This window comes from Eriocheir sinensis, chromosome 17 (assembly GCF_024679095.1).
Source record: "Eriocheir sinensis breed Jianghai 21 chromosome 17, ASM2467909v1, whole genome shotgun sequence".
NCBI lineage: Eukaryota > Metazoa > Arthropoda > Malacostraca > Decapoda > Varunidae > Eriocheir > Eriocheir sinensis.
The window spans coordinates 13,770,964-13,885,166 of NC_066525.1; the positions used below are offsets into that span (position 1 = coordinate 13,770,964).

General features: G+C 41.7%; 5 protein-coding genes across 13 annotated transcripts in view; 3 read left to right on the forward strand and 2 right to left on the reverse strand.

The window, feature by feature from the left end:
* LOC127000120 (nucleoredoxin-like) overlaps window positions 1–108 on the forward strand; it is a 13,402-nt gene extending 13,294 nt beyond the window's left edge. Inside the window, exon 8 of the mRNA XM_050863540.1 lies at window positions 1–108. This exon is cut by the window's left edge and continues 3,163 nt beyond it. The gene's annotated coding sequence lies outside the window, so the exon portion shown is untranslated.
* Window positions 109–13,459: 13,351 nt separating this feature from the next.
* Window positions 13,460–27,342, forward strand: LOC126999975 (GATOR complex protein NPRL3-like). Of its 6 annotated transcripts, none has more exons than XM_050863299.1 (14): window positions 13,461–14,493; window positions 15,313–15,460; window positions 16,129–16,261; window positions 17,060–17,169; window positions 17,352–17,534; window positions 20,374–20,508; window positions 20,711–20,805; window positions 20,992–21,100; window positions 21,363–21,566; window positions 21,946–22,043; window positions 23,221–23,350; window positions 23,599–23,944; window positions 24,338–24,500; window positions 25,056–27,341. In XM_050863299.1, the coding sequence occupies exons 3-14, from the start codon at window positions 16,150–16,152 to the stop codon at window positions 25,216–25,218; spliced, it is 1,848 nt and encodes a 615-aa protein (XP_050719256.1). In that variant the 5' UTR covers window positions 13,461–14,493; window positions 15,313–15,460; window positions 16,129–16,149; the 3' UTR covers window positions 25,219–27,341. The 6 variants fall into 6 exon arrangements, with proteins under 6 accessions (XP_050719260.1, XP_050719254.1, XP_050719256.1 ...); XM_050863300.1 differs by having other exon boundaries at window positions 16,132–16,261; XM_050863303.1 differs by lacking the exon at window positions 15,313–15,460 and having other exon boundaries at window positions 13,460–14,493; window positions 16,129–16,217; window positions 25,056–27,342.
* An 8,328-nt stretch (window positions 27,343–35,670) lies between these two features.
* On the forward strand, window positions 35,671–62,419 carry LOC126999977 (sodium/calcium exchanger regulatory protein 1-like). The gene is made up of 4 exons (XM_050863305.1): window positions 35,671–35,838; window positions 59,571–59,743; window positions 60,568–60,681; window positions 61,969–62,419. The coding sequence occupies exons 1-4, from the start codon at window positions 35,769–35,771 to the stop codon at window positions 62,020–62,022; spliced, it is 411 nt and encodes a 136-aa protein (XP_050719262.1). The 5' UTR covers window positions 35,671–35,768; the 3' UTR covers window positions 62,023–62,419.
* A 2,414-nt stretch (window positions 62,420–64,833) lies between these two features.
* LOC126999976 (cyclin-J-like) lies at window positions 64,834–72,810 on the reverse strand. Its single transcript, XM_050863304.1, has 7 exons — window positions 72,559–72,810; window positions 71,688–71,798; window positions 70,495–70,666; window positions 69,461–69,592; window positions 67,825–67,977; window positions 66,763–66,922; window positions 64,834–65,850 (listed from the first exon to the last, which is right to left on the reverse strand). Exons 1-7 carry the CDS (start codon window positions 72,592–72,594, stop codon window positions 65,760–65,762), a joined length of 855 nt encoding a protein of 284 aa, XP_050719261.1. The 5' UTR covers window positions 72,595–72,810; the 3' UTR covers window positions 64,834–65,759.
* An 11,569-nt stretch (window positions 72,811–84,379) lies between these two features.
* Window positions 84,380–100,043, reverse strand: LOC126999978 (oxysterol-binding protein-related protein 11-like). 4 transcript variants are annotated; one of them, XM_050863307.1, is made up of 13 exons: window positions 99,896–100,043; window positions 98,148–98,279; window positions 97,595–97,804; window positions 97,299–97,494; window positions 96,934–97,087; window positions 95,367–95,555; window positions 90,116–90,384; window positions 89,521–89,746; window positions 87,559–87,730; window positions 87,220–87,310; window positions 86,248–86,519; window positions 85,730–85,858; window positions 84,380–84,842 (listed from the first exon to the last, which is right to left on the reverse strand). In XM_050863307.1, exons 2-13 carry the CDS (start codon window positions 98,268–98,270, stop codon window positions 84,531–84,533), a joined length of 2,343 nt encoding a protein of 780 aa, XP_050719264.1. In that variant the 5' UTR covers window positions 98,271–98,279; window positions 99,896–100,043; the 3' UTR covers window positions 84,380–84,530. The 4 variants fall into 4 exon arrangements, with proteins under 4 accessions (XP_050719264.1, XP_050719263.1, XP_050719265.1 ...); XM_050863306.1 differs by having other exon boundaries at window positions 99,813–99,900; XM_050863308.1 differs by lacking the exon at window positions 99,896–100,043 and adding an exon at window positions 99,813–99,839 and having other exon boundaries at window positions 95,424–95,555.
* Between the last annotated feature and the right edge of the window lie 14,160 nt (window positions 100,044–114,203).

The window sequence follows — 114,203 nt, forward strand, 5'->3', positions numbered from 1 at the left end:
GGAGGAAAAAAAAAACATTCATCCTAGAGGCGTGTATTCTTATCTGTATATAATGTGGTTTGATTATTTTTACATTTTTAAAGGCGTTAAAATATAGATTGTAATTAACTGGTTGTTCATTATGTAACCTGTGTTTGTTTGTTTGTGTGTGTGTGTGTGTGTGTGTGTGTGTGTGTGTGTGTGTGTGTGTGTGTGTGTGTGTGTGTGTGTGTGTGTGTTTAACTCACTATCACAGCCTGATCATGAGTTGGACTCGCAATCGCCAGCAAGCACTCTCCCGACAAGAGCAAACTCGTTATACTCGATCTCTGTGTGTGTGTGTGTGTGTGTGTGTGTGTGTGTGTGTGTGTGTGTTTAACTCACTATCACAGCCTGATCATGAGTTGGACTCGCAATCGCAATTCACACACCACACACCCCATTATGTTATGAATAATTGCTCAAGGGGAAACAGTAACCACTCCTTGTCAGAAAAATCCCGGCCCGAGCGGGGCTCGAAGCTCCGCCTCTCAGGCCGCGAGGCCTGGCAGTGCAGAGCTTTTAACCACTAAACTACGGAGCGGGTGTGTCATTCAGTCTCGATAACGGTTCAAATTATCTGCCATTCTACTTTTTTTCTTTGCAATCGATGATTTTTCACTTGTGTTGAAGTTTTCCAGTGGCTGCTCTGACTATTGTGTTGATCTACTAAGTAGATTCCTTGACATGTATATAACTCTGCGGTGTCTTTTCTTAACGTTTCATTTTACACTTTTTCATCCAAGAAATCTGCGCTTCTTGCCCCACTCATCGGTTCTTCAGTTTGACTCAATGCTGCTCAGGAATAGGAAAAAAGAAAACACGAAGTTGCTGAACATTTACTAACAATTTTTGCTCCCATTCCTTTAGGCTGCGACACCAATGACTAATTTCGTATAAAGAATGTAACAAAATGATCCTCTGTGTTACCAAAATGAGCAAAATGAAAGTGTTTCGTAAAATTTAGGAACCATTAGTAAGTCGCCTTAATTAGGCTTGTGTGTGTGTGTGTGTGTGTGTGTGTGTGTGTGTGAAATATTTTGTGCAATTATTATTTTTTCTCCTTCACTTCAATCCATCACGCCCGTCGCGTCGCGAATACTAACGTATTCGCTCCAATATTCGTAAGTCCTCGTTAAGCGTTTACGTTAAGCAGTCAGTCTATAAGTTTTCGATGGAGGTTGTGTTGGTCCTGAGAGAGAGAGAGAGAGAGAGAGAGAGAGAGAGAGAGAGAGAGAGAGAGAGAGAGAGAGAGAGAGAGAGAGAGAGAGGAAGCCATGAAAAAACGTTCCCTCCGTATGAAAAAATAATCAGCAAGGAACTTTTTTTCCCTGATCTCAGAAACTTGGTCTTGAGGGGAAAAGTGCGTAAGACTTAATTTCGTAGAACCCTGAAAGAGCGTGAATGGGAGGGACCTAAAGATAATAATTTGAAGAACCCGTCACTTTCTTTCAACCATCATCACGATTAAGAGAGAAAAGAAGTCGATAAGGTTGTAAAGCTGATAAAAATTAGAATACATGTCTGCTGAGTCCTTTACTATTAAAAAAAAAAAGGTAGTTACGGCGCCATTACCGTATACACCGGTCATTCAGGTATATGTATAGGTGATTACAGGTGAGATATTTGTTTGATCTTTGTATTTATGTATTACGCGGGAGTGAAAGAGTAAAGTTGGGGGTATACGCTATACCTGCGCGTGGGCTCGGTGCGCATCTCCGTCACATTAGCCCTTGGTGGTAATATTGGTTGGAGCCTGTGTAGTGATGGTGGTGGTGGTGGTGGTGCTGGTGGGTGGTGGTGATGTGGGGGTGGGTGTTAGTACTGTTGTAGTGGTTGTTGGTGGCGTTGAAGTGATTGTTGTTGTTGTTGTTGTTAGTGGTGGTGTGGTAGTTGATGGTGGTGGTGTTGTGGTCATTGATGGTGTTGTACTTAGTGTTATAGTGGTAGTTGCTGGAGGTGTGATCGTTGTTTTTGTTACTGGTGTGGTTGTTGGTGATGGTGTGGTCGAAGTGATTCTTAGTGGTGTGGTAGTAGTTGTAAGTGGTGTGGTAGTTGTTGTTAGTGGTGTTGTAGTGGTAGTTGGTGATGTTTGTGCTTCAGCTGTAGTTGGTGGTGTGATAGTTGTTAGTGGTGTGGTAGTTGTTGTTAGTGGTGTTGTAGTTGTTGTTAGCGGTGTTGTAGCTGTAGTTGGTGGTGTGGTAGTTGTTAGTGGTGTGGTAGTTGTTGTTAGCGGTGTTGTAGTTGTAGTTGGTGGTGTGGTAGTTGTTAGTGGTGTGGTAGTTGTTGTTGGTGGTGTGGTAGTTGTTAGTGGTGTGGTAGTTGTTAGTGGTGTGGTAGTTGTTGTTAGTGGTGTGGTAGTTGTTGTTAGTGGTGTGGTAGTTGTTGGTAGTGGTGTGGTAGATGTTGTTAGTGGTGTGGTAGTTGTTGTTAGTGGTGTGGTAGTTGTTAGTGGTGTGGTAGTTGTTGTTAGTGGTGTGGTAGTTGTTGTTAGTGGTGTGCTAGTTGTTGTTAGTGGTGAGCTAGTTGTTGTTAGTGGTGTGGTAGTTGTTAGTGGTGTTGTAGTTGTAGTTGTTGGTGTGGTAGTTGTTAGTGGTGTGGTAGTTGTTGTTAGTGTTGTAGTGGTAGTTGTTGTTAGTGGTGTGGTAGTTGTTGTTAGTGGCGTTGTAGTGGTAGTTATTGTTAGTGGTGTGGTAGTTGTTGTTAGTGGTGTTGTAGTTGTTGTTAGTGGTGCAGTAGTTGCTGTTAATGGTGCAGTAGTTGTTGTTAGTGGTGCAGTAGTTGTTGTTAGTGGTGCAGTAGTTGTTGTTAGTGGTGTGATAGTCGTTGTTAGTGGTGCAGTAGTTGTTGTTAGTGGTGCAATAGTTGTTGTTAGTAGTGTGGTAGTTGTTACTGGTGTGGTAGTTGTTGTTAGTGGTGTGATAGTTGTTGTTAGTGGTATGGTAGTCGTTGTTAGTGGTGTGATTGTTGTTGGTGGTGTAGTAGTTGTTGTTAGTGGTGTAGTTGTTGTTAGTGGTATGGTAGTAGTTGTTAATGGTGTGGTAGTTGTTGTTAGTGGTGTGGTAGTTGTTGTTAGTGGTGTGGTAGTTGTTGTTAGTGGTGTGGTAGTAGTTGTTAATGGTGTGGTAGTTGTTAGTGATGTGGTGGCCGTTGTTAGTGGTGTGGTAGTTGTTTTTAGTGGTGTACTAGTTGTTGTTAGTGGTATGGTAGTTGTTGTTAGTGGTGTGGTGGTTGCTGCTAGTGGTGTGGTAGTTGTTTTTAGTGGTGTGGTTGTTGTTGTTAGTGGTGTGGTTGTTGTTGTTAGTGGTGTGGTAGTTGTTGTTAGTGGTGTGGTAATTGTTAGTGGTGTGGTAGTTGTTGTTAGTGGTGTGGTAGTTGTTGGTAGTGGTGTGGTGGTTGTTGTTAGTGGCGTGGTGGTTGTTGTTAGTGGTGTGGTAGTAGTTGTTAGTGGTGTGGTAGTTGTTGGTAGTGGTGTGGTGGTTGTTGTTAGTAGTGTGGTAGTAGTTGTTAGTGGTGTGGTGGTTGTTGCAAGTGGTGTGGTAGTTGTTGTTAGTGGTGTGGTAGTTGTTGTTAGTGGTGTGGTAGTTGTTGGTAGTGGTGTGGTGGTTGTTGTTAGTGGTGTGGTACTTGTTGTTAGTGGTGTGGTAGTTGTTGTTAGTGGTGTGGTGGTTGTTGCTAGTAGTGTGGTAGTTGTTAGTGGTGTGGTGGTTGTTAGTGGTGTGGTAGCTGGTGGTGGTGCTGTGGTAGTTATTGTTAGTGGTTTGGTTGTTTCTGGTAGTGGTGTAGTAGTAGTTGCTGTCGTTGTAGTGGAAGAAGTTGCTGTTGTTGGCGGTGGTGGTGCAGTTGTAGGGATGGTGGAGGTTGTAGGTGGTGATGGTGTTCCAGTTGTAGTAATGGTGAAGGGTGTTAGTAATGGTGGTGGTGTAGTGGTAGTATGTGTTGTTGTTTTTGTTGTTGTTGATGGTGGTGGTGAGGGTGTTGTTGTCACTGTGGGTGGCGGTGATGATGATGTAGTTGTGGTGGAGGATGTTGAAGCTGGCGTTGTAGTCGTTGTTGCTGAGCTTGTTGGGGTTGTTGTTGATGTTTGTGTAGAAGTTATTGCTGCCTTAAGTGTTGTTGTTTGTGTTGTTGTTGTTGTTGTTGTTGTTGTTGTTGTGTTTCTCGCCGTCGATGTTTCCGACGGAGTTTCGGCTGTTGTTGTTGTTTCAGTTGTTGGTACTGGTACTTCTGCTGTTGTTGTAGTAGTAGCAGCAGCAGTTGTTATGTTGGGTGCTGGTGGTGGCTGTACAGGTAAATTTGTCGGCTTCTGGGTAGCAGTTGTGTCATAAGCCTTCGTTGTGGTGGTTGGGGTTGAAGCCGTTGTTGATCTTGTTGTTTCAGTGTCTTTCTTTGTCGGGGTTGTGGTGGAAAGTAAAGTCGTTGGTGTGGTATTAGTTGTTGCTGTTGTTGTTGTTGTTTCAGTGGCTTTCGTTGTTGTCGCAGCTGTGGTTGGAAGTGAAGTCGTTGGTGTCGTAGATGTTGTCGTTGTTGTTGTAGTCCTAAGTAAAGTTGTTGGTGTAGGAGATGTCGTTTTCGCTGGTGTGGTCGAAAGTGAAGTCGTCGATGTTGTTGTTTTAGGAGCCATTGTTGTCGCTGCCGTGGTCGTAAGCGAAGTCGTCGGTGTACGTGAATCTGTAGCGGTAGTAGACGAAGGCGAAGACGTTGCAAGTACCGTGGTCGGCCTCACCCCCGCGAACGATATGGTGAGGGGAATCGCGGTGGTTGTTACTGGTGGCGCCGTGGTATCCGTGGTGGTGGCAGGAGGGGTGTTGGATGCGGTGGGGGTGACGGAGAGGGGAATTAAAGCCGAAGACGAGCCAAAGATATCCGAGGCCGTGAAGAAGGAGGACGAGAAGGAGGTTATTCCTGGTGATGCTGTCGTCCGTCTTGTAGCCTGGTCCGTAGCTGGGGAAAGACAGCCTGCGAGAGAGAGGCCATGAGGGAAGTTAGTTAGATAGTTGGTTAGTGTTTGTTTTGCCATACCTAAGTGACTAACGATTGAAAGAAAAGTTAGAGAGAAGGATTAATGACAGAGAAAGGTAAGAGTCCATGAGAGCGGATTTTGGTTATCGTTTACTTTTTCGTAGCTAAGTAACTTGAGATAGAAAGAAAAGATTGAGATTGATGATTGACAGAGAGCAAAATATGGTTGAGGTGAGGTTATAATTACATATCAAAGAGGATCGAGTGTATATTTTTTTCCTTTTTAGTGATGTTGTGATTGGAAGTGAAGTCGTTGATGTTGGTTGTGGTGGTGATTGTGATAGTGGGGGTATTTGTTGTTGTTGTGTCAGTATATCGAGTAAACCAAAGGAGGCTTGTGAGGTAGAATGGGTACGTAAGATCACACTGGGTTACGGGGACTCACACTTAGAGTCCATGCAGGAGGGCCCCTTGTCCACCCACAGGCCTTGCTCACACACCAGGATGCGGCAGTCGGTGTGGCGCACGCCCTTGTGGAGGTAGTAGACGCCGCTGTACTGACAACCTGCAACGACACCACACACGGATCAGGCTCAGGGACGGGATGAAAGGTGTGTGTGTGTGTGTGTGTGTGTGTGTGAGAGAGAGAGAGAGAGAGAGAGAGAGAGAGACTGACTGATTGATTTTCATAGATATACATGTTGTTGAGACCACACAGATCCTATGGTCCAGACTATAGTTGGTGTTTTTAAACCTAAGCGAAGCTACACTAGACGGCCGCCAAGACGTTGTTTCTCTGCCTTGGCGAATATTAAGGTGGATGAAATGGCAAAATTATAATAAATTGAAGGTTGATCTGTTTTAATTATTCAGTCGTATTGCACTGAACCACTGAACTCAGGTGGGAGCTTATTTAATTCTTATCAAACAACATAAAAGAATTTGGTGCGGTCTATCGAGGATGGTAAGGCTGATGTGTTAGGCATTATCCGCTGTTCGTCTTTAGCCATTCTTATGTGTGATAATCAGAATTGGGCCGTCACTAATGCATGCACAGCAATAAACGTGACACATGGTGACACACACACACACACACACACACACACACACACACACACACACACACACATCAGTCACACTCCATATGTCACCCGCTTCCTCTCCTGGCTGCTCCGCCTTGCAGCGCCATGAGAGGCATGATAAGAAGATGCAGTCATGAGAGGACTGAAATATTTGTCTCATCGATCTCGTGTGTGCACGCCGATGCCGCACAGAGTTGAGCGGGCAGATGTATACTTTTCAGTCATGTTATCTGTGTGCTAACAACCTTATCAAAATTTTATGAAGACAAAGTAAACTGACAAGTGAAGGTGATGCTAACCTTCAGGCAACAAATTATTATGACGCATTAACCGGACCTGAATATTAGTGCCTCTTTAGCTCCCGGCCACCGCGCCGTAACTCATTAACCCCCATTAGAAAATGTTGGTGCGGGTTTTTTTTCTGTTTTTTTTTTTTAAAGTCTATTACATATGAATGATCAGTTCAGTGCTGGTATATTCCAGTGAGAACTTCAATTGATTTAATTACCAGAATTGGTGTAGACTATTGACATTCACGGACATAAAGCTGGCAGATTCTTTTTGACCGATTCTTATCTGCGAGGGAAGAAGCAGAATGAAAGCAGTCGACAAATGCTGCAACATTCCTCGAAGTATTTCTGAAATAACTTCCTGAATATGAAAAATACAATTAAACCTAAATACTGTTGTGGTCATGGCACAGTTAATTCGTTCAATAATATATCGACCTGCAGTTATGCAGCAAGATGTGTAAATCATATCTTTTGGTTCACGGGGACACCATGCTGTGTGAACCAAGTTTTTTTGTGTTTATATATTTTTTTTTATTATGTCAGTACTAAAATGGAAATAATCTATCCCGCCCACCACCACCCTGGACTCAAGCCTAGTGGTGCACAAAGTAATACGTACATTGCAGGCCACTGGAGCCGCCCATGCCTACCCGCCCCCCTCGCTCCCAGTTCACTGCCTCGCTCCCCGCCGGGCGGGACCCGCCGGACAGGTTACCGCCGCCCACAGAGCCGCGAGCACAACCTGCGACGGGACAGTGACCACGCTGGGTATGCACACACAGTGTTGCCAGTGTGCTTGTAATGCAGCAAACAATCACATTGGTTATGAGGAGACAGTGAGAATGTGTGTTTTACATACATCCCGCGTCTCGCACAAAGGTCCACTCGCCCCTGTCGCATGAGGCATGCAAACACCTAGCCGCCGGCCGCGTCTGGCGGTGAGTGAACGCCTGAGAGCTGAACGTACAGCCTGCAACACAAGACACACGGCCTATAAAGACACACCAGAAGCCAAAGGAAAATGCATTTGTAAATCATTCGCGGTAGTTGTAAATCGAAAGCGGTGCCATCAATCATCTTGAAGGGGGGTCGTGAAGGTAATGCTCAAACACACACTGAGTTGGGCCGAGAAAAGTGTGAAGAATATTGGTCTTCTGAGGCAGCAATCAGCAGCTCCGACGTGCTAGCCTTATACATAGGCTTAGAACTGCCATGATCTAAAGAGTTCTCTGTCCGACAACTTCACACACACACACACACACACACACACACACACACACACACAACGCTCGGTGGCTCAATCGGTAGAGCGCCGCGCTGCGAGGCTTAACGGCCAAACAGGCGGCGGTTCGGGCCCCGCTTAGGCCGGATTCTTTCGGTTGACTAAGAGTGGTTACTGTCCCCCCTTAAGCAAGGGGGATGGGGTGTGTGGTGTGTGAGGTCCTGGCAGTACCCAGAGATCGACGATAAATGAGCACTTGCTCTCGTCGGGAGGGTACCTGCTGGCGAAAGCGAGTCCAACTCGTGATCAGGCCGTGGTGAATTTTACACACACACACACACACACACACACACACACACACACACACACACACACACACACACTGGTTCTCCTTACATGTGGGTTCGTTGAAGACTCCGGTGTTGACCCACACGCCTCGCGCGCACACCACCGCCTCGCACCGCCAGTACCGCGTCTGACCGTGGGTGAAGTTTTGCCCGCCGAACACACAGCCTGGAGGAGAGGAACAAACGGAGCGGGAGTGTGGGATATGAGTCTTAAATACGTGCCTGCGTGTTTTTCCTTTACGGTACAGAAGAGTATAGACGAGCAAAAGGTAAAACAAATCTGTAAAATGACATGGCCACATGTTACTCCTATAAGACAAAATAAGATGTTGAAAGAAAAATCTGTTTTATTTCGGAAGATGTCTTGATTCTCTCCTGAAAGAATATAGGAAAGAAGAAATACAGAGGAAAGAGAGCGTGCCCAGAGTGGTAAAGGTGCACAGCGGTTCCCATGCACGCTAACCCGCTGCCGCTGCCCAGACACTCACACTGCGGATCAGAGAGCAGCCCCGTCGACACCCAGCGACCGCGGTTGCAGAGCTGCTCCTCGCACCCATTGAAGCGTGTCGCCCCGTTTGGATACGTCATGTTGCCGGACACACAGCCTGCACCGCGGGGAACAATCGGTTTCTTTAGTGTATTGCACAGTTACCGGAAAATGCACCTGGGTTATGTTCATGATCAGTTTGAAATGATTTTTTTTCTGAGTGTGTGTGTGTGTGTATGTGTGTGTGTGTGTGTGTGGGTGGGTGGGTGGGTGAGTGTGGGTGTGTGGGTGTGTGGGTGTGTGTGTGTGTGTGTTGTGTTGTGTTGTGTTTGGGCCTTTCATTGTTGTAAGTTTGATAAAACTTCTCTATACTGTTTTCTAGTGGTCCCCTACGCGTGTAATATGTGGCGATGATGATGTTTTCCAGAGAATAAAAGATGGAAGCCGTGGATTATAGACGTATCAAGGAACACTGTACTGTGCTACCTACCAGGAAAGGGTGAGGCCGACAGGTCACCTCGTTGAGATACCACCATGAAGGCTGACACGCTCAACCTGGCCGACCACCAAGGATCCTAGAGGCTCTATAGGCTCCTTGCCGACCACAGACGAATCACTCAGTTCTGGCTCATGTTAGCTGTCATGTGATGTTACTGATTGCATGTATTTGGTGTAGCTGAGAGTATGAAGGACACAGCAGAGGGGCGACCTAAACGGGGCGCAACAAAGCCACACACTCGTGCACCGAGCTGTATCAGAGGCGGTGGCCGAGTGGTCAGCGTGCGGGCGTGGTGTTCCCGAAGACCACCGCAAGACGCTGACAATTTTCAGTCGTCACCAAATGGCGGAAGATTACCCACATCTTCAATCAACCCTTACTTCAGCGACATCGGTCAAGAGGAGCACCGGGGGGCGGGGGAGCAGCATGGGCCAAGCATGAGTCATATATCACGGCAGCCACTAAAAATAATATTCGCCCGTGCCACTAACGGGCTGGGGCCGTCCACCAAGCCCCGCGAGAGAACCTACCGGGGCTATGGGTAGCACGTAAGAAAAAAACACTGTATTTATGAAAACATGGTGATACAAAGTGGTGAGTCCCATCAGGCAAACAGTGGCGCCCTTTGACAGGCAGTCGCCTCTCTGCGTTGCGTCTTACTCAGAACTGGTTGTGTCCCATACGTGCGTTTGTTACACTGATGCATGTAGTAAAATAGGTCACCTGCTGCGAGACTTTGCCTACCTTTGACTGGGCGGTTTTGCAGTGATGCCACAGAATAGGGAGAGGAAATAAAGAGGGAGGGGACCTGACTATCCTTCTCTGTGCTCTCGATAAACAAGAAAAAATCGATCACTTACTCCTGTAGGTGCAACACATACACCTGTTGCCGGAACAGCCTTCATTGTCCACCTTGCCTCCCTTACAGTCCTTCCGCCTCTCGACGCAGACACCCCCAGCCTGCAGGCAGGGCGCCAGCGGCTGGCAGGACTGGGCGCAGCAACGACACCCCAAATCCTTGTGCACATGACACTTGACTGGCAGTTCGCGCTCCCCCTCCGCACACTGATCCTTGCACGCCCCACCTACCTTGGTACATCGACCCTTCGTTACCGCGTTGCAGGCTGGGCCAAGCGAAACTTTGGTAAGGATTTATGGCGTGATGGCAGGAGCACGCAGATATTAATAACTTCGTTGCAATATCTGCTAAATGCCTCCCTGAAATAGCACATTTGTGTCTACACTATAAGTGGTCTCTCCCAATTGAAACTACTTCCTTGCCTGCTCAACCTACCCAATTATCCTAAGGCAAAGTATTTTCCTCTAACCAAATGATCACCATCGAAGGTATCAGAAAAGCAGAAAGAGAATTAGTTATGAGAGAGAAAGAAGGAATTAAATAAGAATTTGTGTATTTAATTATAGTATCCGTCGCTAAGGTTTAAGCCGTTCCTGCTTACTCATTGGTTTGCAGCACGCGCATTTGTAGCCGACACAGCCGTCGTGGTCCAGGACGCCGTCCTTGCAGTCCTGATTTTTGTCAACGCAGAATCCGCTCGCTTCCACGCAGGACTGCCGGGGCGTGCAAGACCTGGCGCAGCACTGGCAGCTGTCGCCGCCCCGCCGACACTTGGCGGGCACGAGGCGCTCCTCGGCCCTGCAGGCAGCCCGGCATGTGCCTCCTTCGTACTTGCTGCAGCTCTCGCTGACCGTCTCCTCACACCCTGGAACACCAAGAAGTTTCATTAACGGTTGTTTCTTCTCACACTTTTTACATTATATGTATAGGTATCAATCTAGATAGATTCCACAGGAAAAAGAAAAGCTGCCCGAGTAGAGTTGTATGCGTTATTTAACTAAAAGTTGCAACCAAAGTTGATACGGTCTGGATGGCAGAACCTACCTCGAGATTGCCTGGTGTTGCAGCAACGTGATTTCTTATTACAGTCGTAGTCGCTGCCCAAGGGACTTGCGCAGAACCTGCTGCAGCGGCCACCTGCCTCGCGGCACTTCTGGTGGCGCAGGACTTCAAGCTTTAACAAGGAAAAATCTTTTTACTGAGTTACCTACCCAACCGAAACGAATACAGTCCCTGGAGGACATATATAAACACGTATCTTACAAGAAAATTACAACACCATTAAAATATATCCTTTGCAAGATAGCCGGGAAGAGCCCTGCAGCCTGTGCACTTGCCTCCTGCCCGCCGTCCAACGCCCCCGCCACCATGGCCGGCACCAGAGTGGCGAACAAGAAGTGCAGTCCACGCACACACACCATTTCCGCGCTGGTGTTGAGAGTCTGAACGACAACAGTTTATGAAGTTTCTGAAAGACTTTAAACCTTTCAAGTTGAAGAAATTCACGAGCAGGTTTGCTAAAGTGACACGTGGAGAACACCTGGGCCATGACTGCTGCGGCCTAATCGAGTCATGTCACTCCACAGCTTTGAGTCTACACCATGACGATAGTCGTAGGTTGCTTGCCTCAACTAATTATTGGAATTGCCTCATTTCGGGAAAACGGAACATTTCTGAGACAGTGCTAGTGCAATAAAGTAGTACAAACAAGTGAATCAAATATTTCCTCAACAGACTTGACGTGGTTTATTTATGATCAATTTGGAAGAGCAGCAATTCCCGTGATAAAGCTGAAATTAAAATATTTTCCTTGTCACTCAGCATTTATCCATGGACATGTTGCAATCCACCAAGATATGCGGACAAGTGTGTGCCTCCTCTCATCCATCTAATGTTAAGTGACACACGTTGAAGTATTTCCTTACGCCAGAGGCCACCTGAGAGTAGGAATGTATTTTACCTTTCTTGACAGGGACACTTGTTAATGACGTCAGTTCACTGGTCCTGTGGCCCACTAAGCATCTACAACCTAAATGGCGTTCGCTTCACTTTCACTTGCCATTATGAAGAAATGTGCATGTTGATCTACTGACATCATAACATTGTATTCTACCAATGCCCGCTGGTAGGCATGCGGGGGGGGGGGGGGGGGTTAAATTCAAATAAATTTCAGTTGAGCAAGCCATGATTTCAGTTAGATTGAAGTAGCACAAGAAGATGAGATGTACTTTTCAACACGGCTATTGACGCTTATTTACGGCTAATGATCGAATATAAAGGAATGAGGTTTTTTTCAGCACTTGCCACTTGCGCTTCCGCACATTTAACGTAACGCTCCGTTTCCCTGATTATAAGAAGGAATGTACTGATTACCGTTTACCGTTTACCGTTGATGAGGTTTCAAGCCCCGCTCCACTGCTAGTGCAGCGCTCTGCGAGGGCCGGGTCAACAATTACGATGTTAGCCTCGATAATAATTCTCGATGTACTTAATTCAAAACTTGCACAGAGGTCAGAGCACAGTAAAATGCCTGAAGTTCTTCCACAATTAGCACTGTTTGGGGAGTGTTAGCAAGTAACTAGGTTATGAGTACACTTTATGTACACTTCCTGTCAGCGACCTCCATCTGTTTCATACGAGATTACCTTGCAAATTTTGGTCTATTTTAGTGTGCCTCCCAACCTTGGTGCCATATGCAAACTTTCTAATATCGGAAAGAATATTTAAACGGCCTATTAAGGGATGACGAAATTTAACAAATGGAATGTTTCAGGGTACGAAAACGACAAGAATATTTAGTATAGAGGAAAAGGGCAGCTGTGTGTCATCGAATGATAGGGGATAGATGTCTGGAAGGTTATGTCGAGTTGTCAGATGGAGAATTGAGTTTTTGGAGTATTGAAGGGCACCAAGATCCTTCTGCCTCATTCCAAAAATAACAGCAATGTCAGAGGTTAAGTGTTCTGTCTGTTTTATTTGTCTTGTCCTTGAAAATCTTACACTCTGAGCGAAACGGTGTAGGGTAGGAGCCGGGGCATTATATACCATTTTCCAAGTAGGATGGGCGGAGAGAGTGGGAATATTTTTGATGAATCAGAAAATATGTGGAAAACAGTCAATTGACTCACCCAATTTTATAAAGGCAAGGAACTGTCAATGAATAGAAGGGAACGAAAATGTAGATTAAGGAATTTGTAGGAAAGTCATGGGTGGTGAGAGGAGATCACCAAATAGAAAAAAGAAATGTCGATAAGGTATATGAGCTGTTTTTTGTAGATTTATTGGCCTCTTGCGAAATCATATTTTTTTCATTTATCGTATCAAGCACCCTAGTTATGACTTGTTCACACCTGGAGCGAAGCTACGCTATGCGCGCTATGCCGCCACGTGGCTTTCAATCGCTTCCGCTGTTTTCAATGAGACCCACTCTGAGGCCTGTTCATATGAGATGCGAATCATGCGATGCTTTGCGAGCGAGCGAGCTAGCTTTGCATTCGTGTGAAGTCTCATTGAAAACTATTGAAGCGATTGAAAGCCTCGTGGTGGCATAGTGCGCGTAGCGTAGCTCCGCTTCTGGTGTGAATAAAGTTTAGAATGTTATGCGTTCACCCTTGGATTTCCCAGGCAGCGGCAGGTGTGCGAGCGGATCGAAAGGCAACGTCCAGATGATAATGCCGCCCGGGCCAAGACCCAGACCAAGAGGCACCTGCTGGGGCTCAGTGGAGAGACGAAGGGACGAGTGATTGAGGCAGTGAAAGAGTTCTTGGAGGGCATGTGGCGTGCAATATGTAGGGAATGATATCTTGCCCCGAGAACATAGACTTCTCGCATGTTTTGTTTTCTTTTCACAGGAGCTGCCGATACAAAGGCCTGGCTGGGGAGAAATCCTGAGCCACCTGTGACATCAAGATCAAGATCAAACTATGAATATGTTGATAATTTACATTCAAGGAGCCCTTTATCATTGTCACAGCCCCAGATCGTCAACTATTCATGCACGTACCATGAAACATGCGGACAGCGTGACACAAGGAGTAACGGCCCTCCAGGAGCCCCTGTAGACGCTTGCGGCCTGCCGGGGTTTGTTTACCTCGGCTGTCAGGGAGGTGCAGAGGGAGGCTGGTGCTGGGGACGGCAGGGAAGGAGGGCGTGGAACAGTGAGTCTCGGGAAAACAAGTTCATGAAGTGACGATAAGAGTGAAAAAAATAGCATCAAATAAAGAGCCAGCTTGTTCCCCTTGGCTGGAGGCTGGGACGGAGGGAGGCGGCAGGGAAGAAAGGAGTAAGTAAAACAGTGAGTCTCGGGAAAAGGAAGTGATGAAGTGACAAGGAGTGAAAAGCTACTAGCAAGGAAAGAGCCAGCTTGTTCCCACTGTTGCTGTTGGAGGCGCTTAGTGATTCTCCATATTTACCAAAACAAGTTGATGAAGTGACTATAAGAGTGAAAAATTAGCATCAAGGAAAGAGCCAGCCAGTAGCTTGTTCCCGCTGGCTGTAGGCTGGGGCAGAGGGAGGCTGGTGCTGGGGACGGCAGGGGAGGAAGGAGTGAGTGAAACAGTGAGTCGGGAAATCAAATTGAAGTGACTAAGAGTGAAAAAATACCATCAAGGAAAGATCCAGCCAGGAGCCACTGTGGAGCACCTGTGGCCACACCAAGTGCCAGGCCACGCCAGGGAGGGGCAGCACCAGGACGCCAGCCACGGATGTCACCCCAACCAGCAGGGGTCAGTGACTTAGAAGGCCAGTGTGGGCGTCAGGACTTCTTGTGACCTATATCTCTTTGAATTGCTTCATAGGTCTTCTGCCTTTATATCCTGGTAAATTTTTGGCAGAGGTCATCCTGCAATTCAGATGGCAAAACTATTATTTCTGATAGTTTTTGATGTTTCAAATTAACATGACATAGTTTTTCTTGCAAATCACCAGTTTACTTTCTTAAACCCCTCCCCCACAAAAAATGACTAGTGATTTCTGCCAAACAAGATAACAAAAACCTATAGCTAACAAAGCAAAATTCACCAGAAATAAAAGTTTTCTTTTGCACAATACATAGAAATGAGGATGAATAAGCACTTGAACTCTCACAATACAAAGAGAAAGGCAGACTCTGCAGCTGTCGTCAGCGGCTGCTACTAACACCATCACTATGTATTTGTCAAACATTATTAAAATCAACTATAGTCTGGTTCAGCCAAACGTGCGGCTGTGACGTTGCCCTCTAGGGAATAAGCGGGAGTACAGTGTTGCCACGTTTTTAACCCCACGTTGGTTGCCTCTCTCTCTCTCTCTCTCTCTCTCTCTCTCTCTCTCTCTCTCTCTCTCTCTCTCTCTCTCTCTCTCTCTCTCTCTCTCTCTCTCTCTCTCTCTCTCTCTCTCTTAATTCCTCCCTCGCACATTCCTTTCTTCCTCCTTTTCTCTCTCTCTCTCTCTGCAGCTGTGCGACGATTAACTTTTGACACGGCTTCAAGAGTGCTTCTATTCTGCTTCTCCTGTTGATAATACTGGTGGACATTGAAGATAACTTCTTTTGTTTGGCTATGTAGATGCTGGGAGAGTGTTGGTGGAGCAGCCATATCAAACGTGTCTGGTCAAGGACGCCGACTGACTTGAATCATCTGATCTCTCCACCTGTGTGGTTGACGGGCATGTGTGGGTGTTGGCCGGGAGCGTTACCGCCGCGAGGATTTGAATGTATTTTTTTCCTCAATAATAAGTATAGCATTTTTTTAGCAACACTGTAAAATATGTATGCCACATTTCTTTATATGCTTATGAATATCTTATCCATAATAAGTTAATTGTTCTTTCATACGTTATATATAATACTAAGATTAAATGTGTATGCATATTTGCTGATCATATTTGCCATGGTTTTACTTATATTAGAACATTTCTACATTGCGGGCTAGGAGAGACATGGCAATACTGTACAAGGGGATCCCCCTATGCTGAACACCCCCAACCATACGTTTGGCTGAACCAGACTATAATTTACTCTAACCAAACCTGGCCTAAGTACACTAAATCAAACCTAATCCAACATAACCTCACCTGTGGCCTGCTGCCGAAATGCAGTAAACATAAATATATCCCAAACTTCATTACAATCAGTTTGTGAAGTATATACATATGAGGAATAAAAAGGATCAGAATGACAAGATCTTCACTTTGAGACGTAAGAATTGTCTAGTTTGAGGATGACCTAAGCCAAAATAATACTATAAACTTTCATGTGCAGTAGATATACCCTTGCTGGCCATGTTGCATGTTGTGCCCATTGCTCTCAATTTACCTTTGAATGCCCTTGATCTCTATCTCATTCCACTCCTCTCAAGTTTGCTCTCCTTGTTTCTGGGCAGCAGGGGCGCCTCGTGCCAGCCATGGACGTGGACCCACTCTGCATCATACTCGTGAAGAATGGCAGTAGAGGGGACAGACTCCTCTTCAGGTACCCCTACTCGGACGACGTGGCTTTGGAGACCAAGATCAAAAGTAGCTATCTATATGATTATGTGATAAAGTGGGGGGGTGATTTTGTAGTACTTGAGATTATGATCAGAAGACCATAGGTTGATTTTCACTCTTACTAACCTCAACATCTCTTTTTTCTAAACATTTTGAACCCCATTAATAGGTTTTGGAAAATATTAATGTCAGGAACTATTTAAAAAAAATTCACCTGAAGTTCAATCACAACAGCAAACAACATAAACATATATTGTCAGTGTCTAATGGATAAGTTCTGACTCATTTTAACTAACCTCATACCAAGCAACCCTCATTTAATTGTATTTCTCCCCAAATGACTTCCATTGAACTGAGATATCCATAATAAGATTAACATTTATGTTTATGAGCATTGATGATTGGGAGAAGTTTATCTATGGAGATGATACCAGCAAACTATTGCTAGAAGGAAAGAGGTGTATCAGTTCAGGTGTGAGAGGGAGGATTCCAAACTGGTATGTAAGCATCAGAAATATTGCACAGGTGTAGCCAGGGACAGAAAGTCAAGAATCAGCATTACAAATGACAGAAATCTTTTTCACTGTAGTAAGTGATGTGAAAGTAACTTTAGGTGTCCTATTTTTTATTAGTTTCCTTTTAATGTCATTTCATCTCACTCAGTACTGATCAAGCTTTCTTCATTCACACGTGTTTTTCGTGTAACTTGTCAGAGAGAAAACAAGTACAACTGAGATATTTTTCAAATATTAACATTATTCCCCAGTATGTATAAGATACATCAAAGATAGACATTTACTGCATGTGAACCTCTCGCCCTTGCAGACAAACGTCCAACACCATACTCCTTGATTACTGAAGACAACATTCAGAGCCCTCCTGACCCTTACACGTCCAACATATCCAATGGGAAACTCGTTGGTTTTCCTGATAAGGTAGTATTATTGGTCTTAGCTAACTGAAGGCTTGGGCATAAAATCTGTTACAGGAAGATGTTTATGAAATGTGTTATATACTTAGATGATGTGTGAAGATGTTTATGAAATGTTATATACTAGATAATCGTGGAGATGTTTATAAAATGTGTTACATACTTTGATGCTTGCAACCTTCACAGGTTCTGTCAAACCTCTTTGCTGTGAAAAGTGAACTGAGTGACAGCAAGTTTGAGTTAAAGGTGAATGATGTGAGGTTTGTAGGTCATCCACTGCGACTCAACCCTACTTCAGCTCACATCCCAGCACAGGCCAAGAGGAAGCTCTCAACCATCATACTCTTTAATATTGTCTTTGCTCTAAAGGTGTGTGTATGTATGTGTCCTTCCATCTGTTCATGTTTGCGATCATCCATGCATGCTGTGTATTTACCTATTTGTAGTTTACCAGGCCCAAGCTAAGCTCTAATAGTCCCGTCTCCAAATCTACATTTATCCGCTTTTCCTTCATTTGTTGGACACTGTTCGCCTCCACCACCTCTTCCCGCAAGCTGTTCCATGTGTTAACACTTTTATGTGGAAAATTATACTTTTCCAAGTCACTCAAACATGTTCCATTATTAGGTTTCTTCCTATGTCCTCTCAGCCCCTGCGTTCTTGCAGTTAAGAAGAGATCATCTCTATCCATCCCATCAAACTTATTTACCAACTTGTACAACGTGATCAGATCTCCTCTCTCCTTTATTTGTTCCAGCGTCATCAAGCCCATCTCCTGCAATCTGTCTTTATGCGTCATATTCGAGAGTTCTGGGACCATTTTAGTTGCAATTTTCTGTATCCTTTCCAGCTTTCTGATATCTTTCTTTTTGTGAGGCAACCACACAACTGCAGCATATTCAAGCTTTGGTTTTATTATTGTTGTTATTATTTTCTTCATCATTTCTTTGTCCATAAAATGGAATGATACCCTTATATTTTGCATCATTCTATAGGTTTCTTCAAACAGCATGTTTATGTGCTTTTCTGGGGATAGTGTTTCTTGCATCATTACTCCCAAATCTTCTTCTTCATGTACCACCTTTAAGTTTTCTTCTCCCATCCTGTATGTTTTCCTTGGTCTTTTTTTGCTTTTCCCCATTTCCATAACATGGCACTTGTTTGCATTAAATTCCATCTCCCATAACTGGCTCCATCTATATACTCTGTCCAGGTCTTTTTGCAGCTCCTCACAATCTTCCTCTGTCCTCACTTTCTTATTAACTTTGCATCATCTGCAAAAAGGCTCATATAGCTTTTTATACCCTTTGGCATATCTTTTATATATATTATGAACATTATTGGTGCCAGAACTGAGCCTTGGGGAACTCCACTCTATACTCTCTTCCAATTTGATTACTCCTCTCTAATCACTGTCCTCATTTCTCTTCCCGTTAAGTAATCCTTCATCCACTCAATAACCTTTCCACCCATTCCTCCCCACTAATGTAGTTTCCAAATTAACCTTTTGTGCGGAACCTTGTCAAAAGCTTTTTTCAAATCGAGATATACACAATCAGCCCACCCTCCTCTCTCTTGCACCATGTCTACTGCTCTTGAGTAGAAACAGAGTAAGTTAGTGACACATGATTTCCCTTTTCTAAATTCAAACTGTCCTTCATTTATCATGTTTTCCTTTTCTAAATGTTTGACCCATTGTTTTTTTATTATACTTTCACAAATCTTGTACATTACACTTGTCAAAGAAACTGGTCTATAATTTAGTGATTGTTTTATCACCACTTTTATAAATTGGTACAATGTTCGCTCTTTTCCATTCTTAAGGCACTTTTCCTTTATTTTTAGAGCATGTTATTATGTCATAAAGTGGCTCCAATAATTCATTTCTACACTCTTTTAGCACTTGTCCCGAGATTCCATCTGGTCTCATAGCTTTCCTTCCATCTAAGGTTTTCATCAGCTGTTTCACTTCTCCTTTATCAACCTTTACATGACTCCGTTTCCCCTCATTGCAATTTTCGAGATCCCACTCCAAGTCGGTTTCTTATGTAAACACTTTATGAATTTATAAAACATTTTTGGTTCTTCTTTACATTTAAAAAATATTCTTCTTTCAAATTTAGCTTCCTCCTCTTTCACATAATCATTTCTTGCTTTTTTTTATATTTGTCCCTATTGTTCTTATTTGGTCTTTTCTTTAAATTCCTCCATGCCTTATTTCTATTTCTTCTTGCTGTCTCACACCTCCATCCAAACCATGTTTTCTCTCCTTTAGTTTTTACTGTGTAGAATGGCACATACATCTCTATTCCTCTGTTGTAAATATTCATAAAAGTGTCATATTTCTCTTGAATATTATTACTCCTCTTCATATCAGTCCAGTCTACCCCACCGAAGAACGTCTTGAGTCCAATGTAATCTGACTTAGCATAGTTTTTCCTTTTTTCCTTATAAGGCTCTTCTCGATTATCACATCCTTCCAAAGTTTTAATCTCCAATAGTTCATGGTTGCTCTTTCCTAAGGGGGATTCATAACTGACTCCTTCATCCAACTCCACATTTTTTGTGAAAATTAGGTCAACTCTTGATGGTTTGTCAACCCCTTTCAATCTTGTTTCTCCTTGCACCCACTTGTCATCAGGTTATTTGTTACCAGCTTCAATTGTTTACTTCCCCAAGTATTTTCACCACCCTCTGTTACAAAATCTTCCCATTTCACAGTCTCCTGTTAATATTACCTTTTTGTTATTTTTATTTCATCAGTCAGTGCCCGTATGGTATTTTCCAGCATAGCATTATATCTTACTTCATTCCAACTTTTAGTTTTAGGGGGGACATAGGCTTTTATTATGTTATTCTTCTCTCCACCTTTTACCAGTACCTGCACAGCCATCACCTCTGCACTGTCATTTCCATATCTCACTTCAGTCACTTTCAAGTGTGTATGTGTTTGGTTGTACATGTCCATTTATATTTCCCATTCTGTTCGTAAAGACGTTTTAAGCTAAGTTCCTATTCCATCTGTGTGTCAGTGACTCGGCTCTCATCTAACTTCAAACTTATAGGTGTTTTTGCCTTATCTCTGTCTGTGGGGCATTCCAGCTATCAGTTCAGGCTTCTTGCAGATTATTTTTCCTCCTAACTAACCAACAAGTGTACCCAGTCAGCAGTTCTCCTCCATATTTCAACATCTCCTTTTGTATTGCAGGCAACCATAAACCATGATGTGGTGAGTTGTTACCATGATCTCAGCAAGCGGTTGGGCATTGCTTTGCGCCACGAGGAGTATCGCTGTCAATTCCTGTCTACTGAAGCCAAGATAATGCTTGCAGCTCATGATGAGGTGGTACTTCTATATTATTTCATGCTAAATGTGCCTGTATTTCTGTATATACACACGTTTACCTGTACATATATACAATCAAAGTATGTGAAGTGTTATGAGGGTTTTACATGCAAGGAGTGGCAATGGTCCTGACATGTTAGTCATTCATTATATCATGAAGTGTGCCTTCCCATGATTTGTTGTATTCTCTCTCCCTCAGGCCACTCAGCTTCCCGAGGATGGTCAGGTGTCACCATTTCAACTTATTCTGGTCAGAAGCCTTTTGGCACAGCACTTCAAACAAGCCTATGATGAGTAAGAACTTTGTGCTTTACTATTTTAGGATTTTTTTATTTATTTATTTTTTTTTTATTTATTTTTTATTTTTTTTATTTTAGCTTGTAATCCCTGAACACTTCGTATTGTGATACTTATTGGATAACCTCCTCAAACACTGAGTTCTGAGACCATGACTGAAATGTATGCTTTTCTCTTCATCAGGTTAAGTGGGTCAGGTATTGTTCAACTTCGACTAAACAACTGGATTGAAGTTAGCTTCTGTTTGCCACAGAAAGTTCACCGCAGCTTGGCGACAGGACTACCAGTTGATGTAAGCAATGGTTACTTTAAACACAGACTCTGCATAAGCAGCTTACACAGAGTCAATAAATAAGAAAATCTCGGGCATAATTATTGCTTAACAGAAGTTTCCTCAACATTGTTAAATTAAAAATTATATTTTTAAGAGGAACACTATACTTTTTTTTTTTTTTTTTTTTTTTTTTTTTTGTAAAACTTATTTTTAAGAAGTGATATGAAGAGTAATATATCAATGTCTGTAGCAGAGCCTCTAAAACTCTATTACATTACAGTGTGAAGGTTTGCTGAAGGGACTGAAATCCCTGAAGCCCTACCACACCTTCCTGTTGCTGGTGGAGCGTGCTGAGCTGCTTCGTTCCCTTTCCCCCGATGCCTCACCAGCCTTGTGGCGGTTGCTGCATGTGGAGGAGTCACACCTCACACCGTTCTTTACGCTTGCTGCTGATGCTGACCTGACCCTCACTCAAGTCTTCATGGTGAGTGTGTGGCAAGGGATGATTAAATCCTAATTCAGTGGCTGTGTATGACTGGAATTGAGTAATCATAAATACATTAGAGGAGGCTTTCAAATGAATAATAATATATTTCACTAGTGTTTAGGATAGAACAAAGTTGAGATATATAATGTCATAAATCATTTAAAATCGTGTGAATTTTGGTGGTAACATCAGTGTATTAAAAGAGGAAGGAAACTTCAGTTTGCAAGACTAGAAATGATAGATGATCTTGAGTATATTTTACCCACAGTTTTATAGACCCCAGCTTTGCATTGGGGGTGTCACAAAAATTAAAAATAATATTGAACATGATGCATAGTATCAGAATTTACATTGAATCACTGTTTATGTTTACTAGTTGGTGGGTCACCTGGTATACTGGGGCAAGGCAACCATCATCTACCCCGTGTGCAGCACCAACCTCTATGTTCTCTCCCCACATGCACCCACCGTCATGTGAGTATTCTCTTTAGTCATTATCATCATCTTCATCCATTACTAGTCCACTGCAGGACAGGCCTATCTCAACATTCTCCACCTCTTTCATGTAATACTGTACTCCATCCTGCTGTGGCAAAGGTTCTAATTTCATCTCTCCACTTCATCCTCTGTCTGCCCTGGTTTCTCCTACAATATTGTCACTCTCTTACTTTGGTTGTCCATCTCTTATCACATCGACACATCTTATTTTTAATAGACATTCAAATATTTTAAATTTTTCTGTGTCCTATAATCCATGATGCTTTCTGTCCCTTCATTATACCAAGCAGTTTTCTCTCCATTCTTCTTTGTGCATTTCTTAGCCTTCTCTAAATATTTTGCAAGGCACCATTTTTCTGTGCCGTATGTTAGGACTATCAGGATAGATTGGCTGTAGCCTACACCTTTCTCTTCAGGAAGAGTGACATGACATTGCTGGGTTTACCAAAAGCACTTGTAATGTGTGCAAGGTCCGTGTGTTCCTCTATTCTCAAGTGTTTTATTCCTGATCATTATCTGTTGCTCTGCCAGCTGATTATTGAGAATTACCTATGTTTTTTTTATTCTTTATTCATTTGTAAAACCACATTCAGGCTCTGTGTGAAGTACCTTGATCACTTTTTGTAAGGTTTCCACAGACTCATTTAGTAAGACTGTGAGATCTGTAAATCCAAGGTTGTTAAGGTATTCACCATCTCTCTTGATTCCAATGTTATCCCACTCTATTTTTAAGTGTGAAGTCACCTGAAATTCCATTTTAGAAAGGGTGCCATTTACATTATAACACAATATTAACACCATTTTTAGAGGAATATTTCAAAAGTTAATGGTTAAGGGTTAATAATATCTTATTCAAATTATGTGAAATGTAGTCTGTCTCTAGTCATAAACCTATCCTGTTAGGAGTGCAGGAGAGGGTTATGATAATTATGTTTGTCTCAAAACAGTTGCTGCAGCACTGATATTCTGTTATAAATGATCGTGATTGCTATTTAGTTCTTCATCTTATCATCATTGTACAGGCACACCTTTAATTAAGAAAGAGGCTGATAGAGCATGCACTCACTCCTGTTTTATTCCAGGTGACGAAAGAAGAAAAAAAATCTAGATGTTAAACAGGAACAGTTCTCAACCATTAACGTCTACCTTTCAGAGATAATCAGTTGGCCGAGGCCTTTCGAGACCAGTTTCCAGGATCCTCACTTCATATCATGTTAGCAGATTTTTCCCTGCCAACATCACTAAGTGACAAATGCCATCCTATTAACTCACCCCTCCAGCAGGTAGCTTTTTAAGATTATCTTTTTATTCGTATTAAAGCTATTGAATGATATTGTACATATTTCAAGAAAATGTGTTTGCATTTACTTAGTTGTGAATGCAGGAGATGAGCTTCACTTTTTCAGTTCTGAGTGTGTCTCAGTCATCAAACTTTGCTTTAAATTCCTTAAATGAAAAAGTTTGTCCTGCAGTAAAATAATACAGGCTAATGATGGGAATGATATATATAATTTTTGTCTTTAATTTTCAGCAAGAGCAGGTGCAGCAGGTCCTATGGCTGTTGAAACATGGTCTGCTGCAGCAGCTACACACATATGTCTATTTATCACCCCCCATTTCCCTGGACACCGACAACCTGAGGGTGGGGAGCCGTGACATTGGGGGGACGGGGACCCTGGGAAGCCACGGCACCAGCTCACCAGCCAGCACCAGCATCCCTACCCCCACAGTGCAGGAGCCTCCTCCCCTCCCTCAGGAGCCCTCCTCCCTTTCCTCCCAGCAGCAGCCAGTGTACCATTCAGACATGACCCCAGATGCCCTCCATCGAGCAGTGGTGCAGCTGAGTCAGCCTGCCTCAGAGAGTGATCTCGGCTCTGGTGAGTGGTGCTTAACCTAACAGTAGGAAGGAGTATGTGAATTGTATGGCCTTTTGAATTAATGAGGTTACTTTATTAATTGAAGTTCATTCATCTCAGTGAGTTAAAATCTTATTTCTTTTGGATTATTACAAGTTTTCATGGGAATTATTATTAGATGGCAGAGCAGTTAGACTATTGCTAAAAAAATTATTTTTAGTTATTGCAGTGAACATCTGATTTGTGCAATATCAGGCTTGGTGTCCAACTGTTATTATAAATGTAGGTACAATTTACAGATAATTATTGAGGGAATGTCAAAATTATTTACGGAATCTTTTACTAGTCTTTCATATAGAAATACTGCAAATTTATATTGAATATTGGGTCATCATATGGACAATGTTATCCTAGTGTGCAGTGATGAGAGGAGTCCCAGCCCCGGCATGACGCTGGGCAACACTCCTGAGCCCTCTGTCCAACACCAGCTGGATGCAGTCCTGTCATCTGCGGAGAAGGAGATGGTTATGAAAGTAGAGGCAGCACGCAACCCAGAGGACCTTAAGCTGTTTGCTAAGTTAGTAGTGCTTTCCTGTATCAATCGGTAGTTGATGTGTTATTGTGACTTCTTCTCTGTGGGTGAGTGGGTGGGTTGGTTTATGTAATTGTATTTTCCTAGTTGTAGTATACAGGAGTTGAATTACTCTCTTGATGATCTGTCTCCACACCTTTTTTTATTAAACTTAGACTTAAAGTTGTGTATGTTCCTTGCCCTCAGCACCTCCACTTCCAACTCGTTCCAAGCATCAATATTTCTGTACGGGAAATTAATCTTGATGTTTCCACACCTAGTGTTCCTAAACTTGTACTCATGACCTCTTGTTCTTCCATTGCCTCTGATTAGATCTTCCATCCATATTTTCAAATCCCTCAACTTATTTAAACATGTAATGAAATCTCCTCTCTCTCTCGTTTGACTTAAAACTTAGATGAAAGTTTGTCTTTTCTTAAGTGTTTTCATTCTTTATTGTATTGGCTAGTTCCTTCATGGAATGTACATCTCCGTAATATGTACATACATGTTAAATAAGCATTCCATTGGTTTGATTGTCTTAATTATGTTTCCTAATAGACTGTGTCAGTACTTTCGGGGCCGCCACCACTTGGAGGAAATGATGTACCGAGTCAACCTAAGGCGCTCCCAGTTGCTGCACCTCATCGAGAAATTCCGGCCAGTCTTAATCACATGCCAGCACCCAGATGACTCCATCACCCTGTCCTCACATATCAAGTGATGCCACATGTCTTGAGTATATACCCACAATTTCAGTCGTGCAATTTTTACTGGTTGTAATACCATTTAAGTTTAACTTTATAGTTTAATTCTCCTCATCATGAATTTGATATTACTAGGCAGATTTTTGTAGGAATAAATCAGTCAGTGTCAGTGAAACATGACACCAATGAATATTATAGTATAAAGGCTTGTGTAAGCATGACTCGCCTTACTTTTTCTTCCATTATATTCTGCCTTCGCACATCTTTTGTACATGAATAAAAATATAAAAAAACATTGCAGGTTCGACACAGCAATATTAAGCATGAACTAGGCAGTTACAGGAAGAAATATATAGCAGCTACTGTATGAGGAATAGTCAGGGAAAGAGTAGTTGGTTGTAAATATTTACACTACTAGTTACTAACAACCTGTGATCAATTCCTGTTGTAAATATTTATGCTAAACTTAGTAACTGAACAGACTATGACTAACAGCATTATCAGTCTGTTTCTCATGATGATCACATCACCCAGTTTCATTGAACCAGAAAATCCTCCTTCCATAACAACCGTTGGTAATTATCGTTCCAGATTGTAGGTACTATTGCTAGGTATCTCTTGAGACACCCAAAACAGAGTCTAGAGAGGAATATCATCAGCATATGTAAATTTTCTTTGATTATGTAGTAAAAATGCTACATATTTTGCATACGTATTTAGTTAAAAAAATAGGCCATCCAAGATGTGAGGGAAGCAGAATCTAGCGTCTTCTGGTCATATGTAATTAATTTTACCACATGTCATTGTTTTAGAAACATCTTATATTTGTTTCCTACAGTTTTACATTTTTATTGATTTTTCATAAGCATTTTACCATGAAGAAAATACTAATTTCTTACTTGTATCTATAGACACTGCACCTAAGAGAAAAATGCATAATGTCTTGCATTCTCAGTCCTCATGGTTATCATTCTAGACTGAATCCCTTGTGAGATGTGATGCCTCTGTATATATACTGATATATCTATGCCATATATTTATAGCTTCTATTTGTAAATTTGTATATTTATTATACAATAAAAATTTTGTGACTTCATTGTCATAAAATTGAATTAAACTCATTGTTTAAAAGGCAACCAAAGGGTTATGTCATTGATTTTAATTACTGAGAGATTATCTGAGAGGACATTGATATGAACAATGACTATGTGGGTTGACTGGAGGAAGGGGAATGAAAATTAACCAATGGACGGTGTTTGTTTGAAGGAAGTACAAATTGTCTGTAAGCTATGATTCTGCAAAGACACATTACCAAAGGCATCAATTTACTTCTTCAAGTTACTATTCACTGTCCATGTCTCACAGCCTAGAGTAAGCCAGGAAGCGCAAGTTATTTAAAGATTCCTTCTGCACAGGTTTCGACAACTCCATTTACTCGTGTTGAGCGAGTCCATAACACTGTGAGCCAAGCCAATCTGCTGTAAAGCATCTTGACGTGACCCACCTTATTTTTTCACTACATTCTAAAGATATGATGAATTTTCCAAGATATCAATGTCCTCTCCAAATGCATGAACAGACTTCTGTTTCATCCAGTAAGCCTCCAAACACCTGTACCTTAGTCTTGAGTCAGGAGACCTGAAATTCCCAAAGCTTCACTTCCTTGTGTGGTCTTTCGAAAGCCATCACCAGAACCTTCAGTGACATGGCAAGGATTATTACATTATCAACAAAAACAAGGTTAGTGACCCTGGTATTGCCAATAGATGCTCCTCTCCAAATCTTTTCATTTCAATCTTGCCTTTCTTTACCTTTAACGGGGAATACACCCACACCCATGCATACTCTATACTTCACAATGCCCATTTAACCTGTCATCCATACTACCTCAAACCATACCATCCATGTCCATCCACTTTTGCCCATACTTTTTGGGATACCAGTATCATGCACCCTTCCTTCCCTCTCCTCTCTCTACTCTTGCCCAAACTATTCTTCTCCACAACATCTCTTCCACACTTTCCTACATGCTTCCTTTTAGGCGCGTCTCACCACTTAACATGATTTCGTAAGTACTGGATTCCCTAGAGAAGGATTACAAGCATCATGTAATTGAAATGTGTTCTTTCTTTACATTCTTAAGGCGCATCGTATACCATGTCCAGTATGTACTGGCTCAGCTGTGTTTATTGTTTGCATTTTTCCATCATACTTTTCACAGTTGCAAATAAAACAATTCATTCAAATGCAAATTAATTTAAGACAAAAATTATAACACATCCCCTCTGTGATATAGTTGACAACACATTTAACAATTAATATTTGAACCATGGTTTTAGTCTGGGCCTGGGCAGGCAGTCCATCCCATGCATGATGGTTTATTAATGGGCACTTCATACCTGAGTAAGGTAAGAGTAATTGTGATGATGTGGTTTCGTATAACCTTGAATGAGAGTCACTTGAGACGTGACAAGGACGACAGGACAGTCCCTGCACCCAAACTAGGGGAGAGCAGGGTTGGTTGAATCAGTCAATGCTGTGCAGATTTTAAAAGCAAACCAATTTTATAATAGGCCTAGCATCAACTTTGCATCTTCTAACGGTTTCAGGGGCCGTGTTCCCCTGTTTTTCGCAAATAAAACTTTAACAAAGCGTCGGATAAGGATGTTATTTTGGCAGTGGATGTTTGAGACCCCGACCAAATGGGCAAAAATATGATTTGGTGTCACATGTCGATAATGAAGCACTTATAAGAGTAAATTTAGGGTAAACTTCGCTGAAAGTTAAAGGCACTGTGAGCGAGGCTAGCCCGCCCCGCTCATCTTCTCGTGACGTCGATGTGACGTTTAGCTCTGACGTATGAGTAATCATCCATCCAACCAGCAATTATGTCTTACTGCTTCACACACACACACACACACACACACACACACAGGGGTGGATCCAGAAAATCAATTTTGGGGGAGGCCCCAATGGAAAAATTTCATAAGTTAGCGACAGCCTCAAAAGAGTAAAGACCAATGGATAGTGATGGCGGTTCTTTGCTTAAAATCCGCAGCTCCCGAGCAATCAACGTATATGTGACAAATGATTTTTTTCTTGTATATATATATATATATATATATATATATATATATATATATATATATATATATATATATATATATATATTTATATATATATATATAGATAAATATATATATATATATATATATATATATATATATATATATATATATATATATATATATATATATATATATATATATATATATATATATATATATATATATATATATATATATATATATATATATATATATATATATATATATATATGAAGTGCAATCAATATTTAAGCTGGCAAGCAATAACAAGAAACAATTCAAATTGTACATCCGACCAGTGAAAAGGCAGATTTGAACAGGTAGAAATCATCACCATACGAACATTCGAAGAAAACTTAACGTTTATTTCGATATGTAAGCAGCAAGGGTGATCATAATACAGGTCATATATAAATTACAAACCTAACCTTTACAAAAAAGAGTTAATATGTAAAATTAGACACAGCTGAAGATAAAAAGGAATTCTTATAGGGCTTCTTTTACATGGGATTGAGGTAACACATTTAAAAAAGATTGGCTGACCTAAAGAAATATATTTACAAATTCCCAAGTATTCAACAAGTGCCTCACTAACCAAAGAGTAGTAGGCGGTTTTTTTCGCCAAATTTGCCTATCACTCTCGACTGAAATGGGGATATCATAGTGGACACAGAGGAGGGCAAGTCCGTTCAGGCGCTCTTGGCCGACGGTACTCCTCAGATAGGTTTTCAGCCTTTTCAATGCTAAGAAAGACCTCTCGGCTTCCGCGTTGGAGACTGGAAGCGTCAACAAAGTTTTCAAGAGAATGGCAAAATTGGGGAACATGCTGGTGCTGGCGTGTGCCTGGGCTTCTTTGGTAGTTTGGAATACCGGAACAGAGTATATAGATTGTTAAATGAGTGCGGGGCCCATAAGAGCGCGGGGCCCTGGGCACGTGCCCGTTGTGCCCTGGTCCTGCAGAAGAGTGAAAAATTACATCAGACACCGAAAAAAAAAAAATCTTGCCTGCGCATCCCGTCCACCTCCACATAATAAAGCCCAAGGAACCTATAGAGAAGGAGGGTTTTTTTAAGTTTGGAGGACGGCGTTCAGAGCTATTTAGCGGCGGCCGGCTTCGCTCCCCAGCTCTCTAGCTTTCTAGGGGTATCTTAAATATATTTTATGTTTTCTCAATTCATGGGTATTTCAAATATTTTAGTTATCCTAATATTTTTTTTGAGGGGGTCCGGGCCATCTGTCTCCCCACCCCCGTATCCGCGCCTGCATATGCCTACAGCCGTATTAGAGTTGCAGCACACTATAAGTGAGTCAGTTCTGTACCCACTATCCGCATACACTCGAGGTTTTCTGGGGGGGGGAGGGGGGAGATTTTTGGGGGGGCCCGGGCCCCCTGGGCCCATCCCTTGTATCCGCCCCTGCACGCACACACACACACACACACACCGTAGCAATGTTTAATCTACTGTAAATATTGATGTTCCTTATATGGACTATCAATTGGGGAGAAACAGTTTTACTCGAAGGAAATTACTTATCCTTTACATGGAAAATGTGACTATTGGTAGTACATGCTGCATGTATGTAAGCGAGCAGTAGTTTCTGGTTTCATCCCTTGTTGGTTCACCAACCTCCCCCATACCCAACCTTTCCTTCCTCACACAATCATCCCCACCCAACTACCCAAGAACACCTTTGTCGTTGGCGGGGCTAGCCTCGCTCACAGTGACTTTAACTTTTTGCCAAGTTTACCTTAAATTTACTCTTATAAGTGCTTCATTATCCACATGTGACACCAAATCATAGTTTTGCCCATTAGGTCGGGGTCTCAAACATCCACTGCCAAAATAACATTCTTGTCCGACGCTTTGTTAAAGTTTTATTTGCGAAAAACAGGGGAACACGGCCCCTGAAACCTTTAGTAGAAGCTTGCAAAAATCACCTGAAACAAGGATCTCGCTGTAGGGTAAAGCGGTAATGATTCGGACCGTCCGGGCATCGCATTTTTTTGTAAAATGACAGGTACCGGGTGCCGCATTATCTTGGCCAATGTTCAAAACTTTGTTGACGGGACAACCATTCCCCCAGAGATGTAGCTACTCTTCGATGCAGGTCAGATTTCATGTATTGTGCTCCTCCTATATAATATTTTTAGTATCATATAATATCACTTGCAGAATATTTCAAGTAGTTGATTGTGCGTTATTATGTGTAACAGTGATAGTTGACGAAGATAATCCCATAAAACATAATGTGCTGAAACTTGAGTGTACCCAGCCGCATTATATAGATTTGTGATGATTCTGTCAAACGATTTAACATGATTTTTGTTGCTTTATATAAGTTTATACACCGTCCTACCTTCACGGCCGAACGAACCATCGCCACAGGTACGGGTGGCTCGGACCAGGTTTCGGTTGGAGTTGCCAAGTTTTCCATACAATAATTTCCTTTATGAAATATAGCGGGCAGTGCTTGCTTATCTGCTATATTTTCATACGAAGTTATCTGAATCACTTAAATAATGAAGCACTTTACCTCACAGCCCTTTCAAAGAAGCAAATAAAAGGTATTGCATTTCCGTCTCCACTCCGCGGGACCGGATGCTTTGCTGTCCCCTACCAAAATAATTATTCAGCTTAGAATGTCCTCTCGTGGGGGCCCTCGGTAGCTGCAATGAGAAGAACCCCAAAAACGATTCAACCAACCCATTTCTCCCCTCGTGACCCTCCCCGCCATGATGCTCACTCGCCGGCAACATTCAATTGGCGGCGGCGCTCGCCTCATGCGGGTTAAACACTGGTCAAAGACCTTCAGGCTTCTCCATGGCCACACTAACCCTAACTCATAGACGCTTCGGCTGAATTTAATTGCTCCTTTATACATTTAACCCCCACAATCTTCTCGACCACCACCACCACCACCATCGATTCCTCCTCAACCCTCACAACCTACTCCTCGACATCCACAACCTCTCCAATTTTATCAAGATCCTCAAAAAATCCTACGCCCCAGTAACAAAATTGCGGCAAGGTTTGCAGGAAAAGTCGACTATGGGGTCGCTTCCAAGTATTCACCTCCATGGATTTGTGTACCTGCGTGCAAGGTTTTACGACATATCGCAAAATCGGGACGCACAAGACGTCGGAAACATGTGACGTTCGTGGGAAGCATCGAAACACCTTACGCGTTACCGGAGAGTGAATACGAGCATTCTAGACATGAATTTGCTGGACGTGGGCTTTAGTAACGGTGTGTCATGACATGAATACGTCACCCAGCCATTAGCAGCTAGGACACTTCACGTAATGACTTCAATATAGTTTATGAAGCAATATCAGTAGCTGAGTGTTATGGCATGAGGCGATGACTCCACCAATAGTTTCGCGGCGTCGGGGTACTCAGTAATTCTCAAGGAGTCTGGGAGCTGCTGAACAGACCGCTTGCTGTATTCGTACTACTCCCTCACTACCTGTTTCGTCTCTTATGAGAATAATAAAAAAAAGAACGCAAGTAACCGGCTTGACTTTGTTAACTTGCCACGAATTGTATGAAGAACGTCAAGCGGAACTATTACTCGTACATACTTTCCGAGAGTGGTAATAGGAGCAGGAACCTTAAAAGCTGTGCGCCGGATGTTTGTCAAAGCAGCAGCAGTAGCAGTAATGGAAGGGGCAAGGCCGTGAGCAGTGGCGTTCCTGAGGGGGGGGGCGAGGGGGGGCTGTTTGAAATCGCCCCCCGGGCCCCAAAGTGAGGGGGGCCCCAAAATGCGAAATTTAACCATTGCTGCTATGGCAGGAGGACAAGCTAAATTCAGTGGCCCCAAAATGGTCAAGGGCCCCATTTATATTTGGACCCGAAAGACAAATTTGGGTCTCACTAAAGGGCCCCAATTTTCAATTTTGTAAACAAAAATGTAACAAAAATGTTATGTCAAAGAAATAGGGCTCTTCAGGGGCCCCCTTCCAATCATGGAGATTATTATAGACCTAGGAGGGTGGGTAACGTTGATTCTACAATTGATTCTACAATTGCTCATATTCTAAAAATTTTCCCGGGGTGGGGGGGTGGGGGCTAACAGCACCCCACTAAACCCCGCAGCTGCTTTGGCTCATTGTGCTCGCCTCTCACCCCATAAGAGGGGCCCCAAATGGGAATGAGCCCCCCGGGCCCCAAAATGTCTAGGAACGCCCCTGGCCGTGAGAACCCCGGCCATCTGTCTGTCTGGTGACTCAGAGGCCGCTAAGTGGCGCCTTTATATTACATTTGTGGTAAGGGCCTCGACTATTTTTAAGTCATCACGACCGAGTGGAGCGTCTGCCTCGCCCGACGTGCCTAATATTATCAAGCTTTTTTTTCTTTTCGCTAACATTTTTTCGGGAGTTAAAAATGGAAGTATGAATTATTCTAAATTGACAACTGTAATAATATTTGTGTCCTTTATTCAATATAGTCTAAGATTAATTATCCTATATGATACTCCTACTTATGTATCCTGTTATTATTATTATTATTATTATTATTATTATTATTATTATTATTATTATTATTATATTATTATTATTATTATTATTATTATTATTATTATTATTATTATTATTATTATTATTATTTTTATTATTATTATTATTATTATTATTGTAGTAGTAGTAGTAGTAATAGTAGTAGTAGTAGTAGTAGTAGTAGTAGTAGTAGTAGTAGTAGTAGTAGTAGTATCAGTAGTCAGGCTTCTGTATACCATGGCACAAGATAGACAAGTGTGGCACGAACTGACAGGAGACAAATAACGCCACGTATTTGTGTATCGACTCTCTTGACAGATAAAAAATGTCTCCATCGATTAGTGGGCTGTTCTTTATGCTGGAGCCTGTTGGTATTCTCGTCAGTCCATAACGCCATCATTTCTCAGTCATGTTTGCCAAGCGCACATTCACCGTTGGGCATTTGCGTGGATGATAGTTAATCTTGTTGCTGTTCGACCTTAGTGAGCAGGCAAAAAAAAATGTAATAAAAGAAATTAAAATGGTGACAGGAATGTGATACTAATAAGAAGAAAAATGAGTCGAAGAAGAGAAAATGATGGAAGACAATGAAAATATAAACAAACAAGCAAGTCATGTGACAATAGGAGAATATAAGCTATCTCCATCTGTTTCTTGCATCAGCCTTGTATTCTTAGAACGTGACGTCACTTCGGGAGGTCACACTTTTCCTGCTGTACAAGATCTGGCGCTGACCTGATGGAATACATGTAGACAACACGTTCTCCTACATTTCCGTTCTCTTGCCCGACATTCTAGGAAGGCCGTTTAATCCCTCACGTTGATCGGCTTGAGAAATGACGTGTACATTACATGGAGTTTACTGTGTACCTTTAATTAGCTTTATATGTTTCCTATACATTCTGGTTTAGCTAGCACTCGTGGATTTCTTTGATGGCAGATTATTCATTTAAGTGATATAATTAGTTTCTTCTTAGAAGTTTTTTTTTTTTCGTATTCCTTGACACATAAACCACCTTTTTTTCAGTTCTTTAATAGCTATAAAGGGAAAGATGAGGTAAGAGTGACTTTAATTTTTGCCTCCGGGGTGTATAGTATAGTGCTCAAGGGCCAGTGCGACGGAAATGAGCACCGAGGCCACGCGTATGCCCTAAAATCTACCTTTACCCTAACAGTTCAGGTTATTTTCGAACTACCATACTTTCCTTCAAAACACCAAGCACAGTGGCTGACATGCTGGTAAGAGAACGCAAAAAATGGCCGATAAATGGTTGCGGGAACTAGACATGTGACAATACTCATTTAGTTTTGAACTCTTAATTTCATTGTAGCTTGGACTCGTGACGCTAAACTTCCTTACCACTTTAGATGCGGCGGGTACAGCCAAGGATAGAGAAAGAGTATTCCTCCTTTCTCCTTGGGTAGTGACTGGTAGAGGCATACAGACTTCAGGGCACGTCCATCCTCCCCGCAAGGCCGCTCGACCCCATGACTGCCCAGATACGAGTACAGGGATGCTTGAGATTCAGTACACTCACAACCGTTCCTATTTAGGCTAAAGTTCTTGTCGAAGCAAGAAGCTGACTTAGCGGCTAGAGAGCCTACCTGTGGCCTTAGGTGGGCGCGCACGTACAAGCTGTTAGGATGCTGAATGATGATGATGATGATGATGATGATGATGATGATATATATATATATATATATATATATATATATATAGTTATTTATATATATATATATATATATATATATATATATATATATATATCCTTTTTTGTCTGTTGCTCATACAATCTTTCTCATCCTTACCTTCCGATGACAAGGAAGATGAATTGTTACTGTCGCACAATAATAATTATCGCCACCACACTAGTTGTTACATATATATATATATATATATATATATATATATATATATATATATATATATATATATATATATATATATATATATATATATATATATATATATATATATATATATATATATATATATATATATATATATATATATATATATATATATATATATATATATATATATATATATATATATATATATATATATATATATATATATATATATATATATATATATATATATATATATTGTAAATTTGATAATTCTGTGAGGGTACTGGGCCCCCTTCAGATATTTTGAACCCCACCCCATGCTCGGGTTCTCGTATTTTGTATACCCTCAGTTATGCCTTTTGATCTGTTTCACTTGGTGCACTGATGAAGGAAATAAACTATTCCTTTATATTGACATGTACTACGAAAGTAATTACGATATAGTTTTGACCCAGGCCGAGCTACCGAACAATCCCTTTAAAATTCCATATTCCGGCGGCAAGTGTTGAAAGGGGTCGACTTATAATTTTGTTTGCTACCTCGCCTGATATTGCTTTAATAATCGATTACTGACTAACAGCCTTGTGGTTACAGGAAGTCAAGCACACTATCACCAACTTATAATTTAAAGGTATGTTGCAGTCACACCTACCACTGACATGAATCAAACGTCATCATTTATTGCATGGAATTCTCTTGGTCTTGGTTCCGGAGGCAGCCACTAAGTTACTTGAGCATACTTTTTGTTTCTTTTAGCATACTTTTTTACGATTATATATATGAAATAAGGTCTGTTATCCAAAAAACCGAAATTCGCCGAGTTTCACTAATCTTTATCCGTTCTGACAGTTTCTTACGATGGTAATAAATTCCTTACGCAAACCAGCACAGCCTTCACGCTACAAAGGACATGCGAGAAGATTTATAGTGTCAGAACTTTTTTTCTAAGGTCATGTTCTAAAGGAAGCGACATGGTAACCCCGCGCCGTGTGGAATACGTGTGGCAACAGCAGCGAGGCGCCGCGGCCGCGCGGCAGCCTTCATCAGTCGTGAGGAAACCACGCCGCTGAGAACGTTCGTTGCCCGCCGCACCTCAACTCCACTACAATGGCCAAGATCGTTGGAAAGTACAAGATGGAATCATCGGAAAACTTCGATGAGTTCATGAAGGCTTTGGGTGAGTATCAGTTTTGTGCTGCCGTACCGTACTTTCAGAGGAATCTTTGCTTGAATACCGGCGCGGCGGCCGCGGCGTGTTGAATCGATAGTCCGGCGGCCGCGGGTCGGGGCTCGGCAGCTGCACCGCGTCACAAAAGGTGACCCGCAGATGTGACTGTTAGGGGCTGCACGTGGCGGCCCACCTCTTGTAGGCGAGAGGTTCCGCTGGTTAACGGGCGGGACAGCACCATGGATGTGGGAATATAGACACCCATAAGTATTGGCCAGTCGTAATGGTTGTCCATTGTACACGTGGAGCTGATTGAAGTGTCCATAACGTTGAAATTGGTTAGATCATTGAGGGGCGGGAACAGTTTATCTCTGTGGGTCTTATTGTTAGTGCTAGTCGAGGAATCTGCTGGGAACTGATGCTTGGAAGCCCTCCATTATTACCATGGGTCTGGTTCACGTTCCTACTCATCCATGTCTTGCAACTAAACAAAACTCAATAATAATAAAAAGTAATGAGTAAGATTTATTGGTTTCTCATTTTCTTCATTGGCATCAAGGCTTCACGAACTGCAGTAGGTTTGGTGGAAGTGCTCTTTTTGGGGGGAATTGATATGACACTGGAGTCGGGTAGCTAAGGATATGTGTGAGGGCCATTACCAATCAATACACATAAGCCTGCCTGCCTATCCAAGCCCACCCCACGAAAGCTGACAGTCGGAACCAAGAGTTAAAAAAAACTATTCGTAATTTATCAGCTACGAATAAGCGCACGGAAACGACGGTAAAAGTAATGTTTTTGACATGCGGTAGGATTGGTTGGGGAGTCGGGAGGCGGTAGTGTCGGGGTCTGAGGTGGTGGTGGGGGCGGGAGGTGAGCGTGGCGTGAGTGAGGCGAGCTTGGCCATTGGTGGACTGCAGTGGGGTGTGTTGGAGGAGGAGGGAGGGGGGCCCTTCTGCACCATTCAGGAGCACTCTTCCTGTTCCCCCCAACCTCTAGTTCCATATGGAGGAGGAGGAGGAGGGATGGGGGAAGGGTTTTGCACGCTATCATAGTGTATGCTGTAGGAGGATGTATTGGTTTATAAACGATTTTTGCGATGGGTTATTATTGTACTTATTACCTGTGTTGGCTTCGAACCCCCAGACAGGATTGTCCCACCAGGGGTTCGAATCCGACAAGGGTAACATTTTTTTAGCGATTTATTATTATTATTATTATTATTATTATTATTATTATTATTATTATTATTATTATTATTATTATTATTATTTTATTACTGCTACCATTGCTATTAACCACTACCTGTTATTACTAACTTCTACTATTACTACTACTTTTACTCCTAACTTCTACTATTACGACTACTTGTACAACTAACTACTACTATTACCAATACTACTATTACTACTACTACTACTACTACTATAATACTTCTAGTACTACAACTACTACTTCTAGTACTACAACTACTACTACTAGTACTACAACTACTGCTACTAGTGCTACAACTACTACTACTAGCACTACAACTACTACTACTAGTACTACAGCTACTACTACTAGTACTACAACTACAATTTTTTTGCTACTTACCAGTACTGAATCAACCACTACTTAATAATGAGTTTATGGTAATCCTCACTATGTAGGGAAGAAATAATTTGCTTGTTTCCTTTTTTTCTCTAACTGGGACAAGTCCAGAATTGTTGCATATTGCAACAAATTACGCAAAGAAAATAAGCGGTACGAAAAAGTAATGATTAGCACGGCCAATTTTCGGTATTATTCTAGTGTTTGCCCATACTCACCCCACGCAACCAAAATTGGCTACAGGGCCATTGAGACTGCGGGGAATGCGGTGGTATACATCAAATGAGTCGCAAAGGCATAGTTTTTGAGTTATGGGGGGCTGAAAAATACCCTAGATGTTGGGAAATTCCTTACAATTACTTAGATGTAGGGAAATTTCGTACATTCCGGGATTTGTTTTTTTACAACGTATGGGAAACCACACAATTTCACTCACACTCCATACCAAAACAAGCATGGAGATCCAGTGAGAATGCGTGGTTTCTGTATGGGAACACTAAATTCGTCGCAAACACTCATTTAAGTGGCGGTGGGGCGAAAAAAAATCCCTAAATGTAGGGAATTTCCCTAGATCATGGGATTTTTTGCCCGCCCCCCCCCCCCCCCCGCAAAAAATACGTGATTGCGACGGATTTCGTGTCCCCCACCCGAAACCCCGCATTCCCACAGGTCCCCAAGCTTGTTTTTTGGGGGAGGGGGGAGTATGATCTTAAGGATGAGATCACACGAACACTTCTTCCTTTGAGATGCTTCTTGACTTAACACGCCTGGAAGCTTAATTAACCTCGATTCTCACACCTCAGAGAGAGAGAGAGAGAGAGAGAGAGAGAGAGAGAGAGAGAGAGACTAGTAATCATCCGTGTGTCCCTTTATTTGGTTTTAGTTCGTCTGAAAGCTTAATTAACCTCGTTTCTCGAATCTCCATCATGAGAGAGGGGAGGGGGTTACAAGGGAACAAGCAGTGTGTGGTTGGTCCGTCACTCATCACTCGTGTATCTCATCTTTAGGTCTTGATTGCCTCTGATTTCACACTCCTGCAAGCTTGTCATTGTGGCGGCACATCTGTATAATCAGCAACTCGTGGCGGGGTGGGGGTGGGGGGATAAGCGGGAGTCGCGCAAACCATAACAACCGCATGGGAAGGATAAATAGCGTAATGTTTGCATACGTAGACAACATTCTTTTTGATAGTGTGCACGCTGCCGTATGTTACTACTACTACGACTACTTACTATTGATTCTTCTACCATTACCGTAACTATTTTATGCAACACCACCATCAGAATGAATTATAAGGGATGAAAACTAAATTATGCCTTTTCAATGTCTTAAATTGTCACCATAGCTGTGGGTTTGCTGTTCATAGGAAAGAAGGAAAAACTTGTAAATTCAATATGGATGAAAACTGCATATTAATAGATTTGACTTTCCGCCTGTAAATTTCCCTTCAACGCATTTGCTTAACCACTTAACATTTGGAAGAGTTGCGTCACTGTCTGTTTTCTTGCTTCTTGTTTGTGTGATGACGCGGCCAGACGAATGCTAAGTAGACCGCACGGTTATGTATACAACAACAAACAAAAAAAGCACGAAAAACAGGTGGCACCTTACGAAATCTTAAAAGTCCAAACTGTGTACTTGGCATTGTTTGTGTTCTGCTTGTTCTATTTCAATTTACTGTATTTTGCTCATTTTCTACCCTTCCAATGTATATCTTAACACCAACATTGCTTGCTTTGTGTGTATACCTTAAGTCTTAAGATATTACTCAACCTCTGAAATTCAAGTAAAGTCAGTCAACCAATTACTCACCTACTAACGGTTTCAGGGGCCGTGTTCCCCTGTATTTCGCAAATAAAACTTTAACAAAGCGTCGGACAAGGATGTTATTTTGGCAGTGGATGTTTGAGACCCCGACCTAATGGGCAAAAATATGATTTGGTGTCACATGTGGATAATGAAGCACTTATAAGAGTAAATTTAGGGTAAACTTGGTTAAAAGTTGTTGGTTTCTTCATGGTGTTGAAGATGCTTCATTCTTGGAAAAAGACGGATTAGAGTGGCCGGTGTTGCGTCGGTCATTGTAGGAAAGTTTGTACAGTGATATTGGCGTCCATGTATCCCATTTTAAAAGCATAGATCTGTCTGGTGATTACTGACGCTTATATATAATATGGACTTAATGATAGATTCAGATAGAAGTTTACTTTTTGACGCCTTGTTTGTGTTTGTATTTTTTTGTTTCTTCAGAGCTAACCATACTTTTATTAACGTCAAATCAATGTAAATAATCATTTTTTTTCCCGGCAAGTCTTTAAAAAACGTGCTACGAAAGAATTGAGTAAAGTAGAATAAATCAATTGTCTAACATGAGTTACGGTGGGTACTATAATACAGGCAGCATTCCTCCCTCCCACGACCCACATCTTATATGTACCCAGCAGAGGTTCGTTGTGTTCAAAGATGTGGGTAGCTTGTGTGGACGTTGTAGAAGGCAATGGTAGTGGTCATGTCCTGTCACTTACTTTTGGGGTCATTCGTAGACACTTTACTGGCATGAAATATGAATGGGAAGTGTGTGTGTGTGTGTGTGTGTGCGCGCGCGTGCGCGCGCGCGCGCTCGTGTTCCTGCAATTCTCATTCAGGTTCTGGTTTAGTGGGGGCGGGTGCTCACGTAACTGAAAGATCCCATTTCTCAGTTAAAATGTTCTCTCTCGGCCGAGTCGTGAAGCTTCGGTAAAGGGTTCGCACGACTCGAAATTGGAAATCTGCGGAACTTCTTTATCTAGCTAAATTTTCGGTCTTCATTTTCAGTTTAATATATAGGCATCATTATTTTCACTTATATCACGGAGTCATTTGATTTATGGACATTTCTCCCGCGAACAAAATTGTAGCGTCTCCATGGTGTGTTGATATCTTTTTCGTAATTGAAATCGAAATAGTCTTTATCATACAGGGCAATATGTGGGTAATTCAGACTGGCAACAAACTGGCCCTGTTAGCAACCAAGGATAAAGGACTTGTTTTTATCCGTGGTAGCGACAGCGACGTGATTGGCACCCACCCTTGAGGTCTGGTAGCTTGCCTAGCGATAAAAAGTAAATGAGTGAATGAGCGACACCGTCATGGTTGTCAGTGTGTCCTGCCAAATGATGTCTCCACTTGACTTGGGAATGTAGATATCAATGTGTGACTCGTCGATTCACTATAATAGCAGTACGGAGTTGTCCTTAAGTTGAGACCTTTTAACAATGGAGGGGAGACCCAGGGGTATGACCGTGTGAGGCAACGCAGTGAACCCCCTTTATACCCTCCTAGGAGTTATTTCCTTCCACCTCGTGTTGGCGTCAGAAGGGTGAGGACACATACGATTACGTTTGTTTCCCTTCTAGGTGCAACGTATAACAAGGAAAATAAGCAATACGCAATAACCACATGACTCCTTTATCTTCTTGCTCTTTAGACGTGGAAATCATAAGTTAGATTGTATTCTTATGTTGAAACCAAAGCATTGACACCCACCGAACTTATCTAGTGCGTGTGTGTGTGTGTGTGTGTGTGTCCCCCACAGTCACGGGGAAGTATGTGGGGTTCGTTGGGCTCTTATTAGATATTGAGTGACTAAGGACAACACGGGCAGCTGTCAATGGGCGGAGGGGGACGCAAGAGAATGGTTCACTCCGTTATTTCCCACTGATCAATAATAAGGTGTGTGTGTGTGTGTGTGTGTGTGTGTGCGCGCGCGCGCGTGTTCCCAAGTACATGTAGATTAGATGTGAGGGCAACAACGGGTGCTTTTTTTTTTTTTTTTTTTTTTTTTTTTTTTTTTTTGTTGTGGTGGTCTCTGCTCACGAGGCGTTCACACACACACACACACACACACACACACACACACACACACACACACACACACACACACACTCACTGAAGTTCTCCGATACGTGACAATGAATGCGGGACATGACTGAGCTGCACAAGGAAACGGCCCTCCGTTTATAATTTCAATGGTAGTTTCGTAACAGTTGGTCTCGTGGTTTTGTACGAATAATCCAATGCACGTAAAAAAATTATATATCTTCATCTCTACGGGGGAGAGGGGAGAGGGGACAAAATTTAAGAAACGGGATGTGTTCCTTTTCTTTGTTTGCTTTACTTAGTAAAGTGCGTATTAGGATGATGCAGGAAATAGCTGAGGAGTATAACCGACCACGTGTTGAAGAACGAGAAGCCAGTGAAACAGGATGACTCAGCCCCAGCAAGTTGAGGCGATGGCGAGGTTTCATAACACGACCCTTTCAGCCACAGTCGGCATATGGGCTTACAGGCTTGTCAGAAGGTAGGGAGCAGGAACATAGTATATCCGTGAAGCGCCAAAAATGTGAAATAGACCAATTAGTAAATTATTAAAGCAGGAAATGTACCAACAAGCAAAGAAGTTCAGTCTTTAGTCAAGCTTGCATAATATCGAGGATGGTTCTTTTCTAATGGTAATTTGATGGGGAAGCAATCTATTTTCACCCTTAACCAGTTTGCGTATATTTTATTTTTGATAAAAAAAAGACTTAGCTAATTGAGTCATGACTCACGGGTTTAATTTATTTTGTTGACTCGTTACAGTTCAAGCAATTTAGGTAATCAGTAATTTTCCTCCTGCGACTGGTTTTCATAATAATAATAATGATAATTTCTTGTATATCTGCTTACTGAAGAGTCATCCTCCACATCCCCCACCACTACTAATTACCTGCCACCCGTGAATACCTGAGGGACGTGGTCGTGGCGTGGCGTTGCTGGCGAGGGGCATCCTGCAAGCTGTTAGAAGCCTCGTTACTCAGTCCGCCCGAGCCGTTGAGATCATGTAAACATCTTTCCGGGGGAACACACACGCAACTGATAATACCAACACTTTTAACTAGGGAGGGTTTGCAGCTGAGTAGACTATGCATCATGAGGAGGGAGTTGGGGCCTCATGCTGTGGTGGACCCGATTTGTTTGTACCCGGGTTTGTGTGTAAGCGTGAATTTGATAACCTTACATCCCAACCAAGAGTGTAACATGTATTATAATGTTGCTTTTAAGTGGCCTGTCAACATAACCCACAAGCAAGGTGATCAGGCAGCAGCAGAATCGGGGGAGTGAATAACTGCGACATTAACAGCGGAAGTATCAAGATTAGCCGGAGAAGCACGAACATCCACACCCCTCGTTCATTATCAGCCCACTCAGGCCCGCATCCCTTAACCCTTCGCCCACCCAACCACTTCTTTGACCGCCCATATACCGTCCCTTCCTCTTCACCATCTCCCCCTTCCCCCTTTCTCACCCATACACGCTAGTCCCTTGTTATTCTTTGATTCCCCCCAGTCTCAACCCTTTCCTTCATCCATGTAGCTCCCAGATGCCCCTTGTCCTCACTATTCAACAACATTTTCTATCCTTTTTCGTATGATTTATAGAGTTTGCCTTCCTTTCGTGTTCTTGTCTCCACCCTCTTCACTCCACCCTTCTTGCCTCCTTCCTTGCACTCCACTCCAGCTCAGTCAGTCTCCTCTTACCCCTTATCCTTGCTCCTCCGATTCCTTAGTGTTGTTCGTAATACCCTATATCTTCACGAGAGAGAGAGAGAGAGAGAGAGAGAGAGAGAGAATCGCCATCATTGATTTTCCGCAGCTTTCACTGTTTGGCCACTTTTCCCGGGTCCGTGGTCAGTCCAGGCACTCGGCGATCATTTTGCTGGGGATAAAAAAATGTGAAGGGGGAAAATTTACCTCCACCTGATCCACCACAGCGTTTAACTTTTTATCACGGTCTCGTATTGCGGCATGACTGCTGACACATACAAAAAAAGAATGAATAAAAACGTAATGACGGGGAAAAGGGAAAAAGGTTTACAGTTTTTTTTTGTTAATTTTTTCTCCATTGCTCAGTTTTCTTACATGTTTACGTCACATCATGGCTTGAAGGACATTGGGAAGATACGTATCAATTTATTTATAATTTCGTGGCAAATATACATAATTTTGTTTCATTATGAGACTGTTATAAAAAAAAATTCACAACGTACAAAATTATTATATATAATAGAAGTTATATATATATATATATATATATATATATATATATATATATATATATATATATATATATATATATGTGTGTGTGTGTGTGCTTCTTGCTTGCCTGTTTGGGAGTCTTTTGCCTTCTGCGCCTCCTTCCCCCTCCTCAGCAGGAAATATGTATGCATGTCTGAGAGGCGAGTAAGCATTGTTAGCACGATGCAACACACACACACACACACACACACACACACACACACACAATGACGGGTATTGTAAGCGTTGCCAATTCTTCATAAAAGTTTACACGCCTTTTTGTCCCTGCGTGTACATGTTCAGTGGATAAACAAGACCACTCTTTACGTGGCTGTTTAATGTGCACTCACGTAAAACAACGACGTATAGATTTTTTTAAGGGCGTCTGTGCTTACATGTACATTTCATTTTTATGTATTTGCTTGTTAACTTGAATTTCATAACATGCAAGTGGGTGTAGTATAATGCATGCCATAATTCCACACGCCAGGATGTTACTCCGGAGCCTGTTAACTGTATGTGCACTTTTGCTTCATTAACTTTCATTGTTCCCTGCGTCGAGTTGCATGATAGCTCCTGACAGGCTCATTACAGGCTGGAGTGTGCCTTCGAGAGGGCGGCTGAGTGGCTAGATAACACACACACACTTTTTATATTATTCCGCCTTGACGTACCTGGCGGTGGCGGTATCAGTGTGTGCATGACATACGTGACAGCGAAAAAAAAAAAAAATGTGAAAGTGACATTCCTTGGGTTAGACATGGAAGACTGCTCATTTATCCACCTGTTTGTATGTTTTTTCGTGCGTTCACCTTTGAGTCTAGTATAGTATTCCCTTCCGCGGCTTGTAATTTAACCTTCACGTATGCTGGGAAAATGACGTCGTTCGGGCAGGCACTGAAGACTCACCATTTATTAGTTCCATTCCTTCTTTTTCTGATGGTTAATGTGTATTGTGTACCTTGTGTCGTGTTACTTTCTCGTGTGTGTGTGTACCTTGTGTTTTGGGCAACTCGGTCCACTATTGCAGTGTTCAGGGTTACGGTACACAGCTTGCAATTACACTACAACTCGATCTACTAATAGCTCGAGTTTTATCGTGGCGGGATTGCTCTGCTGTACAACTATTGGTCTGCATTATCTTAAGTATGCCTAAAAAATTACTTATGACATTATCTAATCATCCTTTTTTCTCCCTGTTCATGGTTGTTCATCAGAGTCGCTAATATTTTCCTTATTTTAACGCTGAAAGACGAGATAGGAACACGTAAACAGAAGCCCAACAACTGAGTGGGGGAGAGCGGGAAGGAAGAGAGGCAGGCAGGAAGAGTTAATTAAAAGGAAGGAAAGGAAGTATGGCAACGGGCAGGCATTGATGCGTTTGGAGAGAGAGAGAGAGAGAGAGAGAGAGGGGGGGGGGGTTGCTTTGGGGGCTGGGGTCGGCATGAGTGCGTGAGTCCGATGATATAGCTCTCCTCAAGGAAGACCGTCCCACCCCAGAACATGAAATTATATGCAAGCGGTCGATAGCAAGCACCATTAGTAGTCACCGGCAGCGTCTATCCTCAAGTATCGTCATTCTCTACTCTGTCGTTCATAAAGTGGTAGATAATTTTGGTTGCTACTGTTACTAAGAGGCTAGGGCTGTAATATTTCTGGGGGGTCGATCAAACATGTTATTTAAGTAGAAATCTTCAAGCATTCAAAGCAAAATATCTATGGGTACTGTTTACCTGACAAAAATTGGTGGAAAGGAAATTGTTGTTGTGGAAATAAGAGTAAAATTTGCCGAGTTAAAAAATAATCTGAGCGGTCATGTTTTTTCTTGTGTTGAGTCAGCCTTCGTTTTGTCCCACTTTTTCGTGTCTTGCGGTGTATCGGGAAAAAAAAATGTGCCAGTGGGTTAGTTCTTGCACATGCCAAAAGAAAAAAAGAAATTTGGTCGATTAGAGAGAGAGAGAGAGAGAGAGAGAGAGAGAGAGAGAGAGAGAGAGAGAGAGAGAGAGAATCATGGCATTAAAAAACTTTAAAACTAAGTCCCAGTTGAAAATAAGAGTGAAAGTTCTTTTAATTAACTAACAACAACAACAACAAAATAGTATCTGAGGGCGTGACTGCAAGGGTGCGTGTCCTGAGCCTCAGGGTGAGTGGCCGTGAGAGGCCGTCAGTGGCGCCAGCTAGATCAGGGGGGAATGGGGTAATGGGGGGGGGGGTTGTCTTGGTTCTTGCCACGCCTCCTATCCTTCCTTCCTCCCTTCCTTTGCTCGCCATGACCACGGTATTTGCGGCTCCATGACCACATATCCATAGAGCCATAGAGTATGAGATTTTGGCAAACTTCACAGGCGCCATGTTAATACCAATAGAGCCACACAATGTTCAAGTTGATGGTAATAAGAGCGTTTTTTGTGCTCTAGGTTCCTCGAAACCCTGACGATACGTACCTAGAGCACAAGAAAACCACTGTAGAATTACCATCAGTTTGAATCTCACGTGGCTCTCCTGGTAACTACATGGCGCCTGTGATCATATTGGCCAAGCTCTCCTGTTCTATGGCTCTGCGTGCCCCAAGAAATCAATCGGTCCCTCCCATATAGCGGCGCCGAACCCACAATCCCTCGGCTCCGCAAAGGTTTACTACTTCTTCCTCGGCATTATCAGCAGCTGTTCCTCTTCTAACACTTATAAATCACGTACCGTACGTTGGTGGTTCAGAGGTTGGCAACAGTTTTGAGTTATATAATCGTACCCTAAACTATACTAAAGTTCTTGAAGCGTGGAAACTGGCTGCCTCGAACACAGTATTTTAACATGACAATATTTGGTTATTACTAGTTTCCAATTCAGATCTGTCAGGGCAAATAGCAATAGTAATACAGAGCAGTCGAAAGCATTGCAAAGACCACAGGTAATAAATAATCTTTTGGGAGTCATCTTATGAGCTTTGTCCGGGAACCATGAGCCACAGGAAGACGCTTGAGGCACACTCGCGAACAGGCTGCAGCGGGGCATGGCAGTCTGTCGGCGGGAGGGATTAAATTTCCTGCAAACTGGTCGTAGCTGATGCTAATGCTCCGTCCCGTGACTCAGTGTGTGTGTGTGTGTATGTGTGTGTGTGTAGGGGTCGTTGCCGTGTTGTGACGTGGTGAGGGAAGGCGTGTAGACTGTAGAGCAATAACCGCGCGTCTAATGCTGGTAGGATAATAACACGAACACACACACACACACACACACACACACACACACTCTCTCTCTCTCTCTCTCTCTCTCTCGTATTTTTCATGTGCTAAGTCTTGTAAATGTACGTATAGCACGGTACTTTTCTTTCACCCATATTATACCATTATATAGGTTGACCTTTTCCTCCTCAACTCTGTTCGTCTTTTATACTTTAGGCGTATAGCAGGGGTTGATTTGATTATCCGTTTTATTTCGGTTTTCCTTTTTTTTTTCTCTCAGTACGCGTCGCACGTGAACTGAATAGATTCGTTGAGAAAAAAAGAATATGGTCAGTAAGACAGTGCCGAGACAATAAAATAAAAAATATGGCGTCTCAAAAAAACGGTAAAATTTATAGTGCGTAAAGAGGAAGATAAAACGCTGGGCAACCATAGAGAAACAGGAAGCGAGCGTCGTGAGTTAGTGAAGATAAGGCTGAAGGTATTCTGTAACAAAAAATGGACTTCGTAAGGTAATACGTATTATGCCTAGAATTAACAACCAATGGACAACACAAGTCACATGACAACCCGGAGAGATGCAACAGGATGGAATAGACAAATAGATGAAAGCTGCTTGGAGAGGCTTTTGTCTTGCTGCTGTTGATGATGATGATGATGAATATAAGATAGTGCGAGCAAATTTTAAATGGAGTAAAGGCGTCTTGAGTAAGTTGCTCCTCGAACCAGACAACGTTTCTTCTTATTCGAAATTCAATAACTTTTAATAGCCAGTATATAGACTCGATAACTCGGGCTTCTGAGTGTCTTCTGCACATTTACAACCCACAACTAACTAAACTAAAGACATATTCAGCCAGGTTTTCCATTAGCCAATACTTAAACAAATAGCCCTGTTCCCTTCTTCATGTTCACCCCTTGAATTAATCGATGCAAGGGACGCCAACCGGGAGTGCAGGGCAAGCATGACTGACTCGAGCAACGCATGCATGGTGGTGCGAGTCGGGTGTTGAGCGCCTCCAGTCTCCGGCAGCTGAGTGGCTCTTGTCTTGTCTCATTACTTTTGTTATATACGTAAAGTGGCTGCACATGTTAATCACTTGAGCAAGACGTATAACAGACCTATTGTAGTGCTTATCGTGTGAAGTGGTTGCTACAGGCGCTACACTACACACCCTCATCCACCTGACCCATCTTGTGTCCTTAGTTTGTCCTACCCTCTTCTATCTTCCTCCCGTCCTACCTCTCATTTCTTATCATTTCTGCTCTGCTCCATGCCTCTTGTGCCCCCTTTACCGTCCCTGTTCTTATTCTCGTCTCCTTTTCTCCCTTTTGTCTGCCTAAACATCATTTTCTTCTTACTATTTCTTTCCTTCCCTTATCTTGTCCTCGTCCCGTCCTCTCCTCCCCTCTCTTCTACTTTTGTAGCAGTCACCGCTCAAATTCCGTGTTCCTTCCCCTCAGTGACAAGAAAATGGGGTGCTGCAAAGAGACTAAGACTCTGTGTTTTCATGTAATGTCCATCGTCACTGTGTCTGCCAGTCTGTCTTGTCGCGTCTTCATCGTTAACTTTCCTTGTATTCGTTTACCTTTGACTGTCCGTCCACGTTCTCTTGTTGTCCACCGTTACACATTGTTCCACACATACACCAACACTTAAATGTTAACCTACACAAACAACATTCACACAAAAGCATACACAAACAAACACCTATCCTATGTGTTGTCCTTGTCGTGATGAGGTGTGTAAGTTCTTTCCAATAAAGTAACCCTGGCGGATATGATTTTCTCTATCCGTGAACCGATTAGCACTTAGAACACTCGCTAAGACTCTGTGTTTTCATGTAATGTCCATCGTCACTGTGTCTACCAGTCTGTCTTGTCGCGTCTTCATCGTTAACTTTCCTTGTATTCGTTTACCTTTGACTGTCCGTCCACGTTCTCTTGTTGTCCACCGTTACACATTGTTCCACACATACACCAACACTTAAATGTTAACCTACACAAACAACATTCACACAAAAGCATACACAAACAAACACCTATCCTATGTGTTGTCCTTGTCGTGATGAGCTGTGTAAGTTCTGTCCAATAAAGTAACCCTGGCGGATATGATTTTCTCTATCCGTGAACCGATTAGCACTTAGAACACTCGCTACCACCAACACTTTCTCCTCATTGCCTTCCTCCTATTTTCTTTTGTCCATTTTCATGTTTCTCCTTTGCTTCCCTATTCCCGTTTACTCTTCCCTCCTCTCCTACTTCATTGCCTCTCCCGTTTCCTTCCGTTCCTTATCCTGTTCTGTCTCCTTCCGCTTCCCTTTCCCCATCCTCTCTTCTCCCCTCTCCTTGTTTCCCCCTCTCTCTCGCCCCTGCACCATCTCGTTTTGCCCCATCTCTCATACCCTCCTCTCCCCTCAAACTAGTCCCTTCCCCCCTCCCATGCTTCCATCCGGTGCTGGCGAGTGCATGTGTTGTCTGTCTCCTGTCAGTGCCAAGTCAGCGTCTCGCCTCGTCCCGTCTCAAAGTGTAACTGGAGAGGACAAGAGGGGAGGAGAGTGAGAGATATCATTGTTCGTTGAGAAGGGAGGGTTTGTGCTGCATTGGTTTTCGTCAGATGTCATTTTAGGGGGATAGGGGTAATCTGATATAATTCCTAACTCGATAGAAGTCCTTTTAGGGGGATAGAGGGCAGGGAAGGGGTAGGTTTTCCTTTTTCCTGGCTCGATGTGGCCACTACGTCCTTTTTACATTTGCCTTCCAAGATGATAGTCCATTTTCTGAACAATAGAATAGAAGGGAACTGAAAACTAAGGATGGTGGACGTCTGTAACTATGTACGAGTAAAAGACGTGGTTCTTTTCGTATTACTTCACGCATCGCGGTATACGTGATTACATGCCTTGGGAGTGGACTGTAGTGTACGCGCATCTTGAATGGATGAATGCAATGAACCGGCAGATCCAAATACTGAATAGATAAATGAATTGACTGTGGTGAATGAAGATACATTAAAGAATACATTATGGAGAGGAATTGTGCTTAACACTGGGATAGACACTACAGGTTCACACTTGCGTGTACGAGAAAGAGAGAGAGAGAGAGAGAGAGAGAGAGAGAGAGAGAGAGAGAGAGAGAGAGAGAGAGAGAGAGAGAATTTTACTTTATTTTTATTTATTTTTATTTTGTGTGTGTGTTGCTTGAAATAAATCGATGAGTCATGCACATTTTAGTGTCGCAGTGGAAGGGTGTGGCGTTGGGGGCAGGGCAGGGGATTACAGGGACTGACGTGAGCATGACGGGACAGTATTGGAGCGATGTGATAAATGGCAGTTAATATCGACAAGTGTAGCAGCAGACTCAGCTCTCCATTAGTTAATATTCTGGTAGTGTCGCAGCGTGTTGTTGTAAACGTCCATATCTCTGTATCGAATGACCGTATGTTATATGACTGGCAGTAAGTTTCGTGTCATAGCAAAGAACATCTCGTAACATGATGGTGTATTCGCCACTTTGCACGCTCCGTTACATCTAGGGAAAAATAATCTCGAGAATGCAGCACAATGAATATATAGTCCGTTCAATCATTTAATTAACTCTCGAGGATTAAACCCAGATCTAGAATTGACAAAAGTTAACCATCTTTTCTTGACATTTTTTTCTTCATATACCCTAGCTTAGTATTCCTAGTATTTATTTCCATTTTCAGTTCTAATTAAAAGTATAGGTTGAGGGTGCATATCAATGCATGACGTTGCCTGCAGTGAATCAGCGTTGTATTGGCTGGACTGCATCAATCATGGCAACGCGCTGGCTGTGGATGTTTTATTGGCGGCCAGCATGAGGCGTGCCGCCAGGCGTGGTGTCCAGCGGCCCCGGGCGGGAGGGTTTGGTTGGAGGGAAGGGACGCACGATATTGCCACCAGGGACAGGTACTATTAACTCATTGGCATCCGTGGGCCTGTGTGTAGACGCGATACATTTTTTTTCAGCGTTCAGAGTTGGTTGGTGGCGGGACATAAACAGAGATAGGACATGAACCTGGCCACACGGGTGATCAAACATGCGCTTGCAGCATGTAACCAACATATAACCGAACCAACTGTTAACGTGTTGTGAACCGTTGTGTTCAGATGATATTGGAAGTACCGGTAGCGAACATAATTGCGGCAACGATGTGGACGAGACAGCGTAGGACGCTTCGTGACGTGTTCCCGAACAGGTGTTCCGAATATATAAGCGACACTACCGAACGAGCTGTAATCTTGTTGTCAACTGTTGTGTCTAGATAATATTGCCAGCATACATATATCTAGTAAACACTTTTGCCAACCTGCTTGTACACGTGTTGCCAAGTGTTCACAACAGATGTTCGAGCACACTTGTGGACGGGAGTATCGCGTCATCGCTGTTGTGAACATGTTCGGTAGCTACATTACTGTACCTTGCTTCCAAACAGGTGTCTTAATATACTGTTTATGCTGCCTTAAACGGTGGAAAATCAGATTGAACTAACGTTAACATACTGGCGCCCCACAGGAAACCGTATAAGGTCCATTACGACAGCTATATAATTGATTACACAGATAGTAGTCCTTGGTCATTCTAACTTCCCCGGACCTCCAGGCTTTCTAATGTACCGTATAACCTTCTGATGACTAAAGCAGACCACATTCATTGATACCATTTATAGCCTTCTTCCATCTATTTTATTTCTTATCGTTAATTAACCTTCTCAAGACTTCCTACTTTCGTACAGCATCAGTTGCAAGTCGCTCAGCATTTCAATTCGTCACACAGGCAGGAAGGAGCACAAGACCTTCAAAGTCACAGCGACAGGCATTACCAATACTTACCATATTCGTCCTTTCTCGTGTTTTCCATACAACCTTCAGTTTTGTGAATGCGTGATGAAGAGCCCTGACGTGTCAAAGGCTGGACCAGAGGGAGGAGGAGCGCGTGATGAGGCCAGTGCTGCGTGCTGCATGATAAAACGCTGGGGTAACCCGGCTGTTAGTACTATCATGTTTCATTCATAAGCGGACGCTTCTCCACGCGAGCCACTCATTTTCACTCACTCACGGCCACTCGTTTGTTTTTCTCATTGTAGCTTACTCATTTCTCTCTCTCTCTCTCTCTCTCTCTCTCTCTCTCTCTCTCTCTCTCTCTCACACACACACACACACACACACACACACCATGAGGGAAAACAAGCTGAGTGCAAGACAACCTCCCAAAGTGTCGGTCCCGTAGCCGGTGTCCCTCAGATTTATGTTAGAAGGCGTCTACCGCGTGTGTTGTATTTTTAACGCCACGTGGAAATGTGAAGTGCATTGTCTGCAAGAACCTGCGTCATTGTTTTCCTCCTCCCTGTGAAGTGATTAGTCAGCAAGAACCTGCGTCATTGTTTTCCTCCTCCCTGTGAAGTGATTAGTCAGCAAGAACCTGCGTCATTGTTTTCCTCCTCCCTGTGAAGTGATTAGTCAGCAAGAACCTGCGTGACTGTTTTTCGCCTCCTCTCCTGCTTAATATCCTCCTCCTCTTTCATCATTGTAGTGTGCCTCCTTTTCTTTTTAATCAAGGGTATAGTAAGAAGCGAGTTAGCAGAGAAGGTACAGGTGGGGGAGAAGGAAAGACAGTAAGAGTGTATACCTGTATGGTGTAGGTGCGTTAATTTACTCTTATGTAGTCGCTCCTTCAATCCTCTTTCGCACTCACAACGTCACTTCTACCTCCCCTCCTCTCCCTTCTCTTCTCCTCTTCTCATCACCACCTGTTGATGGCTTGCCAGACAGAGGGTAAGGGGCAACTAGAGAAGAACCGGGGAGCATTCTATTTCCTAACATGGCTCTTTTTTTTTCTTTTTTTTCATTATATATTATAGTGTATCAGATGTTGGCGTTGGGTATAGATTTAAGCGAATACGTGGCTCATCTCAACCTTCCCAGGGACAGTACGAACCTACGAGAGGCCTTGGTGCCCCCAGATTAAACAGCATTGATACGGTCCATGGTTTTCTTTGTGTGTGTGTGTGTGTGTGTGTGTGTGTGTGTCATAGGATATACTTGGAAGCCGCATAAGTGTGTGTGTGTGTGTGTCGTCCATTGATTTACCTAATAATAGTAAGAGTAACAATAAATAATGATGAAAATGATGACCATATAAATTATCACACACACACACACACACACACACACACACACTGCCGCATTAGTATCCACGGTTGGCGAGTGACTTGGCGAGGGCCGCACACCTCGCCACACCCACTCCTTCCCTGGCACGCGTCACCTGGCTCGTCCCTCGCTGCATGATGCCAGCCACACCTGTCGTTGAGCCTCAGGTGTGACGTCACGTGGGTTGAGGGATGGTGAAACGTTTAGAGTGTTTAAAAGATCAGAGAAGGATGTTGCGGTGATTCTTAACCCTCATTTTTATCTCCTTTCCTCTTATGTTTCCTGACACGCCTCTAAATGTAATTGTTTCCTCACTATTCTCTGTCAGTTCCTATATCTCCGCTTTACTTCTTTCTCTCCTCTCTTTCTAATTCTCTCCTTTCCTCTTTTTTTTTTATTATCACCTTTACCACCTCTAATTCTCCTTTCCTCTCTTCTATTATCTTTCATTTCCTGTTCTCTAATTCATTCTCCGCTCCTCTCTAATTCTCTCCTTTCCTCTCTTCCAACCCTTTCTTTTTTTCTAATTCTCCTTTCATCTCCCCTCCTTATTCCTTTCCCTTTCCGCTTTTGCTTAACTCCTCTCTTGTCCTCTCATCCTCTCCTCATTCACACTTTTATCTTCTCATCTCTCCTCTCCTCCCCTCCTCTCTCTTTCCTACACTAACCTCCTAATCTCCTCATCCGTTTCCCTCGCCTTCACAGTTCTCTCTCGTCCTTTAAACTCAAACTTTCGCTTAGTGGTTCTTGGCGTCCCAGCTGGAGAATTAACCGTCTTTGTTGTGTATGTCCGTTCTCTTGATGCATTGGATGGTGTAAGAGACATTATGTATTAAAAGTATTAAGAGATTGTCATGATAGTGTGTGGTCAGTCATGTGTTGACGTGGTGGTTGTTGTTGTTTAGAAGTCCTTAACAAGACGGGCGGAAGGATGTTAACACACACACACACACACACACACACACCGTGGCGCAACTGGTAGAGCGCTGCGCTGCCAGGCTTCATTGTCTGTCGGGGGCAGGGCGGCGGTTCGAGCCCGTTCAGGCCGGATTCTTTCCGTTGACTAGGAGTGGTTACTGACCCCCCTTGAGCAAGGGGGATGGGGTGTGTGGTGTGTGAGGTCCTGGCATAAATCGACGATGAAGAGCACTTGCTCATGTCGGGAGGTACCTGCTGGCGATTACGAGTCCAACACGTGATCAGGCCGTTGTGAACTACACACACATACACACAGATAATGAGTTTCCATGAGACTCCGTTTTTCTTTGAAGTTTCGTAATCATGTTTTAAGATTAGGGATGAGTAAGTAGTGGGTATCTTTTTATTTTATTTTATATATGCTTTAAGGCTTAAGCGAAGGGAATGTTGAATTGTTTATTTCATTTAGTACATGAACAGAAGCTTTATGAAATCGCAAACAATAAGTCGAAATTTCTTGCAATATATAGACACAGACATGTAGGTAGGCAGGCAGAGAAACAGGTAGAGAGAGAGAGAGAGAGAGAGAGAGAGAGAGAGAGAGAGAGAGAGAGAGAGAGAGAGAGAGAGAGAGAGATGGGGGTGGGGGTGGGGGGAGAGTATAATAATGTTAGGCAAGTCGCTATAAAAGGATGTGACGAGAGTGAGTAATTGATCTTCCGGCAGCTCGAAGTATAAATCCGTACATCTCACTCTTCTGATTCTGTAAACGCGTGTCTTCCTTCATCAGTTTGGCTCTGCGGGTGAATGGGGTGGGCGGGTCGATCACTCATTCAGTCGATCAGTCTTGAGTTTACTTGGGTTAATGGATAGACCTTTCCTGCTCTTGCCCTCCTCTTCATGCCCGTCCTGAGTGATCTGTGTATGTTAGGCTATTCCCGACCGCCATAACAACTTGTCTTGGCACGAGGCGTTTATAGTGGAGACATTTTATGCCCTCTTCTAAATATTGTGCCTGCCTTGTGATCAAGGCCAAGAAACGGGTGCAAAGGTTACAAAGGAGGGGATCAACGTGCACAGAGTGAGAACGTTAGTTGAATGAAAGCCGCGTGTATATTTGAAAGGGTACAAGTTTTATTTCTGTAAATGTAGGGATGTAGCAGTCACCGTTCAAATTCCGTGTTCCTTCCCCTCAGTGACAAGAAAATGGGGTGCTGCAAACAGAGACTAAGATTCTCAGTGTTTTCATGTAATGTCCATCGTCACAGTGTCTGCCAGTCTGTCTTGTCGCGTCTTCATCGTTAACTTTCCTTGTATTCATTTACCTTTGACTGTCCGTCCACGTTCTCTTGTTGTCCACCGTTACACATTGTTCCACACATACACCAACAGTTAAATGTTTACCTACACAAACAACATTCACACAAACGCATACACAAACAAACACCTATCCTATGTGTTGTCCTTGTCGTGATGAGCTGTGTATGTTTTGTCCAATAAAGCCAGACGCACGCCAGTCCTCGTCGACAGACCGACTTGGTCGGCTTGATTTCGATCGCCGATAGAGTCGGTCTGTCGGGCTACCTGCTACGGGCCGCCTTTGGCAAAGGCCCGTGCTCCCTCGTGCAAGAGGGAGCAATCTTCGCCCCCCCCCCCCCCCCCATAAAGCCAGAGACACGCCAGTCCTCGTCGACAGACCGATTTGGTCGGCTTCATTTCGATCGCCGATAGAGTCGGTCTGTCGGCCTTTGGCAAAGGCCCGTGCTCCCTCGTGCAAGAGGGAGCAATCTTCGCCTCCCCCCCCCATAAAGTATTCAGAGACACGCCAGCCCTCGTCGACGGACCGACTTGGTCGGCTAGATTTCGATCGCCGTTAGAGTCGGTCTGTCGGCTCCCTGCTACGGCCTTTGGCAAAGGCCCGTGCTCCCTCGTGCAAGAGGGAGCAATCTTCCCCCCCCAATAAAGTAACCCTGGCGGATATGACTTTCTCTATCCGTGAACCGATTAGCACTTGAGAACACTCCCTACCACCAACAGGGAATGGTAATTACTATTTTGTCATAGTGAAGTTTTATGGAGTCTTATCAACCTCATGCAGTTATTCGTATAGGTATAGGCGACGTGATTCATGAGTAGGACCACCTCAGCTGTTATTGGTATATTACTACTGCTGCTACTTCAGTGTGCGTTTTTTTTGCTTTCGTCTTGATGCCTTGCCCTAGGTTAGGGCTGGGTTAGGGGCACGTAGTCTCGTTGTTGATAACCTGCCCAAGCTGTGTACGTGATGTTAAACTCATCTTTTCGTGGCCGCCATAGCAATCTTGTCCTTTACCACTTAGGGAGGCCAGTCACTTTGCGGAAGTTACTTAAAGTTGAAGTAAACAAACACCAGCCAACGATAAACAAAACCAGATGACTAATGTAAATTGCGTTATACGGAAGCAGACGGACACAGCTCCATTGCAGACATAACTTAATCCTATCTGCTCACCTACGTGTAAAAAAAAAAATATGCATAGAGAAAAAGTAAACGTTGTCCTATGATTAAAGAAATAGGTGGCTGGTGTAAACTGTAGTAGGAGGACAGAACAATTAAATTTAAACTTTACTGAGTCACATAGGCTTACCCACATGTAAAATCAAATAAGGAAATGGCTAAAACATCCCATTCTCGAATAAAACGCAACGGATGGAAAATGAATGAAGTAGATTTTATAGTAGGTACCCAGTATACTCAACTTCACTGAAATGTTCCCTTCAGTTTCGATTTGCTGTGTCATGTTACTGAAGTTTTTCGTTCGATAGACTGTCTGGCTTGCCTAAACACGCACCAGGCTTCACAGCCTGACAGGCGGGGGTTCGAGCCCCGCACTTGCTCGTGTCGGGAGGGTACCTGCTGGCGATTGCGAGTCCAACTCGTGATCAGGCCGTGGTGGTGAATTACACTTAGAGTAGCACATGGCGGCATTGTGTGTGTGTGTGTGTGTGTGTGTGTGAATGGTTTTGGATAAAAAAAAATAAAAAAAATAAATAGCACTCGTGAGCATTCGGTCAACTTCATCATCCTTCTATAATGGGTTTAATAAATTTCATGCTGGTCCCTTTTAAACACGAATTCTTAACCCGCTCCCATCTGCTTAAAGGCAGCCAATCATATGCTTTCTCCTATTTCTCCCTATCACATCCATCGGCACTATATCGAGGGGGTGGGGCTTGTCCATCACCCTTAAATAGGAAGAGAAAAAAGGGGAAAGGGGAGACGGAGGGGAGACATTCGGAATCTCTCTTGTCAGAAGGAAGGGGAAAAAGAGAACCCGTTACACAGATTGGAAGAAAAAGGTTGAGACTGTCAGAATGGCTTAAGTATCAATCAATCTTTATGAAGAATGTGAAAAATGGAGAGGAGACAGCCTAAATCTGTCTCCATCACTCAGTCAACCACTTGTACACATCTGACGGCCAATGGGGAGGGAAAAGATTTCCGGAATCTGTAGAGTCGAAAGTTATGGCGCGATGATGTTCCTGAAAATTAGAAGCCAAAAGTTCCTGTTGGTTCTGCTTCGCGAGGGTATTTATATCTAGGTTACCTCTCGTTGGTCACAGTTGGCGACATCTCAGTGCACGCCAAGCGGTCAGATTTTATATATAAATAAATATTTTATAATGAAATAAATTGAAGCAAATTACACCAAAGAGTAATATATATATATATATATATATATATATATATATATATATATATATATATATATATATATATATATATATATATATATAACACACACACACACACACACACACACACACACACAAACTCTAAACAAAATCGTTATGCCTCTGGCGACATTGTCCAACTAGCGTACCGATACATGTGGCAGCACCGTGATGTACGTACCCATGAAACGTGATTACTTTATAAGGGCACTGGTTGGAGATAGTTCAGCACGTGATCAGACCTAGGTGAATGTAAAAAACAACACGTGTCTGTCCGGAGTCTACAGGTCTCAGGAGGTAGTGAAACAGAGAGTCCTTCACGAAGACTATCCTACGTTATATTCGGGAAACAGACCCTGGGGTGCCGTATGTGTAGCTTAATTACATTTATTTAGTTCCTCTTCGTTATGGAGAGCAGGACAAGTAAAAGGACTGTATATAAAAAGAAAAAAAAATGCTCCCGTCTGCATGGTAAAGCTGTTGACACTCGTCCCTACGGAAAGTGAAGAAAACGAAGACCGATGGCGGTGGAGGTTGTATAAGTACTCAAAAGGCGAACCAAAACTGATTTAAAAGGGGACGGAGTGTGTATATGATGAATGAAACTCCGTCGCTTCCGTTGGTGAGGGCTGCCGGGAAGATTAATGGAGGGAGAGGAAGAAATAAATAGGTATGGGATGTGGGTACTATGGCGGGGGTGGATGAATGTCCCAAGGAGAGGGGAGGGAGGCGGTCAACAGGGGAGAGGACGTCGTTCTGTAGTCCTAGCAAGGGTGGTGTGTTTTGTGTGTCTGGCTGGCTGGGCGGCCCATTCATACCAGGGATCAGTGGCAGCGTGATGGACGGCGGCGTGACGGGTTCCCGGCTGGTGGTGGCGGGGACGGGGACACGAGGGCATGCATTGGTGGGTGCGGTGTGGGGGAGGGCTGGTAGAATGGTGGGCTAAGGTGGGTATGTGGGTGGTGGGTATTTAAAATATTTCCATTCACAAGACTCAATGAAATGCTTGGTGGGGATACGAGGGCATGGAGAAGATTGGTAGACGTGGGTGGGGTGCGCATGTAGACGTGGGGGAGTATTGGTAGAATGAGTGGGCGAATGGATGGGTACTGCATTTAGTGTCATTCACAAGACGTTGGAAGACATGCTTACTCAAGTGGAAAAGTGGTCTTACATACACACTGCGTTTCTGGCTGGCTGGTTGGCTGGGGCATCCCCAAAAGGGAAGGGAGAAAGAGCCAGACAGTGGAATAGACAGACTAAGGAGCTGTGATTGGGCCAGCTGCTGTGGGCCATGGAGATTGGCTCCTTGCCCTCCTCACAATTAACCAGCTCAATAGGACCATTCTTTCGCCTCCATCATCCTGTTTAGCCAAGGCTTTTCCCCCCACCGTCTTTGTCGACCAGTTGGGGCAGCTACAGGGCAATGAAGCCCATGAGAACTAGTCAACCCTCTTCCTCCTCCTCTTCAGTCAACATGCCAATTTCATCTCTACCTCCTCCTCGGTTATCTCCTATGCATGCTTAGAAATGTCAAACATTTCCTCTAACCCCTCCTCCTTCACGTCACCTCACCATTTTCCCTCCCTAGCTACTTATCTATCTTTGGTCACTTTCACGTTCCTGTTACCCTCACCTTTCCTTTCACCTCTTCTACCTTCCCTTTTGTCGCCTCCATCACTACTTCCACCAACCCCCTACAAATCCGTCTGACTTACAACTTTTGTATGATTACAGTTTTGTAAATAGTGGGCAGTTTGACGTATGTCGAGTGGTGTTTGTGAACATTACTGTGCTAATTGTGCATGGAACCTTTATCAAGCTGAACAACACTTCAGGCTTAAGCTTGAGTCTAAGACAACCCAACCAAAAGTTTGACTAATTTAGCTAATCTGAGCAATGTAACACTGAATAGGAATTTCCAGAACAACTTTCTTTTGGGTAACAATATGAAATGGTATTTGTCATTTTTAGTCTTTGTTACATGTAAGCACCTCTTCTATATCTGCAACATGGGCATTTCCTTGCTTTAATTTTCTTCTGTTTAATGGCTATAATTATGTTCTCAGGTGTGGGACTGGTGATGCGGAAGATGGGCAACGCCGCCACGCCCACAGTAGAGATCACTGAGGAGGATGGCACCTACTCCATGAAGACCATTACCACCTTCAAGACCACTGAGATCAAGTTCAAGTTAGGCGAGGAGTTTGAAGAGACCACTGCTGATGGACGCAATGTGAAGGTGAGTCAAGGTAGAAAGGCAGAGGATACTGCTACACATTACAGACTTTAACATTGTTAAATAGATATGTAATTGCAGTAAAGGGTAAAGCAATGGAGCAACAGAGTGCTGGCACACTACTGCTTTTCAGTGTCATTACAGAATAAGCTAGGCAATCTAAAAATTGTGAGGATTTTGTCATCTATTCATTACCCAATTTTAGTACGTCAACAAATTATTTAGCATTGGTGTCAGTCACAAAATTTTTGCAATTTTCTTTTTGGAGAAAAAGTCTCCAGGTGCTTCAGATTCACCAGTATTTTTTCTTTCAAAACTTTGGCCAAACTTATCATACTACTGCTAATTTACTAATGCATGTTTGTACAAGAATTGGGTGATAAAAATATTACAGATAACAAACAAATCAGTCATGTATGTAGTTATTTACAGAGCAACTCAACAAAATTGCTAAAATCAATAACCTATCACTGTTCAAAACCATTTTTAAACAAACCCAACTCAACCCAATGGACAGTACCCAATAGCCATAAACTAATGATGGTAAGACTAAGAGAAAGGCTGCTCAGTGAATAACCACTCCCATGTAAACAGACCACAGGACTAATCTGGCCTATGGTTGTGTTGCATTAGCATATTCCTCAACATATTTTACTGTAAAGTTTTGAATTACTGCAACAATATTGAATATATGCCACAGGTCATAAACTACACCGAAGATTGAAGTATTAGGGTTGCTCATGCTATTTTGATCAGCCACCAACTGAGATATAAATGTGGATAGCACAATACATGTGTAAGTTAATTCCTAACATTTTGTCCTGCAGTCCACAATCACCATTGAGGGCAACAAAATGACCCATAAGCAGACAGGAGACAAAAAGAAAGAGGAGAAGGACTCTGTTATCACGCGTGAATTCACTGACACAGAGCTCATTGCGGTAAGTTTGTGGTTGATGCTAAGTTTATACAGCAGGGTACTAACATATTGGCACCAAAGGTTATCCATAGCAGGATTCATTTGCTTGAGCATAAATTGCATAATTTGTTAAATTGCATAATTTATGGTGTTGATTGAATTTAACTCCCTTGGTGCCACACATTTTTCGCAAAAACCTTCCCCTGGTGCCAAGCAAATTTGGATTTTTTTGTTTTTTTGTGGAAGTGTTCAGAATGATTAGACAACACATACTTGATACATTTTACTACTCACTTCTTAAAATTTCCATGATTTATAGGCGCTGGAAGTTCCCGATATTTGGAGTGTTATATCCTGTAGACTTACTCACCCCAGAGAGCTCGTCTATCAAACTTCGGCCTTTTGGCCTGAAACGCAGCAGAGGTTTCGAAAACCCTCCTTGCTTGGCCATAATGCGAGTGGCGAGGCGTCGGCACCTCACTTTCCTCATCACTCGAGCTATCACTATCATCATATCATAGGTGGGCACGATCACAGAAAACCTTATTCCCAATACCCGATGACTGATAATGGAAAAAAGTAGCGATTATCACTAGTTTGGTTTCAAAAGTAACGAAGATACCGATATATATACATAAATAAGTAGCGGATGGTCGATAACCCGATAACTTATGGCGATAACGCCCGGCTATGCTATATATATAATCTTTATCAAGGTCACTATCAGACACAAAGTCACTCGAATCACTATCCATGAAGTCATTAGAGGCTTCACCAAGGGCACGAGCAAAGTTGGACGTTCGCAAAATATGTTTGGCGCAGCGAGACATCCTCCCTGCACTGCGGTCAGGTCAGGAAAGGATCCTCAGGATCCCTAGAGGCTTGGTGGGGGGGTAAAGGTATGAATAGTGTCTTGACAAAGTATGAAAAGCTTCTCAGTCAAAATAAGGCCACGGCAATTTTTCTAAACTGCCGCCATTGTTAAATGGTGCTGGCACACAGCGTGCGCCTACCCGCCGCCATAGATACACGCCGCTGGCACTCTGGGGGTTAACAATCAAAAAGTGTCATGTGATAGGAGTTATTTACCTCACATGCACATGCTAGGGTTGCAATATACACTACAACTCTTTGATGGTGCCCTGATAATTATTAAATAAAGTCAATGCAAGAGCAAGCGAAGCACTGTGTTGTAAGGCCAAACCACCTTGCATAAATGTGCTAAAGAAGAAAATGACCTGGCTTTCATTGCATTTTGTATACTAAGCTTATTTCCATTTAACGCCCTAATTGTTCATTGTCTTTACAGGAATGCAAGGTTGATGATATCGTCTGTAAACGCGTGTACAAGCGTCTAGACTAGAGGATTGTGCGTGTTCGCCAGTCATGCCAAAGTGAGCAGCCTGCACAGTCCTCTCCAGCCTGAATGGGAGGAGAGCTATTGTTTCTTTGGAACCATGGTATAACCCTTAAACATTTAGTTACTGAATGTTAAATTATTAGTTAATGACTTTCATATCCTCATTTAATAATAATGTGATGGTATCCTGCTCAAAGAATTAAGTAAACTTTTGCATAAATTTATTCCCAAGTGAGCTTACTGTTTCATATGACTGACCTACTTTCTTTATCACTTAATTATTCTCTGATGATTATCATGTACTTGTTCTCATTCCCAGAGAACTAAAGTTAGGTAATGTCAAGAGGTATATGAAAATCTTTTGTAACCTTTATATATTAAATGTTTGTATTCTAACAAATTTTGATTGAATACCTCAGGATGTAAAATGGAGGTGTGTAATGGATTGGTACTTAAAAGAATTTAAAGGATGATAAATAGTTTGTAAAAATTGTGGTCTCACCTAGTAGCAACCTTATGCTTAGCTCAATAGACTAGATATACTGACCTCAGCATACTACTGTGCCCTGAAAATTCTTTTCAAATGACTTTTTATTGGGATTACATTGGCAGGGTCTCATTCAGGTATGTTAATCTAACAGACATGCTCCACATTAGCTTAACCATGATTGCCCTACACCCATCCCATGAAATGGTGGCATTCATGGACCAAATTATGAAAGGAAGGATGATTAAAAGGACTTTCAATAACAAATGTGATTCATGCAACAATAACTAGTAACAGGGAGCATACACCTGGGGACGCATCACTACACTCCCGCTGGTCCCCCCTAAACAAGCCCCCACACTGCCGCCCTATCCTTCTCAAGTCCCTCCTGGTTGGATCAATTGACTTGCCCCAGCCATGAGTTATGTGGGTATTCCTTTGGTCTCCTTCACTCAGGGTTGTATTGAACAGAAACAACCCTATGAGCATGATTGTCATTCAGGCATGACGCGTGCCCGTATGGCCGGAGGTGGCGTTCACCGACCAAGCTGTAACAGGCCTCAAATCAATTTCATTACATGGTCACTGGTTCAACACTAAGTCATTCCAATGATACCCTATAATCCTGCGAAGGCACTTGCTACCAAAAGCATCAACACGCATCTCCGAGTCACTATTCAGTGTCCACGTCTCACAGCCATAGAGTAAGACAGAGCACAAGTGACATATTTGAATCTTTGTCCACCTGCATAGATATCAATAACACTACATAACACCGTGGGCCAGGCCAATCCGTCTAGTGACTTCCTGGTAAGACACATCACTGCTATGCACTACACTATTAAGGTATGTGAAACTTTTGGTGGCCTCGACATCCACATGCTTGCATGAACAGACTGAACTGTGTCATCCAGCAAGCCTTCAAATGACTGTACCTTGGTTTTGGCCCAAGAGACTTTAAGTTCTAGAGGCTTTGCTTCCTCATGCAGTACCTTGAGGGCCAACACCAGGACCTCCAGCGATTCCATGAAGTACAGCATCATCAACAAAAACAAGGTCAGTGACCTTGATATTGCCAACAGATGCTCTGCAATGAATGATCGACAACTGCCAAATACCCAGTCATGCAAGTGTTGAAAACTGATGGAGCAAGACGCACCCCTGCCTCACTCCTGAATTAACAGGGAAGAGGCCAGAACTGCCTCCCCCTCACTTCACAGCACTCTCCGTCCCAAAGTAATGGTAAGTAATTGTTGTAGGAATCCGACAGATCAGCAGAAAGTCCCGGAGTGCCTCACGATGCACTGAGTCAAGTGCCTACTTCACTGAGTGCCTCACGATGCACTGAGTCTAGTGCCTTCTTGACAAGACATCATGCTGCAAGTAGCCCCTATCAAAATTCACATCAGCTTTCCCCTAGGACTCAAAAGTGTTATGATCCATCTTATTGCTGACTTTCCAGGCATGAACCGGGGCTGCTCAGGTCTCTGAAACTTTAGCAAATGAGATCAAATTAGCAGCAGATGGGCGAGCACTTTGCCTGGCACAATGCACAGTGTAACCACAGCAATTGTTGCAGTCCTGTCTGTCCCCTTTTCTTTTACAGATACAATTGGACCCCTTTTCCAGTCAGGAGGAATGGCACCAGACTGCCACATGGCAGACACCACCACACGCAACCCAAAGATCATAGCTCCTCCCCTGGCATTTAGCATCTCTGTACCAATATTAGAGTTCCCAGTTGCCTTTCCACCCTTCAACTTCCACAAGTGTGTTTTGGGTGTTTTGTCTATTGGTGAATCAGCAGCTACCATCTGAAAAGCACCCAGAGAGAGCTGGCTGGCTGGGGGCTCTGCCGTATACAGCTGCCCAAAGTATTCGGCCCAACGAGACTGGTACCCCTCTGCATCCGATACTATCTGTCTTAGTGGTTCAGATAATACTCATCTGAGATGTGGATTTGGAGTGGATTTTTCTTCAGAGCTCGGAAGGCAGGCCTTGGGTTGTCTGCAATAAGACAACCCTCAACATCATCTGCGAGACCTCAGACGAACCTCTCATTATCCCTCTCCAGAAGGGTTCTTGTTTCATTGTGACAGAGTCCTGTATCAGTCAGAGTCCCCAGCCAGTCTGGCAGCACAACTATATTCTTGAGTGTCTCCCTCAAGGCAACTCCACTCTTAGATCTTGGATACTCTCCAATGCACTCCTCGACAGCTTTGAGAGTTTCGCATTTAAAGGCGTTCCACAACTCCCCAGAGTACTCTGACCACCAAGAACCATCTTAGAAAATCCTTTCCAGCAGATGTAATGATTAAAACTATAACTTTATTACAACTGTTAATTTCTAGGAAATGGTACACAAAATGTGTAAATTAGCAGGTACATAATAGAATTTGGTGAATCTGGTAACTGACTAGAATATATAGTAAATAAACGCTGATAACTCACACCAACTTACATGACACATAATAAGTTTCCCTAAGCCTAAAGACAAAGACTACAGAAATACAACAGCTGCAAAAGGGTTTGGAATCAGAATATGATTGAATTTACATTGGAACAGCTTGTGATGGCTGACAGCCTTTATCTGGAAACTGGTATGATTTTTACAGCCTCCGAGTTTAAACTGCGTACAAAATCCCTGAAGAAAATTAAATGTATAGCAAAGAGGTAACTATCATAAATGGGAAGCATTTTCAGAACTAATTTCTACCAAGATTAACTAGAATATTTATATGTACTAGTTTTTTTATTATATTGATGCCAGAATTAGCTGATATAATACCATGACAGATTTCAGTCTCTAATAAACAAATTTCTACACAAAAAAATCTTCCATATCATATCTACGTGTCAAAACAGCACTACATGAGACTCCCTGCAATGCCTTGCTACAGTTATAAACTGATCCTTTTTTTTTTTCAAATGTGCTTACAGCACAATTATTTAGGATTACTGACCAAACAAAACTGTTTCAATATACTCAGTGTACCAAAGTCATGAGCAGAATTCAGATATCAATACTTCCAAAAGACTATGTCTTATTCTAATAAAATATTTGCCAGGTTAGTTACAAAAATAAAAGCAATATTAGTATGAATAGAAGCACAATGCACAACAAAATGCCATGCATTTAGGACATTCCATACCAGCCGATTTCAGCCCTTCCATGGACGAGAATGACTTAGTAGCACCTTGGACAGCCTCCACAAAACACCTAGTGGCATGAAGAAGCCCTGAAGTTTCGTCTTTATGGAGATGATTGTAGGCTGCTGCACCGACTGCCATAGCCAGACTCCGGGGTGCTACATGTACTACTTGTCTGCTCACTTTTATACATCCTACAAAGAAATAAGCTTTAAATTGCAATAAAACTTTCAAATATCAGCATCTGCAAAAAGGAAAAGGGGATGTAGAGCCCACAATAGCAGGATTCATACATTCCAAGAAATCAAAATTTGAAGTGGAGCAGGAATTTCAGGCATCTTACTGAAGTGGCATTACAAGGTAAGACAACTGTCATAAAATGTGATCTGAATAAAGAAAATTATTTTTTCAAGTTTATTGTCAATGCTTTTGTTTATTAGAATGAGAACAATAACTTTTGACTAAAAGATCTGCACTATAAAAATGGTCATTGTCACCTATTTAATATGATCAATCACACATTACATATTCACATAAAATGATGATCAGTCTGCTGAGGGAAGGGGTGTAATACAGAACACTCAAATAAGTGGAGTAATTTGAGCCATCACCTTTCACTGAAATCAAATTGAACTATCATTTACACTCAATTTAGTGGAATATTCCATCAAATATAATTAAATTATATAATACCTATACAACATACATTGATGCCCCATGGTATGAACCACAAATGATGTTTATTATATATTCATCAAGAGTTAGTTCACTAAATTTCAATTTAGTAGACTAAGATTTGTGGATTATTCCACTAAAAGCCTTTGCTATCTTTTCTGAATGAGGAAGAAGGAACTTAAGTGCCTCCTTCTGTCCTTCAGTCCTTCATTGCCTCAAAACTCAATTTTCCCACCTTTCAGTAAGATTTGTGGATTATTCCACTAAAAGCCTTTGCTATCTTTTCTGAATGAGGAAGAAGGAACTTAAGTGCCTCCTTCTGTCCTTCATTGCCTCAAAACTCAATTTTCCCACCTTTCAGCTGAACATAATCTTCCAAACACCTATTCCTATATATAGTTCCATCTATATATAACTGAGAATATACGCACCCCAACAAGAGGTGCATAAGTCTTGCAAGAGATTGGATGGAGTATCTGGTGGTTTTCTGCAAGGCATCTGGCCAGGTAGGTACAAACTGGCAGGAGAGCCGACCACAAGCAAGACAGGCTGCTGCTATCTGGGAGTTTGGCCACTTGAGAAACACAGTGTCTACAGGAGAAGTAAACAAAATCAATCAATGATATAAAGAAAAACCACATCAATAAATGCAAAAGAAACACTTGCCACAGGATCACTAAAATTCTGAAAGCTACATTTGAGGAAAGTCAAAAAGAAAATAAGGTCATGTTATCTTCTTAAACTGATGCACAACCACAAAAAAATATGTAATTACAGTCACAGAAATAAAAGAGTAAAACTTAAAACTATAGATAAGAAACAGCAGAAGGACACAAGAAAATTCAACACAATGAGAATCAGTGAAGCACTATTTTCATGTACAGCGTTGAGGAAACTAATGCATGTCATAAGAAAACCTAATAGCAAACTCACATACATTGCAAGTGAAATTATAAAGGTGGTTGGGTTGTATGGTGAACTATTTCATTCAGACACTAAGGTCCAGAACGAGTCACAGGCATAGTAGCAGTAAAGAAAGATGAAACTAAAGCAGCACTGAGAAGTAATGAAAGAGGGAAAGCTCCCGAGGAAGGAGGTACAGTCAAACCTCAACATCTATGTGGCTTATGTAACAGACAGCCATGGATAATGCAACTCCACGGATATCTGCTGGCCAACTTGAAAACTTTTTCCAATAATTTATGGACTGACACACACATACACACACACACACACACACACACACATCCAAAGGTACAGTCATCAGTTTGTATCATTCAACTGCAGTGTCTCCATTTGTTTCTGTTCTGTGACCCATTCCTATTCTTTAAATAAATGTTCCATAAGCTGCTTTATTTCAACCCTCCATTTGCTGAACAGCCTCCCTTTAGGTCTCTTGATGTCAATTATTTCCCAGTTGGTCATTTTTTGTCCAATAAAAACAATAAAATTTGTCTACAATAACACTTTAGTTGATAGTGGTGATGACTTACCAAATATGGACAGATCCAGGAAGTAGAGAGTGGCTCTCCAAAGAGTCTGTGCAGCAACATTAGGGGAAGTGATGGGGGTACCCTCCATTGTATCTCCAACGCAAACTCCACTCATCAAGTAGATTTCAGCAAAATGGGCGACTGTGGCTGTTCCTAAGGAAAGAAGTGTTACCATTTCATCTCTGCAAATTTTGAGCAGATGGAATAGATATACTGAAAGACTTGTTGAAATGAGTCAACCTTGACCTCTGCCTTTGATACATGGGCATGAAATGAGTCAAGAGTCAAGGATATCTAGGTGAGAAATTAATTACTTAAGGGAATATGATATGATATGAGTAGTGGAGGTGTACAGGAGATATGAATGTGTACGAATGTGAGCATCTCTCCACATAAACACGGGGAGAGATACCACTCTTGCAGGTCCCCCAGACTGGGCCACTCAATCACAAGTGTCAAACAGTCACAGGGACCAAACAGTCACCCCAGTATTGCTGAATGCCCAGGACATGAGGCCCAGGCAGTTGCTGTGTGTCATACTGACCCTTCAGCCTGTGGGGGGTAAGAACCCATTACCTCTGGACACAGGGAAAGTTTGGAAAGTTTCGTTCAGTCGGCGCAACATCTGTGGTCATATGCCGGAGAGAGACAGAAGGGGAAAGAATTATAGGAGAAGGGAACAGATCACAGGAGACGGGACACAACCCCCGATTAATATCTGGTACCCATTCACTGCTGGGTGGACATGGGCATAGGGTATCGGAAAAGCCGCCCAAATTTTTCCACTCCGCCAGGGAATCGAACCCGGGCTCTCTCGGTTGTGAGCCGAGTGTGCTAACCACTGCACCACGAAGCCCCCGAGGCCCCTTGGGACACAGGGCCAGTGTGACATCTGGGTTACCATGGGTTTCCAGTTTACCTTCCCCAAGTATCCATTTATCGACTAGCCTGAAAGGAAGGATGAACAGCTGGGTGAGCTGCATGCCAACTGCCTAGGCCAGGATTTGAACCCGGGCCTGCAGAGTTGTTGAAATGAATGCTAACCACTGCACCATGGAAGCGGCCCTCCTGACTAGGTGGGTATTGATGGTCATGAAGTGATAACAGGCTTTTGATCTTTGAATGAAACATTTTTCCAGTCAAATTGTTGAATATTTCAGGGTGGCCACAAAAGAGATTCTTGAAATGAAATGTGACAAACTCGGTGTACTACTATATGTGAGTGAACAAAATTATGATGTAGTAAAACGTGACACACAGCCGAGAATTGTTTCCTATACACCTGAAATGCTTTTTGATGTGTGCATCCAGTGATCTTTTGCATATTAACAATTTGACACACAAGAGCATCACAAACATAAGAGGGTTAATAATCATAATTCAGGAACAATTAGTTGTAACATTACAAATCCTACCCCTTTTTCAATTAATATCTGAAAAGGAAGCATATAATCTAATATACAATGGCTGTGATTTATTGCAAAGCAGCTAAAACAAATCATATCATATTTCTTGCAAAATTTGCTTTTGAAATGTTGTTCATTCAGAGCAATAATGACACAGCAACAATCAACAAGCAATAATCCATAGTGTTTATCAAATATATACTTATTTTGGTAAAAGTGCCATTACATACCTATATTCCAGTTGAAGAACTTCAATATATTTATTTCCATATACTTGAACAAAACTGCATTGTACTGATTGTCAGCAAAAGCATTCAGGACTGCAATTCCTGGCACATCAAGATCTTTGTCTTCAAATTTTGCTACAAGAAAGAAAAATCTAAATTAGTAAAACCTTCCATACTATACTCACATATGTCAAAAGCTAAGAAATAAACCCATCATTGTGGTAACTCCAGTGAGTTTGATATGCAGTAAAAATCCATCTTCGATCACTGATTGTACAGCAAGACCTATTGTTTGAATTTTTTGGAGGGCTCTTACCAATACTAAAACAATAAGTAAATATGTACATTTACAACAACTGATACAAAGGGGTCCCTCACTAGAACCTGTAGGACTTGGGGGACTGAGATGGTGCTGTTTTGGAGAAACAAAACGACACATTGAGGGTCTATCTATTACAGAGCTTAAAGTGAAGGGTTTTCAAAAAGTGCATCCTCCCTGTCACCACATATGAATCAAAGACACTGACAATGCCCAAGTCTCTGGAACAGATATTGAAAAGTGTCAAGAGAGGGATGGAGAAAGTGCTACTGGCTATGACTATAATGGATAAGAAAAACTGCAAAAGTGGCTATGAGAACAGACAAAAGCAGAGGACAATAACAATGGCAATATTTTTATCATCAAGTTTTATTACGTAATCATTATTTGATAATGTCATTATGAATATTTCTGGAGGGGTGAGTTCAATGTTTGAACAATAGAAGTAGATTGATTTTTAAGTAGATAGCTTTGTATTGCCCACAAATATTATAAAAATATCTCAATGGCCCTTGATGTGAAAAAAAGTTCAACTCTAATTTATATTATAATAATTCATGATACATGAACCTATTTCATTATAACTAAACTGCTTCTTACATTCCTCACTTCTCTATGATCAGGCAATCTAACTTAAAATTTTCCCACAAAAATTAAATGATTTATCAAGGCTAACACTTTATTGTGGCAATGATCCAGAGAATAGGAAGCAACTGACCTGCTAACATAACAGTGGTGAGGGCCAGGAGCTGGAGATGATTTTCTTCTAGAAGGTAAGCATCCATAAATCTGTCCAGGAGGTAGACTGCCAGGTGTGTAGTGGCAACACTCAACTTCAGTTTTTCAGTTACTTCACAAATGAGTTCCATTAGATCTCCTCTTGCATTAGCCTACAAATTCAGAAGCAAATGAGCTCCTTAACAGCACAGTTTATGTTCCGAGGCAATTTTGACCCTCTAGATCTTTCCACATTGGGACTTATTCTATAAGTGTAGATTTAGGAACTATGCTTAAAAAATTGAAACGATGAAAAGTAGCTGTGCAACTTTATTGAGCTCTTATTTTCATATATTAATTTTTAGATTCATTATTGTTACAGATTCATGTTAATGTGATTCAGAATCTTCCCAGGGAGACCATGGTGGCCTAGCTCAGTTTTTATTAAGATAGAAGGGTGGTGTCAGGATCATGGAAGTGAGTGAGGTGTGTGAAGTTGTCAGCTTTAGATGAACTGGGCACAGTAACATGGCTGTGAATGCACTCTCTAAGTATATAACTCTGTGGATAACACATGCTAAATTTGAAATACAACCATGCTGCCCAAATGCTGTCTTCAAAGCTTCTTTTTTTTTTTTTTTTATCACACTATGAAATAAAATAGATAAATAAACTGTACTGGTAGAGTACCCACAAAATATGCTTAAAATGTATCAATGGTACCAATTTCAGTACATGATAAACAAAGTAGTGTACTGATACTTGGATAGTAACTCAGTTACAGTTACTCAGTACTTTTGTACTTCTGTACTGCCCACTTGTGTATGCATCATATATTATCCATGAAATTGGACATACAGTGTGAGACCAGGTTGTCAGAGCATGACAATGCAGACCTCAGATTCAGGCACTGCAACTATAGTGGTGTCGTTAAGGGTTCAATTCTCCTCCCAGTACAGTTTATAATTTACATTCATGACATTGACGTTGGGTTAATTAGGCAGTTTCCAAAATATAAACTGCAAAGTATTAAAGGGACATGAATTGAAAACATTAATTGGGAGCAACTATCATATGAGTATCACTACATTCTGAGGGTAAAAGAAAATCCACTCAGAATTATTAAGCAAGCAGTCACAACTAAAGGCCACAGAGAAATGTTTCCATGTACATGTCAGGTACTCTCATAGCTACCTGTGGGGAATTTCCAAAGAATGGACGTTGTTTTTTTTCTCTTTCTCGCATCCAAGTTAGCACCTCCTCAGGATAAGATGTCATCAAAGTGTTGGTTGATGTCATTGTGACCTGCAAGAAAAAAATAAACAAAAGCAAATAGATAATGTGTCCATGCAAGGCATAAACTTAATAACAAATAATCCAATGTCAGTAAGGACATTTGTACAATGAGCTGAATATTTTATCAGAGCAGTTGTTATTACTATATAAATGATAACAAGAAACCATGATAAAATTCCAAATATCTGCATACTGAGATTTACTTGGAAAATTTTGGCTATGGTATGGACACTAATCTTGCATTATTCTAGGATAAGTGACCTGGAAAACTGACACAGTCACCTGCCATCACACTTCACTGGGATAAATCATCTTTATCAACCATTGGATCCTTGGCTTTATTTAATATGATTACAATCACTGAATGAAGTACTCAGTAGCTGGTTCTCTTTCAAACATTCAGCATTCCCTTAATCCCTTAAATCAGATACCCGAAGTCAGAATTATCTATATATCTCACCGTTTTTTATTATCTTATCTAGTAGTCTATGATGCCCAGCCCTTGATTACATGAGTGAGGAGGGCCACAAGGTAAATACAAAATTATTTCAGCATATCACTGAGGTAACTAAGATGTTATTATATAGTTGGATAACACCAGTTTCTTTTTATTTATTTAATCTACGTTAAGACAACCCTTGTTATCCGTGTTCAGCAGGTCTGCGATCTATTTGTGTTGGTCCTTTGAGCCTGTACGTGGTGGGACGGGAGGAAACCAATTAACCAGCAAATACAGGGCCAGTGTAACATCCGGGCTATCACAGTTTACCTTCTCCGGGTTTCCCTTGGTACTGTACCCATTCATCGACCATACCGAAAGGAAGTATGAACTGCTGGGTGGGCCACACCAAGGCCTTGGTTGCACGCCAACTGCCCAGTCCGGGATTTGAACCCAGACCCGCAGATTCGTAGTCAGGGACACAAACCACTGCACCACGGTGGCGCAACAGTGGCAACCCAGATATCTAGTAACCTGGCAGGGCAGGCAGGAGGGCTGTCCTTTCGTTCACTATAGCCCCCCCCCACCCCCCTTTCGCTCTACTCGTTGAAGTTCAAGTACGATACACGTGTAATTGTAAGTTCCAGGACATCCTTGCATGTCCTTGCAAGCTTGCAGCTAATGATCTTGACAAAAGCTTGAGGGCAACCACGTTACCTCCGGGAAGCCTAAACTATCGTCCAAGTGGCACAACGAAGTGTAAACCAGTGCACGTTCGATTAGAATGCCTAGATTTCTTTTACCCATTTGATTCTATTCAAATGGGTAAAAAATCTACCCATGCCCACTATCTACCTATATAGTCTGACTCGGCTAAACGTGCGGTTTGAGGGGGGGGGGGGGGGTACGTGGGTCAGCCTACGGGGATTCCCTTATACAGCTATGCCGCATGTCTCCTAGCCCGCGATGTAAAAATGTTCTAACTTCTAATATAAGTAAAATCATGGCAAATATGATCAGCAAATATCCAAACATATTTAATCTAAGTATTATAACGTATAAAAGAACATTTAACTTATTATGGATAATATATTTCTAAGCATATAAAGAAACGTGGCATAGTACGTATTCTACAGTACGTGTTGCTAAAAAAAAAAAATGCTCTACTTATTATTGAGTTTCCCTTTCGTTTTGGGATGTGTAAGTAGTTTCCCAATTATATTTAGATTATATCGAGAAGGAATGTACGTTAAAATAAGCTGACATATGTAAGAAAAAAATACATTAAAATCCTCATGGCGGTAACGCCACGAGAGAAAGGCAACCAACATGGGGTTAAAAACGTGGCAACGCTGTACTCCGGTTCCTCATAGGCCACCGACACAGCCGCACTCTAAGGCGAGTCTTATTATAGCAGTGAAATGTATAGGTATACCTGCTGTCAGTCTGAGGGTACTTTCTGGCGATAACGAGTCCAGTGCATGATAACAGCTGAATCACGCACACACACACACACACACACAAGATGGCGCCACTATAAACACTCGCCTGCGCCAGAACGGGCTGGGCCGACCATCAGGCCCCACCTGGAAGAAGCCTTGGGCCGACCATCAGGCCCCACCAGGAAGATGCCTACCGGCGCAACAGGCAAACGACGTAAAAAAAAAAAAAAAAAAAAAAAAAAAAAAACCCACTATGTATCCATATCTATATATACACGGATATGCAAAAGTTGCCTCACCGTGAAGACACGATTGTATGGAAGTTAATTACAGGAGTATACTTTGACACAAAAATAATTCAGATAGGTATCGCGATATCAATATAATGGAGAGCTGCTATACCTACACACTGAATGAATGATGACTAAGAATGAGGAGTTAAGATGTAACACCAGAGGTCACACGAATGCAAGGAGTCCCGACCTGATTAGGAAGCGTTTCCTCACGCGGAAAAGTATACGGCGGGAAGATTAGTTCTTTATAATACCTGCTGTAGTGATCTAATACAGTCAATACAGGTAGACCCCTCAAAGCCGTAATTTCGGGGTGGGGAGGGGGGGGCTATAGCCCCCAAATATTTTTCTACATCGGCCTCAAAATGCCCCTGAAAGTGCTGCTATAGCCCACCCACCCCCAATATTTTAAATTTTGGCCTCAAAATGTCCGTAAAAGTGCTGCTATAGCCCGCCCCCCACCCCAATATTTTCAATTTCGGCCTCAAAATGACCCTAAAAGTGCTGCTATAGCCCCCCCCCTCAATATTTTCAATTTCGGCCTCAAAATGCCCTTAGAAGTGCTGCTATAGTCCCTCCCCCCCAATATTTTCTATATCGGCCTCAAAATGACCCTAAAAGTCCTGATTTAATATATATATATATATATATATATATATATATATATATATATATATATATATATATATATATATATATATATCCCCCCACCTGCGCACGCTCGATTCCCTTCCCACTCTTGCCTCATGAACCTATTGCCCTCTAGCCCCCGTCCAAAATCTGCCAAAATTACAGGCCTGTCCCTACTTCTTCATAATGAACTTTACCAACAGATTAACGTATTCCAATCCAATTTCATTAACCGCAAATGATAAAGTAACCAATTTATAAAAGAAAAAAAGCAATAAACTACACTTAATGGTGATTTTCGAAACAAAACCATGTATCCTGTTCTGTTTTTACTAAACTGTAATGACGCAGGAAAGCAGGGTGGGCGAAGTCATGCGGAGAAATGTCAGGTCCATCTTACTTGGCCTACCAGTGGCAGTCGGGTCAAGGCTCCTGTGTTTACCTGTGACCACCTGTCAGTGTATGGAAGCTCTCCCACTGACGTCGGTGTGTGTGATGTATATAATACACAAAAGGACTTACCTTCTCTAATTTATCTTATGGTTAACGATGGAACACTATAATAGGGAGTCAACGGTAGAAGCTTAGGTGGAACAAGTGCAAGAGGAGAGTCAGCCAGCGGGATGGAGGCGGCCATAACCCTAACCCAGGGATACACTCCTTGCCCCAGCCCTTCCCTTTCCACGTGCAGGCAGGGCAAGGCAACAGGATTTCAGAGCACTGGGGAAAGCGTAATGTTGATTTTGAAGCTGAACACTGGAATTTTTAGCCTTTGCTGATGTGGTTGGTCTGGGTGACGCAGGCGCTAAAACGTTTCCCGCCTACCATATTTACCTCACAAGAACGTAAACCCTTAATATACACTCCATTCCCGACACAGTACATACCTTTTAATTTCTATATGTCCGTGGTGTCAGCGGCTGGCACATCAATACCCACGACACACTTCTCACACACCCTCACTAGACTGCTTCCCTCAACGCTCTGGCGCCGCTGACCTCGGAGCTGCGGCAACCTCACCTCCCCTGACCCCATACCTTCTTCTTTTGACCTGTTTCACCCTGTTCTCATACACTTTTCAACTTATTTTTCATTATCAATCAGCAACTCAGGAATTAAATAATGGAAACTGTCACATGGGCAGAGATGCAAGGATTCGAGACTTAATTCTTGGCACTTCATTGAGAGTTTTGGGACTTGACTTCTTTTTATCGGCACAGACCTTAACTTCATCTACTACATTCAACTAATATTAAGTCGCCGTACAAATGGGAATAGCCGTATCTTCCATATTCTTCGTCAATGATAATTTTCGACACAAACTACAACTCGGCTTTCTGGCCATATTTGTTACTTCACCGGAATTCATTTCACAGCTTTTACCTAGCGCGAACACTCATGACTACGACACTTTCACCTGTAGCTTATTCCATTTTCATAGAACAACGTTGGTGAAAGAGAATTTTAAGGCTGTAGGCGTACGCTATGGCTGCGCGTGGCCTTGGTGCTCATCTCCGTCGCATTGGTCCTTGAACCTGAGAAGCCAGAGTGGAATGAAACATTAAATTCTACCGTTTCCTACAACAAAGAAGCAGTATCAGTAATAAATGTTCATGTGGCCATAGGGTTAGAGGGAGAATAAGATTAAGAATACTTGTGCCTTTTATTGGCCTAAATCATCAGATGGGTTTCCAGAAAAAAGTGGATGATATATACTATTTTTCCATTGATAACGTTGAATCATGAACTGATTAAATAATTAAATATCACATGTACAAGAATATCGAGGTATGCATTTACTGATCCATGTGCCGAAGCGCACAACTGCAGCCTCTTCAGTCTGTTTGTAACTTAACTTAATCAGGAGGCAGATATGAAATTAAGGGGCCACTCATAAATTACATAATGCTATTTTGGGCAATTTTTAATTCCTCACCTACCCCTTGTCATGCCCAAGAAAACTAGGTAACCAGCCATAAAAATATAAAAACATTAACCATCCAATTGGTGGGTTTCCATTTTTTCCAAGTACAGTAATATAAGTAGCCTAATACTAGCAACTACTTATACTTAGTTCCTAATAAGTTTATGTTATGACATTAAAGAACTCCAGATAAATTTACTTAATTTTCACAGCTCTTATGATACAGGAAAAAAATTAAAAATGAAAATGTTATGTAACACATGGCTGCCCCTCCTCCCCCTGCCACACCCTCAGAACACTTCACCACACTCCTCCCCTCTTAGGCATTACATAATTTTTGAAAGGCCACTAAAAAATAAAAAAAATCTCAGCATGAGGGGTCAGCATTAAACTATCCCATTGCACATACATGCTTAATTGTCTTCTTTCTATGAATAGAAATTTGTATCATCTGGCTTTGAAGACACCACCTGATGCAAAAAGAACGTTAGCGTGACATCACATTATGTACATTTATAGTGATTAGACTATGTTGAGAAGACAGTGTACATAAAGCTTCTTGAAGTGTCATCAATCACTCTTTTGGTTAAATCAATTAAATATTTAGCATTTTAGTTTGAATATTTCTCATAATACAAAAGAGAAAAAGGAATGTCACAATACAACTTACACTCTCAGTCAGCTCTCTCAGTGTTACAATATCATTAAATGTAATCTACCTATTGCCTGACCTATAAACTTCAATGTTTACATTGTAAAGAACACTGTACTAATCTTTCGTCAGTGCACAGATGTATACACATGTATGGAGCAATGGATGGATGCATGGATGGATGAGCTTCTTCAGTGGAGGGTCCAGAATGAGGTGACACCATAATACAATATTTGCAGATATGAGACACTCAGCAGAAAAGTGTCATTTTGATTACAAAATGAAAACACAGTGATCCCTCCCATATCCGGACATACTCCACATCCAGAAACTAGACCTTGGCTCTATTACATCCATATCTGAATTTACTTGTCCGTATCCAGACATGAAATTCCAACATGGCTGGTTGTGGCAGACTATAAATTAAAAATCAATTTGTTAACTCTTGACATGCACAGATAATAGCCCCTGACCCACTGGATGAGCAAAAATGGCTATCTGCCTCCTTTCTGAATGGTGAGTCACCTGGCTGGCAGGCTGGCTATTATCCTAGTGTCTAGCATTACACTGAATATTCATATATATGTGTGTTTTAATGTCTAAATACTGCAAATTAGAGACCAAGGAACATTGTCAAAATTAAAGGAGGGGTGTTGTTCAATGTACATAGTATTGTGTTGGTAAGGTCTGTCTGGATATTGTTTCGTATCTAGATTTCATCTGTATTGGATAGTCCAATAGCTCTATTATGTTGGATATGGGAGGGATTACTGTACAATTTTATACTGCTTCACCATCATATGCTTTGGGTGCATGTATTAATGGGGAAAAATATATATAATGGTAATTTTACATTAAACAACGTATGGTGAATGTGCTGAGAGGCAGATGTATGTGCCAAGCAATCACCCTCATTATAAGATACTGATGGGCAAGAACTTCTGTCAGGCTGGAAACAGCATGGAAGTTTTGACATGGGGAAGTGGTGGCTGAGTGGATAGTGTGACGGCGCCACGTCCAGGATGACGCAGGTTCGTGCCCCGCCCGGTGACACCAAGCTAAGATTTTTCAATTATCGCTGAGTGGCCTAAGACTACCCACATGCTGTCCAGAAGACCACCCATCAACCCGGACTCTAGATTCTAGGATTAAAGATGAGCTCTGGGGGACAGTTTGAGCCAATGCAAGATGGCGCCACTATCAACACTTGCCTGCGCCACGACAGGCTGGAGCCAACCATCAGGCCCTACTACGCAATCCTACTGGCACCACAGGCGAAGACGTAAAAAAAAATAATAAATAAATAAATAAATAAATAAAAATCCGCAGAGCATAAACCATTCAGTCAGTGGAAAGTGTCACGAATCTGTCAATCGATCAATCAATCAACAGGGGTGACAGACCTGTTGCCTTGCACACTCCGAAATGCCATTCCCAGGCATTTCTCAAAACAAGTCACCATGCAGGCACCTTTCCCATATCAAGTACATCCCAGTTGGATCCGTTGACTTGCTCTAGCCACGAGGTTTGTGGGCATTTCCTTGCCTTCCTTCACTCAGGTATGTCTCTCACAGAAACAACCCAGTGAGCAGGGCCAACTTCTGGGTAGGGTGTCAGAGTTAATGTTAATGAACTATGCAGATAATAAGCCCTAATTCAGTTTCACAGAGTAACTGCCAATATATCACATGATTCTGCAAAGACATTTATCATCAAAAGAATGAATTTGCTTCTACAAATCACTATTTAGTGTCCATGTCTTACAGCCATAAAATAAGACAGGCAACACAAATAACTTGAAGATCCGAATCTTTATCCTGCTACAGGCTTTGCCTTGCACCTATCACAGACATAGGGTTCATTTGATGCAAATGCATCAAAGGATTTTGAGTTTTTTTCTGGCCCCACAGCAAAACTAGACTGGGGTCATGACCAGAGCTTTGACCCTGGCCTCTACAGTTTACTTTGTTTCTGGCAAAGATTAAGGTTTTACAAGGTGGGGTTTGGCTCAACCTCAAGAATCAGTTCATCTTATACAGGTGGGGTGTCAACCTATTTTTGTATCTTCAGTGCTTGAAACAAATATGTATAATATGGAGGGTTTTTCTAATGCTATTTGGGTTTCTTCTTAAATTAATAGCAAATGCAAATCCTTAACATCCTTTATAAACAAGGCCAAATTAAAATAGTTTAGAACAAGATGCACAAAGAAATTGCAGTGCGCAAATGCTAGCTCAATTTAAGCTTCTGAAACCTGTCACTTTTCCATAAGTGCTTTGTGTGCTAAATGTTTCAGTTTCAATAAGGACTTGCATAAAATCTCAAGTTTGTTTCTGATAAAAACTCAACAGATTTTTCTATAGATAGGGCCCTCACACACAACTGATTTCTTGGTGCTAGCAGCAGTTCATGGCAATCAATTAAAATAAAATTTGCCTGCACCACCAGTGGGCTGAAGTCATTCACCAAGCCCCTCAAGGGAGCCTACTGGCAATATAGGCACCACATAAGAAAGTATGAAGTTTTTGACTGAAAAAAAAAAAAAGAAAAAAAAAAAAAAAAAAAAAAAAAAAAAAAAGCTCAATTGCAACATGCACATAAGATTTAATTTCTTTATTTTTTGCTGCTCCCTTCGGCAGCAAAAAATTGCTTTTGTGAATGGGTCTGATCAAGCCCATGCAACCTTTCATTCCACAACAAATTCCTTACAAGCCTTTCAGAAAATTTAAAATTGATTTGAAAATTGCTTGAAGGAAGCAGAGGGCTAGGCATTTCTCTATTCCAGATTTAACAAGTTTTACAATCAACTAATTTTATCATTACCCATAACGCCCATGGCCACAACATGAAAAATGAGTAGCGGGCTTTTTTTTCATTATCGTTTCCTTTTTTTTGCCCTTGAGCTGTTTCCTCTGCTGAAAAAAAAGAAAAGAAAAACTATCTCGAGTATGGCTCAGTGAGTAACTAAAGTGTGAAAAAGTTGCTCTTGTGAGGGCATCCATTGAAATCAATGGCTTCTAATACCTACCAGTAGATGACAATGTTTCTTGTGGCCAAGAAAATAGACCTAGCAGTGATTTCTTTTGCTGTTAGCATATTTTTCATACTCTCTGTGTAGACTCCTACAGAAATGTGTGCTTAACTTGTGAGCTATAAAACTCACTTATTAGCAACAAAAAATTGCTTGTGTGCAAGGGCCATTAAGCTTTAATTATATATAATGGTCTTACATATTATGAAGAGTGTAAAACTATAACTGAAGAAAAGACATTTCTTAAAAAAAAAAAAGTCCATGCAGGGATTGGTGGCTCAAATAACACACCTTACATGGCTAAATAATTTTACTAAACAACAAAACAAACACACAATAATAAGCCTCTGCAGGTAATTATTCTTATGGGCCCTCTGAGCTACAGGATGCATAATGTCTGCTGAGTGAGCAATGAAAGTTCGTGCAGTCCTCTTGCACTGTATTCCATCATGACACAGTGGTGACTGTTATTTGTCAACCAGAGGCAGCACTGAAACTGTTGTATGTCAACTTAAGAAAAATGCTTCATTGGTTTAGCTTTACTTCTCCCTTGTAACTGTAATTCTTTTACACTTCTAAACTTACTTCCTTTACCATGTTAAACTCATTTTAGACTCAAAGATTAGTTGAAATTCTAAGGTCTTCTACCGGTATCTTCTAAATAAGTTATATATTAGTATTTAACAGTTCTGATGATTGTTCTGTATACTAATTCATTTTTGTATAGCCTGGATTAATAATTTGAATAACCAGACCTGACATATTTTTACTACAATATGGAAGTAATTTTCGAAAGCATTGTTATCACTGCTTGACCTTGTATGCCATGCCACAAAATGGTACAGATTAGATATATTAGAGCAACAATGGATTTAAATATGAAACCCACTTACTCTTGAAATATATTTTCTTGAACAGAAATGAACATATACTAATGTTGTAATTACTACAGATTATGATATGCAAGCATAGCACCTCAACATCATTCTACACTACCAAAATTGATCAATATATTTTTTAATGGTGTGTGGGTCTGATAGCCCCCAGCAGCCATGTGTTCCTACAGCTTAAAATGAAATTTTCAGTTGGAAACTCTGCCCTCAAAAAGAAAATAAAGTCAGCCATTGCTATACAATTGAATGATGTTAGATGTACCACTGATTGCTTGAACAATCTTGAACTTTCCCTACAATGAATTTATAGACCACTCCCTACAATCTGTCTGTGATTGGTGGTTAAATCACTTGATCACTCTACTGCACAATGGTGGTGGGATCACATTATCACTATGCCACTAAGGGAGAGCTTTAATTACTTCCATTAGGCTCAGTCTCTGTCAGAGGTCAAACTTGTTCATATGCTTTTCCAGTATTTTGCTAGCTACAAAATGTTTGTGTTCTTTATTCTATTCCAGTAATAATGTCATCTGGGCACAGTGGAAGTGAGTCTCCTAGTGCCCAGGGCAAAAAGAAAAGGAAAACTTTACGTTGGAAGTGAAGGTGGGGGCATTCTGAAATCCTTCCATGAAGGACAAGGAATAAACAATATATGTCCCTTGTTGAATTTGTTGGGGGTCTTTTATGATTGTTTCTCTATTATTTTTGAGTGGCTAGAAACATATCCCCATTAAAATAATGTTATAATGCTATCAGTATATAACTCATCACATTACTATCAAATGTTTAAGAAGTAACACAATCGTACAGCGAGGGATATCTGTATTTCCTTAAGGTAGCAAGATTGGGTAATTAGCAGAGGCTGTGGCCATCCTGGATACAAAGATTAATATTACACTACAGCACCAGATGACCTCGTGTTGTCCCTGCCCAAGCTTTCTTTTTTCTCCCTAAATGAAAGCTGAAAGAATCTTTACAGCTGAAAGGATGGCAACCTAGAGACTTGTAAACTAGTAATCTGTTTGTGGATCTGTTCTTGAATAGCTCAGTCAATATGGGAAAAGAGGCTGCACTGATGATAATGATAATAATAATGATGATGATGATGGTGATAATGATGATATTCTTTGGGTGTAAGATCCTACATAAACAACATTCAAGAAAAGTATATGATATCAATAAAAATGATTTTCTACATGGTAACTTTGCCTTTGATTGACCACACTTAATTCACAGCTAAAAAGGAAAGTCAGCTTAGGATTACCATCAGAAAAAGTTGGATCCATTGCCAAGGATTTGTGTGGTGCATGTATCTTAGTGCTCTCCCACAACAAAACTTTCAGGGTCTGAGAGTGGGAGTTTGACCCTCTTCAAACTACTTTTGTGAAAGGGTCAATCTTGTGACAATAACCTACATTTGTCCCATGCCAATTTGGCTAGACAGCCATGTATGACCAAACAGGTGAGACCTCTGTTTGGCATGGAATAAAGGACAATGAAAAGGATGAAAAGGACACTCAATAATCAGAGAGAAAAGTAAAAGACATCCTGTTTTACTTGTGTATATATATATATATATATATATATATATATATATATATATATATATATATATATATATATATATATATATATATATATATATATATATATATATATATATATATATATATATATATATATATATATATATATATATATATATATATATATATATATATATATATATATATATATATATATATATATATATATATATATATATATATATATATATACACTTTAACTTTTCATCTTGTGCAAAGAAAAATTAAATTAGCACCCACCTACCATTTAGTCCCTGAATGCTTATTTCAACTATAATCATAAAACCACACCCCCAGCCATTCAAACAATAAAACATTGGGGCAGTAATATGCTCTATGTGGGATCCTCCACAATGAAGGCTGCAATATTAAATTCATAATGAATATTACTAATGATTAATAAAAGTGTGATAAAGCAGGAATGCTATAAAAAGATAATGAAAAATTAGTATACTACCTACTTATAAGAATAAACTACTGAAGCCACAATATAAAAATCATCAAATAGATATGCACCTTTAAATTTTTGTAGGGCTAAAACTGCCCTGCCACTAATGCTCTGTAATGCTGCTATGGATCTAGTTTACATATATTTCTTATTTAGCATGATGCTCTTGATATTTCAGTGTTCAACTATACTGTGTGTGTTGTGGGGGTGGGAGTGTTCAGTGTCAAAATTATGGACATATTAAGTGGTATGCAATACTTTGGAAACTGAAATGTCATTTTTTATAGTTTTTAAAATATATCCATAAAGTTAAGGTAGTATCTCTGAGGCAACTTTGATTTTGGATTTTACTTGATACAAAACCTGCCTTCATGGTAATTATGCATAATGAAGCAGGCACTATTAAGTGATTTGCCTAGTCAGTAATTAAGCATAGTAGATAATGCTCTTCATGAATGTGCATTGAGCAAAATGATTCAGCTTATAAGAAAATATATTTCTCATTAATTTGAATAACACTGAATATTATTGCTACAAAAGCAGTTATTTAATTGAACTTTGCTGATCTTGTATACTGAAGCAATTCACAACTGCCTTCCTAAGATTATCATTGTGTGAAAACTGGTGTATAATGACCAAATGATATCATAGCAAAATACTGCTTCAGAGCTTTAAAACAGGAAGTCTACTACCCAGTGTGACTGTGTAACATGAGATTCTGAATGGTGTGTGAATACTGTATGGCCTACTTCCGTGAAAGTATGTTCTGGGTTTCCAACCCTATAATGATTGTTTACATGCAGACACTATTATTTTTTTGTTTCTTAGCTTTTATTTGATGAAGCTGTTTAATGGCATGTGTAGTGTACATATGATAACTTTGCATAATCTATATGTGACCTCTTAACAGCAGAATGCTGCTGTCATAATTAGCAGTGGATTCAGCAACTGATTAATGATAATAATAATAGGAGAGGTTATGATGATTATGCAAATGGACAGTGATGAAGAAATGATCAAATAACTCCTCTTAAACTATTTTAAAATATTAAACATTATAATATACCAGCAGCTTTTGAAGTCTATAACAATAGAAAGGTTCAGAGCTAGCCTCCCACTAAAGGTTTCACATTCTTACACTCATTACAAATCAAGATACTAATGCATAAAGGTAGAAATGACCCTGATGATTAGCTAAATAAATCACATTCTTTGGCATGCTGCAGTATTATGTAAATTATGATCATAATATAAGGATTATGTATATTTCAATAATATATTTTTACCCCCAACCTGTCTATGTGAAAAATGATGTAATGATGACAATTGTGGCAGTGATGATGATCATCATGATCATGGATGAGTATTACACTGAACATTGAATAAAGGTGAAACATTTTTTACTGACTCTGTGAAGGGATGGGGCAGGTAACAAATGTATAGGGTGGGAGATGGTTATACTCCCAGTGGTCTGGAGCAGGAGAGCTGAAAAGGCGCGTAGGAAAGGTTATGTTACATGCTGCTCGCTCACGCTCATCCTTGCGCTGCTGCTCCTCAAGGGCCCTTTTGTGGCTAGTAGCTGTCTCAACATCCCCTCGGGCCAACGCCACACTCACATCCAACCATAGTCGCCTTGACTCATTGGGCGCCTGCTGACCTAGTGGCCGCACTCGCTTTGCACACACCATTGGAATGTTGTTGACATCTAAAATCTGAAAGACAGGAGGAAAAGAGCAATATTTAGCAAAAGTAAATATACCTTTCTTGCATATCAAATAGTCCTATAGTTTACAACTTCTGGAAAGTGATAATTTCATAAAAAAAAAAAAATAATAATAATAATAAAAATAATAATAAAAAAAGTTCAATTACAGATAGCTATGATATACAAACAAGAGAGTCAAGTACAAACACTATAGCCCTGTTTCATTATATTTGATAACATAATAGGTTTTATGAAGGTGAATTACAAGAGTACTGGTATATAAATTTTGGCTGAAGGGCCCTCCTTGTTTGTGGATAAAAAATAAATAAATACTGCAAAATATTACTGACACACACACACACACATATATGACATAAAAAGTAGTCCATTTAAAGCCTAAAGGCTTCTTTCAGATGCACTGACTCAACTGTCTGCCATGAGAGGCACAATCTCGTGCATTCTAAGGCAGAAAAGTTAAAGCTCAGTTACCCACGACTGTATCATTTATTTTATTGACAGAGACATTATCCACATGGGGACTCACATGTTTAAACTTATCACCATATCCTCAAAGCATTCATTTGTAAGAAAAATAACCCACATTAAGACAGCGATGCACTAAACCTACCAGAACATTTGCATAACTTAGTTAATTGTTACGTTAGGGAAATGATGCAAAAACATGATCACAAAAGCAGCATAATGAAAGGGTTAAGTGGGAATTTATGTGGATAGAGAGCAGTGTGCAGTGCAGCAGGTAGGAGCCAGTTGCTATTCACTATTCACATTATTATGTAAATGTTATTGGAGAGATCCTGCTGTACTGCTAGAATTGATATTCTACTATGTATATTATCTGAGATACAAATAATGCGTAAAAACTGGGGCATATACCTCTTGCACTCCATTGGCATATGAAAATTCGAGGACAGAATCCCATTCTCCTTGCACCCGTGTGAGTGTTGCACCACTGCTGTTCTTCACCTCAGCTGTCACACGATGCAGCTTTCCTCCATAGAATGGCTGTAATAAATTATATAAAATGTTTAGAATTAATGTGGCATTGGAAATCAGTGTTATTTGATATATGTCTGTGGACAATTCCCTTCAAATAGATAATTGGTCACCTTCAGTTTAAATTCACAAAAGGGTAAACATTCCAAGATCTTCCTTCTTAAGTGGTTTGCCTACTCACTAATACCAGTCCTGTGTCTACTTTTATAAAATCCTGAATTCATTATTGCTTACAGAGCTTAGTGCAAAATTTTGGTAACTTAATAATTACTATTATGAGAGGTCCTCAAGTTCTGCAAGACAATTTCACATACAAACTATAGATAATATCTCAATGGAAGGACATGAATACTTTGCAACACTAAATGAGTTATGTAAAAATAGCCATTACTCATTACCTTTGTATGGAATACTATGACGGCTTGACAGCCAGATTCAGGTGAAGAAATATTAACTCTTCCTCCCAGCTCCACCCACGGCTCTGTGAGGATGCTGCGTGCATATGCTGAGGGCATGGCAAGGCTGTAGCTCTCCTTCATCTTCCCCAGTACTAGTGTGATGTCTCCAACCAAGTTAACACCCACAGACATGCCCATGAACTTAGATTTGGTCCATATATGGGCATTAATACTGAGCTGCTTTTCTGGGCACTCGAAGAAGAAAGCAGAAACTGAAAACAATAGTATATTTGCATTTTAAATACACTATAAAATAATCACACATGCTGATATGTAATAGAATGGATCTGTAGTCTATGTAATCTTTATTCCAAAATATACTACATATCACCAGGTAGTGCAAGAAGGACCAATGACATATGCAGTAAACCCTCAATATAATATACCCTGATATAGGAGTTCTAATTTAAACGACTGGACAAATAATAATACAATTGGTGTTTTTACTGCCAAGTTGATCTTTTTTTTTAACAAAAATGGTTAGGCCACAGCAATTGTTATTTGCCAATAATGGCAGTAGAAGATACAATTCTGGCAATAGTGTTGCCTTTGTATCAACATTTATCTACCATCTGCACTACTTCACAAAATTTTTGTAGCCAGCAATGACTTCAAAATAAACATCTATCTATGATAATCGTATTTACAGGACACCTGCCAGACAGTGCACACAGCAGCAGTATTCTTCTTGTTACAACTAGCCATGAACTGCAGAGCTTGAGAGCTTCACATAATGTACAGGTATAAATAAGCAGGAGATTTTCTTTGATGCCTATTTCATTATATAAAAAATTTCATTAAACATATTCAATTCAATGGACTTTTGGCATCTATGGATGTCCTCCTAATAATCTATTAAAGTAAGGGTTTACTGTAAAAGAAAATATCAAGAGAAAATATAAAAAAAGTCACCTGGTGGATGGTGTGAAACTTGTTCAGCAGAGAATTTGATTGTGATGTATTTCTTGGAATCTGACTTGCCCTCTGGAGCATCATCTACCTCCTAGAAAGTAAATAGGTCGGCCATAGAAAATAAGGTGGTTGCCTAGGTACTAAACCTTCTAGCTACAAACAGATGAAGTCTGAATTCTGCTGGTTAAATATCTTAAGCGTTTCCCTAAATTAAATCTGGAAGCATGAAGGAATCAAAACGAGTACTATTTCATTATAAATGCTGCACAAAAAACAGACATATACATCAAACAGCAACATTCAGACACAACAAATCCTGGAGGTAGGGCTGATACAAACCAAGGATGGACAGTTGTCTCTGGGAACCTTCCAGCTGCAGTGGAACACCTCACCAATGATGGGGTTGTAGGGCTTCTTGGCCACTGACCCATTGCGACCCACATGGATGCTTGTCAGATACCATTTCACCACCTCTTGCATGCGTTCTTCAGGCGTGTTAGCATCCCCAATTCTACAGAATAGGGAAAAGTGCTTTTCCTGTGACATGCATCATTATATTTATCATTAAACAAAAAATCTGTATTTCCTTATTTTTCTAAAGATAAAGAATAAAATAAACACAGTTTTGAAATTCAGCTCAGGTGCTTGGCAGCATAAGAAATCCCACCTTATACGTTCTTATGCTTTACCCAGACTACAGTACTATATGGTACATGCACCAGTTTTTAATGTATGCTTAATTATATTACTATACACACATGAAAATAGGAACTACTAAGATTGATAGAAGTTCAAGGGTAGGGGTTCATTTTAGCTAATATGGTATCTGCAATAGAAAAGATTGGGTTACTAAAAAAAAAACTTTTGTCATAATGTTCATAAGTTTATGACCACCTATATGTTAATAGGATAAAAAAAAATCAAGAAATAATGTAAAAGAAATTTTGTCGGAGGGAAGTAACTCACCAACACACTGATGGAGTCAATCAGTGGCTATGTTATCAACAACACACTGATGGAGTCAATCAGTGGCTATGTTATCCTCACCCTTAGCCAAGCAGGGGCCAGGAGGAACTTGGTTCAGTTTGACACAAGCAGCTACATTTTTTTTTTTTTTTTTTTTTTACAACAAAGGAGACAGCTCAAGGGCACAAAAAAAGGAAACAATAATAAAAATAAGCCTGCTACTCGATGCTCCTACAAAAAAGGATCAAAATAGGTGGCCGAAAGAGAGGTCAATTTCGGGAGGAGAGGTGTCCTGATACCCTCCTCTTGAAAGAGTTCAAGTCGTAGGCAGGAGGAAATACAGATGAAGGAAGATTGTTCCAGAGTTTACAAGCGTGAGGGATGAAAGAGTGAAGATGCTGGTTAACTCTTGCATAAGGGGTTTGGACAGTATAGGGATGAGCATGAGTAGAAAGTCGTGTGCAGCAGGGCTGCGGGAGGGGTGCAGGCATGCAGTTAGCAAGTTCAGAAGCGCAGTCAGCGTGAAAATAGCGATAGAAGATAGAGGCAATATCACGACGGAATTTAAGAGGTAGAAAACTATCAGTAGGAGGAGGAGAGCTGATGAGACGAAGAGCCTTAGACTCCACTCTGTCCAGAAGAGCTGTGTGAGTGGAGCCCCCCCACACGTGAGATGCATACTCCATACGCATACTCCATTGATCTTGCCCTAACCCAATGAGGGCCCAGAAGTGACTCAGTCACTGAGAAAAAGATACAGCCAATCAGCGGCCGCACTGCTCTTGCATTTAGACTGTCAGGGGCCTGGAGGGACTCAAGCCTCTCATCTGCTACACCTTAGAATGGTGTCACTCTCCATGATACTGTGTTTACTTCACATTTTGAATACCTGTGTGTCAGATTTTTGTTTGTTGAATTGCCTCACTGCTGCCTGGAGTGATTTTTTATTAATCTTCTAATTTGACTGTGCTAATCATAAGATAACCATGTTGTATGGAAAGTCTGTTCAAAATTCAGGTCTTTTGCTATATAGAAATTTTTAAATAGAATTGTGTTAAATCAAGGGTCCACTGTGCCACCTTGACAGTGAGGCAATACTCATCCCATATCCTGGCATCTTGGGGTGGCCCATCTCTCTCATCTCAATGGTCAGGCAAGTGCTTTGGGTTACTGGTTCTGAGACATTTAGTGCAAGTACTAGTATCATTAACCAGGTACTATAATAATAATATTCTTTCGACATTATCCAGATCTTTCATTTATGCTTAAGGCCTTGGTTGAATTAATATGAATAACTGAGTGTTTAGTATAAACACTGAATACTCATTGCCTTGCCTCATAAAGTAGTCAGGGTGTCCGAGGAAATCAGCAAACATTTCAAGGAGGGATCGGCGCTCAAGGATGAATGTTGGTAAGGTGACTCGGGTGAGGTCCATGCCCAGGCGCAGCTGAGAGATGATGTGCATGATGACAGACCGCTGCCCATCCCCAACTTCCCCCAGGTCCCCATCACCATCTGGACCTTCTTCATCACTCACCTCGGACTCATTTTCACTAGTGCCTGTTTAATGAAACACTGGAATTACAGAAATGCTAATATTTCTTCTTACATGTTATAAAAACAGATCCTTATGATCATCACATGTTTCCCACAGAATTAGGGTGAGGAGCGTGACTATTTTAGTAAGTGTTAGAGGAAGAACTGTTGAATTCAATCCCAAACCTCAGCTTCCCTTTTAGGTGCCTTTTATGACATGCAATGGAATGTCGATACATCTTTAAACCCTGCACCTCATGTATATCTTAGCAACGAAAATTGTTAGTAGGGAAAACTGGAGGAATGAAAATATTTCTATTAGCATAGCATCACCAATTTAACATCATGACAGTTTCTCTCCTCAATAGTATATAAACAACACTCAAGAGTTACCAGTTCGTGATAATAGTGTTGGAGGTGGAGTGGGTGTGGAGGTGACAGATGCAAGAGAAGATGAGCAGGAATTGGTGCTGCCTTGACCCTCGCCTGGTGGCTGGCACACACTGGGGCCCGAGGTGAAGGATGCCACTGACTGGCCTGTGATTCCAGAGAGAGGGTGGTTGCCAAAGCTCTGAGTGGAGCCAGGTGTTGGGGAGTGTGGTGCAGTCCTTGCCCTCAGTGATGGCGACGAAGAGCGCAGGGATGGAGAGCCAAGTCGAGCACTGCAGTCAGGAAGAAGAAGTCACATTAGAAAATTTATATTTATATTCATGTCTTTTCAGATGCTGAATTTAGAGGTGCAAAAATTAGTCTGTTTGTTTTTACCATCTTGTTGAAAAAACACTGTGATACTATTACAGAACAAGAAGGAAAAATGTGCATAAAAAATATACGATAGGACCTAATGGTTGATGACAAAGAGAACTATGTGATAGTTTTGCATTGTGCTGACTTCTAATACACAAGACATACACTATGATGTATTGGTAACTGATCTACAGACACAATATTTATGCATTGGCACCTACAAATCATAAATATTTGTTTCTGTCTGTGCTTGACATAACTAGTCATACAGCATAATAACAAGAGGCTGGTACAAAGGTGCTCAAAAGGGTAGGAAGATCTGTGGGGATCCTCACCCACAGGACACTTTATTAACAAAATGGAGCTCAAACCTTGGCACTATATTTAGGGAGGCATTCTTAACATGACTAATTATGAACTATGCATACAACCAATGAGAAAAAAATGCACATCACTTACTGAGTACCACTTTTATTCAGTCTAGCTGAATCAAGTCACAGCCTAAAAATGACCTATAACCTTTGTTTTCAGTTACGAATATGAAATACAAGTTTAACTATAAAATTTCACTGCAAAAAAATCCAAACACAAAGTCACTGAACTGCATGACTTTCTCTCATGTGTAGAGGCAACCCCTGCTATTCAACAAGGATGCATTCCAAAGAAAGAGGTCAAATAGCATATGGCTGAATAACAACTCCATTTTTCACATTGGAATACATGTAAATAGTGGGGTTTACATTCCTGACCACCTCCCTGTCCCTCCAAAAATGAAAATAAAAAAAATATTATGTTTTAGTTTATATAATGGAGGAATTTTTTAATATACTTTATACATAACACAATAATAATGAGGACAAAATACAGTACATACATCTATACTACCACCTGAAAGGTGAGTGGATGTCTAGCAGATGGGAGTATGTATGGCATGCAGAAGTACTTGATATTGTTACTTTAGTATGATCAGTTGCAAAAAGTGCACTTCGAAAAACCTTGTATTCTAAAGGATCCTACAATGAGTACTTAGGAGGGTGTGGTAAATTTCTTTAGCTACCCCTCCAAAATTGCTATACCATGTCCAGCAATGAAGCAAGGCTCTCCATCCCTGCTATGGCCTCTGATACCAAGAATCTGCAATTCTCATCCTTTTAGATTTTACAAAATTCAGGAGAACTGTTGGTATTCTTGGTACCACAGCAATTAACAATTAACTCATAGCCAACCCTCCAAGTGCCAGTAGTAGCATTTAAGTCACCCAAGGCAATGAGTGCATCCTGAGGGGGGCACTGGTCTATGGGGTCAAGTTTGGCATAGAACACCACCTCTTCTTCATTTTTATACATCTCAGCAGGAGTGTACACTGCAATAAGACATGAAGCCCAAAGTGTGTTTCAGCCTCACTTGCACTATTTGCTAATCAAATGGAGTAACCTCAATAACAAATAGCTTGAGACGAGATGACCATAGCTATCCCCTATGACTGGTACCGTTGCTCAAGCCAGACCAGTAGTAAGTGTACCCCCACTACTGATCTCACCAATGCCAGGCCTCCTCACCTCTAAGAGTCCCTCTATATCCACTTTCAGTCTCCTGAGCTTGTTCAACAAGTGCCAGTCACTGATACTTAGAAAGGCTCAGGATGTTCCAGGTGCCTACATGCAAAGCCCTCCTAAATTTACCCCACACCTGATTCTGGGGGCAGGCACTACATCTGCCCCAGCCCCCCTGGCCAACCCCCAAAACTGGGGCTAGGGGCCCTCCCTCCTTTATGATGTAGGAGTTCTGGAGGCTTTGGTCTGCACCCATCATTGATGGCAGCTAGCCCAGTGCAAATGGATTGACAGACCCCACTGTCTGGTCAGGTAAACCAGCAGAACCAGGCTGAGGTCAATACTGGAGCCTTAACCCTGAGCTATATATAATTCCCACTCCGAGTTGAGCAGAAAGGGGTTGCAGGTCCCACCCAGACTAATCAACAACAGGGATTGGGCTGACTGCTAGCAGTGGGCAGGAACAAAGAAACCCTGAGATGATAGAATCCCAGGTCACCAAAGCTGGAGCAAAATCTGGGAGATGGAGTTTAATGCCAAAAAAATGCCATGTTATTAAAATAGTAGAATAGAATGAAACCTGTTGGAATTATAAGATGACTGATAAAAAATGGATAAATTAAAGGAAGAGAGAGACTTGGTAATAATAAAACAGGTAGTCCTCAAGTTATGACAAGGTTCAGGACCAACAGGCAGGTCGTAGGTCAAATTGGTCCTATATCGAAATTTACATAAAAATAAAATAAAATAGTATTCAAATGTCCTGCCATGGACAGAGTATTACTAGAGTATTACTAATATTATTTGCCTGGATGTAAATGAAACTGGTCATAAGTTGTATACATTGTAACTTGAGGACTAGCTGTACAAGACAACCTATCATTGAAAAGACATGTAAACATGATTACAGGAGCAACATATACAGTACTCAGAAACACTGAGCGGCATTTCACTACAATGATGAGAAATGTTAATATGAAGTGTATGATACAATTCAGGCTTCAATATGCAGCTGTGGTATGGTCACCATGCAGAAAGAAGAACATTAGGAAACTAGAAAGGATTCAGAGCTCCTATTAGATTAATCTAGCACAACTATATCATATGAAGACAGACTGGATAAAGTGAGGACTTGATATGCTCCCCACCTTCTATTAACAAGCACACTAGTTTTCTTAATAGTATTATCATCCTCTGCTACCAAGAAATGATCATCTTTTCATTGCTGTCTGTCTGTCTGTTTACTGGTCTATCCATTACCAGAATATAATAACCAACATATAGTCATCAAATTCATATGAGAAAATCTTTACATCTTAAGCTAATTAACTTTTGGGACAGCTCCAAAAACAGATTGAAGGACAGTTTGTAAGTGAAAAATCTGACTGACTGAATAACTTGGGGCAGCCATGTGGAGGACAACACCTGTGCTCTAAGGTCAGACCATGAGTCTTTCGAGTGGGTATCAGTAGGTGATGGGAGGTGGTCCAGCCCAGACCATGAATTATAATTAGTATCATTGTTATGAGTCCTAATGAGGGATAAATCAATTCATGTATTTTGTGAGCATGCAAGCACACTCACAAAATGATGGCACTTCAAGAATATGCTCAGTTCACTTCACTCTTTCTGCATATTTTAGATCCCCTTCCCCACCTAGTTAATGCAAAATGAGATGATGACAATCTTGTACACTTGAGCACTTATTGGTTGTTAGTTAAGAAACTGTCTGGTACAGGACTCCTTGGAGATGTAACGACAATATCAGACTAAAATATGAAATGGAATTAAAGTCATGGAATTGTCAGCAACATTACTGGTACATGAACTGTAAAATCAAAGGCAGAAATGTATCCTTAGAAACCATGGCATTATTCCAAGTAAGATGAAAGATATTAAAGAAACCTGGATTATTCATTATAACCATTAAAGCAGGTAAATCAGAGCATGAAGAAAGTTCAAAGAAGGATGAAAATATTAGTCAATCAAAAGTAAGAACTGAGAGTAAGAAGGAAGACACTTAGACTTAACAAATAAATCAAGATCAGTAAGCATGCTCACTTATCCTCTACTGCACAATCTACACAATGAAAGTTCAAACCACTGAAAGCTCACACAAACACTCATAAGAAACAATAAAAAATGTACAATGGAATCTAAATCTATTGAATCAAAAACAAACAAACAAACAAATCTAATCGTGGGAACTCCATTAGCTGGCAAACAATTTGAGGAAGAGTGTTTGATATGTATCATTTTATAGAAAACTTTACCTTTATTTATCTTTTTTAATCTAAAACTTTTCTTAATACCAACTGTTTGTAAAGCAAGTACTACCGTGAAAGTGATAGTGACATGGAAGACTTGAATAATATTTAGTGACAAAATTTCCTGAAATGAGTGTAAACTTATTATCTGAGAAGTCACTGACAACTTAAGAGTTGAAATTTTGATAGAAATACACGAAGAAAGACTGTGATGTAACGAACATATGACACAAAACAAGAGAGAGGGTCCAGAGTTAGCATATGGTTCAGTGTGCAATATAATAACAATAACAGTAGCCTATTATTGGTGGTACACTCAGACTACTCAGGCAAAGGATAAATACAATGTGAAGCAAAAGAAACAAAAGAAACTGGCTAAGATTCACTGATGGTGTAGAAAAATTAGTGTTCATAGAATCTAGTTTTGCAATGCTTGCTTCTTTCTAAACATTTTCTGAGTTTGGGCCTGGAAGCTCGAAGATATATTTCATTAGACCCATAATGCCTTTCTAGAGAGTGTATTGTGTTATTGATGTGGGAGATGTAACCTTCTCAGGCTTAACCCAGCTTGTCCTAAGTCTATATGATATTCTGACTCACTTAGCCAACATCAATCTCATTTAACACAATAAGTTATTAAAAAGTGTGACTTGCACTCTTTGCATTAGTAAATGTATCCTGGACTTGACTCAACTAAAATAAAAATGATCAAAATGATGCCAATGGTTGCTGCTTTGTACATGATGTGTAGCCTTATCATAACCTATTTTTGACATGAAACAACATGCAGGTTACAAAATCTGACGTGTATATGTGCTACAGTAACTGAGTCGAGAATAGATTCTCCTTTTGAACTAGAACAGCTTGATGAACCTATTATTTTTGTTGTCCCATGTGTATAAATATTGTGGCTCCTGCATCAACTGCCCTTTATATAAATTTTAATTAACGAAAATTAGGTTTGCATGGCTGTGAATACCAGATGCATTAGGGAGGATGGAAGGGAACTCAATACTAATTTGTCTATTCAATGGCACATAAAAACAAAACAAAATATAAAACCCAAAATAAACCTACATGAGGTGTTTGAGTGTGGTGGCTGAGGGTGAGGTGGGCCATGCTGTGTGTACGTACGCAGTGGGAGAGGACCGCCGCCGCTGGATGGAGGCCGAGGAGGCTTCCGAAGCAGTGCGGCGGTGGAAGCGAGGGGAGCGTCCCAGGAGGGGGGAACAGCGGGGAGAGGAACGTGCTCCCAGGCCCCCCACCCTGGGCATATACACACAACACACCATACACGATGAGAAGAGAGGACACCATCACCACCACCACCACCACCACCACACCAAAAGACAGCCCAGCACAGGTAGTAGCAATTCAGGAACATTGGTACAATGATGACAGAAAAGATAAGAGGAAGATTAGGGAAGAGGGCAAGCCACAGGTGCATGAAAACTTTGGAGACACTCAGGATATGGTAAATTTTCACAATTATGATGAAGTAAATAACACTGTAGCTATCAAAAATTTACTTCTATGGATGGGCTCTCAGAAATGTGATTGCAAAAGAATCATAAACATCTTTTTACTGATTAAAAGATTCTCCTATGTTAAATTACCTACAAAGTATAATTTAAAGAATTCATAAAAATCTATGGACTGACAAACCTCAGTTTTTAGTAATTCAAAAAAGCAAAATTATAACTATAAAATCAAACTTTGATCACAAAGGCAAGCTTTGTATGAATAATATTATCTAAGGTTGATAAAAAATACTTAAAGCAGAGCTTTTACCATGGAAAATGCATGTATAAAATCATAGTGAGGATTACACATATCAATGCTCTGACTGGATAGCAAACTGCTGCATGATTAACACCACAGCCATGGGATAGGACAGGTCACAGGAAGGCAGCAGCAAGAGTCACCTGTTAACCACCTTAGTGGCACATGGCAGGTCATAACATTCACAAGTAAGCTGGCTAGAGTTAGTAATAAGCTGCCCTCACTTTGTAGCTGAACATGAAAGTGTATTGTTTCAAATCCTTGTTTGTATAAATGCAAGTCTTCCACTGCTACATAGAGGATACTATTTCATTTCTGGCACATCCTATCATCAGCATCCCAGTTTCTGCTCTTCTGCATTCTTCAGATTACTATCATTGATAGATTCAAAACTCCAAAATGCAACATGTCTCATGTCAACTTCCAAAGGCTGGTAGAAATTAAAGAAAGAGAAGTAGCAAAAGCAAATTTAGTATATGAATTAATGAGTAGCATCTACCACAAGAAAATAATCATTGCCATTACTGTACAGATAAAAGAGGAAAAAATATTCCAGTAGTAAAGAACTTCATTCCATTTGTTCACTGAATGTAGAGGGACATTCATATGAATAAAAATAATTCCTACAGCAGAATCTGTCATGGCATAATTTTGATTCCTGCAGATTACCAGGCTTTAGATATAGTATTAGTGTCTGAATGTAAGCATATGCAATGACATACAACACATACTACTCTTACCTTTCCTTTTTAATAAGAATGCTAAATGCAACAAAAAGATGTAAGGCATTTTATCCAACACATCAAACAAGCTTTGGGCCACATGAAAAGAATGACTGCATTGGGGGGATGTAGGGTCATACCTTACACTGGTGACAGGTGTAGAGGGTTGGTGGTGGGGAGCGGACATGTGCTGTGTCCGCAACACTCCAAGACATTGGTCAAGGCACAGGAGTGTAGCTTGACTTGTGGCTTTCAGGAGGAGGAGGTTTGGTTCTGTACACTTCATGCCTGGGCCTGGGAGTATAGCATGAGTTGTCTTTTTTAACTTTCAACAGCAGCTATGCTTGAACTCTCAAAATGCTTGATCTTCATTCACTGGATTTCTGTTATGGTAATCATGCTTGTTTTCAATTAATTTACAGCCATGGACCAATCTTCACTGAAAAACTACAAAAATTCCATGAAATCTGACAATATTAACAAAGTGATGAATTTAACACATTACCAAAGGAAGGCATATCCTCAATAGCTGTAGCGAGTGCACTGTGCTGTCTACGTGCCTCCTCCAACACCTCGGCCACCTGAGTGAAGGCATCCAGCACTGCTAAACCCATAGGGGGAGGAGCTGCTGCCTGTTGCCCACTACCACCTGCCCCCGCAGCACTAGTTCGATGCTCTCGAGGTGCCAGTGGAGGATGGTTCTGTTAAAACAAAAAAATTATAGTGAGGTGTAGGAGTCAACAAAGAAAAAATACAGCTAAGTAGACAGACCAAGGACACAAAATAAGAATCATCACTTACATGAGCAATTGCTCGGGTGTGCATCTCAGCCACTACTCTGAGCCTGTTGAGCCACATCTGTCGGTCTCTTGTGTCCACAGCTCGCAGTTTGTATGACTCCCCTGCTGCTGGCGACACAGTGAAGGTATACGGGTCCTCATCACTTGGGGAGATAACGGCACCAGCCAGCTGGATACTGCCACGTGCCCTCTCATGTTTGTCACACTCACTCTGCAAAATTAAGTCTCTCTCTCTCTCTCTCTCTCTCTCTCTCTCTCTCTCTCTCTCTCTCTCTCTCTCTCTCTCTCTCTCTCTCTCCAAATCAGTTACAAAGAAAATAATTTTCTTGTCACACTTCAAAAGTGAATAAAAATGTCCTCTTACTTTTATGTTTTCATCTTGTTAATACGTCATGAATAAATAAAAATTGTCGTTTTACATATGTACTTTCCTTGTTTCCATGCCCAATAAACATACATGTAATTGCAAAATAATACTTTTTACTTAAATTAAACTTAAAAAAACATACTGTGAGTCTATTTCACAAATATATCTTTCTGCTTTATTTCCTTACCAAGTAATATTCTAAAGTTCCGATCTCAGGGTTGAGGATGAACCAGCGACCCTGCCAACCCTTCACCACATTTGTAAACTTGATCAGTTGACCTTCGTATGGCTGCCGTAGGTGTTCATCCATCTCTCCGTCCTGAGGGATAAACCAAAAACCAAAAGTTATACTCACTCACCAACATACTGATAAAAGCTATCACTTGCTGCATATTATGCAATAATTAAAATAACTGTGTTAACATTTACATTATTATTATATATTTTTACAGCAAGGAAAATAGCTCAAGGACAATAAAAAAAAGCAACAAAAAAGCCTGCTAGGTGCTGCTCCAATAAAGCGAAACAGGATAAGAGACCAAAAGAGAGGCCAGTTTCAGAAGTTTTAACTCACAAGCCACCATAATGACAATGGTGCAGGTCAGGAGAGGGTGTTTGGCCAGGGTAAGACACTAATACAGGTGATAGGTATCTTAGGTGTATTTAGGATATTGTCCACGTTAGGCTAGTTTGGGTAAGGTCAGGTTAGGTGTATTTGATTTTTCAATGATGTTACCCTGCTCGATTGTAAGCACAGCACATGCAACAGTGTATCAAGGAAGGGCACCCGCCTCTTCAACTGCCTCCCATCACACGTCCAAGACATTAGGGGTGTGAAGACTCACACCTTTAAGAGGGAACTCAATATATTTTAGGCTACAGTCCCAGACCAGCCAGGGGTTCCAGGCTACACATTAGCGTGGCCAGCAACCTCAAACTCCATCAGGGACCAAATGAAATACCTCCAACAAAGCGGAGGGTGGCGGCAATGCTATGGCCTTGCCTCATGGAACACCACCCTCCTGAGGCAGACGCTCTTCAAGTTCAAGCTCATGTATAAATTTCCCTCTCCTACAGCATTATGGTGGAGTAATATCCTGGGAGGTTGGGGTGAAATTTCCCAAATATGAGTGGGAGTTCATGGACAGAGTCCCAAAAATATTACCTTAAAATTATACAATACTCAAGTTGCTTCAGCCAGTTGATAAGACCACTGGAGCATGTTCGAGCATTACAGGATGTTATTGGTCCTGACTGGTCTAAGAACCCTGGAACAAGTGGTCACTTAGCCTCAGCGATATCCACAACCTCCATGACCTCCTCCTCGAACTCCTAAGCCTTATTCTCAACCCCTCAATCTCAACCCCCTCCTCGACAACCAAAACCTTCTCTTTGACCTGCAAAACCTCCTCCTCGACCTCCACAACCTTATTCTCAATCCCTCAACCTCCTCCTCGACCTCCACAACCTTATTCTCAATCCCTCAACCTCCTCCTCGACCTCCACAACCTTATTCTCAATCCCTCAACCTCCTCCTCGACCTCCACAACCTTACTCTCAATCCCTCAACCTCCACAACCTTATTCTCAATCCCTCAACCTCCTCCTCTTTGACCTCCACAACCTCCTCCTCGACTCCAATCTTCACCTCGACCTCCACAACCTCCTCCTCGACCTCCACAGCCTTACCCTATTAACAAAACAACCCTTGCCCACCACCACCACAGCAGTCATGGCCTTACCAATTACGAATTCCCTTTTTTTACCCTTTACACCCAGAATACCTCATGTGCACCCCTTTTAACACCTCCCTCACCCCTCACCACACACCCTGCACCCCCTGGACACCTCACCTTCAGTTTCATAGCTCTGACAGGTGTAAAAAGGGAGACACACACCCCGCACACCCTCCTCAGCTGCCCTCCCTCCTCGTCACCTGAGAGTCAGCTGTTCCGCCACCTAAATCACCCCCAAAACTGGTAGATATCGTGTTTTTTTGCTCTTCTTTCGTGTTTTCCTGTCTAAAATTTGCTAGTGTGGTCTTTGAGAACAGGAAACATGTGGGGAGAGTAAAGAAGTGACATTCTCCCCCGCGCCAAGGGAATCGGACATTTCGGTCTCATTGGTGTCTTGTAGAGGGCCTATCTACACCCACCACTCTCTTTATCTGTTTCATATGACCATCACTACTTCTTTTCCAGCTGTTACACTATCATCTAAACACAGAAAGTTGCATATCAATCCTTTATCAAACATTTATACAGATATACAAAATGGGAAACCTTGGATATTTCGGCTTCATAGGTATTTTATATGAGTACACCCATCACTCTGCTTATTTGTTTGATCTGACCATTTCTACTTCTTTTCCAGCTATCATACTATCATCTAAACACAAAATCCCTCAAATAAAGCATCGCAAACAACCATACAGACATATACAACGGGAAATTATAGTTCGTGGGTCCGGTGCCGAACAAGTCGCTGAAATTGCAGTTTATTGATGATCATGCAGTATGTGGGTGATATTCGGCCTCACAGTGATATATATTGTTAAATGGTAATAGCAGGATACCACTCAGGACAAATCTACCTTGTCCACTCGGCAACAGTAACGGTAGAGCTCGAACCAAGGACAAATTTACTATATGTCCACTTCTAATCACTTCGCCACTGCGTCTCTCAAGTTTTAATCTCGTTTTTTTTTTTTTTTTATTCTTTTAATTAAACGTCTATCTTGTTTCAGCCCCTTGGCCTTCACAACTTAAACTCGTCCTCCTCCTCCTCCTCCTCCACCTCCTGGACCCACAAAACCTCATCATTAACCCAGAAAACCTCCTCCACATCCTCCATCCTCCTCCTCAACCCCTCCTCGACCCTCGATCCCTGTCCTCGACCTCCAAAGTCTCAATCAAAACCTCTCAGCCTCCTTTTTGACCTCAACAGCCTCTTCCTCGTCACCGCAGACTTCCTCCTCGACGTCCACAACCTTCCCTTCGACATCCAAAACCTACACCTCGACCTCCACAACCTCATTCTCAACAGGTCAACCTTTTCAACCTCCACAACTTCCTCCTCGATTTCGAAAACCTCCACGATTTTCACAGCCTCTTCCTCGACCTCCATATCCTTTCCGTGAGCTCCACAACCTCCTTTTTTATCTCTAAAACCTTCTGGATCTCCAGAATTTCCTCCCTGACCTCCACTTAAATGGCCCAAGACGCGGATACACTTCAAAGGCCTTTAACTCTGGAACCGACACGCCAGACGCTCGCCAACAATGTCGCCGGTCTATCGGTAACACTATCTTGAAAAACTGCTCTCTCCCGCATCTGACAGCCTCTCTCGTGGGGTGTTAATAGCCCAGTCATTCATCGAACTGACAGAAATATAAGAAGATGAAGGCCAGGGCACTCTCTGGCTTGATGATAGATCTGGAGCGCGTCTCCATGGCCCGGGCGAGTTGTTGAAAAAGCACTTATCCCATATAGTAGATCAATTTCTCATCTGCTTGCGTTGTGTTCTCCTCACATAGATGTAGGTAAACGGACGGCTCTCGTCTCTCGAATGTGGTGAGAGTTGTCATACGTATGTAAACTCTTGCAAACTTTAACACTTATTTGTGTCTTGTATTGTACTGCACTTTATATATTAATTTTTATAAGGACATAATACAACAAGGGGGAGGTCAGTGTTGGGGGGCTACATCCCAAGCCAGTGCAAATATATAAATAAATACAGTATAATAAATTAGCTTGAGCAGACAAATAAAATGAGTCCATTGAAACGAGCAACATCGTAATTCAAAAGGGAGAAGGAGGAAGAGTGTGTGTGTGTGTGTGTGTGTGTGTGTGTGTGTGTGTGTGTGTGTGTGTGTGTGTGTGTGTGCATAGTTTGTGGCTTTGTGCCGACAGTTGCAGTGGACCAGATATGAGCTGAGGTGTGAATAATTAAGGTGATTAATATAATCATGACAGCTGCAGACCGGTGAAGATGTTGCACAGACAGAGAGGAAGAGGAGGAGAAGGTTATGAGTAGTAGTAGTAGTAGTAGTAGTAGAAGTAGTAGTAGTAGTAGTAGCAGTAGTAGTAGTAGTAGTGATAGTAGTAGTAGTAGTATAAAAAGAAAAAAAGAAGAGAGAAAGAAAGAAAGAAAGAAATATAGACGGATAGAACGAAAAAGTAACCGTAGTGACCAACATCATTCAACACACTTCTCTTGCTCAATGATCAACAACAACATCAACAACAACAACAAAAAAAAAACATTAAAAAAACAAATCAATCAAAAAGCGAAAAAAAAAGCCAAGTCGAGCGCGCAGTATGCAACTTTCCTCATCTTGCTTCTCCTCGTCTCCATCACCATTACACTATATATATATATATATATATATATATATATATATATATATATATATATATATATATATATATATATATATATAGATATATATATATATATATATATATATATATATATATATATATATATATATATATAAGAAAAGAAAATAGTATGATGCTGGCTTCTGGTGGTGGCGGCGGCGGAGGTGGTGGTGCCGGGTGAGACGCGACAGACGTCTCTCAGTGGGGCAGTACGTCGAGTTTGGTGCCACTGAGGCTTGTGTATGGAGAGGCTCAGGGCGTCGTAGGGAGAGGGAGGGGTATCACCATGGGATTATTGATCCTCACTCAGCCTCAGCGTCACCAACATTTCCCCTCTATTTCCCTCGTTCTGGCATCCTTTTCACACAAAGCAGAATCGTCTTAAGTCTGCGTCCCCGGATTGCCTTATTTCCAGGTCCTATTATGTAAAAAGGCAAATAAAACGTATTATCTGTTGTATTGAATGGCTCACCGTTGATCTCGCCATACTATTTGCTATAAGTGCGTCAGGATACAAAGAGTGTTTCTAATAATTGTTCCTACTTTCTATTTCTCCTTCGGTAGTTGGTATTATTGGAAGAAGAATTTAAGAAGATATTCGGACATAAGCAGGCAGAGTGCATCCGTGTTTGCTCATGATGATTTGCTTGCCTTTAGAAGTTCCCACTTGTCTGTCTTCTTCCCTATCTCGCATTTCCTCTTCTTCCTCTTCTTCTTCTTCTTCTTCTTCTTCTTCTCTTCCCTCTTCTTCTTCTTTTTCTTCTTCTTCTTCTTCTTCTTCTTCTTCTTCTTCTTCTTCTTCTTCTTCTTCTTCTTCATTTCTCTCCTCTTCCTCTCCACTTTTCTTCTTTAGTGTATTACCAATTCTGTTAGGCTTACGTGTCTAAAATCTAAGTCATGAGAATGAACAACTTATTACGTGATCAAGGTTCTATATTCCAAAATTCACACGTGGATCAGCAATCAATACTATACGTGGGGTCTTGTCCCGCTGCAGTCGAAGCGGCGGGTGTCAGGAGAATGATGGGGTACAAGACTTTAGTGAGATTTATTGTAAGACGTGGGCTTTGTGGATGAGTTATTAAAAGCCTAGTTTACTTGTTTGAGTTACCAGATTTTTCTTCATTCATTCATTCTTTCAATTTTTCATCTCATTTTATTTCTTTGTTTCATATTATCTCCTCTTTTTTTTTTATATTTCAAGCAATTGGTGAAGCCTAATTTTCGTCGCTGATTTCAACAGCTTTTCGTATAACAAAACGTAAGGCCCATATTATCAAATTCCTCGATACCTTAGTGCATCTATTTCAAAAGGCTCTCGCAGAAGTTGTAAGTGTTTCCATGGGAGGTTTCTTGATCCTAGCGTTAGTTTTGGAAGGCCTCTGCGCCATGAACGGAAAAAACGCCCGCGACAAGCCAACGTATCATGATCCTGAAAAACAACCATGGCGACCCGATGTAGCTCCCCTGTGGCCCTCAAAAACGGTCGTAACAAGAGTCCGAAACGTTTGATAATGCGAGTTTAAGAGGTCACCAACACATTCCGTTCTAGGAGGCAAAAAAAAAAGAGGCCGCATGGAAGCAGATATGTGTATAGCTAGCGGTGTGACTAAGCAAGCAATCCGTACAGAGCGAACCAACACTTATTCACTTATCGACAATCATTCACTCAACCACTACCTTATGGCGACTGACTCAAGCATTTGCTCACTCGCCTACTTAAGTTACTGCCCGACTGACGAACCCTCTCCATCATCCCTGTGTGTGTTTGGCGGGGGAAAGGGGGGGGGGATGAGTGAGTGTGTGTGTGTGTGTGTGTGTGTGTGTGTGTGTGTGTGTGTGTAAGCATCTGATCAACAACCGCCAGTGTTTCAGATAAAGCACAAACACCCGCAGAGTGAATGGAAAGGCAGAAAGAGCGGGAGGGAGAGGGGGAGATAGAGGGGGTCATGTGTCTAAAGGTCCACTTCAGAAAATTTAGAGGGCGCACGTGCTTCTTCCACTCCTATCGTCCACCGCTTGTTTATTCCACTTGGGAAAATTTATTAATCCACTGAGTCAGCCCCTACTATATATTGACGGTCTCCTGCTGCATGCTCCGTGTAATAGTGTGGCGCTGTTACACGAACAAGCCGATGCTCTTGTGAAGTAATTCGTATCGTGGTTCAAGCGTTTCGGTGTGAGAAAAAAAAATATGTCAAAGCGATGTTACGTGTTAATGAAATGAGAATGTAAGTGCGAAAAGGAGGAGGAGGAGGAGGAGGAAAAAAACGATAAGAAGAAGAAAAAGAAACAGAGGAAGAAGAAGAAGAAGAAAAATAAGAAAAGCAATAACAACGCTAAAAAGTCAATAATAATAATAATAATAATAATAATAATAATAATAATAATAATAATAATAACAAACATGACAACAGTAACATAAAACATATATATATAATGAAATAAAAATACAAAGATGAAGAAGAAAGGGTTCCTGATTGTGATGATATTGGTGATGATGATGATGATGATGATGATGATTAGCGATGATTTAAAAAAAGAAACTACAAATGGTTTAGTGTATTTGTTGAGCATTGAATAATATTAGCGTCATTACAAAAGAAAAACAACAACGAGAGAGAGAGAGAGAGAGAGAGAGAGAGAACATTATCAGTTTATCACCACTGGCTGCTAACTCGTGCGTGTGAGTCGAGTCCTCAGCAACGTTCAATCAGCGTCCGCAATACCTGGCTATTTGCACCTCCCCCCTCCCCCCTTTGCCTTCGCCCGCCCCCAACGCCTGACACTCGGCTGCTGATGAGGACTGCTTAACGCCTTGCTGCTGCCATCATCGCGAGATTCTGTGTTTACGATCAGTTATGAAAAATGTAACGTGAAGTATCTTATCAGTGGACGCTCGGGGTGTTGAAAGCTACTCTCTCTCTCTCTCTCTCTCTCTCTCTCTCTCTCTCTCTGGCAGTGTTGGGGCCTCAGAGAGTGTGTGTGCATGAATTCACAACCTCCCATATATTCTGATTATTTTCTTCTTCATCTTTACGTAATAGGGTTGGGTGGCTCTGTAGGTATGGTGCTTGTCTCGTGACCTAGATGCTGCAAGTTCAATCGTAGCTCACGGCGGCTTCGCAGTGGCAGTGGTAGCGCTCTCTTGTAATTCTAGTAAAGCTGTATGTATCGTCTTTGTTACCTAGTTCGGGAAGGGACTATAATCTCCTTTTAAGTCTTCTTTTGTAACATTCACCATGAGTCTGAAAGCTGCTTGCCATTGTCTGTCTTCCCTTCCTTTTTATCTGCAGCGTTCGGCGGGGTAAGAGGGTGTAATGAGATGGCGCTCTGTGGCTGTAGAGATTAGACGGATGCGTGACGTGCAACAACGGGAGAGGGGCCCATATTTGGGCTCCATCCGGCAGAGGCCTGGCGCAGAGCCATGACACTGGTGGAGGGAGTCTGTATGTATGTGGATGTTGGTGATTATCCACGTCCGTTGTAAAAAATATTCATAGTACTCTGTCACACCGGTATTCCCAGCATTACGACGCTGACGGACGCAGACTCAATTTATTTTTCATAGATGTGTGATATGAAACTTCTTTTTTCTTCATATAAATACAACTCGATCAATCGCATTCACGACAGTGGTTTCATGGTCTGCGAGTCCATGGTAACCAGTTTTCCCATAGGCTGATGTACGCCTGGCTCAATATTTAAATAAAAAAAAATTAACATTGCCCAGTGAATATGATAACATATCCACCATGGCCATGCTAGATCACATTCCAGCACACTCCGCCCACGGGCAACAGATAGCCTAATGGCCATAATCCCTGATCTGGATTTGTTACGGTGGTGGGTTCACTTTTCTAAGCATCATGTAGTAGCTTCAGGATATCGGTTAGCAGTACAGGGTGTATATAGAAGCAATTAAAACAGCGACGAGGGGCGCATGACGTCACACTCCTCTTCTCCCCACACTTTTACCCCTCTCCTAGCGCGTCGACATTGTTTATTATGGTCTTTTCTTAACCTTGTCTTAACGCCTAATGTTTACTCGGAGACTGGCAAAAGGTATACGGTATAACCCATAAAGCACAAGGCATAAACGAATGGAAACGTTTGGGGTAGACATATGCCATGTGGTTAAATGATACAGACTTATGGTCATGATGATATATACATGTGTACACACACACACACACACACACACACACACACACACAAACTGAACAGACATTTAATATGGAAGAGGTCATCGACTGCAGACAATCAAAATTTTTAACAATGAAACACACACACACACACACACACACACACACACATACACACACAGGCTCTCGCTGGGCGGCAGTGGAGCATGTGGGGAGGGAGCAGCGGGCGGTGGGGGTGTCCGGGGTGCGGGGTGCCTTCCCGCATGTAGGTCATGGCTGCCGGGCCGCCGCCCCTCCTCCCCACGCCCCCACCACGCCTGCCTACACGATCCTTACTAAGTAACTAAGACACTTGGCAAAACTACATTATACTGAACACTCTCGTTATGGCATATTAATTGAGGAGTGCTCGCTGCTGCTTTTGTGACGCTGCAGAGGTGGATAGTAACCCTCACCGTGCTGATCCATGCTATCCTCACCGTACACACACACACACACACACACACACACACACACACACACACAGCTAACAACATCCTTCTTCCACATCCCTACGTGTTTACTTTCCTCACGTCTCAAAATACCTTCACGCCACCCACCGTGTAGTGCCTATTTTTACATTTTTTTTTTTTTTCTGCCGTTGATCCTACGACCCTTCCTTCCTCAGTTTTCTCCTCCTGGTGTGCCCATTCTGCGGCCACATACCAAGTACCGGCGTGTGTTGTCCACTTTTAATCAAGCAAAATGTTTCTTCTTAGGCTCTCTTGTTTCTTTGCATCGCCCACTCGTTATTTTTTCAGCATCACAGCTTTTCAATGTTTGTTTAAGTTCTGTTTTTGTATCTGTGGTTTTACCGATTAAGTATATGTAAGGGTCAAGGAGGAAGTTATTCTAGGACGTGTGTGCCTCTGTCTATTGTTATATGTGTACCTCGTGTAATCTTCATGCCCACTCTTCCCGGTGTTTATCCTTCCCATACTCCTCCTTCTCCTTCCCCTACTTCAAGGCTGTGGGGGTTGCTCCTCATCTTCTCTCTAGCCCTTCGCCTTTTTCTCTGTTCTCTACGACTTCCGCTGTTTTTTTTTACCTCTCTTCTGCACTTCACATCTCTCTGTTTTGCAAGGCTTTTCCTGTTTCTCTCTCTCTCTCTCTCTCTCTCTCTCTCTCTCTCTCTCACAGCAATGCATCGATGCAGCAAATAAAGCGAACAGAATGTTGGGCTTCATTGAAAGAAACTTTTTATTCAAGAATAAATATGTAATACTCCCGCTCTACAACAGTTTAGTCAGACCCCACTTGGAATATGCGGTACAGTTTTGGTCTCCCCACCATGCAAAGGATATAGCTAAATTAGAAGGTGTTCAGCGTCGGGCAACGAAAATGATCCCTTCCTTGCGCAACAAATCCTACGAAGAAAGGCTTTCTACCCTTAACATGTTCTCTCTTGAGAAACGTCGCCTCCGAGGAAAACTGATCGAATATTTTAAAATACTTAATGGTTTCACGAATGTAGACAGATCAACATTGTTTCTGATCGATGACACTTTGCGCACGAGGAACAATGGCGTAAAACTCAGATGTAGACAAGTAAATTCAGACTGCACCAAATTTTTCTTCACCAACGTTGTAGTGCGAGAATGGAATAAGCTTCCACCATCAGTGGTCCAGTGCAACACGATTGACTCCTTCAAAAATAAGCTCGACCGTCACTTCCTTCAACGTAATATTAACTAGAGTAGAAATGCAACGTTTTGGAGTCTTCTGATTAATGTAAAATCACTTAGGTTTAAGGACAGACCACCAAGTCTGGACCATGGGGTTTGTGTGGTCTGATTTTCTATGTAAATCTCTCTCTCTCTCTCTCTCTCTCTCTCTCTCTCTCTCTCTCTCTCTCTCTCTCTCTCAGGTTCCTTCACTTCACTTGTTCAATGTCATGTTCTCATTTAGGAGTCGTCTGTCCGCTATCCCCTCTGCGACTCCTTTCTTCAAACTTTCTGATGCCTATTCACATCGCTGGACTGCCTGGCAAGGGTTAGGGGAGGGTGAGGAGGGTGTGGGGGAAGGGGTAATATTAGTCTGCTAAATATCGGCTCGTTGTTCTAAGGAGAAAGTGTTGCATGGTTGGTGAAGAGCATTATCGGGTAAGGAAAAGGAGGCACCGTGGCGGAGCATGCAGACTATATCACATAATTTACTGTGTGGGGTCTCGCTGAACACTGTAATACACTAGTCATTAAACTGATAGTGGAGAAAACATAGTTGAAACTGAAGACTGAAGCCGGAGAGTGAACTAGTTTTTAAGATAATTGTAGCATCATAAGTATTAGCTAACCCAGTGGTTCTCAACTCGTTCCAGATCACGGACCACCAACCCAATAAAAGATATGTCGTGGACCATGTTTTTAGTTTGAAAAATATATTTCTTACATACATAATTTCCTGGAAATTTATGCATACATATCTATCATTTTGACGTGAAATTTATTTATAACAAACAGGATTTTGAAATTAAGGAGGAGTATACAAGTCATCAACACTATCCTTCCAAATTAATGAATTATTTTCCTTGCAACCAGACTTTTGGATTCTCTTCTCACTGACAAGCTTTTCAGTGTTAGGACACAGGACGAATAATACAACCAATCAGCTCAGTAGTTCGGTGGCTACTAGCTGCATCACTTTACGACAGTGTAATATGTAGCCGCGCGGCAGCTGAAAGGAATCAACCAGATGGCTCGTTACTTCTACTCGTACAGGAAATCATGGATATTCGTTAGATAATAGATTAAATTTAGAAACTGAAAGTGACTCGAAGTGCTACTTAGCAGCTACAACTTAAAGGTTGCCAATGCATTTCTTAAATAATAATATAATATGAATGGTCAATTATCTTGATTAAATCGTTCGCACTGAACTTTCAATATAATTTGAAATTAAGTACATTCATTTTCCAGTTTATTACCAAATACAGTGGACATCCTGTGGACCACCCAAAAAGTCTCCATGGACCACTGGGCTAACCGGTTGCTCCCTTGCGTGTGAGGTTCTTCGGTGTGTGGCGTGGATGGGCCTGGGACTTATTCTCAGGAGCTTTGGTCTCTCACAACAATAATTTCCAAAGGCCTCAAAGAATATTAGTCGGGTTTCCATGAGTGTTTTTCACGTTCGTGGTGCAGAAGCCTTGTCACACTATCCCTGGGCTCATAAAGCTACTCATGGAGATACTAACACAGAGTCTACGAAAGCCTAATCAAATGTGGGTGTGTACGCCCCGAAATGTTCGAAAATATGGGCCCTGGATGGTGCGGCGAGGCTCCTCAAGCAGCAGAGACGCCTTGTAACGCGCGACACCTGCGTCTGTCTACACCTTAATAAGAACCTTTGACCTGCCAACTCGACGGCTTGACTCAGACGAGCATTACTGTAGTTGTGGTAAACGAACCATTAGCTAACATGCGTATACACCCGGCGGATACTAAAACAACAGTGACAGTTTAAAGGCAAGTTATTTTTTTTTCCTATATTTAGCGTACATACAAAAAAAAAATAATGGTGTATACAAGACCTAATAATAATAGTGTATTAAAGAAAAATGGTACGGTTTATTTAGGGCAAAGTTGAATATGATACATGCTTTCTGGGATGTTTATGCAGAATACTTCACCTCAGGATGACAAATAAACTAGATGCTTGCGGGATAGAGGGTACTTTGAAGCTGGATAAAGGAGTGGATTATAAGGAGAGCAGCGAACGATTCAGGGCGAGCATGCAAACTGTGGACTCTTGGCTATAAAGTGGGATTCCTTCCAGCTCCGTTACGAGACGTTGTTATTAGTTGGCATTATGAGCAATCTTGAAACCTACGCAAGCAGATATTGCCAAGACATGCCAGCTGATTAGAATCGAGGATGAAACTTATGTATCAGACAGGAAACGCTTACTCTCTCTCTCTCTCTCTCTCTCTCTCTCTCTCTCTCTCTCTCTCTCTCTTTTCTTTACAGGCGTAGCATGCAGTGGTTTGTTTCTTTACCGTGGAAAAAAACATGCACGTGAACCGCAAGCAGTTTGAGATCATTTGGGATGCTGGGATTTCCGTATAGATTATTGACCTAATTATTGGCTTGTACACCTCGCGACTGAAAGTTGTGTAGAGCGGTGTAAGTGTGTCCAGCTTCCCTCTTGGGGTCGAGTCGGGGGTTGACGCAGGTTTGAAAACTTGCCCTATTGCTTTTTAACATGTCGAGGGAGGGGCCGGTGCTGAACAGTCGTTTCAGTCTGTGGCTATGCGGAGCGTTTGTCCGCAAGTGTTACAAATCTTCCCTTGGCTGACGATCCTGTGATGCAAGAATCTAGAATACTTTAGATTCCTTGTTGTAATATTTACCAGCCGAGTGAGCGAGACAGGTTATGGACTTGATGGAAGTTCTGGTGTGTGTGTGTGTGTGGGGGGGGGGGGGGGAGGCAAACTAAGGGTCAGGTGTTGGAAAGTTTGGTGGGTGAAATAACGCACCCAGTCCTTGTAGGTGATGAGGGTATTAAGGCTATGGAGACCTCCCAATAGCGCGGTGACGTCGTGCATAACAATGACGGGTCTCGTCAATTAATCATTCGATGGGCTGTCCTGGCTCATTGTTTTATGGACTCGCTCAGCAAGAGTATATGGCGTTGTCGGTATATGTGATGGACAAAGATTCGTATCATCGGCTGGTTTCCATAACTGTAACGTGGAGGGAGACTTAAAGAGAGGAAATGATGCCTTAGGTAATAGTCTACGTGCTTACGGATATTCATTGAGTGTAACTGGGGTGACCTTGTGATGAACCAGCCATTGGTCGTCCCGTGAGTCTGAATCGGGTCCTTTCCCCTGTAAAGTCCATGAACGCCAGTCTGGGCTTTACTGACACGTGGTATGCGTCCCGGAAATTGTTTATATCCATTATGTTGCATCGATATAAAGGAAACAGAGACTGGGCCAAGTTTATCTTCCCTATATGTCAAAGATGGGAAGAAGCGTACCTGGAGGCTTCCTCGGGCAAGCTCTTGGACAAACCCTGTAGGTAAGTAAAGGGATGCGTCACCCGACCTGTGCTCCTTCAAGTGTTGGTGACAGTGATGGACTGGAAAAAATTATGTTAGCATTCGGAGTTTGAGTAAATCAGTAATCAGTCTTCCTGGGCCTGCCATGACAAAGCTACACGGTTCGAAGTTTTACCGAGACAAGGGATACTCAGCCAATTTATGGGTCTATAAGTACTACCTGCAATGATACGGCTGCTGCATCTACTACTACTACTACTACTACTACTAAATACTACCAGTGCCTCCTTTATACTACTACACTTACACACCTTTTTGTTTTATATGTATACCTGAGAGACATTGACGGTTTACAATGTTTTTGCAAAGAATTAAACCGTGGAAGTAACCTGACGACTTAATTCCTCCATGTCCCAGGGTGGTGAATGTACCTGTAAACACCCAGAGACTTAGAAAACATAAATAACAGCAACTATATTCACAACACTACACATCTAAATATCATCGAAATATCATCTAAATATCCTCTAAATATAATCTAAATGTCATCTAAATATAATTTAATATATAATCAGCTAAATATCATCACTTCCCCCTGGATCTCTGTCTATCAGTTACTACCCAATCAGCCATCCCTTTTTGTCCATCTGATGTCCTCTCTCCCAAATATTATGTCCTGATCATTGCCATTTTTTTACTTCAATTGTCTTCATTATGTCTTCTAATTTTGTATTTTTCTCATCCATTATATTTATCTTTTTTATTTATTTCTTGTAAGCATTCCGCATATAGATTAGGTAATGCGGTATAATCCTGTCTAACTCCTTTTTTATCGGACTTTTTTTTATGTAGATATGAAGTTTCATAGTCACGGTTCTTTCTTGTATATGTATTCAAGGATTCTACAATAAATCACCCCTTAACCCTGCTTCCGAATTACTCGCACCCACACCCACATACAGACACACACACACACACACACACACACACACACACACACACACACACACACACACACACACACAAACACACACACAAAAAAAGGACATAACTTGTTGCTTAAAATGCCTCCTAAGCAGACGTATCAACTTACGGGAGAGTCGTGAGGTAAAGGCGGCGTGTGTAATGAATAGCCTTGACTGGATAAAGCAGAAAGGGAGACAGGTTGAGACACGGGAATGACTTAAATCCTTATGCTACAAGTTCAAGATAAATATAGGCAGGTAAGCACACACAAAAAAAGGTAGAGAAAGAAAGAGAGGAATAAGTAAATAAATGAAAACTATCCATCCATCTATCTCTATTTATCTATTTCTTGTATTAGGGTGACAGTTTATCCGCCTGCCTAAACGCAAAGTAGCATGTTTTCACAGTAATTCTTTCATACACTTCCTCACCTGTCACCGCTCCAAACACCTGGCCACACCTTGCACGTTCAGTAAAGGATGCCTCGGCCCTCCCCCCTCCCTACCGCCCCGTCAGGCACCCTGGCAGCGCACCGGCGGGCTAATATTTGCATAGCGTTTAGCTCCTGCACGCATGGCAAGAATTCCGGATATCGCTTTAACTTTATTTTATCGGTATGTATCGCGTAACACATCTATGCTGGTGCGTGGATTTGTGCGTTAAACAAATATAATAACGTTAAATATTCCTCTTTTTTTTCCCTTGTTTAAAATTTTCGTTTAGAGTTACTAGAGTAATCCGAGTTTTGAGTGATCCCGGCTCTCATAATGATATGCATATTATTTCTTGCATCTCTCTTGATTTTCCCTACAGTTTCGAGTCACCCTTTGCTTCCCCGCACCATTATCAGGTAACTATGCATAGGCTACTGATTCATTAAGACTTCAGCACTGAACTTGACTGAAGGGACAGAGAACCGAAACTTTTAGTATACACACACACACACACACACACACATAGCGGTGGCGGCGGCGACCTCCGTGAAGACTGCAGATTAGACACACCACCTTTGGCAAGGCGGCAGCTGAGTCTCCTTGGGGGTCAGGGTACGAGGAGCAAGTCAAAACAACAACAGCCACGAGCATGAATAAAGTGCTGCTGGAGGAAGATCGCTGCTAAGTGGAGGATTGAATATGTCCCGTTTTAGTTTTTTATTTGTTTTCCCTGCAGCAACTTCTTATAAGCCATCCACTACTTGCAGGTAAACCGAAAGTGCAAACATCGGTGGTGGTAATAGTAGTGGTAGTAGTAACAGTAGTAGTAGTAGTAGTAGTTGTAGTAGTAGTAGTAGTAGTAGTAGTAGTAGTAGTAACGACAGCAATGAGAGGGACGTCTTGCGTCACGTGTCAGACTTGGCTTCCGTCTTCCGTTGACCTTCCCCGCCAGTTCTGTCTGTATGTCTGTCTGATGTAAGAAGCATTACGTACGTCGCCACCATCACCCTAGCAGCATTTTCCTTTCTTTTGCACGTCCTCCTCCTACTCCTCGTCCTCTTCGTTGTCTTCCTCGTCGCCCGCCTTGCTGTCCCGCGTTCCCTGTCATGTGTCACCCAAGACAATAGGAAAACAGGATATTCTTCGAGCAGGAGCATGTTGCGTTGCCTAGGTCATGTCTGGCTAGAATCGTAAGGGGGGGGTGAGGGAGTAACGGGGGGGCATTAGAAGGCCTTCGCGACTGCCAGTGGATCCATCAGTTGGCTTTTTTGCTGTCA

Coding starts and splice junctions, on each gene's coding strand:
- LOC126999976 (XM_050863304.1), bottom strand. CDS start 72,594: ATGAATGGGTACAGTACCAAGGGAAACCCGGAGAAG. Junction 70,667..71,687: donor TCTTTGGAAATTCCCCACAG/GTAGCTATGAGA, acceptor CTGAATTTGTAG/GCTAATGCAAGAGGAGATCT. Junction 69,593..70,494: donor CACCACTGTTATGTTAGCAG/GTCAGTTGCTTC, acceptor TCTTTCTTGTAG/CAAAATTTGAAGACAAAGAT.
- LOC126999975 (XM_050863297.1), top strand. CDS start 14,473: ATGTCACCCCAACCAGCAGGG. Junction 22,044..23,220: donor CCACATGCACCCACCGTCAT/GTGAGTATTCTC, acceptor TCTACCTTTCAG/AGATAATCAGTTGGCCGAGG. Junction 23,351..23,598: donor TTAACTCACCCCTCCAGCAG/GTAGCTTTTTAA, acceptor TTTAATTTTCAG/CAAGAGCAGGTGCAGCAGGT.
- LOC126999978 (XM_050863306.1), bottom strand. Junction 97,805..98,147: donor GAACTTTAGAATATTACTTG/GTAAGGAAATAA, acceptor TTAATTTTGCAG/AGTGAGTGTGACAAACATGA. Junction 97,088..97,298: donor TGAGGATATGCCTTCCTTTG/GTAATGTGTTAA, acceptor CTATACTCCCAG/GCCCAGGCATGAAGTGTACA.
- LOC126999977 (XM_050863305.1), top strand. CDS start 35,769: ATGGCCAAGATCGTTGGAAAGTACAAGATGGAATCATCGGAAAACTTC. Junction 35,839..59,570: donor TGAGTTCATGAAGGCTTTGG/GTGAGTATCAGT, acceptor TTATGTTCTCAG/GTGTGGGACTGGTGATGCGG. Junction 60,682..61,968: donor CTGACACAGAGCTCATTGCG/GTAAGTTTGTGG, acceptor TTGTCTTTACAG/GAATGCAAGGTTGATGATAT.